Here is a 124,524-nt window from a genome sequence, read left to right as displayed (position 1 = left end):
GACTCAGCTGGCGCGCTAGCCACCACTGGAGGCCGGGGCCCCTCCCCAGCCTGGAAGGGGCCTGAGAGGCGGGCAGGGCCCCTAGGCTTAGCAGCCCACGCAACACCATGGAGCTGAAAAGACTTACTAGAAACAGACTGGATTTTAGGAAGCAGGCATGGAGGACAGCAAGCACCTGAACCGAGGAGAGGGAAGCCTCTAAGCGTGGACTCCATCGGGCATGACCACCCGGGAAGGGCTGGGCTCCACTCCACCATTAAGAGCTGGGGCCGTGGGGGAACCGTCCACCTCGCTGCCTCAGTTGGCCCCCTTTGCTGAGGAAAGGAGGGATAATTGCCTCTCACGTGGACCCTAGGACAAAACAAAGCGTCAGTCCCACATGGGTACATTCTAGGGAGGGAGAGGCCAGGGGCAGCATTGTGTGTGCTTGGGGCAGGGTAGGAGATACGGAGAAAACTGCCTTCTTTGAGGGCCTAGGAGAAAGGAAGATAAGCAGAGAGGAACTCCCAGACATTCTGCCTCAGGCCCTTTTCCAGCCACCCTCTAAGCAGCTCCGCCGTAACTTGGGTGGCACTATTCTTACCGTCAGTATGATTTCCAGGCTGAGCCGGGGGTGAGGGAGAAGCAGTGCATAGGTGACGTGCGTGAGACAGAAGTGGAGAGGAGCATGGCTGCCTTGGAGGCCTGGCCTGGGGCTTCCGCCACGGTACCTGCCTTGCCCATGCTGGAGCAACCTGCCAGCTGTGGCCTCCCACTCAAAGGTACCCAAGTGCCAGGACCGGAGCCAGACTCCCCTCAGGGGCAAGAGACAGAGTGGGATGGGACACAGGCCACCCAGCCATTATTGGGGTTTAGGGCCTGCTTGCCAGCTGGAAAGACAGAGGGACTCTGCTTGAGGGAAGGACTGGGCCTGGGCCACTCAGACCTACCTCTGCGACAGGGGCAGTCCCATCCTCCGGTTAGACTCATAAGCTGACCAGAGGGGACCTGTAGTCCCCCCAGAGTCCCTACCCCTCCCGCCCAAGTGTTCACCATAAAAAGGGGTGCAGAAACACCAGGCACTCCTCCCAGCTGGCTGTGGCTTCCTGGGTCAGGACCCCTGAGTGAGTCGAGTTGGGGGTCCCAGCAGCCAAGGTGGGAGGAGAGCCGGGTCCCCCCGATGGATACCGGATAGGAACACAGCAGAAGCTGTGAGAGCTGGTTCCTCAGGACTGAGCACCTCTGCCCAGATGTCCTCAGAGACACTCCCGCTGCCCAGTTCAGCCCAGAGAGCCAGGGCCCGGTGCCACGTAGGCTCTCTGCTTGAGAGGAACGTCCCGGGAGTCTTTACACCTCTCTACCCAGAGGCTCAGGTATCCAGGCTCTGGGTGGGCCAGCAGGCAAAAAGAAGGGGGCTGTGGGTCCCCCAGCAGTCAGAGGCCTTGGTGGCCATAGAGCCAATGGGTAAGGGAGAAGGGGGACTGGGCTCTGCCCCACTGCAGTCGGTGGCACCAGGCTCCCGAAGGGTCCCTGGGAGGAAGACCAGCGTGAAAGGAAGTATTGCAGAAACCTCAGGCACCTCCTCTGCAGGGTGGGCCCAGCTGGAGGGCCCAGATCAGGGAGGCGGGCCTTGGGGCTACAACAGAAAGGAGTGGCTGGTGCCGCATGGAAGGCAAGTCTAATGCAGGGTGAGGTCTCCCTGAGACAGGCTTGCACCTGGACACAAGCCTCCTCCAGCAAGAAAATACAAAGGAAGTATCAATATAAGGGACTAAAGATAACTGCGTGCATGCGCAGTTGGGGCAAATGCTGGACAACGAGATACAAAGAGACCAAGGTGTGGGCACACCACCTGAGCCACCCCTCCGCCCGACCCCTGGACACACCCCCACATAAGGAACTGGCTCACCCCACCTCAGCTAGCGAGCAAGCAATGGAACCTGTTACTTGTCACTTGTTCTCGCTCCCCGCTGCTACAACAGGGGCCCGAATAAAGCCTTGCCTGAATCTCTTTTCTGGCCTCTGATCCATTTTTACTGATTAAGGAGGCCAAGGACCCAGTCGGCAACAACCCCACCAGTCCTGAGGAACGCTGGAAGAGCCCGGGATGCCAGGGGCTGGGGCCAGAGGTGCCCGCGACCAGGAGAGGGGTCTGAGCTACCTCCAGATGGAGCAGCCCCAGGTCCGGAGAGGCTCCAAGCTGGACAACCGGCCAGGGCTGGGGCACCAGAAGCTGGGGGCCTGGGATGCACACTGGGCTGGAAAGCAGTGTTGGGGAAGCACCAGGCAGATCTGGTGGGGACCTGGTTTAGTGGCTGGGACTCGTGCCACCTGCTAGGCTTGGCTTTACCAGGGTGGTGACGGACAGGGCTGGGGAAGATGCCCCTGGAAGCTGGCATCCTCAGGACCAACAGGTGGCAAGCTGAGGGGTGGCAGGCAAGGCTGGTCAGGGCTACCCTGGCTCTCCCACACTGAGGAGGCGCCAAGCTTTGCGGAAAGGCAGGCAGGGCCCAGGACTGCCGGGGCACCCAGGCCTCCCCGAGCAGGGTCTCTTGCCCACTCACGGCGGAAGGGAGCCCAGGCCTCACCGAGGACACTTCAGAAGGAAGGGCCAAGGCCTCAGCAGGCAAGAGGCTGGCAGAAGGCCCTAGCTTCTCTGCCGTGAGGCCCCAAGCCAAAGCCCCAGTCCCTCTGACAGCGGGGCTTGGGGAAGGGAGGTCGGTAGGGTCTGAGGACAAACAGCCGCCACGGTTGGAATCGCAGGCTGTGAACTATGGGGAGGAGACAAGACCGCCCCGGGCTCACCACCCGCACTTGAGAAGGAGAGGGGCTTGTAGATGATTTTATCTGATGGCTGGTGGAGAAAGGAGCAAGGGACACCCCCTGCCAGGCCTAGTAATCATTGGAGAGGCCTCTTGAGGTCCTTCCACGGAGCACAGGGGCTCAGCACATCATTCCCAGGAGCCCAGGTTCTCGCTGCCCTGAGAAGGCACAGGGGCCTGGGGGTGGGGTCCCTAGAGGACAGAGGCAGCGGTGCAGGAGGCAGAGTGACCAGTTCAGGCTGAGGCTGGGGAGGGGTGGAGGGGGTGTCAGATGGGGTGGATAGCTCCGTCGACAGACGTAAGAGCCTCTGGGTGGGCAGCGGCTAGGACGCCCAGAGTTGGGATCCCCAAGGAGGCAGCAGTGTACCCAAGGAGCCCCCCATCTACCTGCCAACCTCAGTCCAGCCAGGGGAGCGAGAGGAGGGACTCTGCAGCACCTCCCCTGCCCTGGGGCCTGGAAGGGCTGCATTAGACTGGGCTGCGGCACCCCCTGGGCCGGGGGCTGGGGGAGCTGCCCGAGGACAACAGCCAGAGCAGAGCCCAGCGCTCACCGGCCGGAGCGCCCCTGCAGCCTTCCTCACACCCACACCCTCCCCAGGCTTCTTCAGCTGGGGCCGGGCCTAAGGGGCAGCAGGCACCACTCCCACTTCCAGAGGGGCCTGGGGGGGTCAGAAGAGGCACATTCAGTCAGGTGGGAGTTGGGCCCTCCTCCATTTCTCCTGCAAGGGGCGGAGGGAGAGCAGCCCGGTCACTCCAACCCCCTCAGTGACAAGCCAGGGAGGAAGCCGTGGAGGTTACCGAGGGGAAGGGGGTGTCCTCGTACCCCTCAACCCCTGCATAGCCCCGCTCTCCTCCTCCCCACGACACCCGCTCGAGACAGAGCTTCCCCCTCACTCACCTCTTTGCAGGCTTAACTCCCGGCAGCAAAACTAGCTGGTTGGGCCGCTCAGCCTTTTGTACTGGGCTGGGGAGCCAGGTGGGGCAGCCAGGGGGCAGGGCCTCACTCAAGCTGGAGGCTCACCTGAGCGCCCTCCTCCATTTATTAGGGCAAGAGGTGCACATGATGTCTAGAAAGCCCACCTGGGTGAGGAGAGAAGCCCAGCCAGGGCAGGTCTGAGCCAGGCCAACAGGGGGCGGAGCGGAGCCAGGTACAAAGGCTCCTGGCCTCCCCGCTGGCCCAGAACCCTCAGGACTGGCTCTAGGTGTTAACACAGGCCCCGACTTGATGTGACCATCAGCAAGTTCCTGTACCAGTTTCCCCATCTGTAATCTAGTGGGAGTAGTAGTCCGTGTTACTGGAACACCTGACTCAGCATCACCTTCAATTAAAACCCAGGTTCCTGGGGGCTTCCCTGGTGGCGCAGTGGTTGAGAGGCCGCCTGCCAACGCAGGGGACACGGGTTCGTGCCCCGGTCTGGGAAGATCCCACATGCCGCAGAGCAGCTGGGCCCATGAGCCATGGCCGCTGAGCCTGAGCGTCTGGAGCCTGTTGCTCTGCAACGGGAGAGGCCACAACAGTGAGAGGCCCGCGTACCGCAAAGAAAAGCCAAAAAAAACCCCCAGGTTCCTGGGCTCTGCCCAAGACCCTTCTCAGTGGGGCCCGGGAAACCATTTCCCAGGTGATTGTTTGAAAAGCCCTGCCTGGGCATAGCCCAGCCCAGGAGCCTTAGCCGGTTACAGGGAACGGTGGGGTCAGAACCAAAGCAAAGTGGGCCCCACTCCAGTTTCCTTGAGGGCTGGGGGGCACCCAGCACACTCAGCTCCACACCCCACCGCCCCCTTCCTTGCCCTCAGCTCTTAGCCATCGATATCCCCACCAAAGAATGGAACAGGCTTTCTGAAAAACTGTAAGGGGTGATAGCACTGCCTCCCTGACAAGAGTCCTGGGGCAGAGTTCTGTTCCCGTCCCCTCCACCTTAGGCTGGGCTCCTTAGGATGCTGTCGTATCTCCTCCCTTAACAGACCCCTCAGGCCAGGGCCAGGTCTCTCCCCTCAGACTGGGCTCCCAGGACACAGTTGTCCCAAGGGACGCAGCCGCCTCCCCCTACCAGCTCCAGCTCTGCACTGCTCTCATCCAGCCTCTGCACCATTACGGCCCTCTAGGGCCCCAGGCGGACTCCGGTGCGGAGTCCTATCTCGAGGCCTCAGATCCTGCCAGGTAACTGTGAGCAAGATGCACGCCTGGCACGTGACAGGGACACAGCAGGTGTACAAGGCAGGCAGGAAAGGAGGGAAGAGGGCAGAGGAAAGAAGGAAGGAAGGAAAAGAAAATTAAAAGCAAAGAAGGAAAGATCACAGCCAAATCCAGCAAGGCCCTGGTAGCCGGGTGGGTGAGGCTGGCAGGCTGCAGAAGCCCAGGGCCCGGGGGTTCGGAGTGACCTCGCCTACGATGCAATCCTGTCTCTCCCTGCCTACGCTAGTAGCCCGGAGTGATTCAAACTCTCCAACACTTCAGCTTTCTGTAAACATGAACCACACCCCAGCTCTTCAGGTTGCAAGACAGAGTTGACGTGGTAGGAGCAGACTGGATCTGAGCCTTGTTTCCGGGCCCCGCCTCCTCCCATCTCATTCCGGCACTCCAGCCACACCTGTTTCCTCTGGGACCCTGCACATGCTGTTCACCTGACTCAGGAAGCACTTGGCACTCATTTACCCACATCTTCCTACTTGGCTCCAAGGCCCACTTCAGGCAGCACCTCTTCTGGGACCCAAGGACACCTCCTCACACCCCGGTTAGGCCAGGTCCCTTCTGAGCTTCCATGGCACCTTTCCCCCAGGTTCTGCACTGCAGTCACCACATGTGTTGGAGTTACCTATCTCCTGGCCTGTCCCCTTCCCAGGCCAGGGGACTCCAAGGGCCTGTGTGGATAGAGTACTGGGGGCAACGGGTCTCCACAAATAGTGTAGCTGAGCTCAGTGAAGACCCACAGATATTAGGATAGATGCTGGTAGGTGTGACCAGCCCTCACAGACTGGCTCTGCCCAGACTGAGTGGGAAACCACGGCCAGGAGGCAACCTCAGCAGCCCTGAGAACAAACCTCTATGGGAATACATGCCAGCAGAGGCAGGGCGTCTGGAGGGAACCTAAGCCCAGCTAAGGTTGTAAGAGGGGCCGGCCCTCAGTGGAGAGATGGGGACAGCTCTGTTTTACCCAGCCCTTGGCAGGCACATCCTCGGTCCTGGCAGAGGGGCACACAATAGGGTCTGGTGACCAGCATTCCTCACTGGGCAGTGGGCTACATACCAGCGACCACCAGGACCCACATGGGTCTCAGGAGGGAGAGGCTTTGCCTGAGCAGGGAAACGGCTGCACCGTGGGCATGTGGTGAGGGCCCGTGTGGCCGGAGCTAGCGGGCACAGCGTGCTTGTTGGCCTCAGCATCTTCTGGGCTGGGAGCAGGGAGAGCTGCAGCCTCTGAGTGAAGGGCTAGCGAGGACATCACCTGGCGATGACATATGAAATCTATGACCTCCCCCCAAGACACAGTCAGGCCCCAGGTCCAAACACAACCCAAATGCTTTTATGTTTAATGGCCTGCCTCCAGGGCCCACAGCCTTATTACAGACCTTAACTAGGCCAAGGGCCTGGCTTGCCAGCCTCTGGCTCAGTTCAGCACTCTGCAAGAAGGTACCCCACAGCAGGCCTGGCTGATGCGGCCCTGGCTTGGGGAGGGCCAAGGTCCTTAGTCGACATCTTCGGAGACCTCCCAGGACCGAGTTGTCACTCAGCCTGTTCCTTTTTTAGTCCCTGAGTCCCTGCAGCTGCTTGGCTTCCGGCAAACACACAACTTTCCTGGGAAAATGCACCAGGTTGGGGCGGCACCTCAGGGAAGTCACTGGTGTCAATTCAGCACAGGCTGGGGCCTCCCAGGGGTGAAAGCAGCAGGCCCAGGACAAGGATGCCAGCCCCAGGCTGTATCCCTGCACCCCCTGTAGCAGGGGATGGGAGGGGAAGGCTCCCTCGAGGAGCTCCAGACTCGGGGGTTAGGGCCCAACCCCAAATGCTGGGGCTGTATGTAGCCCTAGGCTTTCCTGGGAAATGACTCTAGAAAGTGTGTGAGCCATATACACTGGACAACATACCACTCTAAGATGACCAAGTCCTATGACACATCAAGACTTTCTAGAGGAAGGTTCTGCGGGCCTCAGCCTCCTATTCCAGGCCCTGGCTGAGATCTAGGCTCCTGTCCTGGGCAGGAAGCAGAGAGCAAACCGTGATGGGTGTGTGTCAGGCATCACCCCACAACAACCCTGTGAGGTAGGCTGTGTTGTCCTATTTTACAAATGGGGAACTGAGGGCGCAAGAGAGGAAGTGGCCTGCCCGTTTACACAGCAAGGAACAAAAGCCAGGATTCAAGCCCAAGTCTGTCGGGCTCCAAAGCCCACACGTTTTCTCTAAGGAAGAAATAGGAAGTAGTCCTTTCTGATAAAGGCCCTCAAGTTAAAAGTTCAGGGGCTCTCAGCCCAGCCTGGGGTGGTGGGCGGGGGCAGGGTAAGAGCTGGAGAAACCCCAAGGCCATGTCCGCTCCTGGCCCTCAGCAGCTGGACCGGCAGAAGCGGGGCACAGAGAGTGATCCCCAGATCTCCAAACAGCAGAGGCGACCAAGGCTACAGCTGATGACTCTGGCTGCCCAACAGCTGCGGGCGGGGCGCGGTCCGGTCGGGTCCTGAGGCCTTGTGGCCCCAAGTGGGCAGAGCCAGGCCATTGAGCCAGGCGGATTCGAGCAGGCTGCGGAAGCGCGCCCTCATCGCGGGGCCGGGCAAGCTGGCACCAGCAGCAGGGGTGGGTGAGGCACCTCGGGACCCTCCTCCAGCAGTTGCCTCTGCTTTCTCCAGGCCAGGGGTTGGTGGCTTCCTCCCCGGCTTTTTGGCTTTGGGGGCAGACAACTTCCAAGCCAGGTCTAGGCTCTCTGGCTCCTCTCTGGCCACGGTGGGCTCTGAGGAGGGCACAGATCCAGCCTCAGTGTCAAAGTCACCTGGAAAATGAACATACCGTCAGGCTGCAGACCCCCAACACCCTCAAGTCCCATCTCCAGGCCTCCAAAGCCATCTAGACCGGTGGTTCTACTGTCCCAGGTCAGGGCGGCCCTGGCAGGGTCACAGACATCATGACCCTTTCCCAGCATGTGCACACTGGCCAGACCGTCATGCCTGTCAAGCCGAAAGGGTGTGCTTCTCCTCGGGTGATACCAGCACTCTATCTAATGGGGGCACCCCCCAGGAACCCTTTGGGTGCAAGGACAAGAGGAAAGGGGCTCAACAGGCCAGAAACCATTGGTCTGATCCAAAGGCTCACTGAACAGGTGGGGAAACTGAGGCATACAGAGAGAGGACCCTGCCACATATAAGGGTACCATCATTCTTCTGTCACATCACCCCCAGAACCGGAACAAGAGCCAGGCAGGGACTGCCCAGACAGCAGTGCCCGGAGGGAGGGAGGGAGTGGAGGAAGGGGTGGAGGGAATGGGAGGGGCCTTCTGACCAAGAGCACACCTACCTGGAAGGGGGGCTGTCAGGGGAGCACTATCTAAGGACACCACTGAGGAGTGGCCCCATAAGGATACAGGAGGGAATGGGGACGGGGGCACCAAAATGCAGCCAGTGGTAGGAGGCTGGGCCCCAGACTCTCGTAGGCTTGGTCAGAGCAGGAGGGGTCTGTGATGTGCCTGTGACCCACTGTCCAGAGGACCTGTCCCTCTCTGGGCCCCAGAGAGCCCAAATGTATAGAGAGAAGACTGGCTGGGGGGCTTGTGAGTGAGGCATGACACCCACCTTCACTCTTTCTCACCCAGGAATAGAATGCTTGTACTTGCATTTTCTTTGCACCCCATTAGGGCAAATGCCCCAACTTTGTAAGTGCTCAGCAATGTTCATCACCCACACCCCAAACTCCACATCAGCACCTCGCTGCCTCAGGCCCCCTCTCCACCCCGATATGGAGTCTGGACCAGGGCAAGACTGCCAGGATGGGAAGGGGACAAGAAAGTTTCTGTGGAGACACAACCAGAGGCCTGGTGGACGTAAGGCAAGGGGACTACAGAGCGGGCCTCTGGCCTCAGTGCCAGATGTCCTGAAGTAGGACAGGCAACGACAGACACCACTTGACACCATCACCAAAGCCGCGGCTGAAGAAGAGTGATCCTGATGGTACCTGCCGTGAGGCACTACAGCCACTCCCCAGAGCAAGGTCCAGCTACCTGAACGGAGGCAGAAGATGCTCCCAGACACAAAACAGCACATTGGAGAACACCGTGCACAGGTTATTTGGTAGGGAGAAGCAAACCACAAAAGGACGCTCCGACTTACAGGCAATTTCTGTGTGTGTAAATATCTGGGAGGACTGGGGAATTACACATTTAAAAGTGTTCCGGGAGGGAGGGAGGGAGGGTGGGACCCCTCCCCCTCCCAGGTTTGGGGTACGAGGTGCTGGATGAGTGCAGTGTTGCTGAGACGGGAAAGACGGGGATGGGAAGCGAGCTCAGGGGAAAGGTCAGGAGCGTGGTTTGGGAGGAGTTAAGGGTTGAAGAGCCCCCAGGTGCAGAAGCCCAGCACGCAGTCAGGTATTTGGGGCTTGAGCTCGGAAGAGGGGAGCGGGGCGGGACAGACACAGGGGGAGATGACCTCAGACAGGCACCACGGAGGATGAGGGGGGAACCTGGGAGGGTGCTGCGCCAGGGAAGGCCAAGTTTTCCCGGGGACAGAGCAGTTGGCATGTTCAGAGACTTACAAAGGAGGCTGTGCAGGCACTCATTGATGCTGGGGGTGAAGAGGGATGCGGGCACCCACAGAGCCTACCCTGGAAGGCCAGACCCCTCCCCAGGCACGAGCTCTTTCCAGAAGCCCAGGAATCCCTCAGCCCCTGGCTGTGACCACTCACACAGCCCACACACCTGTCACTCGCTCACACAGCTCCGGTGGCTACTGGGGCTGCCCCATGCTCACCCAGCTGGCGGCGTACACAGTCTCGCCACTGAAGGCCCAGCAGGTCAGGGTAGATGTCGGGCAGCTGGCGCAGCGCCAGCAGCTTCAGCATGCGCGACGTGCAGCCGTGCAGGGCGCGCTCCCGCAGGGCCCGCTCCTCCGACAGCGTGGTGGGCCGCAGCTCCACGCGATGCTCCTGCAGCACGTGGTCCACGGAAGCGGGTGGCAGCCGCGGGAAGAGCCGCTCCTTCACCAGGTGGATGGGCACGAAGATGGCCCCGGCCCGCACCACGTGGGGGAAGGGGCACTGCTGCGTGCACATGAAGCTCTGCAGCTGGGACAGCAGCTTGCTCAGCAGCCCCTGCACACCCTGGCAGTCCTGCCACGCCGCCCGGCCCCAAGGCCCAGACGTCTCAAGCCACTCGCGCAGCTTTTCCGGTGGGGAGTGGGCCACTGAGCCCGAGATGGCGTCACAGAGGGAGGCATGCAGTCCTGCAAAGTGTTGCTCTGGGGAGTCTGCTGTGGCGGGAGTAGACGCTGGACCGGGGCCTACAACTGGAGCCGGAGCTGGAGCCGGAGCTGGAGCCGGAGCCGGAGCCGGAGCCGGAGCTGGAGCCGGTGCAGGTGATGGAGCCGGAGCAGGGGCCGAGGCGGGGGAGGTCATGGCTACAGCTGGAGGGCTGGGCAGCGCCAGGTTGAAGCAGGCCACGGGCAAGGGCTGGGTGAGAATCTGTAGTCCAGCGGGCACAGGTGTGGGGGTGGGTGCAGGCTGAGCAGGGGCTGAGGTGGGCACAGCTGGGACCACGGCTGGAACCACAGTTGCAGGCAAGGGTGCTGGCCGGAGGATCTTGAATTTTCGGAACATGAAGGCTACAGAGCTGTGGAAGTTGGTCCTTGGGGTCGCCTCTGTGGTCACTGGCACCCCAGGCAGGTCCGGTGCCTCTGTGACTACCTTTTTCAGGACTTGCCGATCTGAGACTGTGTCCCCCACACCTGGCATGTCGGAGACTGTGTTTCCCGCACCTGGCACATCCACAGCTGCGGTGGGCTTGGCATGCCCTGCGGGATGAGGGACCTTGGTAGGGGGGGCCTCTGCCGCGGTCTTCTTCACACTCAAGTCCAGTGCCACCTCCTCCTTAAGTGAGGCGTGCACACTCGAGGGGGCTTCCCGGCCAGGCAGAGATCCCCTGCAGTCTTTGTCATGGTTCTCACTGGGGGCTGGGGCCGGGTCTGGCTCAGCTGTGGCCTCAGGTGCCTGCACGTCCAGGTAGTCACGGTAGGGGGCCAAGCTGAAGACGTTGTCGATAATGGGCATGGGTGGGGAGCTGGGTGGCAGTGTGCCCTCGTTCTGCGTAAGAGACTGGTGCTCCTGGGCACAGGGCGGGAGTGCCGGTGGGGTGCGTGGAACTGGACTATCTCCAATGATGATGGGTGCCCCAGGGTGCTCATCGAGGTGGGGCTGGGGCTGCTCTCTCCTGCAGCTGGGCAGCCACATCTTCTCCTCAGCTTCCTGCACTGGCTTCTCTGCAGGCCTTGCAGGCTCTAAGCATGGCTGGCTGGCAGGCAGAGGCTGGCATGCCCGCTGGAAGGCACCGGGCTGTGGCACAGCCTGCACACTGTTCTGGGAAGGCGGCGTCCCTCCGAGCCCTGGGGATGCTCCATAGAGAGAGAGGTCATCCCGGGCGTAAGGAAAGCCCAGCGTCTGGGGAGCAAAGTCCACTGGGCAGCGTGGGGCGAGAGGCGGCTCCAGCCTGAGGCCTGGCGAGGGTGCTGGGAGGGGGGCAGAGGGGTAGGAATAAGTGTCCAACCCCACTGGGGGCATATAGGGTGTCTGAGCTGCCTGCTGCCTCAGGTAGGGGCTGCTTAGCCCACCAGCTGGGTACCCGGCCCCCTTGTGGGCTCCCAGAGGCTGCGGTGGAAGCACTGAGCCATAGCTGCCCTGCTTCTCTGGGTGGCGACAGGCTGGAGGGCAAGGGAGGACCTGTGCGGGATGGGGCAGCGGATAGTGGGTGGGCACTGCATCCTGGCAGGCTGGTCCCAGAGGTTGGGCCAGCTGCGTCCAAGGACTGGGGGGTCCCTCGGACAATGACTGCTTGGGGTCCCCAGAGTAAGGACCTGCATACTTGGAGGCCAGGAAGCCCGTGCTGTGGATGGTCCGATACTTCTCCAAGAATGCCTGGCACGGGGAGAAGCTCACCGAAGAGTCTTTGCCAGACGTCCCAGCTGGCACCCCACGCAAGAAGGTACCATCCAGGGACTGGCCCTTGCCAGGAGCTGGGGGCAGAGAACAAGATGGGTCGGCGGGGGGTAACAGGGATCCAGTCACCAGCGTCCAATCAACATCCAGGGGCCTCTTTGCTGCCCCTTCCCCCAGGCAGGTTGAGAGCCCATAACACAGAGGGTTGCGGTAGACAGGTTTGGGTGCCGCCAGTGGTGGGCCTGGGTAGGAGTGAGCCTGGGCACCGAAGGGTAGGAGCTCAACCGGGCCAGAGTCCTGTACTTTCTCGGAGCTTTCTGTGGGTGGGCGGTAGAGCAGGCAGCTGGTCAGAAGGTTGTCTGCCCGAAGTGGGGGTCCTGCCATGCTGGTGGGGTACAAGGGTGGGTATGGGGTCCAGGATGCCAACCGCTCAGACCCTGTCTTCGGAGGACCCCCCATGGGGCAGGAGAAGTAGGCACCTTTGTAGCTGCAGGGCTCCTGGTTACCAGCAGAGGGGGGCAGGCTGTGCCCGGGCCCAGAGTCTGCCTCTAGGCGGGGCAGCTTGCCGTACATCACAGGCCCCAGGGTCCCCAGTGGCCGCTTCTCCGCCATCACTGTGAAGGCTTCAAGCCCTCCAGGGCCCCAGCTACTCAACTGCTGACCTGGGAGAGAGAGGGAGAGGCAGGGGCTGTCAGAAAAACAGGTGACAGGCAAGCAACAGAAGGCTGTTGCTCTTGCTGGCTCGTTGCCATGCCCAAGAACTTGGCACTTAGTAAATGCTCAGTAAAGACTGTATGGATGAATGAATGAAGGCATGAGCCAACTTTATTTTGTAAGCTGCAGAACCCTCTGTTTAGTGAATTCTTGTACAGCAGCCCTAACGTACCCCTGCCCCCACTCCAGGAGCCCCTTCTGTTCAGCTTTCCTCCACATGACTCCCAAGGCCCCTTCCACGATTTCAGACTTTGCAGAACACAGTCTGAGGATCGCTTCGCTTGGCTACTCCTCCCGCCCACACCTCCACCCATTTACAGACGAGGAGACCCATTCATCCCAAAGTCACTGATGAAAGACATGGGAGGAGAGGCAGGCTTCCTACCTCTCACTACAAGTTCTTATTCCAAGATGCCATAGTGATCTCTAGATGCCTACAGCGGCCAAGACGTGGAATCAGGCACTGTCTACAAATTCAGATTTCCTGTGATACTCTAGATCTCACTTTCTGACCTGCCAGTCTCAGCGAAAATAGCAGAGCCAGGCCTGGAACCCGGGTCCCTAGGCCCAGGAGGACAGATACTGGGCTTAGTTTTAGAGGGTAGTACCCCAGCACAACCCTTTGTATAAGCCCCACCCCAGACCCACCCCCAGGAGGAGAGCAAAGGCTGTCCAGCAGATGGTGCTGTGGCGCCAACAGGAAGCTCCCAAAAGGGGAGGGGAGGAGAACCTGTGCCCATCCCAGCCCCCAAACTGCAGCTATTCCAAGAACATGGGGGCAGCACAGGACCATGGAGCAGGTGGGGAGGCGAGAGGATGTGACTATGCAGGGAAGGAGCTTCCAGGGGTCACAAAGTGCTAGTTGGCAACGACCCCCATTGTATTGATGGAAAAACTGAGTACCAGAGAAAGACTAAGGTCCTCAAGCAAGGCCAAGCAAGGACTGGGACCTATAGGCTCAGAGAGGTCAAGTGTGGCTTTCCTCAAGGCAGCAGGCACCCAATGGCACAGGAGGGGGTCATCTGAGGCCAGTCTACTAGGACCACATTGACCTGCTTCTACGTCCCCCAGTGCCCTGTTCCCCGAAACCCTCAGGTGGCTTAGAAAGGATGAATCAGCTCAATCTTGCTATCATTAGGCCATGGGACAGGTGTCACAAGTTTCTATCACCAAGCCAAGATCAGCCCCCCCTCTCAGTCTTCTCCCTTCCGGCTGGTGGCCAACGACACCCACACGCTCAGAGTTAGACCAGCACATTTTGGGGACAGAAAAAGCCGAGGGTAATATGGGGGCCAATGCCTACTCTCATCCCAGCCTAAGTGCACCAAGGAAGCCAGACACGACTCAGAAAGAAAGCTATCTCATCTCCGGGCCAGAATCCAACACCTCTGGCCAGCCTGGAGAAGTGGGTGCTCCGAGAAGACAGGAAGGAGCATCAGAGCCACAATACCGACAGCAGCGCCCTATGACAGGGCCCTGCACCCCAAGCGGAAAGCCCCCACCCTGCTGCACAGCAACTTGGCAAGAAGGGGTTGTATGGTTTGGGGAGTGCTGAGCCCCCCTGCCCTTGGGGGGCTCTGGGTTAATAAGTGCTGGCTCTAGTCTCACCTCCCCCACACACTCCTTGGGGCCTTCTCCATACCCACCCCCGGCCCCAAGAGCCCTTCTCTCCTAGGCTCTGCCCATTGCATGCCCTTGACCCTGGAGACTTCCTGAGACACTCCCCTGGGACTTAGCCCAATAAAGGTGAGGCCACTTGGGACCCCCAAGGGTCTTTGGGGGAGAGATGGGGGCTCCAGGGAGCCGGCAGAGGACTATGAAGGGTATGGGGGTAACATTACCTCCGGCTCTTAGGAGATGGGGAGAGCCCAATATTTTACACACGCCACTCTAAACGGTAGCCAACATGTAGGTGCCTCCTTCCCCCCCACACACGGAGCAAGAGGCAAGCAAATGTTCAGAGAAGGGCGGGACCCCAGGGGGCAGGGTCGCATCACCCTTTGGGCCACCGAGCTGCTTGCTGGCTGAGGTTGCAGCTGGGCTGGGAGGACCAACCTCGAGCAGCGCCCAGAAGAGCCCAGCACCGCTGTGCCATCCCTGCCCTACGCAGCAGGGGGAGCAAACAGCTCCGTGGCTCAATTCCCTCTTCCAACGCCTAAGGGGTCTCCGGATGGACGCTGGGCAAGACCAGGAAGAAGAGAGCGATCCTGCCCAGCTGTGGCCAGCGCTTGGACTCTCTGAGAGGGCTGAATCGGCTCCCCTTCCCGTGTTCTCACACCTCCCCCAGCTGAGGCTCTGGGCCCTGCCCACACTACAACCGCATCTAGGGGCAGCCCAGGCTCCCGTGGTGGGGGAAGGGTCGCGGGATCCGCTCCACCCCCTTTCCCCTACCTGCTTGGCCCATAACTCCGGTGCCTGGGGCCCTCAGTCGACCTAGCTTTGGGGCTGCCGCCACACCCGACCCCGGCGGCTTCCGGGTGTCCCCATGCCCTGACCTGCGGCGCTGGGGCGCACGTGCACCCCAGCAGGCCGATACACAGGCCGCCGCCACCCATGCAAACCCGTGCCTGCAAGTACGTGCCTGGCCCATATCTGCACACACGCCCCTCCAGAACTGCGTTCTCCCCTCGTTCGGGCCCCCGCGCACCCAGCCCCACGGACCGACACCCAAAGACTGGCGGGAGGGCGGGGGCAGGGGGCGGCCCGGCAGCAGAGTCCGGGCAGCCACCGCCTCGGGGCGATCCCGCCAGCCTGGGCTGCGGCCAGAGGGTGAGTCAAGCCGTAGCGAGGAAACCGCAGGGCCGTCCCGTCCCAGTAGGGCGCGTCCAGGGCCCCGCGGCGCCTCAGTGCCAGACGCCCCCCAGGCCAGCCCCCCGCCGCCCCCTCATCTCCGCCCGGGCAGTCCACGTGAGCCGGGCCCCGCGGGAGGCCCGAGGGCTCGGCCTGAGCTCCTCTTCGCCAGCCCCACGCCGGAGGATCGGGTGCCGGGGCCCCGCCGGGGCTCCAGAGAGCTACCAGGCCCCGGGGGCCTCGAAGTCCGGGGAAAGTTGGGGCAGCGGCGCGACCCCTGCCCCGCAGCCCGCCAGCCGGGGGTCCGCGGCAGCCAGGAGCCAAGCCACCTCAGCCCAGGCCCAGCGCGCTCCATCCCCGGGCCGGCCGGCAGGGGCGCCCTGGGGCAGCGCCACCCGCCCCTTCCCCACGCGCCGCCCGCAAACTCGGCCCAAGTTTCCGCGCCCGCCGAGTGGGCGAGCTCCTACCTGCAGGGCACCGGGGTTCCCGCTGCTGCTGCCCGGGGCCGCGGCCGCATCCTCCAGCGCCGCCGAGGCGGCGGGTCCTTGTCCTGCCGGGCCCTGCACGGGAAGTCGCGGTGAGCACCGAGCCCGGAGCCACCCTCCTCGCTGCCTTTCGCGCCGCCGCCGGGCGCCGTCTGCGGTCCCAGGCGGGGCGGGCTGGGGGCGGAGCGGGGGCGGGGCGGCCCGCGCGGTTGGGGCAGAGCCCGGCCGCGCCTCTGGGAGCTTGCGCTCCCCTGAGCCCCGGGGTGCGAAAGGCCTGCCTCTGCCAGACCTCTGGGGGCCGGGCCGCGGGCGCTGTGCACGGTCTGTACCCACCGCACTCTGCGAACCATCGCCTGGCGCGCCCATCCCACGCCTTCATTCAGTCACTCCGTTAGATCATTCATTCATTGTCACTTTCTAGCTATGCGGCCTTGCACCCGCCACTTGACCTCATGATCTTTAGTTTCCTTATTTTAGTAAAACTGGGATTATATCATAGTAGTTGTGTCGTAAGGCTTAGAAGAGTTTGTATTAAAATATCTGGCTCTCAAAAATATAAAATAAAGGGCTTCCCTGGTGGCGCAGTGGTTGAGAGTCCGCCTGCAGATGCAGGGGACGCGGGTTCGTGCCCCCGCGTGCCCGTCCGGGAGGATCCCACATGCCGCGGAGCGGGTGGGCCCGTGAGCCATGGCCGCCGAGCCTGCGCGTCCGGAGCCTGTGCTCCGCAACGGGAGAGGCCACAACAGTGAGAGGCCCGCGTACCGCAAAAAAATAAAAAATAAAATAAAATATCTGGCTCTCTTGGGCTAGTACAGTTGCATTAGGAGGCTGGAGAAGGGCTCCTTAGTCTGTCCCCTCATCTCGGTGCAGCCAGTGAGGGCAAATTCCAAACAAATGTATATCAATTCCTGTTAGGGCACCATACCTGTCTGAGGAAGAGGTGATTTCCCCATCTCTGGGGTGAGCCAGGAATGAGGATGCTGGGAGGTTTGTTAAGTGGCCTCTGAACCTTTAGGACAAATCTCCCTCAAGCCTGAGCACGTGTAGCCTGGGAGGTGGGATGGGGTGGAGCATCCCCAGCCAGGAATGGCCTGTTACCAAGAGAGGGGCTGAAGTGGTGGAAGGGCTTTCTCTATTTGCCCTCTCTGGGCCATCTGATGTTGGATGAGAAGCCCCTTGGTGCTGCTACCTTCTCTGAAAAACCTGGTCCCTCACATTTCCTGGGCTTCCCAAGGACTGGGGACAGGTGTGTGCAGTGGAGGGAGGGAACAGGTGAACATGCCAAAGGTCAGAGCAAGCTCATGGGGCAAAACCACCCAGGCCACTTGCTCAGATCCCAAAGGTCAGGACTGCCTGAGTCAAAGGGCAGAGCAAGCGTAAGGCCACAGGTTCCAAGAGTAAGGAAGCAGCTAGAGCAGCAGGGGCTGGGCACTGCAGGGAGGAAGAGGAAGTGAAGGTCACCTGGGGGCAGCAGAGAGGGTGTCACTTAACCGAGAGCTGGAGGGTTCTTAGAAATAGAGTTCGGAGAGAGCTGGCAAGCAGAGACTCAGAGAAGGTTGGGGCTTTCCCGAAGTCACACAGCAGTCTGGGATCAGGAAAGTGCATCTGTGTGCTGACAAGGAGTCATGGCCAAGCCTCAGCTCACAGGCTGTTCTTCCCCACTTTTGCTCTTCACCAACCTGGCCTCCCCTCCACGACACCCATTCCCCCGCCTCTGCCCTGTAATTAGGGGTTGGGTGGAGGGCAGTGTTCTCAGCTCTTAGGGTCTAGTCTCAGAACTCTCGGGTTGTATGCTCAGCGGGCTGGGTGTTCCCTTCAATCTCTCTGAGCCTGAACGGAGCCCACCCCGGCCAGGATGAGCCTGACAAGACCCCAAGGGGGCCAATTAAGAATCTTCAGCCCAGGACTTCCCTGGTGGCACAGTGGTTAAGAATCCGCCTGCCAATTCAGGGACACAGGTTCGAGCCCTGGGCCTGGAAGATCCCACATGTCGCAGAGCAACTAAGCCCGTGTGCCACAACTACTGAGCCTGTGCCCTAGAGCCCGTGAGCCACGACTACTGAGCCCACGTGCCACAACTCCTGAAGCCTGCATGCCTAGAGCCCGTGCTCTGCAACAAAAGAAGGCACTGCAAGGAGATCCCCACACACTGCAACGAAGAGTAGCCCCCACTCGCTGCAACTAGAGAAAGCCCGCATGCAGCAACAAAGACCCAACGCAGTCAAATAAATAAATTTATTTATTTAAAAAAAAAAAAAGATTCTGCGGCCCCACTGAGTCTTGTCTTAATTCAGAGACCACTTGACAAAGTATCTTCACTTAATCATTGTCTTTTCCATTCCTTTTAGGCATCACTTAGACACCTTGGACTACAAAAGAGATATCACAGGGCAGGGGACTTGGGAGCCACTTTGTAACTTTCTGAGACTCAGTTTCCTTACTTGCAAAACAGGGACCATGAAACCTGCCTCACAGACTGCAGTGAGTGTTGAATGAACAAAATCAGTGTGGGAAATTGCTTGTAAACCATAAAAAGTTTGTAGAGTATCAGCTGACTATGAGCTCCTGAAGGCATGACCTTGCCCTCTTCTTCTCTATCCCAAGGTCATGTGCAGAGCCTGGGAGAGGTGCCTATCAAGCCTTTGTTGGATAAAAGAAGGTAATCAGTACAAGGTGGCTGCCTTGGGAACCCCCCCCTCCTCGCCCCGCACTGTATGTTTATTAGGCTGTGGTCTTGGAGAGGAGGAATGGTATTGTGGCTGGAAGAAACAGTGTGAGCAAAAACAGAGAAGGGAATAGTCTGCCCTTATGTGGGTTTCCTGGCTGGTGTTAACAAAGAACAGTGGCGTAGAGACGCCTGGAAGGGAGGTTTCACACTCACCACCCCCCCTCCAACACACACACCAGGGCTCCACAGGCAGATTCTCCCCCTCCGTGCCACCCCAGACAGACACTGATTACTCCTCCTGGCTCCCTGGGAAGGCGAGGTAAGAGGTCAGCTTCCTGAACCTATGCTTGTTACCTACACATGGCTATTAATAACAATGCCATTCTCTCTAATGAGGCCACCCCTGCTATTTACAAATTTCTTTCCTCAGAGGAGCTCCTTCTCACCCCAGGGGAGGGAGATGTGGTGCTGGTAGCCACCCTACAGGCAGAGAAACAGAGAAGTGTGGTGCCTTTTCCCAAGACACACAGCAATGCTCTCCCCAATCCTTTCAGACCTGGCTATAGACGTTGCCTCCTTCAGGGAGGCCCCCGGATTGCTGTTATGGCACTCTCTGTCCTCTCTACTTCCTCATCCCTTCCCTCCTCCTGCCCAGCAGAGGAACATCTCAGTGCTGGTGGGTGGGCAAGGCAAGAAGGCAAGGAGCTCCGCCTTGAACGTGGCCCTGCCGTCCATCGCTTGACAGACATGATCTCATTTAATTCTTACAACAAACATATGAGGCAGGGGTGTGAAAAATAAGTGAACTGAGGTGTGACCTACTGAGCTGAGTCACCTTAGACAAACCCCGTAACCTCTCAGTTTGCTCATCAGTCAAATGGGCATGATTAGAAAATGTCACAGGGCTCATGGAGATCCAAGGAGTTCACAGCTTGTTTTTTATAGTAAGTCCTCAACCTGTGGTAGCTCTAGAGGTGGAGGGGGAAGCGGCTTGCCCACATAGCCAAGAAATGGAGGAGCTGGGACTCTCCCCCCTGCCCAGGACTCTGTGACCCCAAACCCTTCTGAGAGAAGGGTGGTCAGGAAGCCTCTGCCACTCAAGCAAGCAGAGCCTGAGGGGTCCCCTGAACCAGGGGCTGTCAGCCTGGGCTCAGGGCCTCTCAGGGGGTCTGGATTAGATAGGACCTGGGGTGCGGCAGGTTCATCAGCGTGTGGTGAGCCACTTCCCAGAGATGTGCTGGAAAACCAGGGTTTCCTTCTGCAGGGAGGGCCAGGTTTGGGGCGGGGGGATCCTGCTACTCCTCCTGGTGAGCAGGGAGTGGGGACCCTCCCCCTGCAAACTCTGGAGGAGCCCGTCCCCACCTCCAGAGGAAATCAGTCTCTCAGAGGGGGATCCCAAAGACCAAGAAAGGGAGACTTTTCACTAGGCCACTCTGAAGACCATGCCTGCCTTCTGGCTAGAAGAAAAGCCCGCACACAATAATTTGGGGACCTTACTGCAGGAGAGGGAGGACTCTCTGATTAATTAACAGCCAGGGTGGATTGACTGTCCTTCCCTTCCTTCCTTCCACCAACTCCTGAGGACCCACAGGCTTTATGCTGGCAGTGAGTGGGACCCTGGTGCTGTTTCCCTGGCCGGTGAGAGAGACGGATAAAAAATAGACCGTGACACTCCAGCGTGATGTTTGCTTGTGTGGGGACGGGGCTGCTGTGGCCTGATAGAGGCCTGAGGGATAGGGTACTGGGCCTTGAGTCAGGGGAGGGTCCCCCATTCTGGCTATGATAGAGCCCAGCCACTGGCAGGTGGGGTGGGGTAGGGGGTCTGGCTAGGTGCTGGAAGCAGTGGGAAACATTCCCTCCCTGACTCCAAAGAGGTCTTTCTAATGCCCACATCTGACCCTGTCATCCTCCCTGCCCCCAGCTTCGAGTCTCCCATGGCTCCCCAGTGCCTTCAGGATCCAGTTTCCCACTCTGGCTTCTGCCTGCCTCCTGACTGATCCTCCCCAACCGGCCTGCCACTGCAGCCCCCAGAGCCAAAGCCGGGTCACACCTCCATGCTTTGGAATATGCTCTCCCTGAGCTTTGGCTGCCTGTCCAGCTCTTTCTTTGCTAACTCCTGTTGGTCTTCAAGGCTCAGCTCAGACCCCTTCCTCCAAGAAGCCTTCCAGAGCTCCAGGCTCAGTCTGGTCACCTCTTCTGAGGCCTCATAGCATTCTGAACTTATCTCCATGCTAGCCATGAACTTATCTCCATTACCTAGTTGCAAGCCTGGCTCCCATACTAGCCTGGGTCTGCCTGAGCACTGGGACTCCAGTGCCCAGCACAAGGCTAAGATAGGCCGTGGTTGTGGAGTGAAGGGTTCATGGCAAAGGGGGACTGTGCACATCTGAAAGGGAAGAAAGGCAGAAAAACCTCCCTGGGCCCAGAGGTGAGAGCCTAAGAGGAGCCTCTGCTGCCAAAATCTTCCCTGAAGCCCCTGCATTTCCCCTCTCAGCCTCTCGGGACCCAAGACCGCAAACCCGAGGCCAGTGGCAGCCTGCCGGCCAACATAGGAAAACTGAGGCCCAGGGAGGGGGAGCCCCTGAGAGAAGGGGAGAGGCTGATGCATTTCCCCCTTGGTGTCGCAGGAGGCTGCTCCCCCCATCTTGAGCCTGGACTCCTGCCAGCCTCCCTAATCACCTCCTTTCTTTCCCCATCCAGGGCCATTCTCTGGGGATCCCCTCCCCCGGGCCTCTGTGCCCTGGGCAGAGCAGCCCAGCTGTTTCCAGGATGGTGGTTTGGGCCTGGGCAAGCTGTACCCACAACACTGACTCCTGCCCAGTGCCCACTGCGCTTTGGTCAGGCTTTGGCCTCCATAGGGAATTACCTTCCCCCAGCTCCCCAGTTCAAAGGTCTTGGGAGGCTGCCAACCCAGCTCCTCCTGGCCCTGCCTGGGCCCCGTCCCCCAGTGCCGGAGCACCCTCCTGTCCTACCATGGGCAGGCCGGGTAGACTGCCCATTGAAGCCTTCCTAAGGCCGGCTGGGGCAGTGGGGTTTGGGCCAGGTGGTTAGCGCTGCCCCCACGTTAGTGGCCCCCTGGGGTTTCCATCACTTAGGGCTGGTTACCAGGCAACTGCATCCGAGGGCTCGGCTCTGGCTTTGGGCTGGCACAGCTGCTGCTGCTGAGCGGGGAGGCTTGCAGTCAGGCCAGCTCGGGTCATGGTCAGGAGGCCTCATGTGCCTGGGCGGGATGGGGGTGGTGCCTCAGATCTGTAACCTCAGAAACTCCTTATCATTTTCTCAGCTTAGACCCATAGCCCTGCCCCACAAAAGAGGTCTCCAGGGTCTTCCACACATACACCCACACTCAGAGCCTTCAGGTTTCTGGGAGGTTGAGGGGAGGCTGAGTGGGAGCAGAGAGGGGCACTTTTCCCTCTTTAGGGACTGGGGGTGCAGCCCTGTGGGCTTACTGACCAACACTCTGTGGCCTGAGGTGGGGTCCATGAGGGGAATGATTTCCCAGGTTACAGGCCTTGGGCTTTGGGTCTAAATCCTGCTCTGCCTCTCAGTGGTTGTGTGACCTTGGACATGCTGATTGCCTGTCTGAGCCTCGGGTTGCCTCGTCTGTAGAATGGGGTGGTAACCCCTGTCTCATTAGGCAGTGTTTAGCCTGTAAAATGCTAATTAAAACTTTGGCTCCCCTGGTCCAGGAAGATCCCACATGCCGCAGAGCAACTAAGCCCATGTGCCACTACTACTGAGCCTGCGCTCTAGAGCCCATGAGCCACAACTACTGAGCCTGCGTGCCACAACTACCGAAGCCCACGTGCCTAGAGCCTGTGCTCCGCAACACGAGAAGCCACCACAATGAGAAGCCTGCACACCGCAACGAAGACTCAATGCAGCCAAAAATAAATAAATTAAATAAATAAATTAAAAAAAAATTTTTTTGGCTCAGGGAGGCCCCCTTGGGGCAGGGATTGCCTCAGTCAGCTCCTTTGGGGAGGTCCCCTAATTGGACCCCTGAGCCCTAGTAATGATGCAAACTCACCAGGCAGAGGATAACAGGCAGGGAGGGAGGGGAAAGGGGGAAGGAAACAGGTTGGCAAAAAAATAATAACAACCCCCCTCCCATTGTGAGGGGAGGGACTCGAGAGTCCCCAGATTGTCACTTAGTTGCTGTGTAACTTTGGATGGGTTGCTTGACCTCTCTGAGCCTCCAATTCCTCATTGACAAGTGGAGATAATAGAAACTCCAGCCCCAGAGTGTTGCTGTGAGAAGATATTCAAGGAAAGTACCTAGCACAATGCCTGGCTCAGAAGTAGGGACTCAGAAAATTGGGACAATTATCATCATGTTATTAAACCTCTATTACTACCAATGACTGTTCATACCCATTATCTCATTGAGTTCTGAGAGGACCCTGAGAGGAAGGAGAGTGGGGGCAGGCATTCACCTGGGGGAGGTGTTTAGCCTCCCAGCTTTGTCTCCTGATTTCCTGGTCTGGGGGTCCTGGGCCCCCTGAGGGGTGTGGAGGGGCCGGGGCTGCAGATCAAGCAGAAGGTCACAGAGCAGTCTGGGATGCAGATGGAACCAGAGCCTGCAGAGTGGGGAGGACTTAACTAGGCAGAAAGGAGCAGAGAGGGTATGCTTGGTGGGGGAACAGCCCACAAAGCCCACCAAGCAGAGTGGGTCAGGAGCCACGGGAGCCAATGGCAGGTAGGTTGAGACACCTAGGCCGATGTGAGTGACAGTCACATACTGCCCTGCTGAGGCCTGGGGTCTGGCCCTAGGCAACCAAAGACCCCCTTGCTCCAGGGTGCTGAGAATGACTGTGCCAGAAAGGTGGGCTGTGAAGAGGGGAATCCTTTCTGGTTGCATCAAGGTGGCCACACTAACTCGCCTGCCCTCTGTCTGGAGGTCAATCTCATCCCCCATCTGTGAGCCTCCATCATCACAGAGCACAGATCCGTCTCCCTGGGCTCTCCAGCCCCCTCGGGAGGCCACACAGGCCTGTTCTTGAGGGACAGAGCCCAAGCCCAGGTCCAGAAAGAGCCAGGGCTGGCATGGCATGAGCCCAGGCCCTGCCAGGATGACCCAGCTCAGTGATGTCACCGCTGTTCTCACAGGCAGCCTCAAGGGCCCCCAGCCCCACAGCTGCCACCCCAGAACAGGGGTGTCCTCCCTCCTCCTCCAGTCTCCCCCGGAGCACAGCGCTCTGCCCCCCAGGGCTCAGTGAACCCTTCCAACAAGTGTGGCCTCAGAACACAAGTCTTCTGGTGGCAAGAGAGCCAGGGCTGAGGTGTGGAGGAGACCAGGACGTTGCAGGACAGCTGGCCAGTGCTAGTAAATCAACAATTCCTGAGCAAACACAGCCCGCTCTGAACCCGGGCCTCCTTCCTCACCCTCTGCGGGCAGCCCCCTCCCCTCGTGCAATCCCTACAATCAGGCCATCTGTAGCTGACTCCGCTCCAGTTAGCTCAGTAATTAGCACCTCATCGGCCTGTCTGCCTTTGAACAGCTCCCCTGGGAAGGGGTTTGAGGAGGTCTCCATGACCTCAGGGCCCAGGGCTGGGGCAAGTTCATGCAGGCCCAGGGGCCAGGCTGCGAGGCCCCTGTCAGTCTCCCTGCACCCACAGGTGGCCCCAGCATTCACTGACGTGGCGTTCCCAGCACAGGGCAGCGGAGCCAACTGAAGAACCCCTCTGGGATTGGAGTAGGGGGCTGGGAGGCAGAGGAGCCCCTCCCAGGACAAGCCTTCTCCCCGCAATCGCTGGGACACTTCTCAGCACCCCCACACACCTCCTCACCAACTCTGCTTACTCAGGGACCCCTGGCTGGCAGGGATATCAGGGTGACGGGCAGGGGAAGCGTGAGAGGACAGCCAAGTCCCCAAAGGAAGGAGGCAAAACCGGTTGGGGTCAGATGAGGGAGCTGAGGTTGGGGTGGGGGGGTGGGATGGCCTGTGGCTGGTGGGGTCAGAGAGGGCCTCCTGCAAGAGACAAAAGGAAGTGGAGAGATGTGAGAGGTTGTCAGAGTGTGTGAGGCCACAGCACAGCGCAGGGGCTCTGGCGTGAGGGGCAGGCCAAGATGTCCCCTGACTGACCTCAATTTCCTCATCTTTTTTTTTTGGCTGTGTTGGGTCTTCGTTGCTGCACACGGGCTTTTCTCTAGTTGCGGTGAGCGGGGGCTACTCTTCATTGCGGTGCATGGGCTTCTCATTGCGGTGACTTCCTTTGTTGCTGAGCACGGGCTCTAGGCGCGCGGGCTTCCATAGTTGCAGTACGTAGGCTCTAGGACGCATGGGCTTCAGTAGTTGTGGTACGCGGGCTTCAGTAGCTGTGGCTCGCAGGCTCTAGAGCGCAGGCTCAGTAGTTGTGGCGCACAGACTTCGTTGCTCCGCGGCATGTGGGATCTTCCCGGACCAGGGCTCGAACCCGTGTCCCCTGCATTGGCAGGCAGATTCTTAACCTCTGCGCCACCAGGGAAGCCCTCCACATCTTTAACAGAGGGCCAGTCATAGTAACAGCCCGCAGGTTCCGGGGAGAATTACGAGATGTGGGGTGTGGGGCGGAGCAGCAGTGCTACGGAGGTGAGAGGCAGGTGGCAGCGGCACCCAGGCTGTGGGGCAGGAGGTGAGCATCACAGGAAGCCAGCTTTTGTCTCCCTCCCCAGAGTCAGAGAAACACTGGCCCAGGGAGAGAGGCCTTGACAGGGCTGCGGGTGCCCCCAAGGTACGGCTCAGGCTTGGGGGAGGGTGTGAGGGAGGGCATGTCAGGCCCAGGTAAGCAACCAGTGTGAACGGCGCAGGAGACCCAGACAGGCGGGAAGTCAGCCCCACCCCAAGCCAAAACCCATAGATCGGGGCGACCTGGGGCTGACATCGGTCTGTGGTCAGCCACGAGACTGGAGCCCTAGCAGCTGCAAGGGCAAACAGGGTGCAGCCGGGGAGGACACTTGGCCAGGGCAGGGTCTGCCCCTGCAGTGAGTCTCCTCCGGTTCAGTCCAGAAAAATCCCATTGCTGCCTCACTGTTCTGGTGCCAGAAGTCCCTGTAAGTGTCTCCTGCCCTGGGGTAAGCATTACCTTATTAAAGATGCTCTGGTGAAAAAATGCCACCAGCCACTTAACCCAGTCCCAAATCCCAACTTGCCACTCGTGGCTGTGGGACCTCAGGCAGGGCCCTTCACCTCTCTGAGCTACACGGTCCTTGACTGTGGGATGCTGATCCTGCCCCAAGTTCATGGTGAGGCTCAAGCGGCCAGTGTTCTCAGGCACTTGATTGGGCCTGGCGGGCAGTAAGCACTCCGGGAGCCTGTGTTCCCCCTCCTTTCTCAGGCCAGTTCCTGAGAAGGCCTTGGGACCCTGAGAAAGCTGAGGTCCGCTTTCCCTTCTCTAGAAAGGAGAAGTTCTGTGAGCCATGGCGGAAAGGCCAGAAAGACAAAACTGCCTCCCCAGTCCCTTCTCCCCCCAGAGGCTCCATGCTGGAGGGGAGCGGGCAGGCAAGTCCCTCCAGTAACATCTCCTGCTTTCAAGCCTCCAGCTCCCGGCCCAGCTTCACCCAATCCTGGCTCCCAGTTCCAGTTCTATCCCCATTCCTATCCCAGTTCTGAGGCAGCAACCAGGAAACACAGCAGGACCCTATCCTAATAGGGTGAAAGGCCTTGAGGTGGGTTTGTTCAATTAAGGGAAAGGGACTCGGAAACCATGGCTCCTTGCCTCCAGTGGGCAATGAGGGGCACCTGCTGCCTCTGGCCTGGTCCTCCTTGCCCACAATGATCTGAGTGTCAAACTCAAGTCCACGGGGGCTTCCTGTGACCCATACCACGGGTGCTGACGGTGGGGGGCAGAAGTATCAGGCTCTGGTCAGCCTGAGCCCTGCCTGTGACCATGGTCCCTGTCTGTCCCCAGAAGGGGCATCATAAAGCCTTGAGGGCAAAGCGTTTGTGAAGTCATTTAGGGGCAACTGTGGAGACTGTACTTCTCAGCTGGGAAGGGGGTGCTGAGGGAAGCAGCAGGGGAAGCTGGTGAACCCAGGAAGTGGATCTGGCTTGGACGTGAAAGGCCTGGGCCTCTCCCTGGGGCCCACGTGACCACAGCCATGATCAGTCTTCTTTACTTCTCAGTCAGGGTCTGCCCAGAACCAGGGCCACCTCTCATCCACTCCAAGCACCCCTGTGGACTTTGAGGGGCTCCCTGATTGGCTCCCTGATTGGCTCCCTGATTGGTCAGTGCGGGTAGAGTGCTAATCACCCCCCAGGGCTGTGGCTGGGAGCCAGTCCCTGGGGAGCCAGGACTGTCATCGTGACCTGATAGGCTTCTACCAGGATGCTGGCCTCCTCACCCCGTGACAAGTCGAGACAGGCCTCACAGGGCAGAATGAGAGCCCTCCCTGAGCTTGAGAATGTGCTTCCGGGGCCACGGGACTGGAGGGCAGGGGCCCACACTCTGGGCTGGAGAGGCTTGGGGGGAGATGGGTGCCCTGTCCTCAGCTCAAATCCTGCCTCTGCTGCTTCTTAGCTATGTTGCCTTAGGCAGGTCACTTCATCTCCCTGTAGCACAGCTTCTGCAGGTATATTATTAGGATAATTGTCACCCACCTTGTGGGACAATCAGGCAGACTAAGTGAGGTTGTGAATGTGAGGAACCCAGCGTGAGCTGGGGCTCAGCAATGCTCAGTGCTTCCTGGAGGTGAACCCGACGGGTGGAGTGGACCGAGCTGGGCTGTGCAGCTGGAGGTGCATGTGCATGTGGGGGACTGGCCTGGGACGACCAAGAGAGGCCCCTCTCCCAGTACAGGCCTGCACCGGGGTGTCCACTGCCCCCCTCCCCAGCCCTCATTCAGCCGGATGCATTCCCTCCTCTACCCGTCCCCATTTCCTGTCCAATCTCCTGTCCACCTGACTGCCTGTGGACTCTGTCCAGGACTATTGACTCTTCTCGTAATGAGGACATCAGTCCAGAGCCTCACAGTTCATGAAGCTTAGCGGACTGTAGTGGACAGAAGTCTCCCGAGCTGTGGGTTAGTAGGCCAGTCGTGCAGAGGCAGAAGCCTGGGTGAAGTGACCTGCTCAGGCTCTCACTGCCAGGAAGCAGCAGATCCAGAAGCAGACCCCAAGCTGTGGTTCCTCACTCCCAGCCCTGTGCTCCTGCCACTGCGCCTGGAATGGAGCTCTCCCAGCCAGGCCAGACTCACAGGAAGGAGCTCAGAGGACCAGGAGGAGAAGATGTTGCAACCACACAGGAGCACAGCCCCTCACAGACAGACACACTTCGGAACATGGCTTTTCATTCATTCTTTCCCCCATTCATTCATTCATTCATTGGCTCACTCCTTGGTTTTTTTTGGCTGTGCTGCATGGCATGCAGGATCTTAGCATCTTAGTTCCCCGACCAGGGACCGAACCCGTGCCCCCTGCAGTGGAAGCGCGGAATCCTACTGGACTGCCAGGGAATTCCCCCCTTGTTCTTTGTGTCCTGCACTCTGCCAGGCCTGTTATGCCGGGGTATGCGTGCCCTCTGTGTGTGCCCACAGGACCCACTAGTCACCCAGGGCCCTAAAAGCCCCCCTGGCCTCTCCTTTCTGGTCCAGAATAAAGAGGTGTTGGGGGGAGGGTGTTCAATCACCCACTGCCCCCGACTCTGGTTTTGCTCCCCCACCTCCGCCCCCCACCCTCCCCCATCCCCAGCCCCTGTCCCTGAACTCACTGCTTGAGTTCCTCCACCAGACTAGCAAAGGCAAGTTTGCATCCTGGCTGCACCCCAGCCGGGCTTTGTGACCTCAGGCTAGTCACTGGACAAGGTTGGCCAGTTTTCTCATCTCTGAGATGGGGCTCATACGCCTTTCTTCCTTTTTCATCGTGGAAGCAAACGAAAAGCACTAGCACAGCCCTCACTGGCTCACCCTCTCCCACTTGAAGCCCAGGCTGCCACCACCCCACCCCTACCAAACGGGAAGACCTGTACCATCTAGACAGGGGCTGGGTCGCAGCTATTCTTTGCCTCTCAGTTTCCTCATCTGTAATTTAAGAATAAAAACACCTAATGGTACGTTGTGAGACTAAATTAGAAAATCAATGTATCTGGTGTACAGATTCATTATAAACAACAGGAATGAACGGATAAATAAATAAACAAACCTTTGAGTCTGCTCTATCTTCTTCAAAACCAAACCAAACCAAATGCTGATTAGCAAACTCAGATGCTCTATGGCTCATAGCGTATCACTCGGGACTCCCATCGTGGGCCCCATCTCTGTGTCTTTGAGGTCCCACAGCCTGGACGCATTTGCAGAGGCAGGCTGCCCAGAGGAGGTTGGCCTAGGGTGGCCCCAGAAAGAGGCAGGAGGCTGAGTCTGAAGTCAGGATGAGGCCCTACGGGTCTTTCTCTGACTCAGGAGGATCTAGCAGCAGTCCAGGGCCTGCGCTATGCGCAGGACCCAGGCGGCTACTGTCCGAGGGGCCTCAAGTCTTTAGCTTTCAGCAGAGGCTCCACACAGGGCTGCTGCCAGCCCACCTGGACTGGGAAAAGGCACCACTCGGGGCAGACAGAGACCTGTGCCAGGGCGCCTGACGGGGGAGCAGAGCATGTGCTGGATTTCAGGGGCTGGACACCCTTGTGCATTGCCCAACCTGCAACTGGCAGGGACCCAGTGACCCTCCAGTAACTCTGAGGCTGGCGGAGTGGCTTCTGTTTCTCCAGGCAGACTTCCCACCCAGCAGCTCACCCTGCGCCCATGGCCTCCAGCCCACTCCTCCCCATGCTGGACCCCCACCCCCTCTCCAGCCCTTAGCCCCTCAGCACTGACCGGCGCAAAGCAGCGTTGGTGTTAGGTTTTGACCAAAGGTCGGGACGATGCAGAGGAGCAACGTCACAGCTAAGCAGGTCAGACAATGAAACGGTGGCCATCTTGTCTTCAAACCCATCAGCTGCTCCCGACTCAGGCCACAGCTTGCTGACATCTTCCAGGGATTTCCCCCCCAACCCCTGTCTGAAATGCTTGTTCTCCCATCCTCATTCCTAGCAATTTCGCACCCCACCCCAGCAAACCAGCTATGTCTCCCCATTTCTGAGCCCGCCCAGGCAGCTTGCTAAACTAAGGGCACCTATCAGCCCAGGCCTCACAACCTTCCGCTGCAGTGTCTCTTTTAACAAGCTACACCCATTCTCAGACAGCGCTTTCTTGCCCACCCACGTAGAGAAATGGACAAAGAATGATAGGAAGATTTATTCCTCGGGCATTGTTTTTCTTCTTCCCCATGAGTTTGGTCACTTTTCTACCTCATCATTTTTAATCTGTGAAAGCCAATCTCAGACAGGTTTTAGATGGTGAGCACGTGTTACAGGTTTATCATAAACTGGTTAGCAAAGGAACCAGTCAAGGAAAACAAAACACAATAGATTCCTCCAGTATCCTGGGAGAAGCTGTGTAATAAAGTGACTTGCGGCACAAACACTAAAGCCAGACTACCTGGTTTCAATCCAAGTTTCGTCCCCTTCTAGCTGTGTGACCTTGAGCAAGGTGATTTAACATCTCTGTGCCTCGATTTCCTCACCCGTGAACAATGGATAATAATAGCACTTACGTCAGAGCAAACGTTGTTGTTGTGCCTGAAATCTAATTGAATTCAAATTACGTGAATTAATTTGTGTAAGCTACTAGCACAGTGCCTGGCACACAATAAGCATGAAACACTGTTAGCTATTGTTATTATGAGCAAGTTTATATAGGAGAAGATAAAGGAATGTTAGATAAGGTTGTTTAACTATGTACAGGTCTGGTTAGCTTTACCGGGCCCGTAAAGCTGTCACATTCACATCAGCTGCGTGGGTTAAACCTGGGTCATATCAACTAGGACAGCCCTCAAATTACCAGGTGTGGACTGTTAATCAGAAATACCAGCTGCAGAAGTTGCGTGGGGTTTTGTGTGTGTGTGAGTCTGGGATATCTTTCTTTCCCAGACTTCAGCCTGCAGCCCTGTGATTATCAGGAACATCTTTTAATCAAGCAGAGCCTGGGGAATGGGAGGTGGCAGAGGAGAGAGCTGGGGAGCCTGTTCCATCACTGCCAGGTGGTGCTGGCAGGGCTTGTAGAGGGCTTTGCTGCCACTAAGAGATGGCCAGGAGGTGCTGCTGTGCAGTGAAGCCTGGGACTGGGCAGCTGAAAGGCTCCTCTGTGGTCCTGGCTATGGGAACAGCTCTCAAGGGCCAGCCATGGTTTCTGGCCACTGGCCACACTGTCTTCTGAACCCTTGGCCTGTGTGGAGCTCCTTCCCTGAGTTCCCAGAGGCCTGTCAGGCTCCAGAATCCTCTGCCCAGCGTTCTGCTGGCCTGAGTGTCCTGTGGAGGAGGGGAGGCAAGACTGCAGGAGGACCCAGCCAGGCTGAGCTGGGAGCCAAGAGGTGCTTGGCAACTTGTCGAGAACTGGCACAGTGCCTCCGTGGCAGCCCCCTACTCCACCCAACCCGCCGGAGCCGCTCAGGACCTGACACAGCATTCAGTTAATGAAGCCGTGTTGATGTTGCCTGGTAAAAGTAAACCCAAGACACAAGGTCACCTGACATTTAGTAGTTCTATCCAATAGAAATATAATACCAGCCATATGTTTTTAAAAAATTTTCCAGTGGACACGAAAAGAAGAAGAAAACAGGTGAAATTAAATTTTAATACATTTAATTTAACCCAATTTATCCAAAATATTGTTTCATATGTAATCAGTATATGAAGTTCTTAATGACATATTTTACGTTCTTTTACTTCAAGCTAAATCTTTAAAGTACCCACAGGATTTCACAGTTCTTGCACATATTCATGCCAACTAGCCACTGCACGGGAGGGAAAAGATCTTCCTCTACCCTCCCAGGTTCAGCTGCAGGGGCCAGAGAATTAAACGGACAAAGGACAGATTAACAGGAGAAAAAAGTGTATTTCATATGCACACAGGAGCCAACAAAGGAAGTAACTGGCTCATTAGATGATTAAAGTTAAAGGTTTACAAACCTAACTTACGGAAAATGGGGGGAAATAATAGCTTCTATGGGGGAAAAAACAGATTTCTTTAGGAATGATAAATGGGTTTTTAGGAGAACCAACATAAGAAAGTTTGTGATAATATTTGTCTATACAAGTGTGAAAGGTCTCTCGTCTTCTTCAGGGCCGTGAAACTCCCCTGGAGAGGGGATTTATGGTAGCTTCGTTTTCCCAGAAGTTGCTGCTTTTCGTCAGATAAGAGAAGCTCCCAGGAGGCTTTTTTCTGCATCTGCTGAATCTCAAGTATCTTCAGCTTAAAATGACCTTCATGCCAACTCTGGGGTTCCAAGTGAGTCCCCAAACTACACTACAAGTGTTCAACGGGCACAAGTGTCTAGTGGTTACCTTATTGGACAGCGCAGGTGCAGAATCACCAAATCGCTGGGTGCCGGGACCGGGCAGCTCCTAGAGATCGGGCAAGCATCCCTTCTGCTGCCTCCGTGACCTGTTCTGGCCCACGCTCTGCTTGAGTGTCCCAGGGGCGGGGGCCCACAGCCTCCTCAGGCAGCCTGTTGCTCGGATCAGGCTCCGAGGTGCAAGCTGTCGATATTGAGCGGCAATCTCCCCCACTGGTTGTGCAACCCAATACCTTTTCCAAAGCGCTGGCACAAACCCGCTGTGAGGGTGGCGGGCAGGTCTTCCTGTTACCCAGAGGGTCGGTGTCCCGCAGCAAGTCGGGAGAGGGAGATGCTAGGATACTACAGAGTCATCCTTGCTCTGCGCGGCTGAGTGGTCCCCCAGACCCCTTGGAGGGGAGGGTCTGCGTTCTGGGACACCTGGCTTCGCGAGCACCCACTACACCGCTAAAGTAGAAAGCCCGGCTCCAAGCCACAACCAGCTCGGTCGGGGGCGGCCCCTCGCCCTGGGCTCAGGGCGCACCTCTTCTTCCCCCAGCTGGGAGGCACAGAACCCTAACGCAGCCCCCTGGTTTCACAGGTGGGGAAACTGGGGAGCAGTTCTTGTGCTGCCACGGCGTAGTTCCTTCCCTCTAGCTGAACCGGTGTCAACGAAGTCCCAGGGGCCTCTGGAGAAAACCTGGAGGCCTTCCTGGCCTGGGGGGGCCCGGGGAGGGAGGCTCCTCGCCGGCCCACTGCTCCTCGGACACAGGCGGCGGGCAAGCGAGGGCCGCGGGGACCTGGCGGCCGAGGCGGGAAGCTCCCGGGAACCGTGATGTAACTCGGCGCCCGGCTTGTAGGCGCAGCCCCAGGCGTCGCCTAGGCTTGTTTACCCGAGTCCAGAGTTTACCAGGGGTGGAGCCATAGCTGCCTCGGCCCCGCCCCCGGCGTGCCCCGCCCCGCGGAGCCCCCATACCCCTTGCTGGGCGAGCGAGTCTCCCTCCTCCTTGGGATTCCGAGGGTCCGGAGCCTCGGAACTGAGATACAGGTCTTTGGTCTTCTTTCAGTCTTAGACGTTTGAAGACCCGACGCAGTGGCGGTGCCAAAGGGGTGACTCTGAAAGGGCCTGAGCCCCCAAAGCAACTCAGAATAGCATTAAAACTAAGTAAAAAGCGGGAGCTTGCTCTGCCCACAACTTCAAGAAGACGGCCCGTCTACCTGAACGTACTAGCGTCTCCCCTACAGTGGTAGCAAGTCCCCGCATCTCTCTAGGTGTCAAGTCTCCTCATCTCTACGATGGGGAGCAGGCTTCTTCCATATGGTGCATCGCCATGACAGTCTCTGATTCTAGGCATTGTGGCGAGCGCTTCTTTGGGCCTTCCAAAAGTCGGCCTCCGGGGGAAAAAAACCTCCAGTATTTCTCGGGCGCCCTTCCTAATTTTGCTGCCATGGAGATAGAGTTTGCTCTTGATTGGGAAAAGTTGCTAACACCCTGGAGGACTGAAGGGCAGAACTGCCTAGGGGCTGGGACTCAAGGTGGCCTCCAACCTCTCTAGCTGCAGCCCCTCCCAGCCCCATTCCCAGGCCTGGCTCGCTGGGGCCAGTGGAGTGCCTGTGTGCCCAGCACCCAGCCCAGCTGAGCTCTCAGGCCAGACTCAGGCCTCCCACCCCCAGAGAAGAGGCAGAAGTCGAGACAGTGTGTGGCTGGATGACAGTGGGTCTGGATGGAGCCCAAGGTTGGGGTACTGCTGATGCCAACAAGAACTCCAGCAGCTGTGACCTGTGCTCACTGCCAAGGTTTTCCCACCCATACTCTCAGTTCCCTGGTGAGGCAGGCAAGCTGAGTCCAGATAAGGCAGCTGAGGCTCAGAGAGAACAGGGTAGCCCCACAACACCCAGTGAGTTGGTGCCAGAACTGCAACTAGGCCTCAAACCCCTGTTTTACTCCCACTCCTGAGAAGGACCCAGACCCCTCATGCTCCCACTCCTGAGAGGGCATGAGCCCTGTGAACAGGAGCAGTCCAGGAGGGCTTCCTGGACTGGAGGCTGGGTCCGAGCTAGGTAAGGCAGGAGGGTCAAGATTTGAGGAGGGTGTGAGATAGGAAGTGCTCCCTGAGCTGGGAAGTAAGAAGAGAGGGGAGGTTCCCCTGGGGAGAGAGCAGCCCTCGGGAGCTGTAAGAAGCGAGGGTATGGGAGGTCTGGCCAGAGAGGAGGGTCTGGGGGTCAGTCGGGGACTAGCAAGTAATAGTCCAGGCCAGTGAAGTTCAAGGGCAGTTCTTGAGTAGGGCTGGGCAGCAGACCAGATGCAGGATCGAGAATGTCGGTGTTGGGGGTAAGCTTTACCATCCTGCCTCCACTTCAGGCTCTCCCATTTCCCAGCCCTTGGGTGTGTTCTCTTCCCTCTGTGGGCCTCAGTTTCCTCATCTATAAAATGGGGGTCACCTCCCGATTCAGCTCACGGCTGAGAAGGTGCTTTGCGATTGGACTTTACATACTTGAGGGTGTGAGGGACTTGTATACAAAAGTGACAATGCAAATGGGGTCAGGGAGGACTCTCTGAGGGGCTTCTCCTTCTCCTGGATTCCCCGGCTCCACAGGAAGAGGCTCCATACACTTGCTTCCCTGAACCCTGCCAGCATGTCTGGGAGGCCCCTGGGCTTAGCAAATATTTGTGCCTCTGATCTAGTCGGTGGCTGCCAGAACATTCTGTCCTGCCGCCCATTCGTCTAGGCCTCTGCCTCAGGCCATGAGGATCCTGAAAGAGGACAAAAGTGTAGGGTTGGGACTTCTGGGTCCTTCCCCCTCACCCCTCCTGCCTTATCCTCCTGAGCCCCTCATCCCAGTTTAGTCTTGAAGTTCATAACCCTGTGCTAGGCACTGTGCAAGGGACAGGGGACAGGTGGCTCTAAAGAGCCTCTCCTAAGAGCTAGGACCTCGGGCCCAAATTTGAACTCAGTAGCTGTTCTGCTGTGTGGTCTTGGGTGAGTCCATTACCTCTCTGAGCTTGTTTCTTCATACCTGAAATGGTGGTGAAATGGTTTGGGTCAGTGCCTGGACACTTCGTAAGTTGTTTTCTTCCCTAGCCTTCCTTCCCTGGCTCTGTATTGTCCCCCTAGAAGTTTGGGCCTGCCCAGTTTAGCCAATAATAATAACAAGAGTAAGATGTTTCCAACATGATTGAGTGCTGTGTGCAGTGGTGTGCTGGTAAATGTTTAACAACCAGCTCTAAGAAAAAAGGTCCTGGTTTGCAGCATTTGCCTGACTTCTGTCTTGTTAATATTATCACCAGGCCGCTTTCAAGCTTCCAACATGACATCACTGAACACGGAGCTGGGAGCCGGTGAGAGCTGGCTCCAGCACAACACTGCATACAGGATTAGCTACGTTATTCGCCAGGCTCAGTGCAAAATGAAAAAATCACAGGGTCCCTTGTTCGAAAAGCAGGGAACAAGCTAACGCTTTTTCCATTCTTTCTGCGATTTTTCTCTCAACCCATCCTAATGCTCTTTTTTTTAATTTAATGTCACACTCCTTCCAGCATGGGGATACTCACAGGACAAGTGCAGACCCTCACAGGTGGGCGGTGGGGTAGGCAAGTCCCAAGACTTGGCACACACGTATAGGATCCACCGACGACCAGGTTGTCCCTCATATCAGCCACCAGGCACGTGCTCCAGGAAGTCCAGTCAGGCATGTTGCCTTCCCACAGGCCCACAGGCCCCACCCACGTCCCAACCTTCAAGCCAGGCTATGCGAGGCACCCATATGGGAATGGGAAAGAGGCTTGTCCTGGCCAAGCCACCCCACGGAATGCACCATATTGCTGCCTGACCAGAGAAAGGTGGCCAGTGGTTGCAGGGTAGAGAGGAGGAGAAGGCCAGGTGAGGCCAGGTGTACCAGAGGATAAGAACGCGTTCTAAAGAGGCAGGAGGGTAGCAGGAGTTAGGACAGTGCTGTGAGCAGGAAGCCCCAAGCCCCTGGCACTGGCTCCATTACCCCCCTGGACTTTCCTTACCAGACACAAATTCAAAGATAAAATGATGAAAAATTTCAAGATGCTGATCAATCTCAGTGCATTTAACCCAGCTAGGTGTCCTTCTGAGTGCGGGGCCCTGTGGGCTGTCCTGGTCTCAGACCCATGAAGCCAGCTCTGACTGTATGTGTCATCCAAGTGAGAGAAGAATGGCCCTACAGGGTCCTCCCTCAGGAACTTCAGTCCTCAAGTCAAGAGATACCTGGGGATCCTGGGCCAAAGAGAGGCCAGGGGGACTCGCAAACCCTCCCTCTTCAGAGAGCAATCTCCACCACCTTGGGGGAAGCTTCACGGGGCATTGCAACTGGGCAAAAACTTGTTCAACAACAGCAAAAATACAGCCTGTTATGGAATATTTACCATCAGTGATCTGCATGTCTCTTATATTTGCATTGTGCCACTTTCCTCTTTTTGTAAAGACTTTATAAAAATGTGTCTTTTGCTTCTAAGCAAGTGAAAGATAACATTTTCAAACATCCAATTCACCACCCATCTGAACAACATATATTTGGTTGCATTCATTGATCTGTGGAGCACCCACAACTGTAAAAGTTTTCTCTATACTGACATTTGACCTGGGGATTGAAGCCAAATATTGACTCAGTTTTAGCAAATTTAGAGCAGCAGCTTCTCGGCTTAAAAAAATATTTCCAAAAAAAAAAAAAAAATATTTCCACTTATCAAGAATGGTTGCTTGTTCCTTTAAGGAGAATGACCATGGGGTCCCAGGCCTCTACTTCCTGCTGATGAGAATTTGGAAGGGGCACTTTTCACACCACACCAGCCTCAGACGAGGGTGTTATGGTTTAATTTCTCAGGAGTGGCCATATGCCCCAGGGGGCGGCTGCTGGAGGGCACATCTCACCAGGGAGGAGGGCCGCAAAGTGAGGGCAAAGGATGAGAGGACCCCACAGCTCTGTCCAGGTGATGCCCCATCATGGGGGCCATGAGCTCTCGGGCTACGCTGCACTGAGGAGGGGCAAGGGGGCCTCACTGTTCCAGGTGAGCCCTCACATGCACGCACAAATACAGGCAGGAAGCCACCCAGATACCTTAGCCTGAAGTGCATTGTGGTGTATCGGCTATAAACTATAGCATATTGAGAAAACCTGACGATTAAGGAACAATGGGCATCCCTCCTAGCATGTTCTTCGATTGACCTCCTCATAGAAATTCAAACCATAGTGTTTTGAGTCTAACCCAGGGCCCTCTTAACACATTCGTGTTCTTGGGCAAGGTCCAGAACACATCTGAGCCCCTGTTTCTCCATCTGTAAAATGGAAAAGTGATGCAAGTCTTCAAGGTTGTGGTCAGAATTAAACAAGATGCATGTGTGTGTGTGTGTGTGTGTGTGTGTGTGTGCACGTTTATGTTTATATGCCAGACACAAAGCTGGTGCTACAATAAAAGATGGCAATACGGGTGGCTATTATTATTATTACTATTGGCAATCAAATAGTAAAGACAGGGTCTGATTCACTTCTGGGTCCCTGGTACACCATAGGTGGTACTGGGGAATGTGAATTCAACTACTGGGCCTTGGCTGGGCTACGACTTGAGAATGGCTCACGGGGGTGTGGTCACAGGCAGCAGAAGATGGAGGTGTGAGTGAGCTGTGCTGGGCCACCAGCGGCCTTTCCCCCCTAAGAAACAGTCAGAACTGGAGTAAGGAGGCCTATAGGGGAAAGGTCATCCTCAGCAAGCGCTCTCATTTCACAGATGGAGAAACTGTGTCAATGTGACATGAATGTATTACACTAATTCCACTGGCTTCAAAGTAACTTTGGAATCCAAACAGAATAGCATCTGGGGGTACAAATCTTGGGTGCTTGCTCAGATTCCCCTAACAATCTGCTTTATTCCACCTTTCCCAGCCTTACTTCTCTTTTCTTCACCCTTGCTACCCTGGGCTTGCACCTCCCAAATAAAGTATTAGCATCTTAATCCTTGCATCAAGCTCTGTTTTTCAGAGGACCCAGGATAAGATGGGCAGCATTTCCAAATTATTTGTATTTATTATAGGATTATTCAACATAAAAGATCCCCAGATAGAATTATTCCATCTATTCAGATAAAAGTCTCTATGAATACGTACACCACACATACACATTTCTTTGAGCAAGAGTAGAAAGACCACAGTACCTTAAGCTCCAGGTGGATGCCTGTGGTGATGCACTTGCTGGTACAGATGCTCTCTCACCAACAGTGGTGGCTGCCTAGAATGTTATTCTGCATCAGGTCTCATTTGAAGCTCTTCACAGCAATACGCAGAGCCTCCTGCCAGAGATTTGCCTTTTATTTTAAACTTTTTTTGCATATTTCTGATAAATAGAGCAAGGGGGTAAGAAAGCTCTGGGTCCTTATACTCTGCAGTTGGGAACTCTCTTTTTGTAATTGGTTCCTATGGAGTTTTTTCCACACCACCAACAAATTCTCCAATGCCAACCGGGTGCCCAACAATTTAATGCAATTCTGACACTATCTACCTGGAGTTAGTGTCAGATCCTACAAGTTGAAGGGCTTAGTCCCATAAGATTAACCTACTTGAGATGCCAGTTGCAAATGGGGTGCCTGGGGGTACCCATACTTCTGCTGGGCTGACTACAAATTCAGGAGTTCCCACAACTCCTCTCTCCCAAGTTCAATAATTTGCTAGAATGACTCATAGAACTAAGGTTTATTTTAAAGGAGCAAATAAACCAAATGGAAGAGATGTATAGAGCAAGGTATGGGGCGGGGCGGGGCGAGGGTGGGGGTGGGGGTGAGATGAGAGCTTCCATGCCCTGTCCAGGGTTGTCACCCTGCCACACCTTGATGTATTTACCAACTTGGAAGTCCTCTGAACCTCACTGGGTAAGAGTTTTTATAATCCAATCACCAGGGCCCCTTCCCCTTCCTGGAGGTCGAATGAGGTGGGTGGAGTGGAAAATTCCCATTTCCTAATCACATATTTGATCTTTCTGGTGACCAGTCCCCATCCTGAAATTATCTAGAGGCCCCACACTGAGTCACCGCATTAACCTGAATTCAGGTAAAGTCAAAGTAGCTTGCTATGAATAATAAAAGACATTCCTATCACTCAGGAAATACAAGGGTTTTAGGAGCTCTATGCCAGGAATAAATAAATATATAGATATATTTAAATTGATATGTACATTTATATAAAAATATATTTAAATAATAAATATATATAAGTTAGAGATATATTACATGTATATTATATATAGAATATTATTTCACATATAAAATATATTCTATAATATTATATGTTATAGTATAAATATCATATATAATACATAGTGTTTTTATCATACCACAGTTCCCCTCAGGGCACTGCCATTCATTTGTTTGCTGGATTGGCTACATGCAAATCAACTAAGCTTTTAGGTGTGGCTCTTGACAGGTTTAGCGAATATATGCTGGTTCTGCAACCCCTTCACATTTGGCTGTAGGTCTGATAGATATGCAGATTAGGCAGCTGATAAGATGTTGTGATCACCATATCACTGGAACTTGGGAGTCATAATTCATGAACTCTTATAGTCCACATTTCGAGCATACTCTATACAGTTTACACCCTCTCCTTGGATCCTCTAGACTGAGGATCAGGTAGATGAGAGATGAAGGCACTGAGACTCAGAGAAAGCAAGCAACTGGCCCAAAGGTCCACAGAAAGGCAGTGGCAGAGATGGGTGGAACGCAGCCCAGAAGCCCTCCCTCTGCTGCCAGTGGCTTTTTTCTGTCGCATGACATTCCCTCTGCTAACCATGTAGACGGGTCACACTCGAGCTGGTCTCCTTCTTGACAGCCCATGTCTTGTGATTGAGAACTGTCAGAGCTAGGAGAGACCTTACCCATCTGCTGTGAAGACAGGGAAACAGGCCAGTGGAGGCGGAGCCAGAAGTGGGACTCCGAGCGCCTGTGGCTTAGCCCCCGCTCATAGGCTTGAGCTTCGGGAGTATGACTAGGTTCAAATCCCAACTTCACCACTTATTCTCTGGGCCTTAGGCAGATTAACCTCAATTTTTGCATTTATAAAGTGGGACTAACAGCAGAACTCACCTCAAAAGGTTACTGGGGGGCTTCCCTGGTGGCGCAGTGGTTGGGAGTCCGCCTGCCGATGCAGGGGACGCGGATCCGTGCCCCGGTCCGGGAACACCCCACGTGCCGCGGAGCGTCTGGGCCCGTGGCCCATGGCCGCTGGGCCTGCGCGTCTGGAGTCTGTGCTCCGCAGCGGGAGGGGCCGCAGCGGTGAGAGGCCCGCGCACCGCAAAAAAAAAAAAAAGAAAGGTTACTGGGAGTGGGCTTCCCTGGTGGCGCAGTGGTTGAGAGTCCACCTGCCGATGCAGGGGACATGGGTTCGTGCCCCGGTCTGGGAAGATCCCACATGCCGCGGAGCGGCTGGGCCCGTGAGCCATGGCCGCTGAGCCTGCGCGTCCAGAGCCTGTGCTCCGCAACGGGAGAGGCCACAACAGTGAGAGGCCCGCGTACCGCAAAAAAGAAAAAAAGAAAAAAAAAAGGTTACTGGGAGGAGGATTAAATTAGATAACACATATAAAGCTTTATAATAGGGCTGGCACACAGTACACACTCAATATATTTTTATTTTTAGTACTATTTTTATTATAATCACGGTGGGGAGGACAAACTTTTCCTCTGCCCACTTAGATTAAGTGACTGGGCACCTGTGAGTTAAACTAACAAAAGACAGGTTAACATAAGAAAAGGTAAAAGTTCATTTACATACATACAAAGGAGCTCACAGAAAATATGGCTCAAAGAAGCAGTTAGAATTTGGGGCTTATATACCATCTTATTTTGTTTCCCGACTTTATTGAGATATAACTGACATAACACTGTATAAGTTTAAGGTGTACAATGCGTTGATTTGATACACATACATTGAAAATGATTACCATGCAGCGTTAGCTAACACCTCCATTACGTCACACAACTACCATTTCTTTTTTTGTGGTGAGAACATTTAAGATCTACTCTCCTAGCAACTTTTCAGTGTGTAACACAGCATTATTAACTATAATCATCATGCTCTACAGTAGACTCCCCATAACTTATTCATCTTATACAGGGAAGTTTGTACGCTTTGACCATCATCTGCCCATTTCCTCCACCCTCCCAGGCCCTGGCAACCACCACTCCACTCTGTTTCTATGAGTGCCACTTTTTTTTTTTTTTTGCGGTACGCGGGCCTCTCACCGCTGTGGCCTCTCCCGTTGCGGAGCACAGGCTCCGGATGCGCAGGCTCAGCGGCCATGGCTCACAGGCCCAGCCGCTCACAGGCCCAGCCGCTCACAGGCCTAGCCGCTCCGTGGCATGTGGGATCCCCCCGGACCGGGACACGAACCCGCGTCCCCTGCATCGGCAGGCGGACTCTCAACCGCTGCGCCACCAGGGAAGCCCGAGTGCAACTTTTTTAGATTCCACGCATAAGCGATATTGTACAGTATTTTTCTTTCGCCATCTCTTCCACTTAAGCATAATGTCCTCGAGGTCCGTCCTTGCTGTCACAAATGGCAGGATTTTCTTCTGTCTCGTAGCTGAATTATATTCCATGGTGTGTATACACATATACCACATCTTCTTCATTCATCTGTTGATAGACACTTAGGTTATTTCCATGTCTTAGCTATTGTGACTAACACTGCAGTGAACATGGGGCTGCAGCTATCTCTTCAAAATCTCACTTTCATTTCCTTTGGATATATGCCAAGAAGTGGAATTGCTGGATCTTATGGTAGTTTTGTTTTTAATTTTGTGAGGAACCTCTAGACGGTTTTCCACCAATTTATATTCCCAAGAACAGTGTACAGGGGCTTCCTTTCCTCCACATCCTCACCAACACTTGTTATTTCTTGTCTTTTTTTTTTTTTTGCGGTACGCGGGCCTCTCACTGTTGCGGCCTCTCCCGTTGCGCAGCACAGGCTCCGGACGCACAGGCTCAGCGGCCATGGCTCACGGGCCCAGCCACTCCGCGGCATGTGGGATCTTCCCGGACCGGGGCACGAACCCGTGTCCCCTGCATCGGCAAGCGGACTCTCAACCACTGCGCCACCAGGGAAGCCCTATTTCTTGTCTTTTTGATGACAGCCCTTCTAACAACTGTGAGGTGATATCTCATTGTGATTTGGATTTGCATTTCCCTGAAGATCAGTGATGTCCAAGCACCTTCTCATGTACCTTTTGGCCATTTGTATGTCTTTTCTGGGAAAATGTCTATTCAGTTCTTCTGACCATTTTTAAATTGGACTGTTTGGTATTTTCCATTTGCTTTGGGTTGTATGAGTTCTTTGTATATTTTGGATATTAACCCCTTATCAGATATTATATACCACCTTAATAGGGAAAGAGGAGAAAGGGCACTTATGGGAAAACAAACAGCTTTTAGGAAAGATAAGTGGGCCCTTAGGAGAATAGCTGGGAGATGTGAGAGGTGTTGTGATAAGGTCTGTTTAGGTGAATTCTTATCCGGGTCTCAGGTGACCGGAGTCCGTCTTCTCTGGTTGTGAAACTCCCAGGAGGGAATTTATGACATGTGAATTCTTTTGGGAGGCTCTGCTTTTAGGCAGATAAGGGGAAGTTCAGAGAAAGGCCTCCTCCTGCATCTGTTGATTCTCAAATATCTTCAGCTCAAAATAATCCTTAGGACACAGTGGTAGATTTTGTGCCCCTCCACTCATTACAGGAGAGAGGGTGGGGAGGATGGGAGATGCAGGCCTAGGTTGGAGGGCACCTGTCAGTTTTCAGGACACCTTCCAGACTCTTGTCCCTGGCTGAGGACTGGGGCACTGGTGGCCTCTGCTCCTTATCAGAGCTTGCTCAGGGCTAAGCTGGAGCCATTCCATCCTCCGCCCCTCCCACCTGGGGCAATGGGGTGGCTGCAGGCTACACTAGGGAACTTCATCCACAGGTGAATAAAGCTGGGATGGGGGAGGGGGCACTACTGCTGGGCTGCAAAAGTCCCCAGGCCATCCCTCTACGAGGGATGTGGCTACTTGACAGGTTTAGCGAATATATGCTGGTTCTGCAACCCCTTCACATTTGGCTGTAGGTCGGATAGATATGCAGATTAGGCAGCCTGCCCCATGACGTCAAGGTCCCCCAGGGTAGAGAACTTGCCTGGTCCCCCCTCTGCAGAGCTGCACGAGCCAGCGGCGTACTGAGCACATTTGACTCATGGTGGACCGTTCTTTAACACTTCCCTCCTTTGCATTTATCAAACAAAAATATTACACCTCCTACTTGGCTCTAATTTCACAAATAAAACCTCCAAGCTGTCACACAGCGTGGCAGAATGGAAACAGAACCCTCAAGTTCTGTTTCTTTGCCTTTACAATCACTGTGCTGTCCTTGCTTATTGAGAATCCACTGTTTAAATGCAGGAATTTGTGCTGCAGGGACTGGAGATGGGGTGGCCCGGTGAGGAATGACAAATGAAACTGTGCTTGGAGCTTGGCTGGCCTGTGTGTAACAGGGAATTCTCTGAGTGAGCTTTCCTGTAGAACCCAACATTTATTAATGAATATGCAGTAAAAGTGGTAATTTGAAGCTTATTTATTATAAAAATTACAGTAATTGGAATAATTGTTTAGAACATCAACTAATAGAAGACTTTCAGAGGGGAGTATTTTGCCACTGACAGGGTTTAAGACTGCCAGCACATGGGAGAATAAAAGGCGGATAGACGATTCTGTTACTGTTTTAAAGTTCTCTGCATACATCCCCCTCCCCGCTTATTGCCTACACTTGGAGTATACAGCGTCCACCATCCTGACCTTTGCATATCAATAGCACAAGCTGTCTCCACCCTCACGACCACCCTCAGGCTCATCGCCTCTCACCCTTGAGCCAGAAGTTGGCTGGCCACATTGCTGGGATGTTACACCTCAAGGCCAAGATGGCTTCCTACTTTCTCTGGCCTCCAAGACCTCCCCATCCCCTACTCCACCCCAACCCAGTCCTGGCTGGACAGCCTCCTAGACCTCAGTTCACTTGAAACAAGCTCTTAGACATAATTCAAGTGGGCAAACTGAGGCTGCAGGAGGGAAAGAACCTCTCCCGGCGTGAAGCTGAGGGTCCCAGCCCCCTTAGTGACTGCTCAGCCCCAGCTCGGCTTCCCTGCAACAGTCAGGCAGGAGGAAGGTGAAGGGAGGCCCTGGGATGGGCTGGGGCACCGCAGGGTTGATTTGCATCTCATCTGAATAGGCCCCTGCATCTCACACCCAGAGCAGCCCCACTTATAGAATCCCAGGGCTCAGGAAGATCCCTTCTGGCCCCCACGACCTCCCCTGTGCAGTGTCACTGAACCCCATTCCCTATCGGTGCCCATCCATGACACAGCCTCGCCCTTCCTGTGCCTGGTTGTGAAGCAGTTCTCTCTGGGAGAGGTGAGCAGCACGGGAGGGGCAAGGTCTATTGGTTCAACCCCAGACGCCTCACCTGAGCAGCAAGCAGGTCTGGGCCTTGAGAAGGAAAACCCATCACTCACCTGGGTCCAAGAGGCACTAGAGGGAGGTAAGGCCCAGCCCTGAAGAGCCTGAGGGGACTGTGGTGCTTTGGTCTGATGCTGGGCAGAGATGACCTTTGGACGCCAGTCCTGCTTTCACCTGGCTGTGAGAATGAGTTGAGTCAGGTGACAGGAGCTGGGACAGAAACAGAGCTGGGGGAGGAAGCTAAGGGCCAACTACTGATGCCCACAGGAGAAGCCCATCCTGAGAATGGGATATTCAGGCAATGCCCAACCCTCCGGTCCCCAGCCTTTGCTCAGACAGCCTGGCTGGAAGATATCCTTCCTGGCCATGCTCCCAGAGAAGAGTCTCATCCCATCACCTGGGGCCCCTCTGGGGGCCCTTCTGGAAGCCATCACAGCCCTGCTGATGCCCACTGTCTACTTGTACTCCTCCAGTGACAGAAAGCTTATTAGTTCCCCGAAATCGTGATCATGGCCCCTAGGGCCCTAGTGAAACTGTGCAGGTCCCTATGGGGCTCCCGGCACGGAAGCCTTTCAGACAGTTGCTAATCAGGGAAGGAAGGGGATGCAGAGACAAGGGAGGAGCAGCAAAGAAACAATAGTGTAGCCTTGGGGCAGGGTCCTGGTTCCACCTCAAGGGATACACATAACAACATCTTTGAGCTCTTTACAGAGCTAAAACCCCCAACAAATGGAAGATGTTAGCATTCTTCATTCCAGAAGAGCTCATCAAGGGACTACCTGAGGCCAGATTAAAGGAGTACAGGCCCTACACACACCCTAATCCTTATTAGCAATCCCTCCCTTGAGCCATTGCTATAAAACTCCTCACCAAATCTTCCCAGATTGGGACACACGGTTTTTGAGGGCACAGAGCCCGCTGTGTCCCCCTTTGTCTGGCAAAGCAATAAAGCTATTCTTTTCTACGTCACCCAAAACTCTATCTTCGAGATTCGATTCAGCACTGGTGCACAGAGGTCAAGTTTTCGGCATCACTAGCTCTGCTGGGAAAAGTTTCTTCTTTTTGAGCTGGAACTTCTCTCCCTGGAACTCACCCCATTGGCTGGCCTGGCCCCAGACACTGCTGTAGGGGCGGAAAACTTTTCCCTTTTTCCCTTCTAGGCTCTTTGGCTGGATTAATAATTAAATTGACATAGGACAGATTAATAGGAGAAAAACAAATTTCATACATGTGGGAGCCCCATAAAAATATGAGACTCCCAAGGGCAGTCAGGAGTAATTGAGGCTTACATACCATCCTGAGCTAAGGAGAAGGGGGTAGGGGTCGGGGATAAGTCTTCCTGATGTGAAAAGTTATCCTTCCTGGGTCAGGCCCCTCTAAATTCTTTTAGGCAGTTAGGGAGGAAGTAAAAACTCTTCCTGAGCCCTCCGGGACCCCACTGTCTTCAGTTCAAAATAATCCACATGCGAAATTGACACCTTCTGGGGTGGCATATTCTGCTTCCCCTCACTGTCAAACCTGCCAGTGGTGTGGGGTGTGCCCCACAGGTTCTGATTTACGATCAGTTCCCTCCAGCCTCCCCACGCCACCACTTCTAGTCCAGTCTCGAAGTCTGTTCTGTTTTTTATCACCTCATACTCTCTGGGGGGCATAAGTCACTAGAGGGTTGCAAGCCAAGGCTAGAGGCCTGCCTATCAGAGGTCTCATAAGTGTCAGGACCTCCTGGGCTCCCCAGCCCTGGGGGAGGTGGGAGGAGAAATATGGGAGCGGGGAGTTTGGAATCACTTCACACTTGGGGAGGTGAGGCTCAGAACCATTAGTCAACTCCTTCTTGTCTTTGCTTTCACCTTTCCCAAAAGGAAGTGAGGAAATACCTCCTGAAAACAATGGCCTGCCTGCCACCTGCCAGGGTTGTGTTTGTCCAGTGAGCTCAGGCCTCTCAGACACGCAGGGAATGCAGAAGACCCAGCCTGGAATAATCCAGGAGCACCTCCACACACACACACACACGCACGCACGCGCGCGCGCACACACACACACACACACACAGCCCTGGCTCGGCACCTCCCCAGACATGGGAGGGCGCTCACCCTGCACTTAATTTACCCCCCATTCTGCCCACGTGGGCTTGTGGACCACCGCCACCCAACTGCTAGAAGAGGCCAGTGAGCCGGGGCACGCTCTCCTCCAGGTAGACTTAAGGAAACACTTTTATTTTTTTTGGCCACGCCACACGGCTTGCAGGATTTTAGTTCCCCAACCAGGGATTGAACCTGGGCCACAGCAGTGAAAGCGCCAAGTCCTACCCACTGGACCACCACGGAATTCCCAAGAAAACACTTCCTGAGGCCGCAAACAGTGACCCAGGCACTATGGGGTTCCAGGCTCTGGATGAGCTTTGAAAGCAGGATGGATACCCAAGGGGTCAGGCAGGATAAAGCTCTCTGCAGAGTGAGGAACAGGCAGGGCCGAGAGAGGGGGAAGGTCGCCCAGTGCCTGAGCAGGTACTGAGGCCTAAGCATGGAGATGGGGGCACACGCCCACACCCACTGACAATGCACGCCCCCCCCAGGTCCTCCACAACACAGGCGGATCTTCTATTGCCTTGCCTCTCCTGGTCTCACAACAGTCCTCCTTCACAGCTAATTCCTATCAGAGACCTGGAGACCTGGAATTTAAACCTCATGCTTCAGCCCAGCCTTCCCCAGAGCCTTTCAGACCTCTCTGGGAAGGGCCAGGTAATCCCCAGGATAGGCTGTGCAGGGGTCAAGTTCAGCTCAGGGTTCTGGGTTTCACATCAGCATTTAGTCCCAATCACTGGCCTGCTTGGTTGCCTCTGAAGGCATGTCACTCCAAGATTCCTTCAATGTGGTTTCAGTTCCTGGGGTGGGTGGGTGGGGCGTCCTCTCTGATTCTTGATCCTGACATTGATCTCACAGTCCCACCTATCTCAGACCCCTTCTTACCTCTTCTAGCTTCCCCTCCAAGAGGGGTCAGGGGCCAGGGAAGGGGGTGCGTAGGTCAGCTCAAGGACAGACACAGAATTAACAGCTTTTAGGGCATATTTGATAAGATTTGATTTCAGACCCCAGGGGCCTGAACACTCCCAGCAGGGGCTCCAGTAAGGCAAGTGAGGCATCTAGGGGGCAAAAGTTTAGGAAGCTCTCACCCTCAGCATCCTGAAAGTGCAGGGTCAGCACGTAAGAGTGAGTGTCTCTTCAAAACAGTCTCTGACATAAATTGTACCAATATTTTCTTAGGTCAGTCTCCCAGGCAATAGAAATAAAAACAAAAATAAACAAATGGGACCTAATCAAACTTACAAGCTTTTGCACAGCAAAGGAAGCCATTAAAAAAGTGAAAAGACAACCTACGGAACAGGAGAAAATATTTGCAAATGATGCAACCAACAAGGGCTTAATCTCTGAAATATACAAACAGCTCATACAACTCAACAACAACAAAAACAAACAACCCAATCGAAAAATGGGCAGAAGACCTTAATAGACATTTCTCCAAAGAAGACATACAGATGGCCAGTAGGCACATGAAAAGATGCTCAACATCAGTAATTATTAGAGAAATGCAAATCAAAACTACAATGAGGTACCACCTCACACCAGTCAAAATGGCCATCATTAAAACGTCTACAAATAACAGCTGCTGGAGAGGGTGTGGAGAAAAGGGAACCCTCCTACACTGTTGGTGGGGATGTAAGTTGGTACAGCCACTGTGGAAAACAGTATGGAGGTTCCTCAGAAAACTAAAAATACAACTACCATGTTATCCAGCAATCCCACTCCTGGGCATATACCTGGACGAAACTATAATTCAAAAAGATACATGCATCCCTATGTGCATAGCAGCACTATTTACAATAGCCAGGACATGGAAACAACCTAAAGTTCCATCTACAGATGAATGGATAAAGAAGATGTGGTACATATATACAATGCAATACTACTCAGCCATAAAAAAGAATGAAATAATGCCATTTGCAGCAACATGGATGCAACTAGAGATTATCATACTAAGTGAAGTAAGTCAGAAAGAGAAAGACGAATACCATATGTTATTACTTATATGTGGAATCTCAAATCTAAAATATGGCACAAATGAACCTATCTACAAAACAGAAGCAGATTCACAGACATAGAGAACAGATTTGTGGTTGCCAAGGGGGAGGGGAGAGGGAGGGATGGACTGGGAGTTTGGGGTTACTAGATACAAACAATTACATTTAGAATGGATAAGCAGCAAGGTCCTACTGTATAGCATAGGGAACTATAGCCAATCTCCTGGGATAAACCATAATGGAAAAGAATATAAAAAAAAAGTATGTCTATGTGTATATAACTGAGTCACTTTGCTGTACAGCAGAAACTAGCACAACATTGTAAATCAACTACACCTCAATTAAAAAAAAAAGGGGGGGAATTCCCTGGCCATCCAGTGGTTAGGGCTAGGTGTTTCCACTGCCGGGGGCCAGTTTCTATTCCTGGTTGGGGAACTAAGACCTGGCAAGGCGTGTGGTGTGGCGCCCACCTCCCCCCCCGAAAAAGAGTATCTCTTTATTTTATTATTATTATTATTTTTTTTGGTGTAGGCACTTTGCTGGCCTTACTTTAGCCCCAGATTAACATCAGGGGAGAAGAATTGAGGAAGCTGGTCCTTCTGCAGGCAGGCAGGCATGAAGGAACAGAGCTCCTTGCAGCCAGAACCCAGGAGTTCCAGGCTGGCTCCAAAAGGAGAGAGGAGCCACCACGCAAACACAGGCAAAATATTATGCAAATCCGCCTTTTGGAGGTTTGCATGGGGGTGAGGGTGGGAGGCTGAAGGAAGGAGCACCAGTAGGCAGTCTGCAGGGAGGGCACCTGGGTGGGTGCTGCACCCATTGCACAAGGGGAGGTCCAAAATCACTTCAAACTCCCAACCAGACTAGGATTTAGTGAAGCACAACTTATTGAGATAGTTGGTTGCCACTTTAGGTCTATTCCAGTGAATGAAAAAGACACCTTAATGTATTTCATTTACTCAGTGAAGGCGAGGTGCAGAGACAGGTGTTTGTGGGGAGGAGAAGAGTGGGGCAAAGCAGACAGGGGACACAGAATCTTCTCAGAGGCTGATTCTGCTTATCGTACCGGCCACTCAGAGTGCCCCAACCAGACCTCCTTCAGGCCATCCCAGGCCCCTCTTCCAAGAAGCTCACAGAAGCTCTCCTCCTGGGGGTCCTGCCTTGGGCTCACCCTGTAACCAAGCAGGACCCTCTGTGGACTTCCCAGGACAGACACCCTCCCCCATATCCTCTGCTGTAGCTCCTCTCTGAAGTACCCAGATAATAGTATCTCATGCATATTTCCTGAGTTTTTCAGATGCTAAAATCCACCGCCAAATGGAAGAAATTAACTACTTGACGATCCTGAGCATGGTGCCCCCAGACCTACTGGTGCCTAAGGACTGATAATGTTAACCACTCTGTTACCTCAACATCAACCAGAGAATTGTTCATGAGCTGATCACATACCCCGGCATGCCCCTCCCTCTCCTGGTCTTTAAAAATGCTTTGCTGAAATCCTCCGGGAGTTCAGGGGTTTTCTGAGCACAAGCCACCCATTCTCCTTGCAAGGCTCTGTAATAAATCTTTCTCTGCTTCAAACTCTGACATTTTGATTTGGTTTGTTTGGCCTCTGTGTGTCGGGCACACGAACTTGCGTTTGGTAACAACCCCATCAGTGGTTTAGGCTGAGGGATACTGGGGGACAGGACTGGGAGAAGATGGAAAGGAGAAGCTGTGTTGTCCTCTTCGTTTCCCTGACACGAAGTGCTGGCGAGTAATGTGAGCATGACTGGGGAAGGCATTCTAGTCCCCTGAACGTCACTTCCATTGGGAAGCCCTCCTTGACTTACCCTCCCCACCCTCCTCAGTACCTCCTGGGCCAGGAAGAGGGGCCTGGCTGAGTGAGACTTGGGAGATCCAGAGTTGTTTTGTTGATTGCTCTTAGGTGTCCTGCCTTCTCCATCAGACCATGCCACTCCAATCAGATGTGATGTCATCTTCCCATCCATCAGTGTCCCTTTCAGAGCAGCCCTGGGAGAGCTGGGCTGTGTCTGCCCGTGGATCTCCCTTAGGCTGAGCCTGGCTCCCCCACCTGTGGGGTCCCACAGAGGATCTTGTGAAGATACCCCATACACACACTCTCTCTCCCCAGTTCTCAAGACATCACTGGGGAAAGAAGAGGACAGGATTATGGAGAAGTGACCCAGAGGCCCAGAAACCGCCGGTCACACTGGGACACGTGTTCTGAGTGCACGTCTCCCCCGGCCACCCCATATGTATATGAAACAATGAAGCTGTATTTATTACTTGCAAAAAGAAAAAAACAAAACTGTACTTGCTATGAAAGCACAAAATCTGTGCAACGCAAGAGCTGATCTTACACAGGGTACGGAAAGCATTCTGTTCAGCAATTGGCTGACTTTCAGAAGCCAGACTGTTTGCAGACTGGCTGACTTTCAGCCTTAAAGTTTAGGAATTGGTTGCCTTTCAGAAGCGGTAGCGCTGGGGAATAAGGCTGTTGCTGATTGGCTGGCTCTCAGAAGCGTGGTCACTGGAATGAGACCACCACTGATTGGTTGGCTCTCAGCGTACTGCCGTAAGGCTGTCAATGGTTCTGCCAGGTTTAAAATGGATCTGTTCGTGGCTTAGGGCTTGGCCCCAGAAGTCTTTTCTTTTCTTGAATTTAGAGAATAGAAACGTTTTATTTTCACCTCTCCCACACTCCTGACTTCTTCCCTCTCTGACCAGCCAAGCACTGATCATCTGTGCCCCACCTTTGTCCAGAAGTTAGTCTGCCCAGGCCTGGCCATTCATTCCTTCAACACCTCTTTCTCGGGTGCCCACAATGGGGACCAGAGCTCCAGAAAGCAGACCAGATCCCTTCCCTCCTGGGGCTGGATACACCCTCCTGAGCCCAGAGCTGGGCACCCAGAGGGTGTTTAAATATTTGTTGAGGGGAGGCATGGTCAGTTCTACCTCCCAGGCCTCCAGGGCAGGCAGAGGAGACCTTGTGGCTCCGGGTCTGGCTTCCACTAGGGTCCAATCAGATGGGGCCTAGAGCAGCTGGGTGAGAACTCAGCTAAGGGAGGAGAGAGGGGCCCTGGGGAAGTTGGGGAAGTTCAGCGCACAGCACAGTGCTGCCTGTTGCATGCTCAGATAACCACTGGCTTGGGCCTGGGTCCCAGAGCAAGGAGAGGGCTGCCTTTAAAGACAGCAAAAGCCCAGGAGGTGCGTCTGTGGAACCTCTGTCCAGTGCAGAGAGCCAGGTGGGGACCAATGGCTTGTTTCCCCCATATTATTTATAGACTCTGCTTTGTTCCAAAGAAGATTGGAACCTAAGCATTAAAAAGATTGGAATCTGTCAGTCTTCCTCACTAGACATCCCCTGCGTGAGTGGTTGAATGAATGAATGAACGAATGAATGAAAGGCTGTAAGGGGATTGCATGGTGGATTTGGCAGAACTGGTATAAGCCGTACCCTTCGGTTTTTTTGCTCCTGTATAATCTAGCCTCAGCACTTGCCACTCCCCTTGTTCACAGCTTACTGGTTCCTCATATCTGGGACCTGGTTTGAGTCCCTTCTGGCCCAGCAGGGGTCTTAGTCCTCTTTGGGTGGTATTTTGGTCCTCACTCTACTCCACCCAGCACTGGAGAGTTGAGGGTGTTCTGACGGTCTGGATTAGTTGGCTTTAACTCTTCTAGAAAATGGTGAGTACCTTTGGGAAAAAACAAAATACATTAATTTGGGTCCTAGGTCAGAAAAACAAGTTTATGTTTGGCTTTGGTCTGGGTTGGTTTTGGCCTTTGGCCACTGGTCAGGAGAGCAAGAGGGCAGGGAAGATTGTCTTGGCCCCAAAGCAGGAGAAGTGGGTCAAAGCCCAGCTCTAGCCAGAATCACATAAGGAACTGGGCCAAGCCTTCCCCTCGACTATTTATGTTAACACACATTTACTGAGTACCTGCCATGTACTAAGTATGGTGTGGGACTCACATAGACTCTGCCCCAGCCCTCAGGGGGTTCAGAGTCTAGTGGGGAGACAGATAAGTGAGTAGGGCTTTCAGCGTAGAGTGATCGGGGAGTGAGCAGAGGGACTGTCTGAGTGCAGTGGAGGCCCCAGATTCAGCTTAGGGTGAGAGATGACATCAGAAAGATGTTATGGAAGCAGGACTGGCTACATAACCTGTATGGCCCCATGCAAAATGAAAATGCAAGGCTCAGATTTTGAGATGGCGATGGCAGAGCATTAAACCAAGCACTGGGCCCTTCTCAGCACAGGGCCTGTGTGACCGCACACATCCTACACCCACAGTGCAGGCCTTACTTAGAGGAGGAGACACCTGGGCTGTGTCTGAAGCATGAGTGTGAGTGTGAGGGAGGGGATGGGGGTGCCTCGCAGGCAAGGGTGCTATGCAGGCCATGAAACAGCCCTGTGTGTACAAGGACCTGGCAGCTCTGTGGAATTCCCAGAGCCTTGTTTCCTCAGATCTGGGTCTTAATACCTATCCAGGAGCTGATGCAACCCAGACAAGGTCTTCCCAGGCCTCAGGGATTATATGAGGCTGCCAGCATCCTTTCTTGTCAGGGGATAGGGCTGGGAGTGGGGGGACACCATCATTTTAATCTGACATTATTGGGCCGTGTTTTTTGTTTGTTTTTTGGCTACGCTGCATGGCTTGCAGGATCCTAGTTCCCCGACCAGGGATTGAACCCGGGCCCTCTTGGCAGTGAGAGCGCAGAGTCCTAACCACTGGACCGCCAGGGAATCCCCCTCATCCTTTCTTAAGAAACAAGTTACTTTTTGTAATGTATTTGGCAAGTAAATAAACATAGAAAAGTGAAGTGAGAAGCCTACATTGGTTTTCCTAAAAAAACTAAAAGTGGCTGCTCTGTGAACTCCCCAAATCTAGGCTCCATGGGGCTTGCCCTCTTGATGTCATATGTCCCTGGAGAAGCCACAAGTGACACACAGCCAGCCTTGCTGAGCGCGCAGCTGGACAAGGGGCAGACAAGTTCCAGGAGTTGGGATTCAGGAAGGACAGGCGGCAAGGCTCCTGCCCCGCCAGTTCTCTAGTCTCTGCAGGGTAAGGCACCAGCTCAGGCCAGGAGCTGCTGAGAGGGCAGCCTTGAAAGCCAGCAGGGAGATAACAGGAGACGGAGAAACCAAAGCCTCCCCCGATAACCCACCAGGAAGCCAACACAGAACAAAACAGAGAGATAAGGGGCAGACTGCCTTTCTCAAGGCCAAACGGTTTTAAAAGACACTCCTTGGGGTGGACATCGGGTTTAAAGACTGGGCTGATAAAGAGGTCCTTTGGTGGGGAGCTAAAGAGATAAATGAGTCTCCACCAGCTGGTTTGGTGACCTCCAACAGGACTGGGCTCCTGGATGGACGGCAGCTGGACGCCTCCAGCGCTCTGAGTTCCGGCCTCATCCCCCACGGTCAAGGCTGGGTTCTCCTATTTCAGGCTCCTCGGGCGTCCCGTTTTAGTCTAAAGTGGGTACAGTTTTGTTTGGTTTTTAAACAGAGGTAGGTAGACTGTATGTCTGAGAAATGCTCAATCAAGTGTCTTGGAGCCAAGGAGGGCCTTGGGGGCCATGTGGTATGACAAAGGCCACCATGTGACCTTGGCTGCTACTGGTGTGCCTGTGCCCTGTGGCTGACTTTCTGTGAGCCTCTGTGTTCTTGTGGGCAACGAAGACAATGAGCCCAGTGGGGCAGGGCTGGGGGAGGAACAAGAGACAGTAGATATAAAGTACTCAGCCAGTACTGCCCCTGCCTGGGCGCTGGGCTTTAGAAGCCCTCACTCTGGTCCTGCCCTCCCTGCTCCACTGGGACCAGGAGTAGAAGCCACACTCCATTCTAGACTATACTCTGGGTCCCCTGCCTACAAGGCCCCCAGCCCACTTTCCAGACCTGAACTGGTTTCTGCCCACCTTATCTTCCCGAGAGCTGGCCAATGGTGCTGTTGTGCAAGAGGACACAGGGAGAGTGTAGAGAGTTTGAACAGACGTTCTGGGGGTGCCAACACACATGAGTCCTAGGCCACTCATCGTGCAGGATGGAGCCTGTGATAGAATATGTTCCAGTCACTACTGTATTTCCAACCACCCCAAAACTTAGTGGTGTGAAACAGGAACAATCATTTTATCGTTATCTCTTACGGTTCTGGAGTTTGACCGGACTCAGGATGGACTGTTCTCTTTTCGGGTCTCTTACGTGGTGGCAGTCAGATGCTGGCTGTGGGCACTGCACCTCCACCTATGCTGCTGTGCGCCTGGACTTCCTTGCGGCATAGCAGCTGGGGTCTAAGAACAGGAGTCCTGAAAAGGATCAGGCAGAAGCTGTATCACCTTTCGTGATTTCTATAACTTTGGGTTATAGAAATCATACAGCATCGTTTCTGCTGCAGTCATAAGGCTGCCCAAATGAGAGGGCAGGGCACGCAGGCTCCACGTCTTAATGGGACATGTGTCAAAGTACATTGTAAGAAGGTACTTGGATATATTGTGGTGGCCACCTGAAATATGCAACATGCCCCCAAAGAGAAGGGAAGCCAGCCACGGGTAGGAGCCTCTGTATGTTCTCTTGCCCCAGGCCTGCAAGTGATACAGGCGGTGGCAGTCTTTTGTCACCCAGGTTCCTCTGATCTAGGTGTCCACACCTGTGGGAAGCCATTCTGTTTAAAGCAGAAGGTGTCCAGCCAGGACCCCATAGCCAGTCTCTCTGACCTTGTGAGTCCAACAGCAGCAGCTGGGGTACAGGCCTCAGAGGGGAGGAATGATTGAATTAGTCCCAAGAGTTCTTTCTGGCACGAGACTCACCAGGAAGCCCCACCCTTTCCCCTCCAGGAGCAGAGGGAGGGAGAATCTGCCACCTGGCCATGAGGTCTCCTATCCCGATGGAGAGCCCAAAGCCCTAAGTTCTAGGCCTCAGTCACTCTGTGATCTCGGACAACTCACTTGTCTTCCAGCCTCACTCTCTCCTCCCCTGTGAATCGGGATGGCGGGCTGGGCTGGCCCTGAAGCCTCTGCCCACTCCTCCACACCCAGCAACAGTGACCACCTGCTCACACAAGTCCCAGCTCTCCCGTTACCTCCTTAGGAGAACACATCACCCCTTCCAGAATATACCCATCCCTGGCTCCATGGGGGCAAACCTGCTCTGATTTTGATCACAGCTCTTTTCCAGATCAGTGCCCAACAACAGGAGATGTTTGCTGCGTCTGACTTCACACAGCCTCTCCTAGGGACTGGCCCATGGCTGGGGCCGCCTCATCCAAATCTCTCCCTCTGTGGTCTTCTTCTCAGAGAGGAGCCCTGGGCTGGAGGAGAGGGCAGATTTGCACCATTCAATCGGGTGGTGCAGCAGCAAGCATTTTCAGTTTCTAGAACGTGCAGCCCAGCAGGAGGGAAAGGCATCTTCAGCTTAATATGGTGGGGGCTGTACTCTCAGCAGGGAAAAGGGTCAAGGTCAGGTTAATGAGGAAAATCAGGGCCTCATGCAAGCTAGAGGGTGCATCCCCCACTCTGTGATCTTCGGGAGGAAGAAGTCCAGCAGGGAGGAGAGTTTGCTCTCAGGTCCTTAAAGGGAGAAAATGCAAGCAGCTGGGGCTGGTGGAGAGCAATGGGCTGAGAGGGAGGACCCATCACCACCCCCAACCTCAGAGCAGAGCCCGCCTGCCAGGGAAATCATACACACCCAGGGGGCCGTCTGGGAGGTAGAGCTGGGTTTCAGTGCTCTGTGGGGAGCGGTGGTCAGTCTCATGGGGGGAGAGTTTGCAGAGACACCAGTCCTGGAAGGTTAGAGAGAGGACTGACGGGACTGTGGGGAGAAGAGGTGGCTTAAGAAAGGAGGCTGTGGGCTTCCCTGGTGGTGCAGTGGATAAGAATCCACCTGCCAATGCAGGGGATGCAGGTTCGATCCCTGGTCTGGGAAGATACCACATGCTAAGGAGTAACTAAGCCTGTGTACCACAACTACTGAGCCTGTGCTCTAGAGCCCACAAGCCACAACTACTGAGCCTATGTGCCACAACTACTGAAGCCTGCAGGCCTAGAGCCTGTGCTCCACAAGAGAAGCCACTGCAATGAGAAGCCCATGCACTGCAACGAAAAGTAGCCCCCGCTCGCCAAAACTGGAGAAAGCCTGTGCATAGCAATGAAGACCCAACACAGCCAAAAATAAATAAACAAAAGGAGGTTGTGACCAAGCTGAAATGGAGAGCCCCCCCAACGCTTTACAGGAAGAGACCTGCCCTTACCCCTAGTATCCATCCCAGCCCACGGTTTGCCTCTGTCCCCTGTGTCTGGGCAGTTTGGGAACTGAAAGTATTCATTTCAGTAAGCTGTTTAAGCTTCCCATGGAGGCGGCAAGGACTAACAAAGACAGAGGTGACATTGTTTATAAAAAGGGGTTTACCTTGCGTGGGGTGCTGAAGAGTAATGGCTTGCCTAAGGTTGCCAGATCGAGCAAATAAAAATACAGGACTCCTGTTACCAAAGGCAAGTTGGTGTGCTCGACACACAATGAGGCCAAACAAACCAAAAAGTTGGAAGAGCCAAGAAAGGTTTGTTGCAGGGCCAAGCAAGGGGGACAGATAGCTTGTGCTCAGAACCCGGCGAAGTCCCTGATGGTTTTCAGGGAGAAGTATTTATAGGCAAAATTTGGGGGTGGGGCTGCAGGGTGTGGCGTTCTTCAGATTGGTTGCTGGTGAGGCAACAGGGTGGTTTTCCAGGAATCTTGTGCTCAGCCTGAAGTTACCATCGTCCACCTGGGTGGGGGCCTTAGTCCCTGTAGAAGATCAAAGGTTTTGTTATGTATATTCCTTGAGCAGGAACCGGGATCCTGCTTTAATAGCTGCACTATAGTTTCTTGATTGTTCCTCCTTTGTTTCTGCATTCCCTTACTTCCTTGATTAGCAACTGTTTAAATCTGTTCCCTGGAACTCAGGGAAATCTAGGAGGCTGAAGCCTTTATCCTGCAAATAAGGAACAAGGAGTGAGGGTGGGGGGCAGATCACAGAAAGGCTTTTGTGCCCAGGAGGGCCCCACAGGGTCCTGCTCGGTTACAATAATACTAAGACATTATTTACCCTTTTCATTATGTTATCATTTGACTGATCACTCAAAAGAATGGTGGGTAAATCTGTTAATGCCTTAGCACAAATTAAGGCAGTGGCACATGAAGGGATCAGGATATGCCACCCCAAAGTATACCATTTTGGCATAAGGATTATTGTGACCTGAAGGCAATTGACAATCAACAGATGCAGGAAGGGTTCTTTATCCTCGCTTTATCTACCTAAAAGTAGGGCATTGATTTCCCTTTGCGGAGGTGTTTCCCTCAGTACCAGGAAGAGAGGAGAGACTCATCACTGGAGATGAAGAGTGAACACAAAGATGAGTCTATGTAGACAGACCTTACTAGAATAACCCTTATCTTCCATCAGTTCCTTCATATATTTCCTAGCCACTTTCCCATGGTTTACTATTCCTCAAAGCTCAAACCCCCTTTCCTTTGTTAGAATGATATATAAGCTCTCAACCCTAATAACTTCTTTGAGGTTCAGTTCTTTTCTGTAAACTCCCATACATGTAAATATTAATAAAAATTGTACACTTTTCTCCTGTAAATCTGTCTTTTGTTTGTTTAATCCACAGGCCCCCAGATTCTGAACCTAAGAGGGTAGAGGAAAAGTTTTTCCTCCCCACCACACCAAACTATACTGGTAGTCATTGTAGGCTTCATTGCTGTGTATTTGTCATATGAATGCCCTTGATGGAGCAGTAAAAAATATTAATTTTATTAAATCTCAATCTGTGAGTAGTACATGTCTGTCTTTTTAATATTCTGTGTGAGAAAGGGGAAAGTAAGCATGAAGCACTTCAACATCCAAAGTATGTTGGTTGTCTCAAGGAAACGCACTTGTGTGATTCTTTGAGTTGCCAGCCAAACTAGCTGTTTTCATGGAATACCATTTTTACTTGAAAAAAATGAGTGACAAACACTGATGATTCAGACTCTGATAGTCTGACAGACATTTTCTTGAAAATGAATGTGGTGAACCTGTCACTTCATGGAAAACGACGGACACTATTTGTTGCTTACAGTAAAATTTGAACTTTCAAGCAAAAGTTAGAATTTTGGAAAACTTGTATTCATCACTGTGAGCTTCACAGCTTCCTACTGCGATACTGAAACCAAGCAGGACCCTGTGGGGCACCTGGGCATGGAAGTCTTTCAAACAGTTGCTAATCAGGGAAGGGAGGGGATGAAGAGACAAGGGAGGAGCAGCCAAGAAACAGTAGTGCAGCCTTGGGGCAGGGTCCTGTTTCTGCTTCAAGGGTTATACATAACAATGTTTTTGAGTGCTTTTTTTTTTTTTTTTTATCATTTAAAGCTACATTTAACTCTTGTACAACCATCTTTGTATTTTTGGATTATTTTCTTTCTATTTTTTGTTTTTTGAATTTTATTTATTTTTTTATACAGCAGGTTCTTATTAGTTATCCATTTTATATATATTAGTGTATATATGTCAATCCCAATCTCCCAGTTCATCACACCACCACCCCACCTCTTTGAGCTCTTTACAGAACTAAAACCCCAAACAAATGGAAAATGTTAGCATTCTTCATTCTGGAGATCATAGTTTAATAACCTTGAGAACTTCATCAAGAGACTACTTGAGGCCAGATTAAAGGAACCAGAGAAGCTCATTAGAAGGAGACCACCTGAGGCCAGATTAAATGAGTGCAGACCCTGAACACAGCCTAATCCTTATCAGCAACCTGCCCTTGAACCATTGCTATAAAACTCCTCACCAAATCCTCCTAGGCTGGGACACACAGTTTTGAGGGACACAAGCCTGCTGTGTCCCCCTTTGCCTGGCAAAGCAATGAAGTTATCCTTTTCTACATCACCCAAATCTCTGTCTCCAAGATTCGATTCAGCACAGAGGCCGAGTTTTTGGCATCAAAACTGGGATATAACAAGAAATATGTATTTGGTTTTCCTCCATTTATTTGCACAGAGCTCCTATAACCCTTGGAAGTTCCAGAGTCATAGGGGTGAGAGAAGGTCTTTTGTTATTCATCATAAGCCCCTTTCAACCACACCTGAATTTATGCTAATAAGATGACTTCGGAAGGGTGCTGGGCTGGTTGCCAGAGGAACTAATCATAAGATTAGAGGGGATTGTGAAACCGTGCAACTCAGATTGGGACTTGAACCCACGTGCTTGGACTTGAAGCAAGCCAAAACCCAGACTGGGACTTGAACTCATGTTCTTTTTCTTTTTTTTGGCTGCACCACGCAGGATGTGGGATCTTAGCTCCCTGACCATGGATTGAACCTGCACATCCTGCATTGGAAGCATGGATTCTCAACCACTGGACCACTACGGAAGTCTCGAACCCACCTTCTTTTAACTGAGATCACACACCTAGTCTCAGGACTTAATGAAGCTCAGGTTCTTGATGTCTCACCACAGAAAGAATTCAGTGAGAGACAAAGTGATAGGTAAGAAGTGGATTTAGAGAGAAACACATTCCACAGACAGGCTGTGGGCCATCTCAGAAGGCGAGAGCAGCGCTAGGGTATGGGGTTGTCAGTTTTTATAGGGTGGGTAATTTCATAGGCTAATGAGTGGGAGGAGAATTCCAGTTATTTTGGGGAAAGGGTGGGGATTTCCAGAAATTGGGCCACCACTCACTTTTTGATCTTTGGTGGTCAGGGAGACTAGAGAGGAGTGGGGCTCCTAGCAATACTCCTGAGGCTGGCCTGGCCTCACTCCTCGCTCTGATTGAATCTGCAGGGCTGGGCACTTACTGCTCTTTCCCACCAGGAGCCTGGAGGACGAGGGGGAAGATGGGAGGGCTGAGGCCACTTGGTGCCCACTGCCTTTGATCAGCCTGTGGTCCCTTTCCCCTCCCAGGGCACTTCTCTCAGGGGTTAGGGTGACCAGAGACTTGCTGCTCCAAGTTACCGTTAGCCTCTAGGGCCAAGATGACTCTACTAAGTAGAGCTCACCCCACTCTCTCCAAGGAAGCTCTTGGCTCCAAGAAACAGAGACTTCACCTGTGTTTTCTTCCCTTCCTCAGGCTGTTTTGCCCTGATCCCTGGTGGCCCCTGAGGCTGCCACTCTGAATTGAATGTCCTGACCTAGAATGCCTTGGCTGCTCCAATGACTTAAGAACCATATGTGAGTCCTGGCTCCCACCTTGAGCAAGTTACTCTACCTCCCTGGGCCTCAATTTTTCCAGCTGTATAATAGGGAGGCTAGTATCAACTCCCGGCTGCCTCAGAACTGTCATGGTGCTGGTGGGTGTGTCACTTAGCTTATGCTAATATGTTACAATGAGCACATAATGAGGCTCAAGTTCCACTGGAAGTCAAGTCTTCCACCATCTTGGATCTAGTTAGTTCTAACCAGTTTTTGTCATGTCCTGTGGCTATGTCCTTCTTTTAAAGGTTGTGCCCTGCCCCCTTCCCTCCTGTTTCAGTTGGATCTTTTGGTCCATCCCTTACCTCTGGGGAGGAGAGCAGGACTTGAGGCTGACTTAATCATCAATGGTCAGTGATTTAATCAATCTTGCCTCTGTAATGAAGCCTTCATAAAATCCCTTAACCAAAGGGATTTGGAGAGCTTCTGGGTTGGTAAAAATATCCATGTGCTGGGAGATGGTGCACCCCAACTCCATGTGGATGGAACTCCTGCACTCAGGACCCTCCCAGATCTTGCTTTATGTATGTCTTTATCTGGCTTTTCATCTCTGTCCTTTATTTTATCCTTTATAACAAACCGGTAAATTTAAGTGTCTCCTTGAGTTCTGTCAGCCATTATAGCAAATTATCTAAAAGGGGGTTGTGGGAACCCCAGCCTTAATAACTGATTAGTTGTCAGTACAAGTGACAACTTGGGACTTGTGGCTGGCATCTGAAGTGGTGGCGGTCTGTGGGACTGAGCCCTTAACCTGGGGGTCTGCTGTACCTCCAAGTAGTTAGTGTCAGTTGGTGTCTAGAAAACTGGTTGATGTAGAAAAAAAAAATCCATACATTGGGTATCATAAGTGTTGTGAAAAACAGCAGTTTTTTCTTTTACTGGTACTTAAAGGCTTTTCTGATGAGATTAGTAGTGACAGTAACAAATGTGATTTTTCGATATTGTATACTTAAATGTGTTAAAATTTGGAAGATCTGTACAACTCAATCAGTATTTTCCAAATGACAAACGTATGATGTTACAAAGTCATGCACATATAAAAGATTCATTCAAAGTGCAAGACAGGACAATAGATTTTAAGGTAACAGAGTATGAAAAATGTTCTTGCTATGGTTTCAGATTTACATTGCAACTAACCTTTAAGAAAATGCCACTTGTCGAATTTTGATGTGCTATCAGAAAAGAATAACCACAAAAGGCTATTAGAAGTTTCCTCCTTTTTCTAGCTATATATCTTTGTGACACTGAGTTTTCTTCACTTACTTCAATGAAAAAAATGCATTGCAATAGAGTGAATGCAGAAGCAGATATGAGAATCAAGCTGTTTTCTATTAAGCCAGGGATTAAAGAGGCTCTCAAAAAATGCAAAACAAAGCCATTCTTCTCACTAAATTATTTTGTTTTGGAAAAAATAGTTTCTTTTCATAAAAATATGTTCTTTACATTAATATGTAATTGGTTTATTATAGTTATTTTTAAATGAATTAATATACAAATATTTAAAAATTTTCTTAGTCTTAATTTCTAATAGCCCTCATTAATAAAAGTGCTTTGGGGTCCTCAATAATTTTGAGTATAAAAGGGTCCAAAATTAAAAAGTCTGAGAACCGCTGCAAAACAGAGTGAATGTCTTCATCTCACTCCTGAATCTCAGCCTACTGTTTGCTTCTCTCCAAAGACCACTGCTGTGGACAATGTCTTACCTATCCTTCCCTACATTCTCTGTCTTTATACCCAAAAGGTACTCACTATTCTGCACCTGGATCTTCTCAGTAGCAAAATAATGGACCACAGGAACTAGTCTATATCAGTATATATACGGTTACTATGTTCTTTTTTTTTTTTTTTTTTTTTTTTGCTGTACGCGGCCTCTCACTGTTGTGGCCTCTCCCGTTGCGGAGCACACGCTCCGGATGCACAGGCTCAGCGGCCATGGCTCACGGGCCCAGCCGCTCCGCAGCATGTGGGATCCTCCCGGACCAGGGCACGAACCTGTGTCCCCTGCATCAGCAGGCAGACTCTCAACTACTGCGCCACCAGGGAAGCCCGCTATGTTCTTTTTAATGGCTGCATTATATGCCTATTATAAGAATGTAATGTAATCAATTAAACCGTTCCTCTGTTGCTGAACATTTCGGATTGTTTCTAATTTTTATTTTATTTTTTAAATAATTAAAACAATGATGCAATGAACATCCTTAGAAAAGTTTTAAACAGGGAAGTGATATGATCAGATTCACCTGTTTAAAAAATCATGCAAACTGCTGAAATCTGAAGTAGACTGGTGGATTGTATCAATGTCAATTTCCAGGGTGTAGCTATTATTACTATTACAAGATGTCATCACTGGTGAAAGCTGGGGGATGGGAACCAAACGAAGGGAATCTCTATTATTTCTTATAACTGCATGTGACTACAATTATTACAAAATAAAAAGTTTAATTAAAAAGAACCCTAACACCCATTAGGATGGATGCTATCAGAAACAAACAAACAACAAAACAAAACAGAAAATAACAAGTGTTGGTGAGGATGCAAAGAAATTGGAACTTTTGTGCACTGCTTGTAGGAATGTAAAATGGTACAGCCATGGTGGCTGTTGTATAGAAGTTACTGTTGTATAGAAGTTACTGTTGTATAGAAGTTACTCAAAAAATTAAAAATAGAATTACCATATTCCCCTTCTGGGTATGTACTAAAAAGAATTTAAAGCAGGGTCTCAAAGAGATATTTGTATATCCATGTTCATAGCAGCATTATTTAAAATAGCTAAAACATGGAAGCAATTCAAGTGTCCATCAACAGGTGAATGGATAAGCAAAATGTGGTATATATATCCAAAGGAGTGTTACTCAGCCTTAAAACAGAAGGAAATTCTGACATATCCTACAACTTGGATGAACTATGCTAAGTGAAATAGGCCAGTCACAAAAAGACAAATACTATGTGATTCCACTTATATGGGGTTTCTAGAGTAGTCAAATTAATAGAAACAGAAAAAACTGTGGTTGCCAGGGACTGGGTGGGGGGTAGGAAAGGGGGAGTTGTTGTTTAATGGGTATAGAGTTTTGGTTTTGCAAGCTGAAAAAATTTTGGAGACTGGTAGCACAACAACGTAAATACACTTAACACTACTGAGCTGTATACTTGGAAATGGTTAAGTTGGTCAGTTTTATGTTATGTGTGTTTTACCACAATTAGGAAAAAAAAACTGGAGGAGGACTACTGAGAAAACAATCACTCTGGCTGCAGCAAGGTTTGGAACGGCCAGACAAGAGGCAGGCAGGGCTCCTAGCAGAATGTTCCTATTGTCTAATGCTAGGGCTTGAACCAAGCAAGTGGCATGGAGCTGAAGCGGCTGTGATAATTGAATTATTGGTCCAAATCTTTGCTCCCTGTAAAAGAATTCTCCACCCATACCCTTGTCATAGTGGACAGAGAATACTTTCCCACCTTTTGACTTTGTGTTTGGCTATGTGACTTGCTTTGGCCATTAGGAAGTTTGTGAATCTGACAAGAGAAGCTTTGAAATATGCTTGCTCACAGGACATGCCCTCTTGTGCTGCAGTAATCTGTCATGATAAAAACATTCCCGGACAGCCGCAGCTCCTTCAGTCTGGGTCCTGGAATGAGTGTCCAGGAACAGACCATATGCCCTGGGTAGCCACTGGTCCAAGGAGAATGAGAGACATGTAGAGCACACCTGAACTCAACCTGGTTTGGAGCCTGAAGCTAGATGATTCAAGGTACAGCTGACTCACAGACCCATGAGCATGACAATGTGTGGTTATTATTTTAAGCTTCTGAGTGGTTTTTGTTTTGTTTTGTTTTTGGTATAGCAGAAGTAATCATTTTACAATGGCACTTTAGGTACACCTTGAACTTTATACAGTGTTGTATGTCAATTATATCTCAATAAAGCTAGAAAAAAAATGGCATTTAGCAGGCTTTTATAAACTCAACCATCATTTTGCTGACAGCAAAGCTTACCATCAAGCAACATTCAACCCCCAAACACAGAAGACATTCCAAAGGCAGTCAGGAGAGCGCTGAGATGGTTCAAGTTCATGCACAGACTGCTAGTGAAAGCACAGAGTAAAGAATCCCAGGAGATCATTTCACAGATGGGAGTATAGAAGACTAAGACCTTAGCTATAGTTCATACCAGGGTGTTGGTATAATTGCTGTAGGAAAATACAATCAATACCTCTTAGCATAATCTTTCTGGAGTGACTTGAGTCTGGGAATTGAAATGAATATATTCTTATTGGTTGGGATTATTTGGTTAAGATGCTATTTGGAATAAACATTATCCTGTGATAATGAATCACTGGTCCTTGCAGGACGGAAGGGGCCCAGAATAGTTAACTTGCCCCCAGGTTAACTTGCCACCAAGGAGGCAATTGGTCTTCTGGAGAAATGGTATTAAATGGGGGACTGGTGTTCATCTCTGTTGCTGGCAGCTGGGACACTCGTTAGCAACAGTAGCTAAGTCAGCCTTGGTTAGTGGGAACCTACACTGTTTGTTGGGTTCATGCATGGCCTCCATCCCTCTGACTGTGGCTACTTCCTTCATGTGTCCATTGTGACAGCACCAGAGTGACCAATGACTGAAGCTGGCTGATGTCAGATGGCCAAGTCATCTTGGTGTCTAGTACCTTTTCCATGGTAAATAAGCTTCTGAGTTTTGAGGGGGGTCATTTATTACACAGCCACATTTTAGCTCTTAACAGACTAATATAGAGGCATTAAAAACTTATTATGGAAAATTTCAGACATATACAAAAGTATGGGAAATAGTATGATGAACCTCTGGGTACCTGTGTGTCATATGGCCAATCTTGTTTCACCTATACCCTTGCCCACTCCTCCCTCAACTCCTGGATTATCTTGAAGCAAGCTCAAGAGATCATATTATTTCATCTGTAAATATTTCAGTATGTAGCTCCAAAAGATAAGGAATTAAAATAAGACAATACATTATACAAAAAATCATTAATAATTCATTAACAGAAACAGCAATCCAGTCAGCGTTTATATTTCTTTGATTATCTTATAATTTTCTTCTCTTTCATTTTCTTTTTTATTTTCTTTTTAAAATTAATTAATTAATTTAGTTATTTATGGCTGTGTTGGGTCTTCGTTGCTGCGCGCAGGCTTTCTCTAGTTGCGGCGAGCAGGGGCTACTCTTCGTTTTGTTGTGCGGGCTTCTCACTGCAGCGGCTTCTCTTGCTGCAGAGCACGGGCTCTAGGTGCATGGGCTTCAATAGTTGTGGCAAGCCGGCTTAGTAGTTGCGGCTTGCGGGCTTTGTTGCTCCGCGGCATGTGGGATCTTCCTGGACCAGGGCTCGAACCCGTGTCTCCTGCATTGGCAGGCAGACTCCTAACCACTGTGCCGCCAGGGAAGTCCCTTGTAACACTGTTTTGTGAAAGAAATTGGATCATTCATCATTGTAGATCGCCACAGTCTGGACTTGGCTGATTTCATCCCTGTGGTACCATTTAGTATGTTCTTTTGTCTTCTGTATTTTCTGTAAATTGAGCAAATTCAGATTCAACTTTTTTTTTTAAGGACTGCTTCTTAGGCGGTGATGTGTGCTTCAATCAGGAGCACCTAATCTCTGGTTGGCTCTCTTTTTGTGACATTTGCAGCCATTGATGTTCATTGCCTGTATTCATGAGGGGCTGTGATATTTTCACCACATCATTTATTCTTCTTTTATTAGCAGGCATACTTCTACAAAGTGACACTTCCCCTCATTGATTATTTACTTACCCTGAGGGAGAGATCATATATAAAAGACAGGCTAAATATTTGATGTTTTCCTTTTATTTACCGGTTGCCTAGCAGCCTCCTAAAGGGACAAATGAGTGACTTTTAAAAATGCATATGAATCAGTGGATTTAAACATGTTTGATGGGTGTCCATCAGTCTATTGCAGTTATTATTCTTACTGATGCTCAAGGAATCCTTCCTTTGGCTAGTGGAAGTGTATTCAGGTTGGCTCCCGTGTTTTGTTTTGTTTTGTTTTAGGCCGGGCCGTGTGGCATGCGGGATCTTAGCTCCCGAACCAGGGGTCAAACCTGTTTCCCCTGCATTGGGAGCTGGAGCCCTAACCACTGGCCCGCCAAGGAGATCCCAGCTCCTATGTTCTTTTGACACAATCCTGGTAGCGTTTCACAGATCCTTATGACATGACAAGATGTGAGTTATCTACTTTTCAGAAGCACTCTTGCATCGGCAGTGCTTGATGACTGATTGCATGTCAGTGGCAGCGGGAGGCAGACTCACTCCTACTTTTGTTTGTTTGCTTGTGTTGGCTGCACCACACAGTTTGTGGGATCTTAGTTCCCTGACCAGGGATTGAACCCAGGCCCATGGCAGTGAAAGCGCAGAGTCCTAACCACTGGACCGCCAGGGAATTCCCTCGTTCCCAGTTTTATGACGTGCAAACCTATGTGGACAGTGGTGTCACTCGCTGCTTGAGAAGAAGGAGCAGGTTTGGGGTCAAGGTTGAGGCTGAGACACCTGGGGCAGAGGCATGCTCTGTGGCTCTGCAGCTCTGCTTTCTACCCTTCCATCCCATCCTGTTTTAGTCACACATGTATCAACCCATCCTTGATAAAATGCCAGGTCTGTGGGGGCCATGAGAGAAGTGATTCTTGCCCCTGAGAGCTCCAGGTCCAGATGCAGAGACAAGCTTCTTTCTCCTGAAATAACAAGGGCTGGGGGGCGGGAGACCAGATTGGTCAGAGAAGACTCAGAGGGCACTGTGGGGAGGACAGACATCTCCGGCCATCCCTCAGGGCCTTGGGGACTTGAGCACTACAGCCCTAGCACACAGGAAGGGCAATGGCCATCACTGCAGACGCCATGGGGTGGCTGAAGACAATGGTACTCCAAGGCCCCAGCCAGCTGCAATCTTCCACATGGCCCATGGCACAAGTCAGCACAGCCAGGCAGGGCAGCCACGAGGGGTCACTTTCCTCGCCTGGTGTCTGGGCATGAGAAAGCACTGGTCTTCTCCAAACATGGCTTGGGCTCCAAAGAGGGATGTGTGTCTTGTTGTTGCAGTGTGCTCAGCTTGGTTATATAACCCTCCCAGCCGCTGACATATACACACACTTGTGCATTCACTCGTGGTACACAAAGCACATGAGTTCAAATTAATAAACTTGCCTCACGTGTACAGTCACGCACAGCCACCGACTGCCACATACACATACAGAGGAAGTGCAGAAGAGGAGAGCTGGCCCTGTTCAGAGGGTGAGAAGACTGTGTTTGAATCTGGCTCCTTCACTAGGCCCCTGGTCTGTAGACCTCAGCTTACTGATCTGTAAAGCAAGATGTTGGCCTTAATGTCCCTGCCCCCGAGGTCCTTGCTCATGCTGACTATCAGGTTCTATGGTTTTCAACGCACATATGCATTCCTAGGAACTCTGGGGACCCCCCGACCAAGCCAGAGGATTACCGCAGAGATGCTCTAATTTCCCTAGAATATTTAAGTGTGCTGTCCCCCCATCACAAAGGCACAGTTTAGCCAGAAGGAGCCCTACACCTTCTGACTCCCCAAGCCCTCAGGCTGAACCTTTCTTTTTCCCTGAGTACATCAACCAGAGGAGAGTGAAATGCTCACCCGGTGGCCCCCAGCTGGAATGGAGGGGCAGCTGGCTCTAGCTCTGTACCTGCTCCCTGGGCCTGGATTCCCGCCACCCACTTCCCCAGAGCTCCAGCAGTGACAGTAACCAGTCTGTAAGGTTAGCGGGGGAGGGGGTGGGGGGGCGGGTCACTATTTGCCTATGGAATTGGGATTTGCCAGCCTTCGAAGGCCTATGGGGCCCTGGTAGGTTTCCTGGGTGGAGAGGAAAGCTCTGTGTGTGCCTCCTGGCTCCCTCAAGCTCAGTTTGCTCACTCCCAGGCAGCTGCCAAGGGACCCTGAAGCTTAAGGGATCCTCTAGGTTGAATGTAGGTTTTCGGAGAAGTCCTGTGGGGAGAAGGGAAGACTTTTCCACAGAAAGGCAGACTATGTAGTGAAATTGGGGAAGCTCTGAACTAAATCAACAACTTATACACTATGTGCCTTTGGGCAACCTCTAGGCCTCAGTTTACTCATCTATAAAATGGGAACCAAAGTGACTATCCTAGTACTGTCTGAAGGATTCACTGAGAAACTGCCTATAAAGCACCTAGCATGGTGTCTGGCACATAGTAAGTGTTCAAAATCTAGTAGCTGTTGTTATTATTATTATTGACTGAACTGTCTTTCAAAAAAGGGCACAAAGGTAGGTTCTGGGAACTCCAGAAAGGGATGCTTGATTTCCATATTCAACAAACTTTGAAAGGAATATTAAAGTACATTATAAGCATTTTGAAAATAATGACTTTTACTTCTGTATCTGGCACTATGCAGACAAATTGAGTAGTGAAATCCCTCTCTAAAAATGCTGAATATCGAAAATGTGCATGTTAAAGCATAGATGAACTAGTGTTAAGTAAGAGAAACAGGCTGAAGCCAGAATAACAGGAGAGCATGATCCTAGCGGGGTAAGCCTAAACTAGAGCAGGTGCTCCCCTGAGGCATGGGCTGTAGATGGACCTCCTGGGCACAACGTCAGTACTTCTGACCCCCACTCTGATTCTAGCCACTGCAGAGGTGACCATTTTCATGTGGACCTCGACCAGCCTCATGTAGGTGTCACCTCATCTTGGGCACTTGTGATCTACCTCTCGTTCCTGTCTGAGACTATTTGACTCTGCAGAGTAGGATGACCTTGGGAATCTCTTGGACCTTCATACGTGTGCAACCCCTGAGTTCAGAGGACTTAATATCTGTAGGGCCACTCTTGATCAGTGGGGGACAGGAGCAAATAATAAATGCTTCTGCCTTTAGTCTCCATGTCACAAGGCTCCTCAGAAGATCCTGTGAGAATCAAGAACATATCACAGGTCCCCTTGATAAGGCGATCTTGTACTGGCTTTTGTTTCTTTGTTTCACTTTTCCCAACCCTCACTCCTGTTCCCTAGGGTCAAATTAACTGCATGCAAGTTTTGTCTGAAGCTCTGCCTTAGGAGAAACAAAACAGCAGGAAAGAGAAAGAAAAGGTCTTAAGTCTGGGCCTGGGAAGGAGGTTATCAAAGACCCCTCCCCTCCCCCCAATTTGGGACTTCTCAAAAGTCAATGCTCTAGGGGAGAAACAGGGGGAAAAATACCAACTCACCCACAGAAGACTTTCCCATATTCGCTTAGCTCTGGGTGGAGTAGGAACATAGGGGATTAAAAAAAAGTCCACTAGGATTCCTGATATAAAACAACATTTATGGGCTTCCCTGGTGGCGCAGTGGTTGAGAGTCCGCCTGCCGATGCAGGGGACACGGGTTCGTGCCCCGGTCCTGGAAGATCCCACATGCCGCGGAGCGGCTAGGCCCGTGAGCCATGGCCGCTGAGCCTGCGCGTCCGGAGCCTGTGCTCCGCAACGGGAGAGGCCACAACAGTGAGAGGCCCGCATACCGCAAAAAAAACAAAAACCAAAAACAAACAAACAAACAAAAAACCCATTCATGTGGAGGGAAGCCCTAAATCATATTCTTTGTGAGACTGGAAAAACTCCAAGCCAAAAATATATTTAAAAGTTGTTCTGGGGCTTCCCTGATGGCACAGTGGTTAAGAATCCACCTGCCAATGCAAGGGACATGGGTCTGAGCCGTGATCCAGGAAGATCCCACATGCCGCGGAGCAACTAAGCCCGTTTGCCACAACAATTGAGTCTGTGCTCTAGAGCCCACAAGCCACAACTACTGAGCCTATGTGCCACAACTACTGAAGCCTGCACACCTAGAGCCTGTGCTCTGCAACAAGAGAAGCCACCACAATGAGAGGCCCACACACCGCAACGAAGAGTAGCCCCCGCTCGCCGCAACTAGAGAAAAGCCCGCACGCAACGAAGACCCAACGCAGCCAAAAATAAAATAAATAAATTTATGAAAAAAGAAAAGAGAGTATAGTATTGACAAAAGGGTTGATACATATGTCAGTGGAGCTGTTAGTAATTAAACAAGGAGGCCTTCAGACTGAGGTGGCTCTAATATGCTGTAAGCAAACCAAAACCTAATCCAGAGTAAATTCCTATAAATGCCCCAAGGTTAAGAAATTGAAACTGAAGAACAACCAGTCACAAACAGTCAACTAGGCTTTTCCAAATAAGACAACTGCTTAAGGTATAGCAAATCAAATAATTTCCTTGCTTTGCTTCCATGTCTGCTCTATAAAAGCCTTTTCCCGCAGCTCCTGCTGGTAGAGTGCTCCTAATCACTCTTGGTTTGCTGCTGCCCAGTTTGAATCCATGTTTGCTGAAATAAACTCTTCCAAATTTTAATGTACTTTAGTTTATCTTTTAAGAGATCAGAATTGAGATCCTAAAGGTACGCTCATGCGTATATGGTCAATTGATTTTTGATAAAGGTGTCAAGTCAATTCAATGGACAAATAATATTCTTTTCAACAAATTGTACTGGGATAATTGGACAGTCAGTAAAAAAAAAAAGAAGAAGCAACTCAGCCCATAAATCACACCATATTAAAAAATTAACTCAAAATGGACCATAGACAAAAATGTAAAACCTAAAACACAGTAGAAAAATCTTTGTGACCATGGGTCAGGCAAAGCTTTCTTAGATATTCTACCAAAAGCACAATCCATAAAGAAAAAAATCATTAAACTATATTTCATAAAAGTTTTTAAGGTTTTGCTCTTCAAACACTATTAAGTAGATGAAAAGGCAAGTCTCAGCTGGAGAGAAAATATTTGCAATACACATATCTGATATAGGACTAGTATCCAGAATGTACAAACAATTCCCAAAAGTCAATAATAGGAAGGGGAACTTCTGACCGAGGTGGCATGAAGAGGTTGGCAAATACTTCCCTCCCAAAACAAGTATAAAACTGGACACATAAAAAAAACAAAAACCAAAAACAAAATAAAAAAACCTTTGCAGTGTTTTGGAAATTAGCCAAAGGCAAACAACAAATTGAGAAGCATTTATTCATGAAAAAATGCTAGAACTTTGAGCAAAAACAGTGGAATTTTGCAATCTTTTTGCCTAGGGTTGCTCCCATTACCCCCCAGCTTGGTCATTGACAATGACAGTGTTAACAGGGTGTGGATGAAAACCAGAAGTATATCCACAAGAGGGGATACACTTGAATTGAAATAGGCAAAAACAAAAATTTTTTAAATGTATTTGTTCATTTTGACTGTGCCAGGTCTTAGCTGCTGCACACGGGATCTTTGCTGCTGCATGCGGATCTTAGTTGTGGCAGGCAGACTCCCGGCTGCAGCATGCATGCAGGATCCAGTTCCCCAACCAGGGATCAAATGAAGTCCCCCTGCATTGGGAGCGTGGAGTCTCACCCACTGGACCACCAGGGAAGTCCCCAAATAGACAAAAACGTAAGCCAGCAGCATCATCTGTAAAAGTAGGAAACAAATGAAAAAAACCTGCAGTTTTGCTAGCCTGGCTGGGAGAGCAGCACACCAGCAAGAAACTTAATGGTGAGATCCTGGAAATCAGACAGCCACAGAAAGGCTAGATCAGCTCTCCGTGCATGCCTGGCTGACTGGGAAAGTATGAACATTCAGAGAGGAGATCTACAAGAGCCCTAGCAGAAAGTGAAGGCCAAGGCAGTCTTGAGAACTAGATGAACTTTGAATAAACTCTACAACCCACATACAGATCAACTGGCAGAATGGAAATCTTACAGAGTCAAGGTATTTGAGCACAACCTCATATAAGTGGAATCAGACAGTATTTGTCCTTTTGTGACCAACTCATTTCACTTAATTTCTTTTAGAAAGCATAAAATTATATAAAGCAATAATTATAACATAACACTGTATTGTTAAGTTCATAACATATATAAATTACATATGAAACTAATAGCATCAAAGAGGGGAGAAGAAATGGAGCTGTATTGGAGGAAAGTTGCTATATTTAAGCAGAATTAAATCAATATAAAAGTAGATAGTGGGGGCTTCCCTGGTGGCGCAGTGGTTGAGAGTCCGCCTGCCGATGTAGGGGACATGGGTTCGTGCCCCGGTCCGGGAAGATCCCACATGCCGCGGAGCAGCTGGGCCCGTGAGCCATGGCCGCTGAGCCTGCGCGTCCGGAGCCTGTGCTCCACAACGGGAGAGACCACAACAGTGAGAGGCCCGCGTACCGCCAAAAAAAAAAAAAAAAAACTAGATAGTGGGACTTCCCAGGCAGTCCAGTGGTTAAGACTTCACTTTCCAATGCAGGGGGTATGGGTTCGACCCCTGGTTGTGGAGCTAAGATCCCACATGCCTCGTGGCCAGGAAACCAAAACATAAAACGGAGGCAATGTTGTGGCAAATTCAATAAAGACTTTAAGAAAAAAATGGTCCACATCAAAAAAAAATCTTAAAAAATAAAAGTAGATAGTGATGTTAGGATTTTAATCCTTAAGCAACTACTAAGAAAATAACCTTTAAAATATAGTTAAGTGGCTTCCCTGGTGGCGCAGTGGTTGAGAGTCCGCCTGCTGATGCAGGGAACACGGGTTCGTGCCCCGGTCTGGGAAGACCTCACATGCCGTGGAGCAGCTAGGCCCATGAGCCATGGCTGCTGAGCCTGTGTGTCCGGAGCCTGTGCTCCACAACGGGAGAGGCCACAACAGTGAGAGGCCTGTGTACCGCAAAAAAAAAAAAAAAAAAAAAAAAAATATATATATATATATATATATATATATAGTTAAAACAATCTAAGAGGCATGAAGGTAGTACACTAGAAATATTTATTTAACACAAATGAAGGCAATAAAGGAGGAACAGAGGAACAAAAAGGACATGAGACATAAGAAAATAAATAGCAAGATGGATTGACATAAATCAAATCATATCAATACTTACATTAAATATGAATGGTCTAAACATTCCAGTAAAAAGACATAGACTGTCAGAATGTCTGATAAAGCAAGATCCAACTATATGTTGTCTACGAGAGGCACATCTTAAATTCAGAAGTATGAACAGGTTGAATGTAAAAAGGATGGAAAATCATATATCATGTAAACAGTAACCATAAAAGAGTGGGAGTAATTATATTAATATCAGGCAAAATTAGACTTTAAAGCAAGAAAGACTACTACAGACAAAGGGATACTCCATAATGATAAAAGAATCAATGCATCAAGAAGATAAAACAGTTATAAACAAACAAATAAATAAGCAGTTAATAACAGAGCCCCAACACTTATGAAGCAAAAGCAGACAGAATTGCAAGGAGATATAGACAGTTCAACAACTATAGTAGGAGATTTCAATACACCTCTATTGGTAACTGATGAGCAAATGATCAGAAAATCAGTAAGGATATAAGAGACTTGAACAATGCTCTCAAGCAATTTGACCTAACTTTGACACAAAATTCAAACCAATAACAGTTCAATACACAGTATTTCCAAGCAAACATGTAACATTCTCTAGTCTCTAAGACTCTCTAAATTTTAGGCCAGAAAACAAGACTCAAGAAATTTAAAAAGACTTAGATCACACAAGGTATGTTCTCTATACACATTTTTTGATTAGATTAGAAATCTAAAAGAGAAGAAAATTGAGAAATCTCCAAATATTTGGAAATTAAGACACTTCTCAATAACTCATGGATCAAAAAAGCAGACAAAGTAGAAATTAGAGAATAAATTGAACTGAATGAAAATTCAAACACAGCATATCTATATTTATTGGATGTCATTAAATCAATGCTTAAAGAGTAATTTATAGTTTTAAATGCTTAGGTTAGAATGGGAGAAAAATCAAATATCAATAATCTAAGCTTTTGTTTCAAAGAGTTTGAAAAAGAAAAGCAAATCAAACCCAAAGTAAGAAGAAGGGAGGGAATAATAAAGATAAAAGCAGAAAGCTATGAAATAGGAAAAGAAAGAAAAACATAATCAGTGAGGGCTTCCCTGGTGGCGCAGTGGTTGAGAGTCCGCCTGCCGATGCAGGGGACACGGGTTCATGCCCCAGTCCGGGAAGATCCCACATGCCGCGGAGTGGCTGGGTCCGTGAGCCATGGCTGTTGAGCCTGCATGTCCGGAGCCTGTGCTCCGCAACGGGAGAGGCCACAACAGTGAGAGGACCGCGTACCGAAAAAAAAAAAAAAAATCAGTGAAACCAAAAGTGGTTCTTTAAAAAGAGCAACAAAACGGATAAAGCTTACTGGTCTAACCAAGAAAAAAAGAGAATACACAAATTACCAAAACCAGCAATGAAAGAGGAGACATCACAATACACCATTTACAAAAAGCCTGCAGCTGACTTGATACTCAATAGTGCAAACAGAATGCTTTCCCCCGAAGATCAGGAATAAGGGAAAGATATTCTCTCTCCCTCCCTTCTATTCAGCCTTGTACTGGAGGTCCTAGCCAGTGCAAACAAGAGAAGAAAAAGAAATTAAAGGCATGCAGATTGGAAAGTAATAAGTAAAACTGTCTTTTACCACAGAGGTCATGATTCTGAATGTAGATAATTCTAAGGAGTGTACTTTAAAAATTAGTAGAATTAGGACTTCCCTAGTGGTCCAGTGGTTAAGAATCCACCTTCCTATGCCGGGGACACGGGTTTGATCCCTGGTCGGGGAACCTAGTTCCCACATGCCGTGGGGCAACTAAGCCCACGTGCAGCAACTACTGATCCCACATGCTCTGGAGCCCATGCACCACAACTAGAGAGAAGCCTGCGCACCACAACTAGAGAGAAGCCTGCACGCCACAACTAAGAGTCTGTGTGCCGCAACTAAGAGTCAACACAGCCAAAAATAAACAAACAAAATAAAGTAAATACTTTTTTAAATTAGTAGAATTAATAAGCAAGTTTAGCAGGGTCATGGTATGCAAGATAATTATGCATAATAAAATACTTCCCATAAATAAAAGCCAAGGCACAGGTGACTTCACTGGTGAATTCAATCAAACATCTAAAGAAGAATTAACACCAATTCTCCACAAACTCTTCCAAAAGTTAGAAGAGGAGGGAACACTTACAACTCATTTTATGAGGCCAGAACCAAAGACATCACAAGGGAAAAAAACAAAACAAAAAAACTATATACCAATATCTCTTATGAATATAGATGTAAAAATCTTCAACAAAATACTATCAAACTGAACCCAGAAACATCTGAAAAAGATTATACACCATAACGGAGTAAGATTTTTCCCAAAAGTGCAAGGTTGACTCGACATATGAAAATCAATCATGGAGTGGTCAAGATGGTGAAATAGAAAGACCTTAAATGCACTCCTCCCACAAGCACACCAAAATTACAACTATTTACAGAGCAACAATTGATGAGAAAAACTGGAAAACTAGCAGAAAAGATCTTCTACAACTAAATATATACAGGAAAAATCACAACAAGATGGGTAGGAGGGCGAAGATGCAGTATAGTCAAGACCCATACCCCCAGGTGGGCAACCCACAAATGGAGGATAATTACAATTACAGAGGTTCTCCCCAAGGAGCAAGTGATATCTGAATCCCACATCAGACTCCACAGCCCAGGGGTCTTGGACTGGGAAGATGAGTCTCCAGAAGGTTTGGCTTGGAAGGCCAGCAGGGCTTACCTTCAGGAGAGCCAGAGGGCTGTGGGAAATAGACTCCACTCTTAATAAGTGCACACAAAATCTCACATGCTCCAGGACCCAGGGCAGAAATAATCATTTGAAAAGAGCCTGGATCAGACCCACCTGTTGATCTTGGAGAGCCTCCTAGAGAGGCAGGAGGCAACTGGAGCTCACACTGGACACAGACACTGGCAGCAGCCATTTCTGGGAGTTTGTTCTATCACTTGGACATTGGTGCTGGCAAGCGATATTTTGGAATCCTCGCTGGAGCTTATTAGAACCAGGACCTGGCCTCACCCACCAGCCTTTCTGGCATTAGTCCTGGGATGCCTCAGGCCAAGCAACTAGCCAGGAAGGGATGCAGCCCCACCCATCAGCAGGCCTCCTGCCTTAAGACTCCCTGAGTCCATCCCAGGTCCTGGCTCTGTCCACCAGAGGCCCAGTACCCAGACCTGCACACAATGCACAGGCACTAGACCTGGGACCCCCGGGGTCCTGCAGCCAGAGACGCTGGGACTCAGTTCTGTCCACCAGTGAGCTGGTACTAGCCCCAGGGCCCCCTGGACCCCAGGACACCACCAGCTGTGGGAACACCAGGCCCTGCAGCTAGAGACCCAGGAAACTAGCTCCACCCACCAGTGAGCCAGCACTAGCCCCAGGACCCCCTGGACCCCAGCCCCACACGCCAGCAGGCCAATACCAGCTCCAAGACACCTTGGACCCTTCAGTCAGGATCTAGCTTCACTCACCAGTGGTCCAACACCAGCTCTGGGTCACCCCAGACTCCACAGCCAGCTGTGTCAGGAACAGCCCACCAGAGGGCTGACACTAGATCTGGGATCCCCAGCGCCATAACCACCCACTCCAGAACTGAGCTTCACATATCAGTGGGCTAGCACTAGTCCCGGGTCCCCCCCAGAGCCCCAAAGCCAGCAGCCTCGTGACCCGGCCCTGCCAACCAGTGGCTGGCAGCCTCTGCACAAGGCAGAGCCTGGCAACCAACCTGACTGGGGGCCAGCCACAACTGCCATACTGCCCATTATAGTTAGCCTGCCACAACAGAAGGACCCATGCAGCCAAAATAGGGGGTACCCCTAGAGCATATAGCTCTGGTGACCAGAGGGGAGTGTGCTGCAGGGACGCATAGGACACCTCCTAGACGTAGGACACTTTTCCAAGGTTGGGAAACATAATCGACTTACCAGATACATAGAAATAAAAACAGCAAATTAGGCAAAATGAGGTGACAGAGTAATATCTTCCAAATGAAGGAACAAGATAAAACTCCAGAAGAACTAAGTGAAGTGTAGATAGGCTATCTACCTTATAGAGAGTTCAAGGAAATGACAGTAAAGATGTTCAAAGAACTCAGGAGAAGATTGGGTGAACAGAGTGAGAAGTTAGAAGTTTAACAAAGGGTTAGAAAATATAAAGAAGAACCAAACAGAGATGAAAAATACAATAAATGAAATGAAAAAGACACTAGGGGCTTCCCTGGTGGCACAGTGGTTGAGAAACTGCCTGCCAGTGCAGGGGACACAGGTTTGAGCCCTGGTCTGGGAAGACCCCACATGCCACAGAGCAACTAGGCCCGTGAGCCACAACTACTGAGCCTGCGCGTCTGGAGCCTGTGCTCCACAACAAGAGAGGCCGCGATAGTGAGAGGCCCACGCACCGCGATGAAGAGTGGTCCCCGCTTGCCGCAACTAGAGAAAGCCCTCGCATAGAAACGAAGACCCAACGCAGTCAAAAATAAATATAAATAAATAAAAATTTAAAAAAGAAAAATACACTAGATACACTAGAAGGAATCAACAGTAGATTAAATGATACAGAGGAACAGATCAGCAAGCTGGAAGACAGAGTAGTAGAAATCACTGAAGTTGAACAGAAAAAAGAATAAAAAGAAAAGAGAACAGTTTAAGAGACCTCTGGGACAATATCAAGTGTACTAACAGTCGCATTATAGGGGTCCCAGAAGGAGAAGAGAGAAAGGAGTAGAGAACATATTTAAAGACACAATAGCTGACAACTTTCTTAACTTAGGAAAGGAAACAGACTTTCATGTTCAGGAAGCACAGAGAATCCCAAACAGGATCAACCCAAAGAGGACTACACCAAGACACACTGTAATGAAAATGGTAAATATTAAAGATAAAGAGAGAATATTAAAAGCAGCAAGGAAAAAGCAACAAATTACATACAAGGGAGCTCCCGTAAGCCTCTCAGCTGACTTTTGAGCAGGAACTCTGCAGACCACAAGGGAGTGGCATGATATATTTAAAATGATGAAAGGGAAAAACATACAACCAAGAATATTCTACCCAGCAAGGCTTTTGTTCAGATTTTATGGAGAGATCAAAAGTTTTACAGACAAGCAAAAGCTAAAAGAGTTCAGCAACACCAAATCAGCTTTACAGGAAATGATAAAGGGAATTTTCTAAGTGAGAAAGAAAAGGCCACAACTAGAAACAGGAAAATTATGAAAGGAAAAATCCATCAGTAAAGACAAATATACAGTAAAGGTAGTAAATTAGCCACATATAAAGCTAGTAGGGAGGTCGAAAGAGAAAAATAGTAAAATCATCTATATCCGCAATAAGTTGTTAAGGGATACACAAAACAGAAAGATGTAAAATACAATGTCAAAAACAGTAAATAGGGGAGGGGAGGAGTAAAAATGCATGGTTGTTAAAATGTGTTTTGAACTTAAGAGATCAGCAACTTAAAATAATCAAATATATATAATGCTATGTACAGTGTGGGAAAGATAGTCAAAACTATGTAATATCTTTGTATGGTGACATAGCATATCTAGACTTATCATGGTGATCATTTTGACATGTATAGAAATACCAAATCACTATGTTGTGTTACAGGAACTAACACAGTGTTGTAGTTATACTTCAAAAAACAAACAAACTCATAGAAAAAGAGATCAGATTTGTGGCTACCAGATGCAGGGTGGGGAGGGAGAAATGGATGAAGGTGGTCAAAAGGCACAAACCTTAACTTCCAGTTATAAGATAAATAAGTACTAGGGATGTAATGTACAACATAATAAATATAATTAACACTGCTGTATGTTTTATAGGAAAATTGTTAAGAGAGTAAAGTCTGAGAGTTCTCATCACAAGAAAAAAATTTTTTCTATTTCTTTAATTTTGTATCTATATGAGATGATGGATGGTCACTAAACTAATTGTGATAATCTTTTCATGATATATGTAAGTCAAATCATTGTGCTGTACATTTTAAATTTATACAGTGCTGGGACTTCCCTGGTGGCGCAGTGGTTAAGGATCCACCTGCCAATGCAGGGGACATGGGTTCGATCCCTGGTCCAGGAAGATCCCACATGTCACGGGGCAACTAAGCCCGTGTGCCACAACTACTGAGCCTGCATTCTAGAGCCCGCAAGCCACAACTACTGAGCCCACGGGCCACAACTACTGAAGCTCGCATGCCTAGAGCCTGTGCTCTGCAACAAGAGAAACCACAGCAATGAGAAGTCTGCACACCACAACGCAGGGTAGCCCCCGCTCTCCGCAACTAGAGAAAGACCGCGCACAGCAACAAAGACCCAATGCAGCCAAAAATAAATAAAATAAAATAAAATAAATTAATTTTAAAAATAATAAACGTATACAGTGCTGTATGTCAATTATATCTCAAAAAAACTGGATAAAAAAATCGATCAGTGTAATACACTGTATTAATAGAAAAATGAACAAAAACCATATGATCATTTCAATGATGCAGAAAAAGCATTTGACAAAATCCAACACCCTTTCATGATAAAAACACTCAGAAAACTAGGAATAGAAGGGAACTTCCTCAATCTGATAAAGGGCATCTATGAAAAGCCCATAATTAGTGGTAAAAGACTGAAGGCTTTCCCCTTAAGATCAGGAACAAGACAAAGATGTTCAATGTCACCACTCCTATTCAAACGTGTACTAGAGGTAATAGCCAGGATAATTACAAAAGAAAAGAGAGGAAAAAAAAAGAGGATTCATATTGGAAAGTAAGAAAGTAAGACTATCTCTATTTTCAGATAACATGATCTTGTATATAAAAAATCCTATGGAAGCCACAGTAAAACCTATTAGAAATAATAAATAAATTAAGCAGATTTGCCTTGAACAAAACTCAAGTGCATACAATAGCAATGACCAATCCAAAAGTGAAATTAAGAAAACAATTCCATAAAAAAGAATAAATTACTTGGGAATAAATTTAACAGCAGAGTGCAAGACTTGCACACTGAAATCTACAGAACATCACTGAAAGAAAGAAGACTTTTATATATTTATAGAAAGATATCTCATGTCTGTGGATTGAAAGACTTAATATTGTTAAGATGGCAATACTCCCCAAATTGGTCTACAGATGTAGTGGAATCCCAATCAAAATCCCAGCTGCCTTTTTTTTGCAGAAATTGAAAAGCTGATTCTAAAATTCATATGGAAATGCAAGAGACCCAGAATAGTCAAAACAATCTTGAAGAAGACGAACAAAGTTGGAGGAATCACACTTCCTGATGTCAAAACTTACAACAAAGCTACAGTAAGCAGGACTGTGTAGTATGGCATGAGAATAGACATGTAGATCAATGACATAGAATTGAGAGTCCAGAAATAAACCCTGACATTTGTGGTCAATTGATTTTCAGCAAGGGTGCCAAGACAATTCAGTGTGGAAAAAATAGTCTTTTAAAAAAATGATACTAGGATACTGGATAACTACATGCAAAAGAATGAAGTTAACCTCTTCCTTACATCATACATAAAAATTAACTCCAAATAGATTATATTCCTAAATGTAAGAGCTTAAAAATCTAAAACTCTTAGAAGAAAACATGGGCATAAACTTTCATGACCTTGGGTTAGGCAAAGCCTTCTAAGATGCAACAGCAAAAGCAAAAGCAACAAAAGAAGAAATAAATAAATTGTACTTCATCAAATTTTAAAACTTTGGGCTTCAAAGGATACTGTTAATTAAGTGAAAAGATAACCCAGAGAGAAAAATTTTTTGCAAATCATGTAACTGCTAAGGTACTTGTATCCAGAATACATAAAAGCTCTTACAACTGAACAACAGGAAGACAAACAACCCAATTAAAATTTTGGCAAAAGGTTGAATAGATATTTCATCAAAGAAAGCTTTTTAAAAATTAAACATGTACCTACTATACAATCAAGCAATTCTACTCCTAGTGATCTGCCCAAGAGAAATGAAAGCATACATTTACCAGACAAAAACTTGTTTATGAACATTCATAGTAGCATTATTTATGATAGTCTAAAACTGGAACAATCCAAATGTTTATCAATTGGTAGGTGGATAAAAAATGTGATATATCCTTATAATGTAATACTATATATCAATAAAAAAGGAACAAACTATTGGTAAATGCTATAACATTAAAGAATCTCAAAAACATTATGCTAAATGGAAAAGAACAGAAATAAAATATTACATAGTGAATCATTTTATTCATACAAAATTCAAATAATGTAACTCTATAAAGATATAAAACAGATCACCAGTTGCCTTGGGGTGGGAGCAGAGACTGAGAACAAATGGGCACAAGGGAATTTTTGAAGTGATGAAAATTTTCTAAAACTATATTGTGGTGATGGTAGTACGAATTTATTTATTTTCTTTTCCTCTTTTTCTTTTTGTGGTTGTACAACTTTAAACTTAAAACGAGTGAGTTTGATGGCATGTAAATTAAAAATCCTCAATCACAAGACAAAAAAGCCCACAGCTTAAAAAATATGGAAAAGATTTTAACAGAAACCTCACCAAAGAAGATACATAGATGACAATAAGCACATCCTAAATGCTCAATATCATTCATCATTAAGAAAATGAAAGTTAAAACTACAATATGATACCATTACATACCTATTAGAACAGCTGAAAGAAAAATGGAGAGAAAGGAGAGTACCTGGAGTTCTTATGCATGACTGGGTGAGACTGTAAAACAGCGCAATCATTTTGCTGGATGGAATTATACAATGGTACAGCCACTTGGAAGACAATTTGGCAGTCTCTCATAAGCTAAAACATATACTTACCATATGCCCCAGCAATCTGACTCGTAGGTGTTTACTCATGAGAAGTGAAAACATACACCTACCCCTCAAAATCTGTACATTAACGTTTATACCAGAGTTGAGGAGACAGAGTTGAGAATTCGGGAAGGAGAGGTGGCTAGAATTTGCAGGGCAGAGTATTGGAAAGAGAAAACTTTACAGAGAAAGGGAGCTCCAGTAATCTTTAGTCTTCAGCTGAGTACTGAATAGCACATATGTGTGAGAATACTACCAAGGCCAGGGAAAGAGCCACTGAGAAGGACAGGAGGAACAATCACCAGAACTGACAAAACTGGGAATAGTTCATGTTCCCAACAGCTGTGTGCAAGGACCTCCTGACAAAGTACACAACAGAGAGAGGCTTCAGAAAGGTATTGCCAATGAGCCCTAGGATAAAGACTACTCTGGAGCCATGTAAAAAGAAAAGCTCATAAGCAAGTCTCAAAAGGGTCACATTGTTTCCAAATAACTGCATGTAAGATCAAAGATCAAAATCAAAGAAATACAAAAAACTCCAGAACACAATTTAAAATGACAATATCTAGTATCCAATAAAAAAAGTACCAGGTATAGAGGAAGATTCTGGGAAGATATCAGAGTAGGAAGCACCAGGAATCTGTCTCCCCACCTGGAATTGCATTGGCAGAATCTGTCTGATGTAACTATTTTGGAAATCTGGAGTCTATTGAAGGTTTGCAGCTTCCAGGGGAAGACTTGGATGGTGAATTGTAGCTAATTTCAGCCAACTTCGGTTCTTAGCACAGTAGCAGCTACCCATCTTCCACCCCCACGGCCACATGGCAGGCAGCTGTGTACATATTCCTGCAACAGCTTACATGCAGTATGTGGAAGCAAGGGGGTACAAAAAGGACCCTGTCCTCCAAATACCAGGGATCTCTTTTCTGATGGCTGATTGCTGCTTCTGATTACAGAGGTGGAGACAAAGAGGTGGGCAGCCATTGTTGTTGCACCTCTCCCATTGTTGCAAGCTCCTCCCTCTCTAGCTGAAATGACTTCCATGGGATTTAAAGGGATGGCACTTTTCATCCACCCTTCATTTTTATCTTTTTCCCTTTTCAGGAACCAGACTTTGAAGACTAGGACATTCAAAAACAAATTCGTATACAGGGAAAATTAGAAAGTGACCGTGAATGCCCAGGAAAAGCCTCAGGAAAGACATGAGAAGACATTAAATTCATAACTCAGGCTGATCTTCAGCACAAAGCCTGCCTACAACAATCAAAAAAAGAAAACAATAAAACAAAACCCAGTAAGCTCTGGGGAAGGGGATAATCTGATTTCCAAAATTACCATATTATTAGATTCAAATATCCAGTCTTCACAAAAAATGACAAGCCATACCAAGAAACAGGAAAGGAAAAAAATTAAATCAACAGAAACTATCTCTGAAAAAGACATAATCATAGATATACTACACAAATACTTTAAAACAACTATCTTAAAGATGCTCAGAGAACTGAAGGAAGATGAGATAAAGTCAAGAAAATGATGTGTGCACAAAATGGAAATATCAGTAAAGAGATAGAAAACTTACGAAGGAACCAGAATGAAATTTTGGAGCTATAAAGTACAAAAACTGAAATGAAAAACTCACTAGAGTGATTCAAAGGCAGATTTGAGCAGGAAGAAGAAAGAATTAGCCAACTTGTAGATAGAACAATGAAAATTATTGAGTCTGAGGAAAAGGAAGAAAAGAGATTGAAGAAAAGTAAACAGATCCTAAGACACCTATGGGACACCATCAAGAGGACCAAAATAAGCACTGTGGCAGTCCCAGAAGGAGATGAGAGACAGAAAGGGATAGAGAGAATATTTGAAGATATAATGACTGAAAACTTAATAAATTCGATGAAAGACATAAATATGAACATCCAGGAAGCTCAATAAACTCCAAGTAAGAGGAACTCAAAGAGATTCACACCAAGACTCATAATCAAACTATCAAAAGCCAGACAAAGAGAATCCTAAGAGCAGCAAGAGAGAAGTGAAAAATCACACACAAAGGATCCTTAATAAGATAATTGCCAGATTTCTCATTAGAAATTTTTGAGGCCAAAAAACAGTGGGCCCCTATATTTGAAGTACTAAAAGAAAAAAAAAGTCAACCAAGAGTCCTATATACACCAAAACTGTTCTCCAAAAGTGAGGGAGAAATCAAGAAATTCCCAGATAGATAAAAGCTGAGGGAGATTGTGACCAATAGACCTGCCCTGCAAAAAATGCTCAAGGCAGTCCTGCAAACTGAAAAAAAAGGATACTAGGCAGTAACTCAAAGTCATATATAGAAAAAAGATATCAGTAAAGGTAACTACATGGGCAAATAAGATGCTAGTGTTATTGTAACAATGGTTTGTAACTGCACTTTTTGTTTTCTACTAAAATATTCAAAGAAAAAAAGCAATTATTAGTATAAATGCTAGTATTACTGTAACTTTGGTTTGTAACTCCAAATCTTGTTTGCTGGATAATTCAAGAGATTAGTGCATTTAAAGAATTATTAGTTTATGTTTTGGGGCACACAATTTATAAAAATGTCATTTTGTGACATCAATACCTGAAAGGGGTGGGGATGGAGCTATAAAGGAACAGAGTTTTTGTATGTTATTGAAGTTAAGCTGGTATAAATTCAAATCAGAGCTGTTCTTTTTTGTTCTTTTTTTGCAGTACACGGGCCTCTCACTGTTGTGGCCTCTCCCATTGCAGAGCACAGGCTCCGGACGCGCAGGCTCAGCGGCCATGGCTCACGGGCCTAGCCGCTCCACGGCATGTGGGATCTTCCCGGACCGGGACACGAACCCGTGTCCCCTGCATCGGCAGGCAGACTCTCAACCACTGCGCCACCAGGGAAGCCCAAATCAGAGTATTTTAACTTTAAAATGTTAAATGTAATCCCCATGGTAATCACAAAAAAATAGCTATAGAATATACACAAAAGGAAATGAGAAAGGAATTCAAACATTTTACTACAAAAAAAGAACGCAACACAAAAGACAAGAATGCATAAAATAAGAAACAAAAAGGCTATAAGGCATATAGAAAACAAATAGCACAATGACAAGTAATTCCCTCTTATAATTACATTAATATAAACACTCCAATCAAAGACAGAGATTGGCAGAATGGATAAAAACACATGATCCAACCATGCTGTCTGTAAGAGACTCGCTTGAGATCCAAAGACACAAACAGGTTACAACTGAAAGGATGGATGGGCTTCCCTGGTGGCATGGTGGTTAAGAATCTGCCTGACAATGCAGGGGACACGGATTCGAGCCCTGGTCTGGGAAGATCCCACATGATGCAGAGCAACTAAGTCCGTGTGCCACAACTACTAAGCCTGCGCTCTAGAGCCCGCAAGCCACAACTACTGAGCCCACGTGCCACAACAACTGAAGCCCGCACACTTAGAGCCCATGCTCCACAACAAGAGAAACCACTGCAACGAGAAGCCTGTGCACTGCAATGAAGAGTAGCCCCTGCTCGCCACAACTAGAGAAAGCCTGTGCACAGCAACGAAGACCCAATGCAGCCAAAAATAAATAAATAAAATCAACAAATTTATTTTTAAAAAAGGTTTAAAAAAAGAAAAAACAAAACTGAAAGGATTGAAAAAGATTTTCCGTGCAAATTGTAACCAAAAGAGAGCAAGAGTGGCAATACTAATATCATACAAAATAGATTTTAAATCAAAAAAGTTTATAAGAGCAAATGTAGGATATTATGTAATAATAAATGATTCAATACAGCAAGAATATGCAAGCAGTATAAACATTTAGGCACCTAATGACAGACCATCAAAATATATGAAGCAAGAACTGACAGAATTGAAGGGAGAAATAGGCACGATTACAAGAATTGGAGGTTTCAATATCTTCTTCACGATAATGGATAGAACAACCAGACAGAACATAAGTAAGGAAATAAAGGACTTAAACAACATAATAAACCAACTAGATCTAACACACGTATACAGAACGCTCTACCTAACAACAGAATACACATTCTTCTCAAACGCACATGGGACATTTTCAGGGTAGACTATATGTTAGGCCACAAATTGTCTCAATAGATTTGAAAAATAGATATCATACAAAGTATCTTCCCTGATCAAAATGGGATGAAGTTAGAAATCAATAAAAAGGAAATTTCACAAATTGTGGAAATTAAACAACACACTTCTTAAAATAAATTTATTTATTTATTTACGGCTGCGTTGGGTCTTCGTTGCTGTGCACGGGCTTTCTCTAGTTGCGGCGAGCAGGGGCTACTCTTCATTGTAGTGCATGGGCTTCTCACTGCAGTGGCTTCTCTTGTTGCAGAGCATGGGAACTAGGCACACAGGCTTCAGTAGTTGTGGCATACAGGCTCAGTAGCTGTGATTCGTGGGCTCTAGAGCGCAGGCTCAGTAGTTGTGGTGTACGGGCTTAGTTGCTCTGCAGCATGTGGGATCTTCCCAGACCAGGGCTCAAACTCGTGTCCCCTGCAATGGCAGGCAGATTCTTAACCACTACACTACCAGGGAAGTCCCTAAACCACACACTTTTAAACAACCAATGTATCAAAGAAGAAATCACAAGGAAAATTAGAAAATACTTAGAAATGAATGAAAATGAAAATACAACATACAAAAACTTATAGGAGGCAGCAAAAGCAGAGCTAAGGGGGAATTTGTAGCTATGAATGATTACATTAAAAAAACAAGAAAGATCTCAAAACAACCTAACTTTACAACTTAAGGAACTAGAAAAAGAAGAACAAACTAAACCCAAAGCTATCAGAAGGAAGAAAATAATAAAGATTAGCACAGAGATAAACAAAATAGAGAATAGAAAAATAACAGAAAAAGCAATGAAACCAAAAGTTGGCTCTTTGAAAAAAATCAACAAAATTGACAAACTTTTAGCTAGATGGACTAAGAAAAAAATAGAGGACATTCAAATTACTAAAATCAGTGATGAAAGTAGAGATAACTAACAATTCTACAGAAAAAACAAAAAGGATCATAAGAGAGTACAATTACAATTGTACGCCAACAAATTGGATAACCTAGATGAAATGGAAAATTTCCTAGAAACAGAAAACCTAACAAGACAAAAGCATGAAGAAATAGAAATCTGAATAGACCCATACCTAGTAAGGGGATTGAATCAGGAATCCAAAATCTACCAATAAAGAAAAGCCCTAGACCTGATGGATTCACTGGTGAATTCCATCAAAGATTTAAAGAGGAACTAATACCAATCCTTCAAACCTTTCCAAAAAAGTGAACAGGAGGGACATTTCCTAACTCATTCTATGAGATCAGCATAACCCTGATACCAAAGAGATACAACGACACTATAAGAAAAGAAAACTACATCAACATCCCTTATAAACATTGTTGCAAAAAATCCTCAGCAAAATACTAGCAAACAGAATTCAGCAGCATATTAAAAAGATTATACAGCATGAACAAGTGGAATTTATTCCTGGAATGCAAGGATGGTCCAACATAGCAAAATCAATCAATGTAATATCCCACATCAACAGAATGAAGGAAAAAAACACATGATTATCTCAACTGATGCAGAAAAGAATTTGAAAAACTTCAAGACCCTTTTATAATGAAAACAGTCAACAAACTAAGAAACTACCTCGACATAATAAAAGCCATATATGAAAACCCACAGTGAACATCATACTCAATTGTGAAAGAAAGCTTTTCCTCTAAGATCAAGAATAAAGGAAGGGGGACTTCCCTGGTGGTCCAGTGGTTAAGAATCTGTGACCTACTAGAGAATGGACTTGAGGATATGGGGAGGGGGAAGGGTAAGCTGTGACAAAGTGACAGAGTGGCATGGACATATATACACTACCAAACGTAAAATAGGTAGCTAGTGGGAAGCAGCTGCATAGCACAGGGAGATCAGCTCGGTGCTTTGTGACCACCTAGAGGGGTGGGATAGGGAGGGTAGGAGGGAGGGAGATGCAAGAGGGAAGAGATATGGGAACATATGTATATGTATAGCTGATTCACTTTGTTATGAAGCAGAAACTAACACACCATTGTAAAGCAATTATACTCCAATAAAGATGTAAAAAAAAAAAAGTGTGTAACCTAAGTCTAATCATAAGGAAACATTTAACAAGCCAAACTGAGGGATAGTCTACAAAATAACTGATCTGTATTCATTAAAAAAAAAAAAGAATCTGCCTTCCAATGCAGGGGAGGTGGGTTCGATCCCTGGTCAGGGAACTAAGATCCCACATGCCATGGAGCAACTAAGCCCACACGCTCTGGAGCCTGCCCACCACAACTAGAGAGAAGCCTGTGCACCGCAATGAAATATCCTGTGTGCCGCAGCTAAGTCCCAATGCAGCCAAAAATAAAAATAAATAAATAAATATTAAGAAAACACCTAATATGATTTAAAAAAAAAAATAAAGAAAGGATGTCTGCTTTCATCACTTCTGTTCAACATAGCATTGGAACTTCTAGCCAGAGCAATTAGACAAGAAAAAGAAATAAAAGCATCCAAATTGAAAAGAAAGAAGTAAAATTATCACTGTTTACAGATAATATGATTGTACATGTTGAAAACCCTAAAGATTTCACAACAACAAACGAAACATGATCGATCTAATAAATTAATTCAATAAAACAGGATACAAAGTCAACACACAAAAATCAGCTGCATTTTTATACACAAACAATGACCAATCTGAAAAAGAAGTTATAAAAATAATTCCACCTACAATTGCTTCAAAAAGAATAAAATACTTAGGAATTTCCTTAACCAAGGAGGTGAAAGATTTGTATGATGAAAACTATAAAACATTGATGAAATAAATTAAACATATAAATAAATGCAAATACATCTCATACTCAAGGATTGAAAGACTTTATATTGTTAAAATGTCAATACTATCTAAAACAATCTACAGATTCAATGCAATTCCTATTAAAATCCCAATAACTTCTTTGTGAAAATAGAAAAAAAAAATCCTAAAATTCATATGCAATCTCAAAAGACCTCGAATGCCCGAAACAATCTTGAAAAAGAAAAACAAAACTAGAGGGCTCACAGTTCCTGATTTCAAAACTTACAACAAAGCTACAGTCATCAAAACATGTGGTATTGGCATAAAGATAGACATATAGACCAATGGAATAGGATAGAGACCCCAGAAATAAACTGTCACATATATGGTCAATGATTTTTGACAAAGGTGCCAACACCATTCAATGAGGGAAAGTACATTCTTTTCAACAAATGACGCTGAGAAAATTGGATATCCACATGCAAAAGAATGAAGGTGGATCCTTAACACCATATGTAAAAACTCACTCAAAGTGGATGGAGGACCTAAATGTAAGGCCTAAAACAACAAAACTCTTGGAAGAAAGCATAGGACCAAAACTTCACAACACTGGATTTGGCAATGATTTCTTGGATATGACACCAACAGTACAGGTAACAAAAGAAAAAAATAGACAAATTAGACTTCATGAAAATTAAAAATTTTTGTGCATCAAAGACACTATCCACAGAGTAAAAAGGCAACCCACAGAATGGGAGAAAATGTTTGCAAATCATACATCTTATAAGGGATTATTATCCAGAATACATAGAGAACTCAACAACAACAACAAAACCATCTGATTCAGAAACAGGCAAAGGACTTGAGTAAACAGACATTTCTCTGAAGAAGATATATGAATGGCTAACAAGCACATAAAGATGCTCAATATCACTGGTAATTAGGAAAATGCAAATCAAAACTACAATGAGATACTACCTCACACCCATTAGGATGGCTACTATTAAAAAAAAACAACAACAGAAAACAAGTGTTGGTGAGGATGTGGAGAGATTGGAACGCTTGTGCACTGTCGGTGGGAATGTCAAATGGTACAACTCCTGTGGAAAACGGTATTATGGTTCCTCAAAAAATTAAAAATAGAGTTACCATATAACCCAGCAATTCTACTTCTGGGTATATATCCAAAATAATTGAAAGTAGGGTGTCAAAAACATATTTGTACATGCATGTTCACAGCAGCTTTATTTACAACAGCTGAAACACAGAAGCAAACCAAATGTGCATTGATGAATGAGTGGATGAACAAAATGTAGCATATACACACAATGGAATACTATTCAGCCTTAAAAAGGAAGGAAATTCTGCAATATGCTATAACATAGATAAACCTTGAGGACATTACACTAAGTGAAATAAGCCAATCACAAAAAGAAAAATACTGTATGATTCCACTTAGATGAGGTACTTAGTGGAGTCAAATCCATAGAGACAGAAAGTAAAATGGTGGTTACCAGGGGCTGGGGCTAGGGGAGAATGAGGAGTTATTGTTTAATGGGTCTAGAGTTTCAGTTTTACAAGATGAAAAGAGTTATGTGGATGGACGGTGGTGATGGTTACACAACAACACGAATGTATTTTAATATCACTGAACTGTGCACTTAAACATGGTTAAAATAATAAATGTTATGTTATGGGTATTTTACCACAATGAAGAAATGAAAAAACTAGAGAACATTGGGGGCTACACTGTATGACTACAAGCACAATGGGGTTCATAGAAGACTTCCATGTGGGTCTGGAAGGATAACTCAGTAATGGTGAGAAGGAGAAAAAGAGCCTGGCTCCTAGGGAAACTGGGAGGAGGCCAGGCTGACAGGAACAGAGGTAAGGCTGGAAAGCATCAGAAAAATTCCATGGCATAGTCAGAGTAAAACCCTACTGCAGACATGATTAGTAGTCATATATATATATATATTTTTTTTTTTTTTGAATGGATCATTTTATTTTATTTTTTGGCCTCAGGGCATGTGGGATCTTAGTATTTTAGTTCCCCGACTAGGGATCGAACCCACGTCCCCTGCATTGGAAACACAGAGTCCCAACCACTGGACCACCAGGGAAGTCCCAGTAGTGATATTTTTTAAAAGGTCATCAGGAGTATAGCATGTAAGGTGGAGTGGAGGGGGAAACCTGTTAGAAGCTGAGCACAAAGAACCTGAACTAAGGCATAGAGGCAGAAGTAGGAAAAGGGAGGAAGGAAAGAAAGGAGGGAGAAGGGAAGGCAAGCAGTGTGAAAGAGGGATTGATTTAGTGAGAGAAGAAATGGTAGGCCTGAAGAAGAAAAAGGCAGACAGGAATCAAGGTTTCTCAGGTGGGATCATCACCAACAGAAGAGGGCCTTAGGAATAGTAATAAATCATCCTACATATGCTCATCAAATCCTACTCTCCCAACAAGAGTTCAAAAGAGAAGCTGTTCATATAATATCATAGTAAAAGCATTTCTCCCTCTTCCCTTGTCCACTCACTAAATACTTAGAATGGGCAGGTACTGTACCACCGGGTCTGCTGGCTGGGGCCTGAGATAGGGCCTCGGGGTAGGTGGAAGGGATCACGCGAGGAAAGGCAAGGGGTCCAGTGCCAAGAGACTGCACACTGCTGGGAACGTGGTAAGGACGCACTGGGAGAGAGACACTGTATCCGGGCTGCAGCCAGACTCAGAGGAGGCTTCAATGCCATCACCCTGAAAGTGGTGGCGGACCACAGAGGGCTGCCAGCAAGCAAGCCACATAGAGGCGAAACGGACTAAAGCGGGCTGCTGCAGTGCATCAGAGGCCTCTCCAACGCGCCCACACTGGGAATTCCAGCTAAGAAATGAAGTTGCACAGGAAGATCTGCTTGTCTGCAAACTAAGGGATGGGCAACCTGCATACACTGCATCCTCTGAGGTTGAGAAAATGCACTGGGGGTGGCCTGCCTGTTTATCATTACCTCTTGTTGCTCTGAGGCTGGCTGTTTGTCTGGGGTGACACTGTTTCCTGCCTTCTACTAATTGGCCAGTGAGACACACCTTGGGGGCGATGAATCTTGTGGTTTCAATTCACACACAAATGTGTCCTGGTCATGTGTTTCTGCTCCTGATTACAGGTACCTCAGGCCCGCTTTCCACAAAGGCCCTCTCTGTGACAATTGATAAAATGATAGAGACCTAATGTTGCTACCATCTTGCCAAAAGACCTCATTTTCTTTCCTGCTTAGGCAACATTCCATTTAGGCAAATGATCTGTGTCTATGCTATCTCACTACTCCTCCTCATACCCTCTCTGAAGCAGCATACTTTGGTCACCTTGCTACTTCCTTGCTTGCAAGTTAATAAAATTGACTTATTCTCAAGAAAACAAATTAACAGGTATATGAAGAAGTAGGAAAATGTGACCCATAATGTAAGAAAAATAAATCAGTAGAGACAGACTCAAAAATGACATATATGATAGAATTAGTAGACAAGGACATTAAAACTGCAGTTATAAATATATTGCATATCTTCAAAAAAGTAGACAAAGCCTGAGCATAGTGAGACATGAAAAGTATTTTTTTCAAATGCAAATTTAGGGACTTCCCTTGTGGTGCAGTAGTTAAGACTCCACACTCCCAACGCAGGGGGCCTGGGTTCAATCTCTGGTCAGGGAACTAGATCCCACATGCATGCTGCAACTAAGGAGCCAGCAAGCCGCACTAAGGAGCCTGCCTGCCGCAACTAAGACCCAGTGCAACCAAATAAATAAATATTTTTTAATGCAAATTTAATTACTAGATAATAAAAATACGCTATGTGAGATTACAAATGCATTAGTTGCGGTTAGTAGTAGACTAGACACTGAAGAAGAAAAGATTAGTGAATTTGAAGACATAGCAGTAGAAACTATCCAAAATGAAATATATATAGAAAAAAAAGACTGAAAAAAAAAAAGGAGTTGAGCAAAAGTGAGCTGTGGGACAACACCAAGAAACATAATATATATGTAATTGCAGTTCCAGAAGAAGAGGAGGGAGAAAGCAGGACAGAAAAACATTTGAAGAGTCCAAATTTGTTGACAATTACCAACAGTTACAAAAAAGCTCAATGAACCCCAAACAGAAGAAACATGAAGGAAACCACACCAAGGTACATCATAAACAAATTGCTTAAAATCAGTGATCTTCAAAAGACACTGTTTACAAAATGAAAAGGCAATCTACAGCCTGGGACAAAATATCAATTCAGTGTCCAATAAATATGTCTAATGAATTTATAAACATCAGCAATAAAGTCAGAAAATGCAATTAAAAATTTATAATAGCAATGAAAAATATAAGGTCATTGAAAATAAATCTAACAAAAGATGTGCAAAATATTTATGTAGAAAACTATAGCACATTATTGAAAGGCAATAAGAAAACCAAACACAGCAACACCATGTTCATGGATAGAAAGATTCAATATTGTAAAGTTGTTATTTCTCCCCAAATTGTCCTATAGCTGTATTACTTTGCCAATCAAGTCCTAACAGAATTTTTTACACATAAAGCCAAAAAAAGATTAGTAGCCAAATCCTATAAATCAATCAGGAAGACAAAATATCCAATAGAAAAATTTTCAGAAGCACAAACAGGCATTTGCGTTTTTCACAGAAAACACAAACGGCCCATTAAATTTATCAAAATATACTTAACCTTGTTAGCAGAAAGGGAAATGCAAATAAAAACACAAATTACCATTTCATGCCCACTGGTTTGGAAACATTTTTAAAGATTGACAAGATGTTGGCAAAATGTAACTATTAAACTGCTGTGGGACTAAAAATTAGTACACTCACTTTGAAGAACAATTTTACATTATTTGGTGAAGGTGAATATTCATATACCCTTTGATCCAGCAATTCCACTGCTGCAGACATGAACAGAATATTCCCAGAGCACTGTTTAAAATAGCAATAAAAATGGAAACAACCTAAATGTCCATTACAATAGAATGAATAAAAACTTATGGGGCTTCCCTGGTGATGCAGTGGTTGAGAATCTGCCTGCCAATGCAGGGGACACGGGCTCGAGCCCCGGTCTGGGAAGATCCCACATGCCACGGAGCAACTAGGCCCGTGAGCCACAACTACTGAGCCTGCACGTCTGGAGCCTGTGCTCCGCAACAAGAGAGGCCGCGATAGTGAGAGGCCCGCGCACCGCGATGAAGAGTGGCCCCCACTTGCTGCAACTAGAGAAAGCCCTCGCACAGAAATAAAGACCCAACACAGCCAAAAATAAATAAATAAACAAAATGACGGAGGAATTATGTTTAAAAAAAAACAAAAAAAAAACCTTATGGTTCAATCACACAATAGAATGTTGAAGTGAAATAAAAAACTATAGCTCCATGAAACATGGATTGTATTTTCTAAAGATGACCATCACAATATATCCCATCCTACATATTCTTCTCTCCTTCTTAGATGCCAGTGACACGAATATTAGATCTTTTTTTATAGTCCCCTGGGTCCCTGGGGTTCTGTTCACTTTTTTTTTCCAGTTTTTTCTCTCTGCTGTCCAGATTGGGTAATTTCTAGTGTTCTATTTTTCAGTTCATGGATTCTTTCTTCTGTCCCCCTCCATTTTGCTGTTGAGCACATTCACCAAGTTGTTTTGTTTTTTTTTTTCACCAAGTCTTTTATTTGGTTATTGAATTTTTCAGTTCCAAAATGTCCGTTTGGTTCTTCTTTATAACTTATATTTCTTTGCTGAGACTTTCTCTTTTTTAATTTGTTTCAAGTGTGTTGCAGTTGCTTACTGAAGCATTGTATGATGGCTGCTTTTAAATCTTCATGAGATAATTCTAACATCTCTGACATCTTGAGTTTGGCATCTATTTCTTTCTTTTTTCCTTCAGTGTGAGGTCTTCTTGGCTATTGGTATGACAAGTAATTTTCTACCAAAACCTGGGTATTTTAGCTATTATGTCATGGGACTCTGGATCTTATTTAAATGTTTTGTTTTAGCTGGCTTCCTCTGACACTGGTCCAGCAGAGGAAGGGAGGTGCTACCTCATTATGGCAAGGCAGGGTTTGACATCCAGGTTCCCCACTCAGCCTCCATATTAGTCATCTCAGGCTTCCATAACTAAACACCACAGACTGGGTGGCTTAAATGATAGAAATTTATTGTCTCACATTCTGGAGGCTGGAAAGTCCAAGATCAAGATGTTGGCATTTGCTTTCTAGTGAGACCTCTCTCCTTGGCTTGCAGTTGGCCACCTATTCCCTCTGTCCTCATATGGCCTTTTCTCTGTGCACTTGCATCCCATGTGTCTCTTCCTCTTCTTATAAGGACATCTATTGGATTAGGACCTCACCCTTATGACCTCGTTTAACCTTAATTACCCCCTTAACAGCCCTATCTCTAAACATTGTATCATCAGGGGTTACAGCTTTAACTTATGAATGGGGGAGGGCACAATTCAGTTCATAACAGCCTCCACTGACCCTTGAGTGGGGGGTATTATGTGTTATTTCTGGGAGGGCATGGGAATTCTGGCTCCCATTACACCTCCCTGGTTGTGACGAGTAGGTGTGTCTCCTACTGCCCCCTGTATTTATGACCTCTACTTACACTATACTATTCAGGACAGTAGTAACCTCTGGAGTCGTGAGAGCAGATATGATTTGGGAAGAGACATAGAAGGCTCCAAGGAATTGGATGTGTTTTATTTTCTAGTTGGGAATTAAGTATATTGGTATTAATCATACTATTATTATTTAAACTTGTACATATATGTTATATAAGGCATATTCTTTTGTATATATGATATATTCCAGAATTCAAAAAATAAAAAGATAGAAAAACCCAGCCACAACAAAATAGAAATATGGTCTCTGTACTTAGAATATTTATAACCTAGCTGAGGTCCTCAGAAATAACAATCTACCATCTGTGGTATTAAGCATTATCTATGTGCCAGGCATTATACTAAGCACTTCATAAACATCATTTTACTTATTCCACACAACTCTCCTAGGAGGTAGATATTAATCAATTTCACAGATGAGGAAACTCAGGCTCAAAGAGGTCAGAATCACAGAGATGGAATTCAAGCCCAGGCCAGTCTGCAGAGCCCATACTCTTCAGCCCCTTAGCCCCCTGAATGAGGTTAAAACTAATTAATATCATTCATCCCAGTTGTCATGTGCCCTACACCTGCCACAGCTAATAAAATCTCACAGAGAATGTTAGACTCCAACAAGACAGATAATGTCTCTTGAGAGAACATTGTGGACAAGGTGACTACTAGTGGTGGGTCTACCAAAACTAGCCCAGGTTATGAGCTGGAGTGGGTCAGGATCTGCCCAGGTGAGCAGGGGTAGGGACTAGCCAGGCAGGCAAAAGCTGTTGCTGAGGCCTGTCAAACCATATGGGCAGGGCCTTGAAAGTTTGCAGAATTGGGAGGAAGGGGAGCCATAAATGGAGAACCATGAAAGGCATCTCACCTCCTCTTTCAAATGGAGGGATCCCAAGAGTGGGGCAGGAGCAGTTGGAGCTGGAGGGAGATGGAATGGTGCCTGAAGGAGGAAAGTGCTAAAGATTAGAGCTAGTAATTGAGGCAGGAGCCAGGCATACGGCCACAGACAGACCCAGACATAGTGTGGCCTACCCTGTCCCACTGCTTTCTCTGTGGCATAGAAGGGAGGTCACAGAAATTGAGAGATGATTGTTTAGGTATATTAGCCATGAACTGTGGCCCTGTTGGGGAGCTGCATGTCCTGCCCTATGCAGCCTGCCCAACATGTTGGTAGCAAAGACCTGCCTGTACACTGGGGTGAGGGAAGAGGCTGAGCCACAGTCATGAGCCCACATGGTCACTGTCCATGAGAATGGTGGCTAAGGCCAAACAAGATAGGATTTTCCAGGGACTGTCACCTCCCACCATAAGGCCACGGGCTCTGGGATGGGGATCCTGGCAGGACTGCAGCTCAAAGTCAAGCTTGGAGTGTTGTACACCCCAGATTCAGACTGAGATCCTAGTAACTGAGCACTTGCCTAGGATGAAGGAAGCATGGTCAGTCACACCTGGGTACCCTTTTGGACATTAAACACAGAGCAGTTAGGAGCAAACCAGAAGGAGTGGCAAGGGGCCCACACCTTCCTCCTTAGAGCTGCTGAAAGGGCAGCTCTCCTTAACACCAGTACATCCTGGGGATGGGAAAGGGCAGTCAGTTCACAGCTAGTGGCTTATAACCTGGTCTGGCTGTACTAGTTGGGCCAAATAGATAGTACCTTAGGAATTTGATTATTATGACATAGTCTTTTTCTCTCATAATACTTATTAACTTGAAATTTCTAATGTTCATGTGTCCATATCAGCTTTTTGGGGGTTAGTATTTATATGACATTGCTTTCTAACCTTTAACTTTTCTGTCTCCTTCTATTTAAAGTGAGCCTTTTGTAAACAGCAGAGTTAGATTTTGTTTTTTACCTAGTCTAATAATCCTTGTCTTTTAATTGACATATTTATACTATTCACATTAATTGTAATTACTGGCATAGTTGGGTTTACCTTGCTATTTATTTTCTATTTATCCTTTGTACTTTTATTCCTCCCTTTTGATTTTCCTTTGGGTTAATCAAGTTTTTTAATTTTTATTATTTCATTTTGCTCTACTATTAGCTTTTTAATTGCATCTTATTTCATTATGATTTTAGTGATCATCCTAGATATTACAATATGCATCCTTGATTTATGTCAATTTACTTTAAATTAGTATTTTTATAGTTAGTACTTAATGCAAATACCTTAGAACTGTTAATCCCCATCTTTGGTGCTATTGCTGACATATATTTACTTTTATGTTAAAAATCTTATGAGATATTATTCTTTTTAAGTTGGTTTTTATTTATTTTTAAATTTTATTTATTTATTTATTGGCTGTGCAGTTTGTGGGATCTTAGTTCCCAACCAAGATTGAACCTGGGCCCTTGGCAGTGGACGCATGGAGTCCTAACCACTGGACCACCAAGGAATTCTCTATTGTTGTTTTAAATAGTCAATATTCATTTATAATTATATACATTTGTATCTTTTGCTATGCCTTTCATTCCTTCCTGCAGTTCCCACAGGGATCATTTTTCTTCAGCCAGAAGAACTCCCTTAAGAATTTCCTGTAGTGCTGATGTGTACTAGTGACAAACCAAATTCTTTGAATTTTTGTCCACTTGAACATGTTTATTTTGCCTTCTTTTTTTTTTTTTTTTTTGCGGTACACGGGCATCTCACTGTTGTGGCCTCTCCCATTGTAGAGCACAGGCTCCGGACGCACAGGCTCAGCGGCCATGGCTCATGGGCCCAGCCGCTCCGTGGCATGTGGGGTCCCCCTGGACCAGGGCATGAACCCGTGTCCCCTGCATCGGCAGGCAGACTCTCAACCACTGCGCCACCAGGGAATTCCTTGCCTTCAATTTTGAAAGATATTTTTCTGGGCATAGAATTCTAGATTGGTAGGGTTTTTTTCTTTCAGCATTTTAATAATGTCATTTCATTGTCTTCTGGCTTCCATAATCAGTCATCAGTGCTGTTAACTGATAACTAACTCCCTCTCTCTCTCCCTCTCCTTCTTTCTTTAAATATATGGTTGCTTTTAGGATTTTCTGCTTTGTCTTTGATTTTCAGCACTTTACCTATGATAGGCCTAGGTGTAGTTTTCTTTATACTTATCCTTCTGGAGCTCACTGATATTCTTGAATCTGTGGCTTGATGCCTTTCATCATATTTGGAAAATTGTCAGTCATTATTTATTCAAGTATTTGAGCATGTCCCGCATATCTCTTATGCTCAGCTCTGTTTATTCCTCAATTCTTTTTCACTCTTGCTTCAGTCTGGATAAGTTCTATTGATTGGTCACTAATCTTGTCTTCTGCTGTATACAGTCTCCTGTTAAACCCATTCAGTGAGTTCTTAATTTCAGATATTGTATTTTGCAGTCTAGAATGCCAATTTTTTTCATTCTTATAGATTCAAATTTTCTGTTTAAATACTCAAGCTTTTCACCCATTTGGTCCATCTTTTGCTCTATTCTCTTTAACATATTATTCTTACTTATTTTAAAACATTTGTTTGAGGGCTTCCCTGGTGGCGCAGTGGTTGAGAGTCTGCCTGCTGATGCAGGGGACACGGGTTTGTGCCCTGGTCTGGGAAGATCCCACATGCTGTGGAGTGGCTGGGCCTGTGAGCCATGGCCACTGAGCCTGCGCATCCGGAGCCTGTGCTCCACAACGGGAGAGGCCACAACAGTGAGAGGCCCGCGTACCGCAAAACAAAACAAAACAAAACAAAACATTTGTTTGAGATGTCACCTCCTGCTTGGTCTAGCTCCCTGCATCTCAGTTTGGAAAATGGCCTCAGGAAGAAAAGTGGGTAAATATGGGGCTCACCTTGTGTACCCTCCATCTGCCAAAGATCATAGCCCTGCTTTGCCTGCTGTCTAGTCCCTGCAAACTGTTGTCACATATATTTTGCTCACATTCATAGTTGTTTACCATGGAAGATTCTATCTAAAACCAATGACCCTACCATGACTAGAAGTTCCTCCCTTAGGGATTTGAGAGGTTGAGGCTAAGTTGAAAGGGTGCATGTCAAAGAGGCCATGAAGCTATCTGGACTCTGAGGTCATGCCCAGCAATCTAAGAGATTAAGAGGTAGAAACAATGAGTTTGCAGAAGCTGTGAGGAAGAGAACAGCTGAACATATGGTGTGGGGGCAGGGAGGGGGCTGTGTAAGAGAAGGAACAGATCGTGAAGGAGATCAGGGAGTGCCACAGAACCATCCACCATGCCCTGTTGTCCTGACTCCATAGTGCCCTGAATCCAGTGCCACACTCCATCCCCAGGGTCCATGCAGCAGGGAGAGCAGAGTGAGCAGGCAGTGGCAGGGGGCCTGGAGTGCCAAGTCTTAGGGTTCCAGTGGGCCACAGGGGCCTCTGCAGATGACTGGAAGAGGGAACAAGGAAGCAAGAACAGCCTTTGGGCCTGAGTCTCCCAGCCAGAGGGGCCATGTGGCCCCTGGGAAGAGGATGGGGCAGCTCTCTTGGAACTACCTTCCAACCAGAGGAAGCCAGTATCCCATGTCTACCAGGAGCACTGGGGCCCTCATTACTGTCCCCATTTATTTGCATCTTTTTGCATGTCATTTGTCATTTGCATGGGGTCTCATTTTATGTCAAATTCACAGTCTCTGCTTATTCCTCCCTATTTGGGTGTAGGGAAAAGTGGACCTTCAGCTAAATCCCCCTTGGGGAATTTTATTTTAACTCTCAGTATACCATCAGAGTCCTTTAAACCTAATTTTAATTTTTAAGTTTCTTTTTTGAGCAGTTTTAACTCTTCATAAGGATTGATATTTTATGACTTTTATCCTTTCACAGGGGTCTTCCAAAACCCAAAGAGAAATTTCAATTATCTTTTTAATAGAATAAAGCTTGTTCTATCTTACAATTGCCATAACAATCCATTGGATCCTTTATATATCCAAAATGTATCAATTACCATATTGATCCATTGAATCCTGGATAAATTCAAAATTTATCCTGGGGCTTCCCTGGTGGCACAGTGGTTGAGAGTCCGCCTGCCGATGTAGGGGACGTGGGTTCGTGCCCCGGTCCAGGAAGATCCCACATGCCGTGGAGCGGCTGGGCCCGTGAGCCATGGCCGCTGAGCCTGTGTGTCCGGAGCCTGTGCTCCGCGACAGGAGAGGCCACAACAGTGAGAGGCCCGCGTACCGCAAAAAAAAAATTTATCCTGATCTTAAAACATTTTGCTATTTCATCCTCCTAGGAACTATATTTCATCATTACTCATTAATTATTCTCAACCATGCTTTTTAAAAACAGAGACTAAAATAATAAAAAAAACAGAAGAATGATGGAATTACCTGGAAGGATGATTCAATAGTGATATGAATCATTACTATTCCACCATCTTTCAATTTTCTTATTGTTTTGTCCAAAGCATTAGACATCTTTCAAGAAGATGGAAACAAGAAGTCTGGAAACGTCTTTGTTTGTTTTAGCTTTCATTGTAGAAGATGAGAATTCAGAATATTTCATTTTCCTACAAAGAAGAAAGAGAAAAACAGACATTTCATAGTTACTGAGGAATCATTAGATGAATGCAATGTGACAGATAGCAGCCACTCTAGACTACAATGATGATGGTAAAATTATATATAAGCAAAGTTGTGGACTATGAGTCTTCAGATATCTTAGATGAATTTTCTCAAATTCAAGAGTTGTCCCCATCTTCCCAGAGAGTGGAGAGCTAGAGACCAGAGAGGGATAGTTCTTTTCTAGAGTCACCCAGCTCTTGCTCTGTTCTGTTGCACAGAGATGTGCCACCGAGCCAGCCTTTCTCATGGCAGGCATACGGTAGGTGCTTCCCTGCAAGCCGGAACAGGGCTGGCCCTTGAAGTAAGGAGGCTGTCCAAATCCCCGCTCCTGAGACCTGGCACTTGCCCAGCTCATCTGCCACTCTTCCTTGGGCCTTGGGGCTCTTGAAGCTGTGGTTTTCCTCTGGGTGGTGACTCAGTGCCCGCAGCCCACCCTGCATGTGAACCTCCCTTCCCCTGGGCCTCACTGACCGCCCTAAACCACAGGCAGCTGTGGTTTTCCTTAAAACAGCAACCACTAACTGCCAAGCCCACCCCACCTACCCTCCACTCCCCACTCCACCCGTCAGTGCCCTAGCCCCAACCTCAGGGCATTAACTGAAAGAGAACTGAAGGGAGTTGCATACGTCCATGGGACATGGTGTTTATAATGAGCTTTGCCTTTTATAGCATAAGTGTAAAAGATATACCCATTTAATAGACAGGGAGAACGAGGCCAGAATGTTTTAGGGGCTTCTTTCAAAGCAATCTATGCATTCCTGCAACTAGCATTCCTTAAAAGCCCGCTAAAACACAGGACAGTAGACACTGAGATGCGATGCCCATTTTCCCCTTCAGGGAAGGACTTGGTACACAGGGGCAGGAGTATTGTGGGCTGTCAGCCCCTTGAGGGATTGCTTCAGCTGCAGATACTTGCTTTACCAGAGGTCATGTCCTTCTCTGGGTGTTCTATACACAAAGACTAATCTAGTTGGGGTATAAAGGCCCAGCTATTTCAACCCAGTGTGGGACTGTGACAGGCCATTCTGCTCCAAGCTCCCAATGAGGCAACCAAAGCTGGGGTGGGGCCTGCAGTGCAGCTCTGCCCAGTTCTGCCTCTTCCCCCTCCCTTCTACAGGCATCAATCTCAAGACGTCTCCTTAAAGAACATCCAGCATGCTAAACTTTGAGTCATAGTCTGCTTCCCGGAGAACCCACCCGCAATACTTGGCTTTCAAAGAGCTGTCAGCCTAGTGGCAGAGAGACACATAAACAACCAAAGTGGAGAAAGGATGGCCCCAGGGTGACACAGCCACCAGAGGCCCCCAAAAACAGGCTTTGGTGCACAGGCAGGGAGGATCTGGGAGGCACTGGGTAGCAGCATTGAGGCAAGAGCCTAAGCACCTCTTGCCACCCTAAAGCTGCAGCACAGACCCTTGGCTTGGAGGAGGGACAGGGTTCCCACCTGCTACCATGATTTTCTCGGACCGAGTCTGCTCCCATAAGCAACACCCCCCAGGGTGGCCCTCTCCCAACGTTCCTCCTCAAATACATATTCTTACTATGTTAGGTCCAGGTGCTTCTTACAGCCCCAGTGCCTTGTGGCCAGCCAGAGGCAGCTGCAGAGCTCCAGGGCTGCTCAAGGGAGCTGTTCTGGACCTTGAGGGCTCAGAAAGGACAGCAGACCCTTAGGTCAAGCAAAGGAACCCCAGGATTGTGGGGAACACAACTCGGTTCCAGTCCCACAAAAAGAAACATGGCCAGAGGAGCAAGCAAGCTCCCCTCACTGTGGGCACATCCTCATACTGCGGTCCAGCCTGTGCTTGCTATGCTTCTGATGACAAGGAACTCTGACCCTACGTCCCCTCCAACCAGAGGTCCCAGGGGCTGGACAACTCAGATAATAAGGAAGATCTTCCTCCCCTGGAGCCCTTCCCTCTGTCTCCCTAGGCCTTCTGCAAGAGTCCTCTTCTGGCCTTAGGGGCCGTGGAGTCTGCCCCCTCTGCCCGAGGCTAATCTTCAGTGCAAAAAATCGTCTGGGCCCCCAATCTGATCCCAAGTCATTGTGGGATCTTGGGAACATTCCTCTTCCAGGGACCTCATTTCTCCATCTGTTTGACACAGGGGCAGGAGAGGAAGTCTTTCAGCTTCCTGACTGCCCTGACATTTGTGACCCAGTGGTATATCAAGGCCATGATCCTATGCCTGGCCCCCACCCCACCCCTTTGTCTTCTCCCCTCCAACTTTCCCAGACCCAGCATCTGCCACTGCCCCTTCCCTGACCTTCCACCTCTCCTGGGACTGACAAGAGATGAGAGGGTTAAAAGTCAGCCTTGCCTCCCAACTGACCCTAGAGGACTGCTCGGAGGGCGTGCCAGTCACTAAGCGCAGGGCAGCAGCTGCAACAAGCCAGTGTTCTGGCAACTCCTGGAAATCATGTTGGAGAAATGCTGCCCTGGTGAGGGATGGGAGTGAAGAGCTCAGGGTGGGAAACAGCCAGTTCAAGGCTGTACTTGAACATATGTGTTGGTGAGGTTACTCCCTTGCAGCAGAGAAGTCAGAAAAAGTACTGTCCATGTTAGACTCCTCTGTTGTGAGGAAGGATGACTCATCACAGACAATCTCTGCTCAAAGTGTACCATGGGCCCCACAATCCCCCACCCGCACAAGGAACAGCAGTGGGAAGGGACAGAAATGGACTGGGCACAGGCTGTGGCTTTGAGTCTAGTCCAGGATGGAGGGAAACCATGTCACAGACTTTAGCCAGGCCACAGCTGCACCAACCCTGACCCTGAGACAGCACTGGAGAGGGATGGAACCCAGCCATCCATGTCTTCTAGGCCAGGCCCAGCTTATGTTTGGTTGTAAATATTGTTAAGGGATTTAGTGGCAAGGGATGGGGGGCTCAGTCTGCAACCAGCATCAGGGATCAGTCTATGACCAGGATCAGGGCTCAGAGTGTGACCAGAATGAGGACTCAGTCCTGATGACAAGGGCCCTCACATTAATCACCCTCCAGGTGGGGCTCAGAGCCAGGGAAGTTGTGGAAAGTGTCTGAGGGCAAGGGTGGGGTCAGCTGGGAGAGAGGGGAGGTGGGGAAGCATGATTGCTAAGAGGTCCCTGGGCCTGATGCCAGCTGAGTGAAAGCCAGACAGGGAGTCAGAACTCCAGCTCTGCCAGCTGTGCGATTTGGGGGACTACTTCCATTTTTGGGGGGGGGGTTTCTGTTTTCCTGTGTGTAACATGGGGATATTTCCTTCTGTCCTGCCTGATAACAACCTTTTAAACAACATGCAACTTCATGTTTTACGAAGCAGCATCTCTTTTGGCCCTCACAAGAACCCTTATCATACCTGCCTCACAGGGTGAGAATGCACTTTATGAGATGGCTGAAAAGACGGATGGGGTTGTTTGCTCAGGGTTTTTTGTTGTTGTTGTTGTTGTTTTTGCGGTACTCGGGCCTCTCACTGTTGTGGCCTCTCCCGTTGCGGAGCACAGGCTCCGGACGCGCAGGCTCAGCGGCCATGGCTCATGGGCCCAGCCGCTCCATGGCATGTGGGATCCTCCCGGACCGGGGCACGAACCCATGTCCCCTGCATCGGCAGGCGGACTCTCAACCACTGCGCCACCAGGGAAGCCCTCAATTAATTTTTATCTTCCCAAATTCATGTGCGAAAATTGTTTACAGAGTCAAACTGTGCTAAAGGGTTAGAACAAAGACAGCACTCTCCTATGTCACTCCACCCTGCTCTCCTGAAGTGACCACCTCAACTCATTCTGTTATTTCTTCTGGTTTTTATCTCCTAAATAAAGCATTTGTTGCTATTATTGCTATCTCCAGAGAGGTCCAATTTAGATACTGTCTCTTGGCCTTCCTCTCATGATAAATGAGGTTTACTTACACCCTTTCCCTCTCCTTTCAATATCATGACACCACATTTCTTGGTTACATTCACAATCAATCACTAGTGCTCACGGCTGAGCCAAGTAGTATGCTGTAACTACCTTTCCTTTCTTTGTAAACTTCTTTCTCTCTTCAGGGTAATCGTTGACTCATTTTTTCATTTTTTTTTTTTGACCCTTCCCACACCCTGCAAAAGCCCTGTAAAATGATTCTTGATACACATTTTCATTATCAGTTCCAATTCCTTATTTCTTTTTTCCCTCTGAGATACCTCTACTGGAGTCTCTGGTTCTCCTGCCTCCATCTGAACTAATAGCTCTAGATCAGCCACAGAGCTGTCATCCTGGGACTTCTCCTGGCCAACATACTGAAACTTCTTTAATTATCTCTGGTTTTCCTGGATTCAATTTTTTTCTTTCTTGTTTTATGCCCTTCTAGGGGATGGAGCACATCCTTCAGTAGCTTCCCAGGAAGTCTGCATGGGAGATAAAGTTTTTCAAACTTTGCATATCTGAAAATATCTACATTCTACTCTCACATTGTATTGATACTTTGGCTGGGTATATAATTCTCAGTTGAAAGTACTTTTCCTTCAGCATCTTTAAGGCATTGCTTTGAGGACTTCTAGCTTCAAATGTTGCTGTTAAGAGGTCTGATTCTGATCTGATTCCTGATCCTTTGTATAAGATCTGATGTCACTTTCTGGAATCTTCTCTCCATTAAAAAAAATAATATATTTATTTATTTTATTTTTGGCTGTGTTAGGTCTTTGTTGCTGCACACGGGCTTTCTCTAGTTGCGGTGAGCAAGGGCTACTCTTCATTGTGGTGCGTGGGCTTCTCATTGCAGTGGCTTCTCTTGTTGCAGAGCATGGGCTCTAAGCACATGGGCTTCAGTAGTTGTGGCTCGCAGGCTTCAGTAGTTGTGGCTCATGGGCTCTAGAGCGCAGGCTCAGTTGTTGTGGTGCACGGACTTTGTTGCTCCACAGCATGTGGGATCTGCCCAGACCAGGGCTTGAACCCATGTCCCCTGCATTGGCAGGCAGATTCTTAACCACTGTGCCACCAGAGAAGCCCTCCATTCTTCAAAACAGTTTTTTGAGGTACAATTCACATACCATATGATTCACTTATTATTATTTTTTTTTGCGTGGCACGCGGGCCTCTCACCGTTGTGGCCTCTCCCGTTGCGGAGCACAGGCTCTGGACGCACAGGCTCAGCGGCATGGCCCACAGGCCCAGCCGCTCCGCAGCATGTGGGATCCTCCCGGGCCGGGGCACGAACCCACGTCCCCTGCATCGGCAGGCGGACCCCCAACCACTGCACCACCAGGGAAGTCCCGATTCACTTATTTAAACTGTACAATTCAATGGTTTTTTAGTGTATTCATAGAGTTGAACAACTATCACTACAATTGATTTTAGAATATTTTCATCACCCACAAAAAAACTCTGTATATTACCAGTCACTCTCCACCTCCCCGCAAATCACTCAGCCTTAGGCAACCACTAATCTATCTCTCTCTATATAGATTTTCCTGTTTTGGACATTCAAATAAATGAAATCATATAATATGTGGTCTTTTGTGACTGGCTACTTTCACTTAGCACAATGTTTTCAAGGTTCGTTCATATTGTGTTATGTATCAGCACTTCATTCCACTTTATGGCTGGATAATATTGCCTTGTATGGATACACCACGTTTTGTTTATTTATCTATCAATTGATTGACATCTGAGTTTTTCAACTTTTTGGCTATTATAAATAATGGTGCTATGAGCATCTTTGTACAAGTTTTTGTATGAACGTATGTTTTCATTTCTCTTGGGTATATACCTAGGAGTAGAATTGGCTGGCTTATATGGTAACTCTATGTTTAACCATTGGAGGAACAGCCAGACCATTTTCCAAGCAAGTGTACCGTTTTACATTGCCACCAGCACTATATGAGGGTCTCAATTTCTTTACATCCATCACAACACTCGTTATTACCTTTTTTATTATAAGTGGATGTAAAGTGGTATCTCATTGTGGTTCTGATTTTCATTTTCCTAATGGTTAATGATGTTGAACATGTTTTCATGTTGGCCATTTGTATACCTTCCTTAGAGAAATGTCTGTTCATCTCCTTTGCCCGTTTTATTTTATTTTATTATTATTATTATTATTTTGGCCATGCCACGTGGCCTGTGGGATCTTAGTTCCCTGATCAGGGATTGACCTGAGCCCCAGGCAGCAAAAGCACAGAGTGCCAACAACTGGACTGCCAGGGAATTCTCTCCTTTGCCCGTTCAAAAATGGGGTTAAATTACGCACTTCCCTGGCAGTCCAGTGGTTAATACTCCACGCTTCCGCTGCAGGGGGCATGGGTTCGACTCCTGGTAGGGGAACTAACATCCAACATGCCACATGGTGCGGCCAAAAAAAAAAAAAAAAAAAAAAATTGGGTTAAATTGTCTTTATTACTGGGTTGTTAAGAGTTCTTTATATATTCTAAATACAAGTCCCTTATCAGATACATAATTTATAAGTACTTTCTCACATTCTATGGGTTGTCTTTTCACTTCTGATAGTGTCTGTTATGAGTTGAATTATGTTTCCCAAAAAGATCTGTTGAAGTCCTAACCCCCCAGTTTCTCAGAATGTGACCTTATTTGCAAATAGAGTCATTGCAGATGTAATTAATTAAGCTAGGGTCAAACTGGAATACAGTGGGCCTTAATTCAATATGACTGGTATCCTTATAAGAAGGTGTTGTGAAGATACACATGGAAACCCTGTGTCTATTACCAGTCACTGTGATGTCAGAGAACACCATGTTATGACAGAGGTGGAGGTTGGAATTATGCAGCTGTAAGTCAAGGAATGCCAAGGATTGACGACTATCACCAGAAGCTAGGAAGTGGCAAGGAAGGATTCTCTCCTACAGATTTCAGAGGGAATGGTTTTGTCAATACCCTGATTTTGGACTTCCAGCCTCCAGAACTGTGACAAGATAAATTTCTATTGTTTTAAGCCACTCAGTTTGTGGTACTTTGTTATGGCAGCCCTAGGAAATTAATATAGTGTCCTTGTAGTATAAACCCCTGACACTAAGGTTTTATGTATTGTAATGTAAGTGCCTGGCATTAAGCTTTTGATTTCTGAGGCATCCATTTCAAGACATCCATCTCAAATAAACATGTTGCCAGCTGTATGACATAACTTCTAGTTAAACAAATAGATAAGTAGCCAGGCGACCCCACCCATGAAGTTCTCCTTTCAGAAAGCCCTGGAGTAACTGAACACTTGATTGACTCTGCTTTTCCCTTCCCACGCCCTAATTCTCACTCTTATGCTTTAAATTTGCCAGTAAAGAGTGAACCCACGAAATCCCAGGCACCCCACCCTCAACCCCAAGGACAGAACCCCGGTCCGCACTTTCTCTCTCTCTCCCCACAACCTCATTGTGTGATCCTTGGGGATGCCCTGTACCTTCCAGGACCTGTCAATAATAAACCTTGATTTTTCAAAGTTCTCTGATAGTTGTTGCTGAGGTGCATCTTGCAATCATAATAGAACCACAAGGGCCAGTCCAACCTCAGCATTGGCTCCAGTCTGGGAAATGTCTATGGAGGCTTGCCACAAGTTATGAGGCCAGGAGAATGCCTAAGGCATTTTTTAGCCAATAGCATCACTACTGATAGGCTGAAACCAACACAAAACAGTTCTTTGAAGCAAAAAGGATTTTAATTTTGATTAATGTATCTATTTTTCCTTTTGTTGGTCATGCTTTTAGTGTCATTTCTAAGAATACTTTGCCAAATTCATGGTCATGAAGGTTTACCCTAAATTTTCTTCTATGAGTTTTTTAGTTTTAGGTCTTACATTTAGGTCTTTGATCCATTTTGAGTTAATTTTTGTATATGGTGTGAGATAAGGATTCAACTTCATCCTTCACATGTGGATACTCAGTTGTCCCAGAACCATTTGTTGAAAAGACTATTCTTTCCCCATTGGATGGTCTTGGCACCCTTGTTGAAAGTCAGTTGACCATAGATGTGTGGGTTTATTTCTGGACTGTCAGTTCAATTCCATTGATCTGTATGTCTATTCTTGGGCCAGTACCACACTGTCTTGATTACCATTGATTTGTGGTAAGTTTTAAAATCAGGAAGTGAGTTCTCCAACTTTGTTTTTTTTTGCAGTACACGGGCCTCTCACTGTTGTGGCCTCTCCCGTTGCGGAGCACAGGCTCCGGACGCGCAGGCTCAGCGGCCACGGCCCACAGGCCCAGCCGCTCTGCGGCATGTGGGATCCTCCCAGACCGGGGCATGAACCCGTGTCCCCTGCATCGGCAGGTGGACTCTCAACCACTGCACCACCAGGGAAGCCCCCAACTTTGCTTTTTTTTCAAGATTGTTTGGCTATTCAGGATTCTTGAATTTTCATATGAATTTTATCATCAGTTTATCAGTTTCTGCAAAGAAGCCAGCTGAGATTTTGATAAAGACTGTATTAATCTGTAGATTAGTTTGGAGAATATTGCTATCTTAATCTTTTCCTTCAATTCACAAGCACAAATATCTTTCTATCTATTTAGGTCATCTTTAATTTCTTTCAACAATGTTTGAGTATTCAGAATATAAGTTTTGAACTTCTTTTTAAAAATTTACTCCTAAATATTTTATTCTTTTTGATGCTATAGTAAATGGAATTGTTTTCTTAATTTCATATCATTCGTTGCTAATGTGTAAATATACAGTTGATTTTTGTATATAGATATTATACTCTGAAAACTTGTTGAACTTGTTTATCGGTTCTAGCAATTTTTTAGGATTTTCAATATTCAAGATCATGTCCTCTGCAAATAGAAATTCCTTTTCAGTTTTAATGTCTTTTATTTCTTCTTCTTGGCTAATTGCCCTGGATAAAACCTTCAGTACCTTGTTGAATAGAAGTGGTGAGAGTGGACATCCTTGTCTTGTTCCTGATTGTAGGGGGAAGTTTTCAGGCTTTTGCCATTAAGTATGATGTTAGCAATAGATTTTTCATAGATTCCTTGTATCAGGTTGATGCAGTTCCCTTCTATTCCTAGTTTACTGAGGTTTTTTTTTCTGTCTTTTTTCTTAATCATGAAAGGGTGTTGGATTTTGTCAAAAATTTTTTTTCATCTATTGAAATGATTGTGTGGTTTTTTTCCTTTATTATATTACCATGGTGTATTATATTGATCAATTTTTGTATGTTGAGCTTTGTATTTCTGGAGAATATTCCACTTGGTTGTGGTGAAAATTCTTTTCATCTTGCTAGATTTAGTTTGCTAATATTTTGATGTTTTTATGCATAAATATTCATAAAAGATATTGTTTCATAATTTTATTTTCTTGTGATGCCTTTGTCTGGTTTTGTCTCATAGAAGAAGACAAGAAGTTTTCCCTCTTCCATTTTTTGGAAGAGTTTGTGAAGAATTGGTATTAATTCTTCTTCAAATGTTTAGTAGAATTCACCAGTGAATTCTGGGTCTGGTCTCTTCTTGTCGAAAGTTTTAAAATTACTAATTTAATTTCCTGTTATAGGTCTATTCATATTTTCTATTTCCTCTTGAATCAGTTTTAGTAGTTTTTTGTCTTTCTAGGAATTTGTCCATTTCATCTAAATTATCCAATTTGCTGGTATAAGTTGTTCATAATATTCATTTATAATCCTTTTTTAAAATTTATTTATTTATTTTTGGCTGTGTTGGGTCTTTCTTGCTGCACACAGGCTTTCTCTAGTTGCAGTGAGTGGGGGCTACTCTTCATTGCAGTGCACAGGATTCTCCTTGCAGAGGCTTCTCTTGTTGCGGAGCATGGGCTCTAGGTGCGCAGGCTTTAGTGGTTGTGGCTCACAGGCTCAGTAGTTGTGGCTTGCAGGCTCAGTAGTGGTGGTGCATGGGCTTAGTTGCTCTGCAGCATGTGGGATCTTCCTGGACTCGGGCTTGAACCCGTGTCCCCTGAATTGGCAGGCAGTTTCTTAACCACTGTGCCACCAGGGAAGTCCTATAATCCTTTTTATATCTCTAAAATCAGTAGTGATGTTTTCTCTTTCATTCCCGATTTTAGTATTTTGAGTCTTCTTTCTCTTTTCTTTTGGTCAGTCTAGCTAAAAGTTTGTTCAATTTTGTTTGTCATTTCAAAGAATTGACTTTTTGTTTCATTTATATTCTCTTTGCTTTTCTACTCTTATTTCATTAAATTTCACTCTAATCTCTATTATTTCCTTCCTTTGCTTGCTTTAGATTTGGTTTGCACTCCTTTCCAGTGTCTTAAGGTGATAAGTGGTGTTATAGATTCGTAATCATTCTTGTCTTATAATAGACACATTTGAAGCTATAAATTTTCCTTGAAGCACTGCCTTAGCTGCATGCCATCAATTTTGATATGGTGTGTCTTCATTTTTATTTACTTCAAAGTATTTTCTACTTTGCCTTGTGATTTCTTCTTTGGCCTATTGATTTTTTAGACGTATGCTCCTATTTTCCACATATTTGTAAAATTCTCAAATTTCTTTCTGTTATTGATTTGTAATTGAATTCCATTGTAGTCAGAGAACATGCTTTTTATAATTTCAATCCTTTTACAATTATTGAGGTTTGTTTTATGGCCTAACATATGGTTTATATCAGAGGATGCTCTATGTGAATTTGAGAAGAATATGTATTCTGCTGTTTGAGTGGAGAGTTCCCTAGATATCTGTTAGGTCTGTTTGGCTTATAGTGTTATTCAGCTCTTCCATTTCCTTGCTGATCTTCTTTCTAGTTGTACTACCCATTATTTAGAGTGGGATATTGAAGTCTCTGAGTATTACTGCTGAATTGTCTATTTATCCCTTCAAGTCTGTCAGTTTTAGCTTAATGCATGTTGGTGTTGTCTTTTCAGACATAACAATTATATGTTTATAATTGTTATGTCTTCTGATGGACTGGCCCTTTTATCACTATAAAATGTTCTTCTTTATCTCTCATTGCAAGTTTTGTTTTAAAGTCTATTTTGTCTGATATTAGTAGAGCCACTCCAGCTTACTTTTGTTTTGTTTTTTTACATAAGAGACCTTCATCTATACTTTTACTTTCGATCTATCAGTATCTTTGAATCTGAAGCATTTATCTTTTAGATATCATAGGGTTGGATCTTGTTTTTTTAGTCCAGTATGACCCTCTCTGCCTTTTGACCAGATTGTGTAATATACTCACGTATAGTGTTGTATTGTTATAGCTGGATTTATGTCTCCTATTTTATTTTTTGTTTTCTATATGTTTTACATCTCTTTTGTTCCTTTCTCCTTCCTTTACTGCTTAATTTTACACTAAGTGAATACCTTCTGATATAACATTTTAATTTCTTTAATAATTTTTTCACTATATTTTCACTATTTTTTGAGTTATTTTCTTAGTAATTATCAGAGTCTGATTCAAATTTATTTTAATTCCAGTGAGCTGTAAAAATATTACTCCTACACATTTATTTATATACTCCTGTATATTTACTCCCTTTTCCTTGTGCTATTGTTATTATAGTTATTTATTATTAATTATTACTAATTTATAAAATAAATAGTATACAGTGTATTTGTATATGTCTATATGTTATAAATCCAATAATAAATTCTTATAATTCTTACTTTTTTAATATTTGTATGTCTTTTAAAGAAGCTGAGAGAAGAAGGGAGAGGATATATAATTATAGAGTTTGTTATTTACCAATTCTGGCTCTCTTCATTTGTTCCTGTGGATCCAAATTACAGTCTGTTGTCATTTCTTTATTCTAATACAAATTTGTTTCCACCCACCTCCTTTGTGCTGTTATTGTCAAATACACTGCATTTCTATATGTTATATAACCAACAATACAATTATAGACATATTGTTTTATATAATTGCTTTTTAAATCAGTTAAGAGGAAAAAGGAGAAATATACACATATACTATCTTATAAATTACCTAATTGTCTTTAACACTCTTTGTTTTCTCATATAGTTTCCAATTATTGCCTGAGGTCACTTGCTTTCAGTCTCAAGAACTTCCTTTAGTATATCTTGTAAGGTAGGTCTGCTAGCAATGAATTCTCTCAAGTTTTGTTTACAGTAAGTCCCCTACATATGAACCTTCAAATTTCAAACTTTCAAAGATGTGAACATGCATTCCATCAACGTCAGGCATGAGTGAAATTGCAGCTTGCCCTCCATCTCCTATTGCGATGATCCTTCAACTCCACTATCTCCCACCTCCTCTCCCTCCTCCAGTCAGTAACTCTTCTTGTCTGTTCACTCGATGCCAGCCCCTGTATACCAGCTGTTGTACTGTACTACTGTACTTTTCAAAGTACTGTACTGTAACATTAAAAATGTTTCCTTTATTTTCTGTGTTTGTTTTTTATGTATTACTTGTGTGAAAAGTATTATTAACCTATTACAGTACAGTACTACATAGCTGATTGTGTTGGGTACCTAGGCCAACTTTGTTGGACTTACGAACAAATTGGACTTAAGAATGCACTCTCAGAATGGGACTGGTTCATATGTAGGGGACTTACTGTACTTTGAAATGTCTTTATTTCACTTTCATTTCTGAAAGCTAGTTTTGCTGAAAGAAGATTTGGTTGACAGTTTTTTTCTCTCAGCATTTCGAATATGTCATCCCTTGGCCTTCTGGCTTCCATTGTTTCTGATGAGAAGGCAGCTGTTATTTTTATTAGGGTTTCTTTGGACATGACAAATCATTTTTCTCTTGCTGTTTTCAATATTTTCTCTTTGTCCTTGACTTTCTTTACTACAATGTGTATGGGTGTGGATCTCTTCATATTTATCTTACTTGGAGTTCATTGAGCTTCTTAGATGTGTAGATGAATGTTTTTCATCAAATTTGGGAAGTTTTCAGCCATTACTTCTTCAAATATTTTAAAATTTTCTCTTCCTCCTCTTTTTCTGGTACTCCTATTATGCTTATATTGGTACACTTAACAGTATCTCACTTTTCTCTAAAGCTCTGTTCTTTTTTCTTCATTCTTTTTTCTCTCTGTTCTTCATATTACATATTCGCTATCAACCTGTCTTCAAGTTTGCCAATTCTTTCTTCTGCCAGCTCAAGTCTACTGCTGAGTCCATCTATTGGACTTTTCTTTTAAATTCTTATATTTTTCAACTTCAGAATTTCCAATTGTATCTTAATGTCTTTCTCTTTATTGATATTATCTATTTGATGAGATACGAATGAAACTGAGCAGGGCCCTATGGGGCCCCCAAGTACGGAGGAATTTTTGTCCCCCATTTCTTGTAGACAAGACTCCAGCCTCCATGACCTACCTTGAGTTCCAAAGGGCAGATTGCAAATCAAGGGAGGAGCAGCCAGAAAACCATCTGAGGCAAGATTAAAGGGACCAGAGAAGCTCATCAAGATAGGAGACTGACCACCTGAGACCCTGCACACACCCTAATCTTGTCAGCAACCCCACCCTTTTGAAACTCTGCAGAAGAAAGAAGAATGCAGGACTGTTACTGCCTTGATCCTTATTGCATACCCCTGACCACGAGCCCCAACTATAAGACCTCTCCCTATTCCCCAGGGAGGGGGGCACAGTTCTTGAGTTGCTAGTCTGCTGTGTTCCCCTCTTTGCCTGGCAAAGAATAAAGCCACCCTTTCTTTCTCCTCCAAAACTCTGTCTCTGTATCTCATTTCAGCATCAGTGTACAGGCAGCCAAGATTTTGGCAACACTATCATCATACTTTACTTCTTTATGCATGGTTCCCTTTGGTTCTTTGAACATATTTGCTGTGAAATCTTTGCCTGCTAAGTCTGATATCTGGACCCTCTCAAAAGCAGCTCTGTTGACTGTTTTCTTTTTTTTTTCTTGTGCATTGGTCACATTTTCCTGTTTCTTTGCATGTTTCATAATTTTTTGTTGAAAACCGTGTGTGTATAATTTTATTATATTTGTAATAAAATTTTAGATAATACATTGCAGCAACTCTGGATACTAGCCATCCTCCTCTCCCCCCAGCTTCTTCTTGCTGTTTGGTTATTTATTTTGTGATCTGGCTAGACTATTTTGAAATTTACTTCCCCTGCAGTGTGTAGACTGATTTCACTCCTAAACTGCATAGCCTTGGATATGTGCCATCACCCTGGAATGACAGTGGTTTTAAAAGGGCTCTGTTCATCTCTTTCCTTGACCATTCTGTTAAGCTGTCTCTATTGGTATCACACCCAGCTGTTAGCCTCCACTAATTGCTGACTAATTGCTTTATTGTTTTCAACAATGCCCTGGGGCATAAATTGCTCCACAGTCTGATCCAATGAAATGAAGACCCTTTGCAGGAGTAGTCTTTGAGGTCAGTCTCTGAAGTTTGTTCTGACCTCAAGAGGGCTCTTTAGTTATCTCTTTGCCTGCTTCTCTCTGGCAAACTTCTACTTAGTCTAATTTTTAGCTTGTTTTTCTCAAAGCACTACCAGACTTTGCTTACCATCAATATCTCCATTGTTTTTGAGAGCACCCATGTGCTTGTATTTCCCCACACTCTGTTGCAAATAAGTCAGTTCCCTTGGGGAGAGCATCAGAGTTCTTATGCTCTTATGGACTCCCTCTTATGGACTTCCTCTCTCCCTGTACAAAACTTCTGTGCCACTGCTCTGAAGCTGGTGTCTTGGAGTTACACTCCTGCTTTACAAGGGTGCTGGGTTGTGGCAGTAGCCTTTGGTCTTCTAAACTGGCCTCTCCCAGGATGGAACCTGCACTCTATAAGTGAACCAGGGTGAGGGAGATCAAGGCCTCAGTATCCTCAGGCTTCCATGCCTAGGGTAGAGGTTCCACCCTATAAGTTGGGAATGGGTTGAGGAAGAGAGCCCCAGCCCTCTCAGCTACTCTTACCTGGAATACAGCTTCTGCAACACCGAGGTGAGGGAGATGAGAAATGCTGGTGGTCTGCCACTCTCAGGGAGGTACCTTAGCTCTCAACTGGGCCCTGGGGATAGAGAGAACCCTGTGTTCTTGGCTGTAACTGCCTAGAGCAGAGCTTCTTTCACAATGACCTGGAAGGGGAGAGAGAGAAAGAAGATCATAGCTCAATTGCCATGGCCTCTAATTCTTCTTACTGTTACCGAAAGCTTGGCCTCTCTGTACACTGGTGCCAAATCAAATCTCAGAGACAGAGTTTTGGGTGAAGTAGAGAAGGATAGCTTTATTACTTTGCCAGGCAAAGGGGGACACAACGGCTTTCTTATCTCTTTCATCCTATTATCCATCTCTGTTTCTTTCTGTTTAACTTTCTGAAAGGTTTCCTTGACTTTATCTTTCTACCACTTGGTTATCACATTTTAAATTTCTTACTTGTTTGCTGATTGTTCCCTTTTTATGGCATCCTGTTCTTGTTTCAGGATGCAATATCTCTTCCAGTCTAAGACTATGAACAATAGTTTCTTTGAAGTTTTCATCTGCTCTTTGCAGCATCTTTGTTTCTGAGTTCCCTTTTTCTATTGTTTTGGCCTCTCTTACATGTTAAAGACTCTCCTCAGGGACTTCCCTGGTGGTCCAGTGGTAAAGAATCTGCCTTACAATGCAGGGGACGTGGGTTCGAACCCTGGTCAGGGAACTAAGATCCCACATGCTGCGGGGCAACTTAGCCCATGCACCACAACTACTGAGCTCATGCACCTCAACTAGAGAGCCTGCATGCTGCAAACTACAGAGCCCACAGGCTCTGGAACCCATGTGCCACAACTACAGAGCCCACATGCCCTGGAGCCTGCGCGCCACAACTAGAGGAGAAAAAACCCACATTCCACAACTAGAGAGAAACCTAAGTGCTGCAATGAAAGATCCTGCATGCCTCAACGAAGATCCTGCGTGATGCAACTAAGACCCGACGCAGCCAAAAATAAACAATTAAAAAAAAAAAAAAAAGACTTCCTTGGGCTTTCCTGGTGGCGCAGTGGTTCAGAGTCCGCCTGCTGATGCAGGGGACACGGATTTGTGGCCTGGTCCGGGAAGATCCCACATGCCGTGGAGCGGCTAGGCCCGTGAGCCATGGCCGCTGAGCCTGCGCGTCCGGAGCCTGTGCTCCGCAACAGGAGAGGGCACAACAGTGAGAGGCCCGCGTACTGCAAAAAAAAAAAAAAAAGACTTCCCTCAAATGTCTGAAAACTGGCTGTTTATTTCAGGGCTGACATCCCAGCCCGAAGGCCTGCTCATATCACCTGGAGATCACGTTCTGTGGAGGAGAAAGAGGGCCAACCATGGAGGTGGACACACCTGGCTCAAAAGCCGTCTCCACATTTTTTTACTCTGATTGGGTAAATTCCCTGAGCATCAGCTTCCCTTTTAGTAAAATAAGGATAATAATATACCCTTGCAGATCACACATAAGCAAGTGCTGGGCACACCACAGATACTCAGGAAATGTTAAGATCCCAGCCTGCCCCATTCAGAAGTTTGTCTAAGATACCTCAGTCAGTCCTTATCCTCTGCATTGACCGACGTGCACTTCTCTTCCTTCTGTCTCTCCCTTCCGATTAACATCATATGCTCATGATCATGCCTCTACCAACCATGGAGGGACAGCCCATCCCTGATAATAAGACTATGCCACCATGATGCCTTAAAACAAATTTGGTGTCAGGTGGACCTGGGATCCAAGCTCTGTACTGAGCCTTGAAATAACAGATATCATGTAAAATCAGAGGTTCACCCAGTGTCCCCAAGCCTTGGATGAGACCCCTATTTACTACAGTCAAAGAGACTGTGCAGTGGTTTAGAATCCGCCTGCCAATGCAGGGGACACAGGTTCGATCCCTGGTCTGGGAAGATCCCACATGTTGCAGAGCAACTAAGCCTGTGTGCCACAACTACTGAGCCTGTGTTCTACAGCCCATGAGCCACAACTACTGAGTCTGCATGCGACAACTACTGAAGCCTGCGTGCCTAGAGCCCGTGCCCCACAACGAGAGAAGCCACTACAATGAGAAGCCCACACACCACAATGAAGAGTAGCCCGCACTCGCCGCAACTAAAGAACGCCCACACACAGCAACGAAGACCCAACGCAGCCCAAAAACACAAGAGAGAGATAAGAGGACACAGGAACGATATGGTCTGAGGGACTCAGAACATACCCAAGAGGAAGACCCTCAGTGACAACTGGCATCTGGACCTCAGAAAAGAGGTTCTTCTCTGCTTAGAGCAAATAGGGTGTCTTCAAATCTTCCAACAGTCCGGATTCACAATTTTTCAGGACAGCTGTTAGACTTCATGTACCACATCCCCACACTACCCTGCGTCCCCACCGCCCTCCAGCTCCTTCCTGCTGCACCCATTTTGCTGCTCAAGCCCAGGCCACGGCTCTATTTCCTTGAGGATACCATCTCCTAAGCAAGGCCATAAAGCAAGAGGAGAAAAGGGATAGCCTCTCCTAAGCAAGCAGGGGAGGTCTTGGCCTCCAACTGAGAATCTGTGTGCTCTGGCCTCCTTCAGAGCATTCTGCACCAGGCATCTGACTTCAAAGGCTCCCTGAGCTGGGTCTGGCCCTATTCCTTCAGCTCTCTGACCCTGCCATGGTGGGTGCTCAAACCTGAAGTTTCTGGGGCCAGGATGAGAGCTTGGCCAGCTCCATGCTGTAGCCAGTGCCCTCTAGGAAGGGCATTCCACACAAGGAGTTCTACACACCTGAGCCCTCTGCTGGGAATGTGTGCAGCTCCAGGCCTGCACACATCATCCTGGGGGTGACGGGTCACCTGAGCAAAACCAGCACACTTGGTGCTCAGGGCTTTTCCTGCACTCTGGTGATCGCATCCTTCATCTGTCGCCTCTCCTGCATTTCTGAGGGGCAACTGAACACATACGCTAAAACACACTTGGGAAATTCCACACCCTTCCATCCAATGGACCTAAAGGGGCACCTCCTACGGGCCCTACACTGTGCTAGGTCAGGTGGGGAGAGGCAAAAATGGCGCACAGGATGCTTCCCTCTCCTCCAACTAGCTGGTGTGAAAGGTAAAACCTGCCAAGTGTCCAATAATAAAGCTGTAGGAGACTAGAGGAAGGAACCATTTTAAAAGGATGGACCTGAAAGTATTCTCTAGCTTGATCTGGGTGGTATAATATATGTTATTCTTCAATTAAAAAAAAAAACTGTGATTGGCCCTAGCCCCCAGAGCTCAGCAGAGACTAGACAGGCCAAGTGGAGAGAAGACAGAGGATAGAAACATTGGGGGACCCAGGTCTGGAGGCTGGTGGATGGCAATGGGAAGTTGCAGAGGGCATGGGTTGGAGCCCTTGTCAAAAAAATGTCTAGGGACTAACAGAATGTCAGAGACAGAGGGGATCAAGAGTGAGAGTTCTGATGTATGAGAGCCAGGGCAGCCCTCTCTTTAGGGAAACCAAGGAGTTCTGGGAAGTCTCGGTATACACACAGTTGATGGGGAGGTGGGGAGACGTTTGCTGGCTTCTCCTAGGTTCTGATTGAGTGGTGACTCCATGATGGACGGCTAGAAGGTCCAGGGTACTAGAAAACACTCAGGATTCTGGAAAAGGTGCCCTGGGAAGCGACCTCAGATAGTGACCAGCAGCTGCCAGCCCACAGGTCCAAGACCTCCACCATTCCCAATGCCTGGTTTCCCCAAAGCAGTCTAAGCAGAACAAACCCAGAGCCCACCCCATGCTAGTCAGGGTCAGCCTCACCATCTGCATGGCCCAAGCCCCTGTGTTTTGGGGACATGTGTGGTGAGCCTCCAGCTCAGAGGTGGAAGGGAGAAGGCAGACACTATGTGCTCAGTCAGTGCCAAGGACTGAACCTCGACCACACGTTAAGCTAAGCAGGGGTCCTCTCCACATCTCTGGTCCTCTGGCATCTGCTCCCCAGCACGAGAGGCTCACTACCTCACATTTTCACTCCATATTTCATAAGCCCTAACTGCCAGGATGTTTCTCCCTCTATGGGGTTGAACTTGGCCTCTAGGAGATTCCTTAGCGGTCCAGGACATACTCCTGTCTCCTGAGGCTGCTCTTCCCTGCCCATCCAGTCTGGTTTTTGTACACCTGTTCGGTGCGCTGGCTCTTCTTCTGCAGATGTTGGGCAGCGGGGGCCCTGAAAGGATCACAACACTTCAGGTGCAGTCTGAGTCAGAGGGAGGAATAATCTCCTCCTTTGACCTGCATGTTATGCAGCCATTAATGCAGCCCAAACTTTTGGGGAAGCTCTGTGCATTGTATGTTCACTGTAGCTCACGAGAAAGAAAGTTCTCATTTCATAGGCACCTGCCTTGGTTTCCCACAGTCACTTGCTGTGGCCCCCAGGCCCTGTCCCACTGGGCCTCTGCCCACCTTATCCCGCTTTAAACCACTACCCTCTCCTATTCACAGCCCTTCTTTCAGTTCAGCTAGCCCTCTCCTTCCTTCCTTTTCACATACAGTAGCCTCAGCCTGGAATGTTCTGGTTCATCTTTCCCTGGGTAACTCCTGCTCACTCATCTTTCTTCTGATCACTTCCTCCAGGAAGTCTTCGCTTGAAGCTCCCCTCTCCCCCTCACTAAACTAGGCCCCATGGTTACCCCTCTCATAGCACCCCTTACCTTCCTTCCATGGTACTTATTGGAGTGTCTCCTCTTCCTTGTCTGATAAAGGTCTATCCCTCCCACTAGACAGCTAGCCCTGAGAGCAGGGAGCACATCTGCTTCTGCTCCTCACTGTATCCCCAACACTGAGCACAGTTCCTGTCTTGGGATATACTCAGAACAAAGTGGGATCAAGTGAATGAATGCATGACTGAGGCACAGGGTTATTTTGTCTAATTAGGCAAAGCCCCTTCATTACCACACCACTCCATCCTGCCCAAATGGAGCAAGACGATGAAGAGCAGAGGGTGGGCTGTGGAGACAGGCAGACCTGGGCCTGAGTTCCAGCACTGCCACTCACCAGATTGTGCCTGAGTCACTTCACCTCCCCCAGCTTCGGTTTACTCACCAGTAAAATGGGGATGGTAATGGTGGGCACCTCACACGATGATGGATGAAGTACAAATCATGTATGCAAAGGGCCTAGCACACAATGCTCAGAACATGTGAGTCTTCTCCCCCAGAAGCTTGTGAGAGGGGTGTGTTCACATCCCAAGACTTCTAACGGGCAGGTAGGTTCTTATCACCTGGGTGGGGCTCCTTTGCCGCAGGCAGAGCAGTGGGAACAGGGAAGAGGTTTGTCTCTCACCACCAGATCACTCTGGGAATTCTCTAATTGGGTCTGGGACCATCTTTGCTCTCTGATGGCCTCAGAGCCCCTCATCTTCATCTCACTTTCAGAGGCACAGGGAAAGGGCACACTTTACTGTCTCCATTTTCTAAACAAGCAAGCAGAGGCTCTGAGCCTCGGCTGCATGGGGCACTCTCACCTACGCTAGTCCTGGCTGCTGCCCCTCCCAGGGGGCTCAGGCTCTGCTTCTGGCATGCTGGAGTGAGGGGTCCAAGTCCTTGCCCTCCCTGTGCCTTGGTCAGCTTGTCTATTAGAAAAGGGTTCCTTTTTCTCATACCCCTCTTCCCTTGGAACCACCACCAGGGATGAATAAATGGAGAAAACCTGACATGACTTTCGCCAGGTGGGCGTCGTCTGCTTCTTTGTGAGATGCGAGACGGTTACCCAAGGCTATATCTGGGCAGAAGTGAAGCAGGCGTTAGCACCCAGCCATCAGAAAAATGGTTCTGTCCTCAAGGGCCTGGCACTTGAGGCATCAGTGACAACCCCTGAAGCATCTTCAGGACACATTTAAAGCCATAACTGCACAATCCAGCACCTGAGCTTTCCAACTCTTTCAAGGGCCATTGCTGGCCCCGCCCACACTGGTAAGCCCCTCCTGCCTGCTCTGGCCCAACTGGACCCTTCCTCCTCAGACTAAACCCCTTGACTTTGGGCTCTGCAGGATGAGGTTCCTCCCGCCTCCACCTACCATGTCCAACTTCAGAGCCAGACTCAGAACCTGGTTCAGGTGTGCCATCTGGCCCCAGGCCTTTGCACACATTGCACCCCACTCCTGCCATTCCTACTCTTTGCTAGTGCCCACACCACCTTTAGAATTCAGCCCAGGTAGAACCTCCTCTGAGGCCCTTCCTCGTTCCTCAGACCTCCCCTGCAGGGTGGGTGGGCTGTCCTGCTGGTTCACTTGGCACCCTAGGCCTACTTACCGCCATCCCTTCCTCCCTCCCTGGGCTGGTCTTTCTGCTCTGCTGTCTATTCACTGAACTGGAAGTGCCTCGATGACAGGGCTGGGTCTTTGGTCCAGGACACTGTTTGGAACACAGACTTTGAACAATGTGAATATGGGGAGGTTGTGCATGTGTGGGGTGGGTGGTATGTGGGAACTCTCTGTACTTTCCACTCAATTTTTCTGAGAACTTAAAACTGCTCTAAAAAATAAAGTTTATTAATTAAAAAAAATTTTTTTTAATGAATGAAGAAACATGATCAGCCTTTGATTATGCAACATTGGCTTGCAGAGGCCACAAGCTACTGTATTTGAGGGAGGTACCCCAGGCAGACCTGCCATCCCTGAGGGCAGGGACTTCCCTTCCCTTATCAGCCCTGCCAGCCTTGTCAGCCCATGTCTGAGTGCGCACAGGTGGTGTGGTCTGACTGGCTGGATGACCAGCGACCAATTCCCTGCCCATCCACCTGTGATGCAACAAGTTAAGGCGCCTGCAAAGGCCATATGAGGTTTCAGCTGGGCCCTCCATTGTCAGCGCTATGGCCGCTGACCCATTCCTGGAAGGTCAGGCTGGCTGGTGAACGTAGCAGGAACTAACCCCAAGGTTCACAAACCCTCCATATGTGTGTGACCTTGCAGACTTTTTACCCCTGACCTAAAATATTCCTGTATCCCAGAACTGCACAGTCTCTCCAGGAGCCCCAGAGGGACTGAGCTGGAGCCAGAACAGGCTCTGTAGACCAGAGGGGACAGTCCTGACTCCAGGATACGTGCCATTTGATTTCTCAGTGTTCTTGTTCACCACTCATAGACGTGGGGCAACACAATGACGATTTATTTTCCTAGAAATTCCCGGCCTTGGCCACTGCTCCCCTGGAGGTCCAGGAAGATCAGAGAAGGCTGCAGAAGTCTTTGGAGCCTCCACCCTTCCCCAGCCCCCTGCCACACACTCACCCACCTTCCTCAGCCACTGCTCACATGCCAGTCCTGGGAGAGGCCACAAAGAGACTATCACATGGTCTGCCACACTCCAGCTCTGTTTCTCCATTTGGTCTCTTTCTCTGGTCTTCCTCCAAAGGCCCTGAGCCTGGGAGGCAGCATGACCCACTGGAAGAACCAGGGCTTGGAGCCAGCCAGAGCTTCCCTGCTTAAAAGCTGTGGGACCTTGAGAACATTAAGTAACATCTCTGAGCCTCAGTCTGCTCATCTGTCAAATGGGGATAATAAGCTCCCCCTTAGGGACTGCTAAGAGGATTATGTTACAAATGGTAGCTGTTACTTCACAGAGCATGGCTTCTGAGCAGTACTTCCCTCTGGTGCTCTGTGGCAGGGTAGCAACACATCCTGGTTTTCCCAGGACAGTCCCAGTTGATGCCTATTGTCCTGCATATTTACTGCCCCTTTTCACCCTCAGAAGAGCCCACTTTCTTTTTATTTATTTATTTATTGGCTGTGTTGGGTCTTGGTTGCAGCACGTGGGATCTTCATTGCGGCATGCAGGATCTTTCATTACGGCATGTGGGCTCTCTAGTTGTGGAGCGGGGGATATTGAGCACACGGGCTCTCTAGTTGTGGCGCACTGGCTCTAAAGCGTGCAGGCTCAGTAGTTGTGGCACACGGGCTTAGTTGCCCCACGGCATGTGGGATCTTAATTCCCTGACCAGGGATTGAACTCTCGTCCCCTGCACTGGAAGGCGGATTCCTAACCACTGGACCACCAGGTAAGTCCCAGAAGAGCCCACTTTCGACAACAAAATACATGGTCAGCCTACCTGCACCTCCCTCCATTCCCAACTTAGGTCCAGCCTGTGTGAGCAGCACCCTCACCCATTTCCACTCTCCCCTCTAAGAGGCCATGTCTTGGTTTACAGTTAGGAGGATTTTTATAACCTTCTCTCTGAGCTTCAGGTTATTATTTTTTTAATGGGGATAGCAATGCCTATCTTGAAGGCTGCTTAGAGGATTAAATGAGATAAGGTATGCAAAGCACTTGTCTGGCATAGGCCAGGT

At 48.2% G+C, this 124,524-nt stretch overlaps 1 protein-coding gene and 2 long non-coding RNA genes across 5 annotated transcripts; 1 reads left to right on the top strand and 2 right to left on the bottom strand.

Annotated features, from left to right (window-relative positions):
• Nucleotides 1-6,300: 6,300 nt before the first annotated feature.
• C1H15orf39 (chromosome 1 C15orf39 homolog) lies at nt 6,301-16,048 on the bottom strand. Of its 2 annotated transcripts, none has more exons than XM_067754075.1 (3): nt 15,891-16,048; nt 9,744-12,581; nt 6,301-7,777 (listed from the first exon to the last, which is right to left on the bottom strand). In XM_067754075.1, the coding sequence occupies exons 2-3, from the start codon at nt 12,529-12,531 to the stop codon at nt 7,410-7,412; spliced, it is 3,156 nt and encodes a 1,051-aa protein (XP_067610176.1). In that variant the 5' UTR covers nt 12,532-12,581; nt 15,891-16,048; the 3' UTR covers nt 6,301-7,409. The 2 variants fall into 2 exon arrangements, with proteins under 2 accessions (XP_067610176.1, XP_067610185.1); XM_067754084.1 differs by having other exon boundaries at nt 7,638-7,777; nt 9,692-12,581.
• Nucleotides 15,274-22,487, top strand: LOC137232380 (uncharacterized). The gene is made up of 4 exons (XR_010947009.1): nt 15,274-15,402; nt 18,257-18,389; nt 18,513-18,567; nt 22,266-22,487. It is a non-coding gene; the product is annotated as an uncharacterized lncRNA (long non-coding RNA).
• A 17,929-nt stretch (nt 22,488-40,416) lies between these two features.
• LOC137232298 (uncharacterized) lies at nt 40,417-116,328 on the bottom strand. Of its 2 annotated transcripts, XR_010946956.1 has the most exons (6): nt 116,202-116,328; nt 101,201-101,379; nt 96,768-96,839; nt 54,623-54,781; nt 44,459-52,175; nt 40,417-41,563 (listed from the first exon to the last, which is right to left on the bottom strand). It is a non-coding gene; the product is annotated as an uncharacterized lncRNA (long non-coding RNA). The 2 variants fall into 2 exon arrangements; XR_010946957.1 differs by lacking the exon at nt 54,623-54,781 and having other exon boundaries at nt 40,425-41,563; nt 44,459-44,580.
• Nucleotides 116,329-124,524: the final 8,196 nt, after the last annotated feature.

Source organism: Pseudorca crassidens, chromosome 1 (assembly GCF_039906515.1).
Source record: "Pseudorca crassidens isolate mPseCra1 chromosome 1, mPseCra1.hap1, whole genome shotgun sequence".
NCBI lineage: Eukaryota > Metazoa > Chordata > Mammalia > Artiodactyla > Delphinidae > Pseudorca > Pseudorca crassidens.
Note: the sequence above shows the minus strand (reverse complement) of the source record. Positions and strands in the feature narration are given on the sequence as shown.

Excerpts from the sequence above, each read along its gene's own strand:
- C1H15orf39 (XM_067754075.1), bottom strand. The coding sequence starts at position 12,531 with ATGGCGGAGAAGCGGCCACTGGGGACCCTGGGGCCTGTGATGTACGGC. Across the intron at positions 7,778-9,743 it reads CTGTGTACGCCGCCAGCTGG|GTGACTTTGACACTGAGGCT; the intron begins GTGAGCATGGGG and ends TTCATTTTCCAG.